This window comes from Solenopsis invicta, chromosome 14 (genome assembly GCF_016802725.1).
Source record: "Solenopsis invicta isolate M01_SB chromosome 14, UNIL_Sinv_3.0, whole genome shotgun sequence".
Lineage (NCBI taxonomy): Eukaryota > Metazoa > Arthropoda > Insecta > Hymenoptera > Formicidae > Solenopsis > Solenopsis invicta.
Genome location: NC_052677.1, coordinates 5589946 through 5734124, shown reverse-complemented (window position 1 = coordinate 5734124; position 144179 = coordinate 5589946). Strand labels below are relative to the sequence as shown.

Here is a 144179-nt window from a genome sequence, read left to right as displayed (position 1 = left end):
TATAACGGATGGTATAGAAAAGTGAAGGAGAAAAGGATTCCGGGATATTTAAAGAAGGGGTGGGCGGAAAGTGGATGGGCAAGGATAGCTAAACATAGAATGGGAGAGGAGGTGAGAGAGGGTGTGTAGTGGAGAAAAGAGGAAGATAGACTGTGTAGGATGTGTGGAAGAGGACTGGAGACGTGAGAACATGTATGAGAGGAATGTGGCAGTTGAGGAGCAAGGAGGGCATGGAAGGAGTGGGTGGAGGAGGTACTGGGCAATGGGGAGAGGAAGAGGAGGAATAGATGTTAAAATTTAGAGAGTTTTAGGGAAGGGGGTAGATTGAAGACGGAGGTAGTGAAGAAGAGGGGTGAGAAGAGGGAGAGAAAGAGAGAAAGACAGAGAGAGAGAGAGAGAATGCTGCCTTGGGAGGGGGGATAAATATGTAAATATGTATATTTAAATAAAAAGAAAAAAGTTACAGGCACAAGTCTTGCGACGAAAACGGAAGTCACGTGTGTGTACCTGTATAAAGCAAGCGTTAGGATAAGATATAGATTATGATAGATTTAAGAATAGCGTATAAGATTAGAATTAAGTACAAAGTAAGAAAGATTTGTAGTAGTTAAGCAAGGCGGATTCTAACTCAGGGATCTGAGGGGGGGTGCGGGGGCAGGGGGGAAATTTCACGACGCGTCTTTGCCGTACTGACCATGATGATGTCACGTGGGGGAAGCGGGAGGAACATTTCACGGCATGTATTTGTCGTGCTAACCACGCCTTGAAGGGAGGGGGTGATGCCACATGCCTACTCGCTCGCACGCCAATGTTCTTTTTGCCGTGCTAACTGCGTTTTGGAGGGGGAAGGCGTTGTCACCTCGATTTGTGCGGGGGCAGGGGGAAATTCACGGCACGCGTCTTTGCCGTACTGACCATGATGATGTCACGTGGGGGGAGCGGGAGGAACATTTCACGGCATGTATTTTGTCATTCTAACCACGCCTTGAAGGGAGGAGGTGATGCCACCTCGCAATGCTTATCATAGTATAGGTGATGGAAGCACACATGTGTTTTCTTTCTCGCTCCCTCCCATATATTGCGCTCATCAGACGCTGCGATGCGGTGTGGCGATGCATCATCCTCCTTCCCCCCACACGCACGGTTTATCCTCGCTCGCTTGCTCATGCTCTCCCATGGCTTATTTTATACATTGCACGCCAATGTTCTCAATCGCACGCGTTCTTATTTCTAAGGTGTTCTCAGGAATGGAAGAGAATAGGGAAAATAATAATAATAATTTGTTTGAATGTAATATATTTTTTTTCATTTTATTTATTTTAAAAAGAATATATAAAAATGGTTTTATTAACGTATTATTTATTAAAATTATTTATTTTATTTTTTACATACACAAATAATTAAATATTTAAAAATTATAAGAAAATTGAAAAAATTATTAAAAAATAAGAGACTAAAAAATTATATAAAAAATTATATGAAAAAATATATAAGATTTCGATAACACAAGAAATACATTTTATCAAGAGGTATGGCAGTGTCTCACACCAAGTGACCGTTGCATATTAAATTCTTTATACTATTATATATAACATGATCACACTATTGAACGTGTATCATACGTCTATTAAACTGATATCAAAGATCTATTATACGTCTATGTCTACGTCTACCATACGTCTATCGTACATCGTACGTCTATCATACTACTACATTGTACTACTGACGTTTGAGTGTAGTACGTTAGACGTTTCATAATAGTATGGTTGACGGACGCGTTCTTATTTCTAAGATGTTCTCAGGAATGGAAGAGAATAGGGAAAATAATAATAATTTGCTTGAATGTAATATATTTATTTTTTTTATTTTTTTATTTTAAAAGAAATACATAAAAATGGTTTTATTAAAACGTTAGTAAAAATTATTTATTTATTTATTTATTTTTAATATACACAAATAGTTTTATTTGTCTTCATTAGATAAATTTTGCTTCTTATTTATTTTTAATAAGTATACAAATAATTTTAGTTATTTTCATTAAATAAATTATTTAAATGAAAAATATCCGGTTCGCCATAATAGTAGTAAAACCAACATCCATGTAAAGTTGATTCGCACCATAAGAAGTCCAGTTCATCTCGTAGTTTTTTTCGTTCTTTTTCAATTTTTATTTTTTTTTGTATATTTACGAAACCTACAACGTCGAGTTTTTCGATTCGTAGGTATTCGTGGCATTCGTCACAGTTCATTGTGGCTGACAGACTGACTGACTGACTGAGTGACAAATTGATGCGAGCAGAGTCCATTTATTTTTACAATCAAAATGTACGTGATTTATCTTCAAAACGCTGATACCTCATTGTTCTCATAGTAAAATGAGAACACCTCTAAGCAATTTTTTATTTTAACATGCACATGCAGCTTAAATTTTCGATAACACAAGAGATACGTTTTATCAAGAGGTATGGCAGTATCTCACACCAAGTGGCCGTTGCATATTAAATACTTTACACTATAATATATAACATGATCGTACTATTGAACGTGTATCATAGGTCTATTAAACTGATATCAAACATTTATACGTCTACGTCTACGTCTACGTCTACCATACGTCTATCGTACAAACTATTATACGTCTACGTCTACGTCTGCCATACGTCTATTGTACATCGACCATACGTCTGTCGTACGTCTACCATACGTCTACCATACGTCTGTCGTACGTCTACCATACGTCTATCATACATCGTACGTCTATCATACTACTACATTGTACTACTGACGTTCGAGTGTAGTACGTTAGACGTTTCATAATAGTATGGTTGACGACAAGCTTAATCCCGTGCACGCGGGGTGTTACTTCGAATTGCCGCTGTCGGTAAGTGACAAGCGTGCAATAATTAATGTACATTCGAAGGACAATGCTTGCTTCGCGTGGTCCATGGTGGCTGCTCTGTACCCCGCCGAAAATCATGCAAACCGAGTGTCATCTTACCCGCATTATTCGACTGTTTTGAAGTTTGACGATATACAATTTCCAATGAAAATAAAAGACATTGGAAAATTTGAACGTTTAAACGACGTATCGGTAAATGTGTACACTACCGAATTGGACAGAAAAGAAAAGATGGAATACGTTGTACCGTTACGACTGACCGAAGATAAGAAGGAGAAACATGTCAATCTCTTCTACGTGGAAGATAAACACGACGTCACCCACGGTCACTTTGCGTGGATTAAGAACCTGTCGCGCCTTGGTCAGCTCACAGCTGAGCAAAAAAAGAACAAGAAATTCATTTGCGATCGGTAAGTGTAATACATAAAAAAACATTTTCACATTTAATTATTGTTTAGTAAAAAATAAATTTCTTTTATTACAGTTGTCTGCATTACTTTCACTTAGAGAAAAAATTGCAGTCGCACGAAACGGAGTGCAAGAAAGTAAATGACTGCGCCATTATACTACCGAGAGAAGACCAGAAATGGCTAGACTTCGACTCATACAACAACAAGGAGCGCGTACCATTTGTAATTTACGCCGATTTGGAGTGTATACTGAAGAAGATGGAGAACGAAACAGAGAACACTGGGGCGGCCGATTTCCACCATAATGGCGACTCTCGTCGTAAATGTAGTGCCACTCTGCACATTACGACAACTCGGGGTGGCTCCCTGATCGAGGGTTGTACTATTTGTATATTTCTCGACAGCAAATGGTTGCGTTCTCTCGCCCAGTGAGAACGCATACACGCATAACATTTCGAAGGAGTGAAGTATTCGTGGCATTCGTCATAGTTCATTGTGGCTGACTGACTGACTGACTGAGTGACAGATTGATGCGAGCAGAGTCCATTTATTTTTACAATCAAAATGTACGCGATTTATCTTCGAAACGTTGATACCTCGTTGTTCTCATAGTAAAATGAAAACACCTCTAAGCAATTTTTTATTTTAGCATGCACATGCAGCTTAAATTTTCGATAACACAAGAGATACGTTTTATCAAGAGGTATGGCAGTATCTCACACCAAGTGGCCGTTGCATATTAAATACTTTATACTATAATATATAACATGATCGTACTATTGAACGTGTATCATAGGTCTATTAAACTGATATCAAACATCTATTATACGTCTACGTTTACGTCTACCATACGTCTATCGTACATCGACCATATGTCTGTTGTACGTCTACCATACGTCTACCATACGTCTATCGTACATCGTACGTCTATCATACTACTACATTGTACTACTGACGTTCGAGTGTAGTACGTTAGACGTTTCATAATAGTATGGTTGACGACAAGCTTAATCCCATGCACACGGGGTGTTACTTTGAATTGCCGCTGTCGGTAAGTGACAAGCGTGCAATAATTAATGTACATTCGAAGGACAATGCTTGCTTCGCGTGGTCCATGGTGGCTGCCCTGTACCCCGCCGAAAATCATGCAAACCGAGTGTCATCTTATCCGCATTATTCGACTGTTTTGAAGTTTGACGATATACAATTTCCAATGAAAGTAAAAGACATTAGAAAATTTGAACGTTTAAACGACGTATCGGTAAATGTGTACACTACCGAATTGGACAGAAAAGAAAAGATAGAATACGTTGTACCGTTACGACTGACCGAAGATAAGAAAGAGAAACACGTCAATCTCTTCTACGTGGAAGATATACACGACGTCACCCACGGTCACTTTGCGTGGATTAAGAACCTGTCGCGCCTTGGTCAGCTCACAGCTGAGCAAAAAAAAGAACAAGAAATTCATTTGCGATCGGTAAGTGTAATATATAAAAAACATTTTCACACATTTAATTATTGTTTAGTAAAAAAATAAAATTTTTTTATTACAGTTGCCTGCATTACTTTCACTTAGAGGAAAAATTGCAGTCGCACGAAACGGAGTGCAAGAAAGTAAATGACTGCGCCATCATACTACCGAGAGAGGACCAGAAATGGCTAGAATTCGACTCACACAACAACAAGGAGCGCGTACCATTTTTAATTTACGCCGATTTGGAGTGTATACTGAAGAAGATGGAGAACGAAACAGAGAACACGTCGAGTTTCGCGTATCAACACCACGAAGTATACAGCATAGCTTACTATGTTAAATGCTCGTTCGACGACGCGTTATCGATGTATCGTTTTCGCCGCGATAAGGACTGCGTCGCGTGGTTCGCGAAAGAATTAGAAAATCTTGCGTACGATATGAAAGCCCGAATATCTGCCAATGTTCCAATAGAACAATTAACTATACAGCAGAAAGAAGTATTTTTAAACGCGACGAACTGGCATATATGCGAAAAACCATTTATATCAAATAAGGGCCTTACCCGTAACGAGTGGCCGCTAACGATCAGTATTGCATCAGTCGCTTGAACAGTTTTTGGCATCGCTCTTGAACTACGTACAATGGCAAGCGAAGTATCCGGACGTTTTCCTTATCGAGAAAATTTTGAGGAAGAAAGGAAATAAAGTCTACGTTAAATGGCTGGGATTCGATGGATCGCATTCGTGGATAAATAAAAGAGATGTTATTTGATTTATATACATATATATTTTGTAATACACGCATATATTTGTAACAAACATTGTAATGCAAAATCAACTTCAATTAGTAATAAGGATAAGCATCGCATTAACTGTCAAATAGTATTACAAAATGTTACAAAGATATAAATAAAATATTAAAAGTATCAAAATGTATTAACCTAATTACAATATATGTATTACGATGGTATACGCCAATGTCCCCAAGTCAATGTTTCAGTAAAATCAGGCAAGATGTAACGCTTGTCATCGAACGGGCTGAGAGCAATATTTTTTTCTTTGATTGTGTGTACATCGTGGAGCTTCGAACGTATACACGCTTGCTGACGAGTCATTTCTATCCCGTCGTACAAGCAACGCGTATAATCTTCAAACGTTATAGTTTGTTCTACAACGCTATTCTTTACACCTTTCGCCTTTTTTGTATCTTTTTTCCCTTCTACTCTCACCACATACATTTTTGCTCTTAGCCCTACAAATTCGGTCATAATCTTGCCACAATTCTCGTCTTTCATTAGCCCTGGAACCTTCTTATTTGCGAGAGGCATATTATATACGTTGTCCGCGGGATAATCGCTCGTGTCGTATCTCGTGATATCACGTTTCATATCCATGTACACATCGTCACACTCAATGACATAGATGAGGCTGTCTGTGTCTGTATAGACTATCTTACATTTATTTTTATACAATGGCAGCATATAATCGTAGTGAAATTCGTAAAGGCAGATTTTCGAAACGTCGAGAATACACATACCGACATATATTGGTTTGTTAAATTTTACCGAGAGTTTACTCATCTCTATGGCAACCAGATTTTCTGCGAAAACGCTGCGACTATGAAAATTCGGAGCAGAGATCATGACCTCTGTCCCGTAACGGCCTTCCCATTGCGTTACTAATTTTATATTAACGTGATTACGTACATTTTCCATGGTTTTACCGAAAACTGCATTATTCATTAATTTGTATAAATTTTTCTCGAAATCATTTTTCGCGTTTGTTCGAAACTCTGTGTTTAATTCTATATAATCGCGGAGCCAGGTGGATTGAGCGAATTGAAGTACGCGAATTGAAGTATTTTTACAATTCGAAGCCCGTGACGCGTGCACTGTTGAAGATTGCGGTAGTGGATGACGTAACGCTTTTTATCATGCACTGTCGCTAGCAATTTCTTTTGTCTTGACCTTGGAGGCTTATCGCTCGAAGGACAAAACGGTAAGTCACTGTGTCGATCGTGCAGCTGATTCTCATATGCAAGGTCAACTTCCAATATATATTTGGTGTCTGAGTCAAATGCGATCGCGTTTACATCGACGCGTTTCTAAAAGCTTGTCGGCATCATCAACGTACTCGTACGGAAAAACGCATTTGCGCGTGAGGAGTTTGAAATCCTCGTTTGACAACGTGGAAAATTTGGAACGAGTAATGTTTAATTGTTCAATACCTAGAAACAACGCCAATTTTTCGAGACTCGCACTTAGGAAATTATATGAGTCGATGAATCGAAATCGTATACAATTTCGTACTTCGTCCGATTTTCCTACACCGGTAGCTGCGACGTGTTTAGTGAACAAATTATATTTTTCTTTATTAATCGATAGTAGGTCGATCTTACCTTCTAACGCGGTAGAAATTTCTTTTATTATAAAATGCGCGTCGTAACCGCTCAAATTGTGAAAAACGACTGGAATAACATACGTATTCTTATAATTTAAATTACATTTATTATGAGCGGGACCACGATATTTGCCGGTCAAATGACAGTGATCACGCACCCGCCGATTGTCAAGCCACTCGTTAAATGGTGATGTTTGCAGTTATTAATGTTGTATTGGAAACGTGTAGATGGAGAGGGAAGGCTTTCCCCTCTTTTCAATAATTGCATCATCATCATCGTTATCGCTTGAACATGTCACGACACGTTTTTGCGTTCCGGCAACGTGGTACAAGAACGAAATATGAACAACTTATACGAAACATGAAAAAAAACGTTGGAGAAACGTCCAGACCCGAAAATTGTCCTCCCCTTCCACTACGAGCGGAGAAGTCATTCGAGAAATTCAATACATTAAAAAATAAATTTGCATTTACAGAGTTCATAAGTACAGTGGATCTTTAAATACTTATTTTTATCTTCTTCAATACATAAATTTTTTTTACATAGTTGTCATTTATTTTCTTGTATGTTTTGAAGGTCAGGTACCTTAATAGATATATCACTTACGATTCAGATAAATGGAATGCTACTACTTGCCACATGTCCGTCGTAGTGCATAATGAGCTTGCAAGACAAATTAGCTGGAAAGAAACCGAAGGAATAAAAATCCCTTTTTATAGGACAAAACTTTAGGAGACTTTGTTTCGTAAATATCGATTTATCGGTTTAATATATGTTTCATTTTTTATATATTATGTCTTTAAAAAATGTCTATATTGTAACACATGAACACACGTGCGTACACAAACACACACATACCTGTTTACTTTGAGAATATTCAATATGGTGATGATGAAATAGATAATTTTTTTATTGCTTTTCCTTTCGTTACTGTTTAGGTGCTGTAATGAGTCGTTTTAAAGATAAATACCGTTGAAGACTGTTGAAGAAGTTGTGAAGCGTTGGTTGAATGCCTCTGGTCAACGTAAATGAGATAATTTACGTTATTCTTATTTTTTTTAATTTCACTTTTTCTCTTAAAGATTCCACATTTCCATGTGAACTATAGATTTTCAGTACTGGCAGTGTACATCGGAATGAAACCTAAAATGAATTAAGAAAACAAAATATATAACTTCAAATCAAATTAATCGAAATAAAAGAATTAATGATAAAATAATTATATAAAAAATAATTATATAAAACATGGAAATGTGGAATCTTTAAGAGAAAAAGTGAAATTAAAAAAAATAAGAATAACGTAAATTATCTCATTTACGTTGACCAGAGGCATTCAACCAACGCTTCACAACTTCTTCAACAGTCTTCAACGGTATTTATCTTTAAAACGACTCATTACAGCAACTAAACAGTAATGAAAGGAAAAGCAATAAAAAAATTATCTATTTCATCATCACCATATTGAATATTCTCAAAGTAAACAGGTATGTGTGTGTTTGTGTACGCACGTGTGTTCATGTGTTACAATATAGACATTTTTTAAAGACATAATATATAAAAAATGAAACATATATTAAAACGATAAATCGATATTTACGAAACAAAGTCTCCTAAAGTTTTGTCCTATAAAAAGGGATTTTTATTCCTTCGGTTTCTTTCCAGCTAATTTGTCTTGCAAGCTCATTATGCACTATGACGGACATGTGGCAAGTAGTAGCATTCCATTTATCTGAATCGTAAGTGATATATCTATTAAGGTAACTGACCTTCAAAACATACAAGAAAATAAATGACAACTATGTAAAAAAAATTTATGTATTGAAGAAGATAAAAATAAGTATTTAAAGATCCACTGTACTTATGAACTCTGTAAATGCAAATTTATTTTTTAATGTATTGAATTTCTCGAATGACTTCTCCGCTCGTAGTGGAAGGGGAGGACAATTTTCGGGTCTGGACGTTTCTCCAACGTTTTTTTTCATGTTTCGTATAAGTTGTTCATATTTCGTTCTTGTACCACGTTGCCGGAACGCAAAAACGTGTCGTGACATGTTCAAGCGATAACGATGATGATGATGCAATTATTGAAAAGAGGGGAAAGCCTTCCCTCTCCATCTACACGTTTCCAATACAACATTAATAACTGCAAACATCACCATTTAACGAGTGGCTTGACAATCGGCGGGTGCGTGATCACTGTCATTTGACCGGCAAATATCGTGGTCCCGCTCATAATAAATGTAATTTAAATTATAAGAATACGTATGTTATTCCAGTCGTTTTTCACAATTTGAGCGGTTACGACGCGCATTTTATAATAAAAGAAATTTCTACCGCGTTAGAAGGTAAGATCGACCTACTATCGATTAATAAAGAAAAATATAATTTGTTCACTAAACACGTCGCAGCTACCGGTGTAGGAAAATCGGACGAAGTACGAAATTGTATACGATTTCGATTCATCGACTCATATAATTTCCTAAGTGCGAGTCTCGAAAAATTGGCGTTGTTTCTAGGTATTGAACAATTAAACATTACTCGTTCCAAATTTTCCACGTTGTCAAACGAGGATTTCAAACTCCTCACGCGCAAATGCGTTTTTCCGTACGAGTACGTTGATGATGCCGACAAGCTTTTAGAAACGCGTCGATGTAAACGCGATCGCATTTGACTCAGACACCAAATATATATTGGAAGTTGACCTTGCATATGAGAATCAGCTGCACGATCGACACAGTGACTTACCGTTTTGTCCTTCGAGCGATAAGCCTCCAAGGTCAAGACAAAAGAAATTGCTAGCGACAGTGCATGATAAAAAGCGTTACGTCATCCACTACCGCAATCTTCAACAGTGCACGCGTCACGGGCTTCGAATTGTAAAAATACTTCAATTCGCGTACTTCAATTCGCTCAATCCACCTGGCTCCGCGATTATATAGAATTAAACACAGAGTTTCGAACAAACGCGAAAAATGATTTCGAGAAAAATTTATACAAATTAATGAATAATGCAGTTTTCGGTAAAACCATGGAAAATGTACGTAATCACGTTAATATAAAATTAGTAACGCAATGGGAAGGCCGTTACGGGACAGAGGTCATGATCTCTGCTCCGAATTTTCATAGTCGCAGCGTTTTCGCAGAAAATCTGGTTGCCATAGAGATGAGTAAACTCTCGGTAAAATTTAACAAACCAATATATGTCGGTATGTGTATTCTCGACGTTTCGAAAATCTGCCTTTACGAATTTCACTACGATTATATGCTGCCATTGTATAAAAATAAATGTAAGATAGTCTATACAGACACAGACAGCCTCATCTATGTCATTGAGTGTGACGATGTGTACATGGATATGAAACGTGATATCACGAGATACGACACGAGCGATTATCCCGCGGACAACGTATATAATATGCCTCTCGCAAATAAGAAGGTTCCAGGGCTAATGAAAGACGAGAATTGTGGCAAGATTATGACCGAATTTGTAGGGCTAAGAGCAAAAATGTATGTGGTGAGAGTAGAAGGGAAAAAAGATACAAAAAAGGCGAAAGGTGTAAAGAATAGCGTTGTAGAACAAACTATAACGTTTGAAGATTATACGCGTTGCTTGTACGACGGGATAGAAATGACTCGTCAGCAAGCGTGTATACGTTCGAAGCTCCACGATGTACACACAATCAAAGAAAAAAATATTGCTCTCAGCCCGTTCGATGACAAGCGTTACATCTTGCCTGATTTTACTGAAACATTGACTTGGGGACATTGGCGTATACCATCGTAATACATATATTGTAATTAGGTTAATACATTTTGATACTTTTAATATTTTATTTATATCTTTGTAACATTTTGTAATACTATTTGACAGTTAATGCGATGCTTATCCTTATTACTAATTGAAGTTGATTTTGCATTACAATGTTTGTTACAAATATATGCGTGTATTACAAAATATATATGTATATAAATCAAATAACATCTCTTTTATTTATCCACGAATGCGATCCATCGAATCCCAGCCATTTAACGTAGACTTTATTTCCTTTCTTCCTCAAAATTTTCTCGATAAGGAAAACGTCCGGATACTTCGCTTGCCATTGTACGTAGTTCAAGAGCGATGCCAAAAACTGTTCAAGCGACTGATGCAATACTGATCGTTAGCGGCCACTCGTTACGGGTAAGGCCCTTATTTGATATAAATGGTTTTTCGCATATATGCCAGTTCGTCGCGTTTAAAAATACTTCTTTCTGCTGTATAGTTAATTGTTCTATTGGAACATTGGCAGATATTCGGGCTTTCATATCGTACGCAAGATTTTCTAATTCTTTCGCGAACCACGCGACGCAGTCCTTATCGCGGCGAAAACGATACATCGATAACGCGTCGTCGAACGAGCATTTAACATAGTAAGCTATGCTGTATACTTCGTGGTGTTGATACGCGAAACTCGACGTGTTCTCTGTTTCGTTCTCCATCTTCTTCAGTATACACTCCAAATCGGCGTAAATTAAAAATGGTACGCGCTCCTTGTTGTTGTGTGAGTCGAATTCTAGCCATTTCTGGTCCTCTCTCGGTAGTATGATGGCGCAGTCATTTACTTTCTTGCACTCCGTTTCGTGCGACTGCAATTTTTCCTCTAAGTGAAAGTAATGCAGGCAACTGTAATAAAAAAATTTTATTTTTTTACTAAACAATAATTAAATGTGTGAAAATGTTTTTTATATATTACACTTACCGATCGCAAATGAATTTCTTGTTCTTTTTTTTGCTCAGCTGTGAGCTGACCAAGGCGCGACAGGTTCTTAATCCACGCAAAGTGACCGTGGGTGACGTCGTGTATATCTTCCACGTAGAAGAGATTGACGTGTTTCTCTTTCTTATCTTCGGTCAGTCGTAACGGTACAACGTATTCTATCTTTTCTTTTCTGTCCAATTCGGTAGTGTACACATTTACCGATACGTCGTTTAAACGTTCAAATTTTCCAATGTCTTTTATTTTCATTGGAAATTGTATATCGTCAAACTTCAAAACAGTCGAATAATGCGGATAAGATGACACTCGGTTTGCATGATTTTCGGCGGGGTACAGAGCAGCCACCATGGACCACGCGAAGCAAGCATTGTCCTTCGAATGTACATTAATTATTGCACGCTTGTCACTTACCGACAGCGGCAATTCGAAGTAACACCCCGCGTGCACGGGATTAAGCTTGTCGTCAACCATACTATTATGAAACGTCTAACGTACTACACTCGAACGTCAGTAGTACAATGTAGTAGTATGATAGACGTACGATGTATGATAGACGTATGGTAGACGTACGACAGACGTATGGTAGACGTATGGTAGACGTACGACAGACGTATGGTCGATGTACAATAGACGTATGGCAGACGTAGACGTAGACGTATAATAGTTTGTACGATAGACGTATGGTAGACGTAGACGTAGACGTAGACGTATAAATGTTTGATATCAGTTTAATAGACCTATGATACACGTTCAATAGTACGATCATGTTATATATTATAGTGTAAAGTATTTAATATGCAACGGCCACTTGGTGTGAGATACTGCCATACCTCTTGATAAAACGTATCTCTTGTGTTATCGAAAATTTAAGCTGCATGTGCATGTTAAAATAAAAAATTGCTTAAAGGTGTTCTCATTTTACTACGAGATCAATGATTTATCAGCGTTTTGAAGATAAATCACGTACATTTTGATTGTAAAAATAAATGGACTCTGCTCGCATCAATTTGTCACTCAGTCAGTCAGTCAGTCTGTCAGCCACAATGAACTGTGACGAATGCCACGAATACCTACGAATCGAAAAACTCGACGTTGTAGGTTTCGTAAATATACAAAAAAAAATAAAAATTGAAAAAGAACGAAAAAAACTACGAGATGAACTGGACTTCTTATGGTGCGAATCAACTTTACATGGATGTTGGTTTTACTACTATTATGGCGAACCGGATATTTTTCATTTAAATAATTTATTTAATGAAAATAACTAAAATTATTTGTATACTTATTAAAAATAAATAAGAAGCAAAATTTATCTAATGAAGACAAATAAAACTATTTGTGTATATTAAAAATAAATAAATAAATAAATAATTTTTACTAACGTTTTAATAAAACCATTTTTATGTATTTCTTTTAAAATAAAAAAAATAAAAAAAATAAATATATTACATTCAAGCAAATTATTATTATTTTCCCTATTCTCTTCCATTCCTGAGAACATCTTAGAAATAAGAACGCGTCCGTCAACCATACTATTATGAAACGTCTAACGTACTACACTCAAACGTCAGTAGTACAATGTAGTAGTATGATAGACGTACGATGTACGATAGACGTATGGTAGACGTAGACATAGACGTATAATAGATCTTTGATATCAGTTTAATAGACGTATGATACACGTTCAATAGTGTGATCATGTTATATATAATAGTATAAAGAATTTAATATGCAACAGTCACTTGGTGTGAGACACTGCCATACCTCTTGATAAAATGTATTTCTTGTGTTATCGAAATCTTATATATTTTTTCATATAATTTTTTATATAATTTTTTAGTCTCTTATTTTTTAATAATTTTTTCAATTTTCTTATAATTTTTAAATATTTAATTATTTGTGTATGTAAAAAATAAAATAAATAATTTTAATAAATAATACGTTAATAAAACCATTTTTATATATTCTTTTTAAAATAAATAAAATGAAAAAAAATATATTACATTCAAACAAATTATTATTATTATTTTCCCTATTCTCTTCCATTCCTGAGAACACCTTAGAAATAAGAACGCGTGCGATTGAGAACATTGGCGTGCAATGTATAAAATAAGCCATGGGAGAGCATGAGCAAGCGAGCGAGGATAAACCGTGCGTGTGGGGGGAAGGAGGATGATGCATCGCCACACCGCATCGCAGCGTCTGATGAGCGCAATATATGGGAGGGAGCGAGAAAGAAAACACATGTGTGCTTCCATCACCTATACTATGATAAGCATTGCGAGGTGGCATCACCTCCTCCCTTCAAGGCGTGGTTAGAATGACAAAATACATGCCGTGAAATGTTCCTCCCGCTCCCCCCACGTGACATCATCACGGTCAGTACGGCAAAGACGCGTGCCGTGAATTTCCCCCTGCCCCCGCACAAATCGAGGTGACAACGCCTTCCCCCTCCAAAACGCAGTTAGCACGGCAAAAAGAACATTGGCGTGCGAGCGAGTAGGCATGTGGCATCACCCCCTCCCTTCAAGGCGTGGTTAGCACGACAAATACATGCCGTGAAATGTTCCTCCCGCTTCCCCCACGTGACATCATCATGGTCAGTACGGCAAAGACGCGTCGTGAAATTTCCCCCCTGCCCCCGCACCCCCCCTCAGATCCCTGAGTTAGAATCCGCCTTGCTTAACTACTATTTGTAACCTAAAAGAAAACAAATAAAGCAACTTCTACTACTACTGCTACTGCTACTGCTACTGCTACTGTTACTGTTACTGCTGCTACTACTACTATATTATTCGATTATTATAACATTAGTCAAATAATTATAATTTATAGATCAGTAGATAATTGTTACAAATATATATAAGTATGCATATATATAATTATGAGACATGCTCAAGGGCGGTTTGACTAGATTATAATTAATTTGATAGATCGAGAAGATAAAGGATGATTGAAGTAAAGGATTGTTTCGGATTAACTCGAATAGAATTCGAGTGAATCCAGAGAAAGGATTGAAATTAAAGATTCTTTTAGATTAACTCAAACAAAGTTCGAGTGAATCCAGAGAAAGGGGTAAAATTTAAAGATTCTTTTGGATTAACTCGAACAGAGTTCGAGTAAATCCAGAGAAAGAATTGAAATTAAAGATTCTTTTGGATTAACTTGAACAGAATTTGAAGGAATCCAGAGAAAGGGGTGAAATTAAAGATTTTTTTGGATTAACAGAATTCTGAGAGAATGTCTCAGAGAGGGAATCTAGAAAAAAAGAGGGAAAGAGAGAGAGAGAAGGAGAAAGTTGAGAAGAGAAGGAAAATGAATTTATAAAGTATATATATGTTTATAACAAAGTCGCTCGTAAGAGAGAAAAAAAGTGGTCAGTAAACAAATAAAGAAATAAATGATAATTTAAAACTTACTATATGATGGTGATAGTGTCGGTGTTGGTGGTATAATGATGTTGGCGCAATGTGTGATCCTCGGGCCCGCAGGTCTAGAATCTGGTGCGTGCCTCAGCGAGACACGGTTGGTCCGATCGAATAAGGTGGCAAATGCGTTGCACAACTTGCGAAACTCAAAGTCGATTTTTACTTGTTGACCGCGAGTTATAGATTGAAGTTGGAAACCGCGGATTTGAGAGTCACAGACTCGGACATACACGATGTCACGGACTGTGGGTCGGATTAAGATAGAATAAGATCTGCGCTCTCCGCTAGAAAACTCGCCTATTTATTCTTTTATCTATAATTTTCTTTGTTCTATAAAAGGGCCGCGTGCACCAATTTACTTATTAATATACCCATGTGCAGTATTCAGTTTTTTATATTTCTCGGTAATTGTTATCCCGAGAAAGAGCGACAGGTTTAACAATGAACTTCGGCGTCGAGCAATGGTGTTATCTCAAACTCCCCGGAAATTTACTGAATTTGTGGTTTCTTAATTTGTGACATCCTATGTGTCACCGTATTCTTGGAATCGGGGCGAGATTATAATATTAAATGGATTATTGTTGCTCGGCCCTGTTTATTAGTATATCCGCTGTTCATGAAGGAAAAAAATTACTCCGCAGAACGTGATATATATATATATATATATATATATATATATATATATATATATATATAGGGTGATTCAAAATAACCTATTGGTCCCGAAGCTGACATATTCGTAATCGAATTCTGAGACGATTTTTCCTTTTGCAAAAATTTGTCCGGAGTTTAGTTTTCAAGTTACAATAAGAATTAGTTAGCGTATGACGGGTCAGGTACAAGTGGTATACAGGAGCGGCGCGACTCACTGTTACACGCGGGTGTTTCCGTGGGGCACCTCCTGCGCTCAAATGACTGACAAAAGTACATGGACAGCACATTCCTATTTAAACTTTCCTTCTCTCTCTCTCTCTCTCTCTTTCTCTCTCTCTTTTTCTCTTTCTCTGTCACTTTAATTATGATACATTTAATTTGTCAAATTTCGATCTGTCATCCGGCCGTCAAATATTGGGATGACCGTGAAATCTTCAAGTAAGTTTACATTATTATAATAAATGTACGCCCGCGAATAATAAAATTTAATGCAAATTAGATTACTTAAATGCAAGTTAAAAGTAGCACTTTTAAAACGCACAAAAAGGAAAGAAAGGAGAGAGAGAGAGAGAGAGAGACGGGGGAGAAGGAGACTTTAAACAAGTTTAAGCACGTTCACTCACGCACACGGCAATCAGCTTATTATTTCCACGATGCGACAGTTCAATTTAAATTTGTCGTTTATCCAGATCTATCCCTCGAAGTTGTTTCATATTTTACCACATTTACACTATTTACTCTGCACTTAATCGATAAACGCGAAACTACGCGACGAACCGATCGATCAACTTTATTAATTACTACTCAAATTACTACAATTATTCGATGCGTTAAAATTACTCGAAGAAACACGTGTTTACGTTACGATCACACAACACGTGTTCACTCGACGATATCAAGCATGATCAAGCAGTCGACTGGATGTTATTGGTTATGTTGTTATAAGAGTGTCGAACGATTGGTTAAAGCCATAAGCCAAAACGCGGCAATTTAAAATGAAAATATTGGTTAATACAATTTACATCAATACAATTTATTAGAAAAATGTTGCAAATGCATGTTTATCATTATTTGTTAAAAATTGAATGATAGTGACTTTATCAAGATAATTATTATTCATTCTAAATATTCAAGAAATAATTTTATTAAAATTAATTTTTTCTAAATATTTTTTCTTTATTTCTTATTTTTGAATATTTGCGAAAACTGTGAAAATATTCCTCAAAATAAAATATTTGGTTGCCCTAAAAGGGGCAGATTATCCGTTGCTGCAAGGAGATTTCAAAAATTATATCCTTGAAGTTTTTTTTATAATAAATATTCTAAATAATTATCTTGATAAAGTCACTTACAATTTTTAACAAGTAATAATAAACATGCATTTGCCACATTTTTCTAATAAATTGTATCGATGTAAATCGTATTAATCAATATTTTCATTTTGAATTACCACGTTTTGACTTATAGCTTTAACCAATCGTTCGACACTCTTATAACGACATAACCAATAACATTCAGTTGACTGCTTCATATCGTCGAGTGAACACGTGTTGTGTGATTGTAAGGTAAATACGTATTTCTTCGAGTAATTTTAATGCATCGAATGATTGTAGAGAATACAGTAGTGATTAATAGTAATTAATAAAGTCGATCGATCGGTTCGTCGCGTAGTTCCGCGTTTATCAATCAAATGCAGAGTAAATAGTGTAAATGTGGCGAAGTATGAAACAACTTCGAGGGATAGATCTGGATAAAGGACAAATTTAAATTGAACTGTCGCATCGTGGAAACAATAAGCTGATCGCCGTGCGTTAGTAAACGTGCTTAAACTTGTTCAAAGGGCCCCCCGTTTCTCTCACTCTCTCTCTCTCTCTCTCTCTCTCTCTCTCTCTCTCTCTCTCTTTTCTATCCCTTTTTGTGCGTTTTAAAAGTGCTACTTTTAACTTGCAAGTGCACATTTAAGTAATCTAATTTGCATTAAATTTTATTATTCTCGGGCGTACATTTATTATAATAATGTAAACTTGAAGATTTTACGGTCATCCCGATATTTGACGGCCGGATGACAGATCGAAATTTGACAAGTTAAATGTAGCATAATTAAAGTGACAGAGAGAGAGAGAGAGAGAGAGAGAAAGAGAGAGAGAAAGACAGTTTAAATAGAAATGTGCTGTCCATGTACTTTTGTCAGTCATTTGAGCACAGGAGGTGCCCCACGGAAACACCCGCGTGTAACAGTGAGTCGCGCCGCCCCTGTCTACCACTTGTACCTGACCCGTCATACGCTATCTAATTCTTATTGTAACTTGAAAACTAAGCTTCGGACAAATTTTTGCAAAAGGAAAAATCGTCTCAGAATTCGATTACGAATATGCCAGCTTCGGGACCAATAGGTTATTTTGAATCACCCTGTATATATATATATATATATATATATATATATATATATATATATATATAGGACGTTTTGCATTAAATGGGCCGACCCTTTCTTCCAAAAATTAACACAACAGAAAAAAAACGTTCAAGGTCTCAAAATATAACTTGTGTAGATTTGAATGGAATATGGCGATTTGAAAAATTCAATATGGCGGCTGAAATATGGCGTCTGAAATCCGCAAAAGTCACGAATAATCTAACAATATCTTCGATTAAAATACGGAAACTTGACAAATCGACTTAAAAATGATTAGTATAAGGTTTTCGAGGTTGTTGATTACGAATCTAAAGACAGAATTACAAAATTCGAAATGGCGGGTTTAAAATGGCCGAATTTGGAATCAGTACACCCAAGGACTTTGATTCTGTCCATAAGGAAATTTTCCAAACTGAGAAGTCACCACTTTCTACATACTCGCAGTTTATGATTAATGAAACGACTAGAGCTTATTGGTTGTTACGTTAATCATGAACTCTAAAATATGTAGAAAAATAGCGACTTCTCAGTTTGGAAAATTTCCCCATGGACAGAATCAAAGTCCTTGGGTGTACATAAAACATTATAATTGTTTATTGTTGTGTATTATCGAGTCAAAACGGCACCAAAGTATCGCATTACTTGCAATTTTTTTCCTTTAATGACAAGGAAATCATGTTTATTTTGGATTTTCGTGGAGCTTCAGAATATCATTTTGCAAGAAATTTTCGAGTTTTTATGTATTCCTTTTTGCTGTATCGTTGAACCAATGGTGATTGTAAAGTACTAGACTCCATTATACACAACAATATACAACGTGTATAATATTCACGTTTTATGTATTAATTCGAAATCCGACCATTTTAAATCCGCCCTTTCAAATTTTGTAATTCTGTCTCCAGATTCGTAATTAATAATCTCGAAAACCTTATAGTAATTATTTTCAAGCTGATTTGTCAAGTTTTCGCATTTAAATTAAAGATATTGTAAGATCATTCGTGACTTTTGGAGATTTCAGGCGCCATATTGAATTTTACAAATCACGTTCTATTCGAATCTACACAAGTATACAAATATTTTGAGACCTCAAATGTTTTTTTCCGGCTTGAAAATGATTACTATATTTTCGAGATCATCAATTACAAATTTGGAAACAGAATTACAAAATTTGAAAGGACAAATTTAAAATGGTCGGATTTCGAATCAGTACATGAAACGTGAATATTATACATGTTGTTTATTGTTGTGTATTATGGAATATGGAACCGATGGAATTATTATCTAATACTCTATAATGACCATCGGTTCAACGGCACAGCAAAGAGCAATACATGAAAACTCGAAAACTTCTTGCAAAATGATATTCTGAAGCTCCGCGAGTAAAATTTTGACTGAAAAGTCACTATCTTTCTATATACTTGCAGTTCATGATTAACTTAAAAATTTTTAATTAATTGACGCTGAAACAATAACAATACAATAATTTAATAATAGTTTGATAGTTTTTAAATATTTATTTTTAATTTAGCTTCTTTTTCATTACGAGAAATTATTAATTTTCAAAACTCAAGTTCGCGGATTAACTTCTAAAAATTTATTGCATTTGACATAAAGGTTACTTCACCTTTATGTCAAATGCGGTCGCAAACAGCCGGCGCAGCCATAAGCTCTACATTAATCATGAACTGCAAGTATGTAGAAAGATAGTGACTTCTCAGTTTGGAAAATTTTCCGAGGGACAAAATCAATTACGTGGGTGTACCATTCCCATTCCTGTTCACGTATGCGCAATCAGCTTAAAAAAGAATAAGATCCCAGCAAACACAGCTATATAATAGCAATGTTGATGCAATAAACTTAAAGGTAACACGCAATATAGCGTGTTCGTTACATGTAACGTCCATGTTAGTTATAATTTTCCACTCATAGAACATTATGGTTACATTATATCAACGTAACATATAACTGAGGGAAAACATTGCTGTTATGTAATAGCAGAATTGCAATTATATACCAATAACCCCTATAACCATTTCTGCAATTGCAAAAATTGATAACAAATTTTGATCCGCATACATTGATATTTCCAGTACTATTAGCAGATTTATACCAAATATACTACAACCTTGTTGGGAGAGTATATGAGAATTGGCGTTGAAAAACAAGCAAATCTGTTGAAAGTTTTGACGACAAATTTATAACAAATATTAAACAAGTTTGCTATTGTAAAAATGTTAGCAATTTTCACGCAAGAATGCAATATTATCCCTTTGTCAAAATACACAACAGATTGGAAGTTGATAGCAGACAGATCTGTTGTATGTATGATTGACAAATTGATGGCAGATAGTAAGCAAGCTTGCTATTACAAAAATGTCAGCATTTATCACACAAGAATGCGACATTATTTGAGTTCCGTAAAGCGCATAATACTCATAATATAATTTTGTTGATCTTTGTTGAGTTAAACAAAGATAAAATGTTACGCACATCATGCTCTCTTTACGAAATTCGACCATTATCTTTTTGTCAAAACAATTGTAACGATGCGCCTCCGCATCGTTCCCCCTGGGGCCACGAACCGCCCCCTGTCCGGCCGACCACCCGCCGGACAGACGAACAGGCGCTACGCGCCGATAATCGCCTCGAACACACGCACGCGAACGGTCCGACAAGCGCGCCGTTAAACGCCCAAAGTCCGCGCGCACGCGCACGGATTCGCACGCTCCTGGCGTTGGAGCGACAGAGAGGCGTGCGCTCGAGCGAGAGCGCGATACCGGACCGATCTCGGAGCAGCGGGGATGCTGTATTCCGAGAAGAACCGAACTCCACTCGAACATCCCCGACTCTCCGAGATCGGGGTATAAAAGGCGGACGATCCCGCAGAGAGAGCGACTCCTCTCCGGTCCAGCCTCCGAGCCAGACCCAGGAAATCCGCGTGGTAGAGCGAGCTCTGCCACCGTTGAGAGATCTCAACGATTCCCTCAACCCATCTCCGTCCAAACATCCACGGTAACAACTGCCACCAAGGGGGTAGAGATATCTCTGCCTCCATCGAGAGCTCTCGAGGCAGCCGACACCGACTCACGTCGGGGATTCCCTACTAAGGGAATCCCGCCGCGCACCTGTCGCGAATTCGCGGAACACCGACGCGGCTTCTAGCGTGGGGCGTCCCGGCCCGCGCGCACCGCGGACCGACAAGGCCGGCGACGACATAAACATCGTAGGATCCTCGCGACGATACCGACACCAAGCGCGAGCGAGACCGCGCTATCGTGCGCTCTCTCGCACCGACCGCGACCCGAGTGCGAGCGACCGGACGTATGTACATAGATCCCCGGTCTGTAAATACCGCGTCTTCTTGCTGTAAATACCGCGTCTTCTTACTGTAAATACCGCGTCTTTTTATTGTAATACCGCGTCTTCTTATTATAAACCCGCGTCACCGTACCGTCGCGGATGCACCGCGTGTATCCGCGAACTGCGGGCACATATTGTCATTAGTAGATCGTAAATAAAGTCATTACACATTACACGCACGTCCGATCTCGGAATTGATTAAACCCGGCAACCTTCCTTCGAGCCCTGGCTTCCCTGAGCTCGTCCGCGCTCGGACAAAACACAGGTTGTTACATGGCGCCCGAACAGGGACCGTTTCCGACATCCGCAAATTGATTCCGAGATCGGTGATGCCGCTTGCGTGGATATACAATATCCAACGACACGAACTAGTCCGCACGTTAGAGAGCCTCCGCCTCAATCCGACCGGAAGCGTAGCCGAACTACGCCAACGTCTACGCGACTACGTCGTGTCGCACCCCGAGTACATTCCGCCGCCAGCTATGCCAGACCCGGTCACGATCCAGGTCGAGACGCCGGAAACTCCGCGGGCCAGTAGCGATCCTGCCGCGGTGATGAACCAGATACGCAAATGGGGGTGTAATTTCGACGGGAAAGATCCCGCCGCTTTCCTCGAACGCATCGAGGAGTTGCAAGTAGAATACGGGTACACGGGGGAGCAACTCCTGCGCGGACTGCCCGAACTGCTCCGCGGGGAGGCGCTGCTATGGTACCGAAACAACCGCACGGCCTGGCACTCTTGGGGGGAATTTCTCGCCGACTTCCGCGAATACTTCTTCCCGCGCCGATACATCGCGAGACTGAAGCGCGATATCCAAGCCCGAACTCAGAGAACCGAAGAGCCGTACCGCAAATTTGCGACCGACGTGCTCACCATGATGCGGCGCGCGGGCGGATACGATAACGACGAACAAATTGACATACTCTACGACGGCATGCACCCGCGGTACAAACTGTACATCCCGCGCGACGGTATATCCCGCGCTGCCGACCTCCTCCGCCGGGCCGAAGAGTACGAGGACATCAGTGCTCAGTGTTCCGAACGCCAGAAAGCGGCCAAACCGTCCGCCGCCGCGACCGCGTACGACCGTAACGAGTGCTGCTGGCGATGCAAGCAGAGGGGACACACCCGGTTCGACTGCCGCCGTATCGCGAAAAAGTTCTGTTCCCAGTGCGGCAAAGACGGCGTCTTCACGCGGGACTGCCACCCGCCACCGGGAAACGCCAGCCGGGCCGAGGAAGTCGCGGAAACGCCTCGGCCCTCCGCATAGAATATACCCCGCGACCGCACATTCAACTCGACGTAGGACCAGTCCGACTCACCGCCCTCCTCGACTCCGGTTCCGAAGCGACATTCATCAACCCCGAGGCGGCCGATCGCCTCGTACGCCAGGGATTCCGCGCGCGGCCAGCTACCGGCCAAGTTCGGCTGGCCGACGGCACGAGCACGCCGATCCGCGAGCATTTCATCCTCCCGATTCGCCTAGGCGGGCAAACATTCGAACACCGGGTACAAGTAATGTCCGGACTCGACGTTGACGCGCTCATCGGCGTCGACGTGCTCGCGCGCGCGCAACTATCGGTCCCCCCGCCGCCGCTGAAGACGAACCACGTCGCCCGAAACGCGCGCTCGGAGGAGATCACGGCCTCCGCCGAGGAGGACACACAGGAGGACGCCCGCCTCCGGACGTTCCTAGCCGAGGAGCTACCACGCTTCCGACACGTGCGCGGACCCACCGACCGCGTCGAACACGTCATCCGGACAAAAGGGGGGCCCCCGATCAAACAACGCTACCGCCCGCGTAACCCGGCAATGCAAACCATCATCGACGCCGAGGTCGATCGAATGCTACGGGAGGGGGTAATCGAGCCATCCCACAGCGCTTGGAGCTCCCCGATCGTAATCGTAAAGAAAAAGGACGGCAAACATAGGTTTTGCATTGACTTCCGCCGCGTTAACGAAGTCACCGAACCGGACGCGTACCCGCTGCCACAGATTCCCGCGACTCTAGACAAACTACGCGGCGCGCGATACCTAAGCACGCTCGATCTGGAGAGCGGCTACTGGCAAGTGCCACTGTCCGCAGCTAGCCGGCCGATTACCGCGTTTACTGTCCCGGGGCGCGGACTGATGCAGTTCCGCGTAATGCCTTTCGGCTTGCACTCCGCACCCGCTACCTTTCAACGCTTACTGGATACCGTACTGGGACCCGAACTAGAACCGCAGGTATTCGTCTACCTCGACGATATCATCATCGCCAGCCGCACTTTTGACGAGCACCTCGACACGCTTCGCGAGGTATTCCGCCGCTTACGCGACGCTCGCCTCCGCCTAAACCCGGACAAGTGCAAATTTTGCGTAAACCGCATCAAGTACTTGGGCCACGTGGTCGACCGCACCGGCATACGAACCGACCCTGAAAAGACCGACGCGATCGTGAAATGGCCGACACCGCAAAATGTGCGCCAAGTACGGCAATTCATCGGCCTCGCCTCCTGGTATAGGCGCTTCATAAAAGACTTTGCCACCCTCGCAACTCCGCTAACCGCGCTAACTAAGAAAAACGCCCCCTGGACGTGGGGGGAAGACGAACAGCGAGCGTTCGAAGGTCTTAAGACCACGCTGACTACCGCGCCGGTCCTCGCATGCCCCGACTTTGAGAGGCAGTTCGTCTTGCAAACAGACGCAAGCGCTACGGGGCTGGGGGCCGTACTCACGCAGTACTTTCCGGAGGGCGAACGAGTTATCGCGTACGCCAGCCGCACCTTGAACTCCGCCGAGCGGAACTATAGCGCGACAGAACTCGAGTGCCTGGCCGTGCTATGGGGCATCCGAAGGATGCGCGACTATCTGGAGGGATATCGGTTCAAGGTGATTACCGACCACCAGTCACTGAAATGGCTACAGAAGTTAGACTCACCGGCCGGCCGCCTCGGCCGGTGGGCATTCGAGCTGCAGCAATATGACTTTGAGGTGCAGTACCGAAAGGGCTCCCTGAACAAAGTCGCCGACGCGCTATCCCGCCGAAGCAAGGTGAACGCCGTCGCGCAACCGCGATGCACGTGGTTCCGGCGGATGTGGCAACGCGTCGACACAGCACCCCAGACCGTACCGGATTACCGTATCGAAGGGGACCGCCTGCTCCGCCACTTATTGCATAGCCTCGACCTGAGCGACATCCCTCCGGACGCGCAATGGAAAGAATGCGTACCGAAAGAAAACCGGGAGGAGATCCTACGCCGCTACCACGACGCGCCTACCGCGGGGCACTTCGGTATTGCGAAAACGATAGCCCGAATCGCCGCACGCTATTACTGGCCGGGGATGTTCCGGGACATTGCTCGGCACGTGCGGCAATGTCCGCAATGCCTCGCGTACAAGGCGGAGCAACAGCGACCAGCTGGCCTCCTCCACCCGACCGCAGTAACCAGACCGTGGCAACAAGTCGCCATCGACCTCGTAGGACCGCTGCCACGATCCACGGGGGGGCATATCTGGCTCTTCACCATGCAGGACCGTTTCACAAAGTGGCTCGAAATGCGCGCGCTCCGGCGAGCCACCGCGGCAAACGTTACGCGCGCGCTTACCGAAGCGATTATTCTTCGACACGGCTGCCCGGAGGAAGTACTGTCGGATAACGGCACGCAACTCCGTTCCGCGCTCCTCACGCAGCTCCTACGCGACCTGCAAATCCGCCACCGACTAACGCCGGCATATGCACCGCATTGCAACCCGGTCGAGCGGACCAACCGCACGGTAAAGACTATGATCGCGCAATACGTCCAGAAACGGCACCGGCGGTGGGACGAACATCTACACGAACTTCAGTTCGCCTACAACACGGCAACCCACGACGCAACCGGGCATACGCCGGCGTTCCTGAATCACGGCCGCGAGCTACGGCGACCCGAGGAGCGCGCGAACGCAGATCACGCCGACACGCCGTGCGCGCTGCAGAAACGACTCCGAGAAACGTACGAGCTTGTGCGCATACGATTAGCGCGAGCATTCCAGCGCCAGGAGCGCTATTATAACTTACGGCGTAGGACATGGGCACCAAGAGTCGGGGAGCGGGTATGGAAGCGCGACCACCCCCTCTCCCGACGCGCGGACGCGTTTAACGCCAAACTCGCGCCGAAGTACGTTGGACCGTTCGAAATTCGGCGAATCATATCACCAGTCATCGTCGATCTCCGCGACGACCGGGGGAAGTGGTACCGTCACGTCCACATACAGGACCTCAAGCTGGCTCCCCCCCCGAACCCTGACAACGAGAACGACAGCACCGATGCCGGCACCGAGAGCGACTGAGAAGGGCGCACCGAAAAAACAAAAACACGAGGCATCTACGTCCGGACAACGCTTCACCCGACGAAATTTCGGAGCGACCGCTCACTTGGCGAGAAACTGCGCGATGGAGCACAGCGACGCAGAGTTACTACAGGCCATCGACGACCTCCTGGGAGAGGCCGACGTCGAGCGCTACGACCCCGAACGGCCCGGATTGGACGGGTCATCCGGACGGCCGAAACCCTCCACCAGCAGGGAGACCGAACCACCGCCGCAACGCTCCGCCGCAATCGCCGGCATGCGAAACGGGCAGCTCCGGCAGCCATCCGATCGCCGCAACAGGGCCAAACGGACGTGGCTGACGATGTCACCGCCGCCGCCGCCCCAGCGACCGCCGCCGTTGAGGGAGCCCCCGACCAGACCCAGACCAACTCTGGAACCGCTCAGAGTAATGGGCCCGCTGCCTCCACCACCAATACCGGTGGAGGTAGAACCCGGCATAACGGTCGAAGTACCGCACTTCGCGGTGCACGTCAGCCGGCAATACAAGCCCCGGCTAGGGAACCGCAGGTGGCATCTGCGGTTCAACGGAAACGGCCAACTCCGCTCCTGTAAGGAGAAGTCGCAACGCCAGCCCGAGCGACTCAACCAAGGCCCCTAGATTCGGGCCTCCTTAGGAAGGGGGTGTTGTAACGATGCGCCTCCGCATCGTTCCCCCTGGGGCCACGAACCGCCCCCTGTCCGGCCGACCACCCGCCGGACAGACGAACAGGCGCTACGCGCCGATAATCGCCTCGAACACACGCACGCGAACGGTCCGACAAGCGCGCCGTTAAACGCCCAAAGTCCGCGCGCACGCGCACGGATTCGCACGCTCCTGGCGTTGGAGCGACAGAGAGGCGTGCGCTCGAGCGAGAGCGCGATACCGGACCGATCTCGGAGCAGCGGGGATGCTGTATTCCGAGAAGAACCGAACTCCACTCGAACATCCCCGACTCTCCGAGATCGGGGTATAAAAGGCGGACGATCCCGCAGAGAGAGCGACTCCTCTCCGGTCCAGCCTCCGAGCCAGACCCAGGAAATCCGCGTGGTAGAGCGAGCTCTGTCACCGCCGAGAGATCTCGGCGATTTCCGATCCCGCTTTCCCAGCACCGAGGGAATCCGAGTGGTAGAGCGAGCTCTGCCACCGTTGAGAGATCTCAACGATTCCCTCAACCCATCTCCGTCCAAACATCCACGGTAACAACTGCCACCAAGGGGGTAGAGATATCTCTGCCTCCATCGAGAGCTCTCGAGGCAGCCGACACCGACTCACGTCGGGGATTCCCTACTAAGGGAATCCCGCCGCGCACCTGTCGCGAATTCGCGGAACACCGACGCGGCTTCTAGCGTGGGGCGTCCCGGCCCGCGCGCACCGCGGACCGACAAGGCCGGCGACGACATAAACATCGTAGGATCCTCGCGACGATACCGACACCAAGCGCGAGCGAGACCGCGCTATCGTGCGCTCTCTCGCACCGACCGCGACCCGAGTGCGAGCGACCGGACGTATGTACATAGATCCCCGGTCTGTAAATACCGCGTCTTCTTGCTGTAAATACCGCGTCTTCTTACTGTAAATACCGCGTCTTTTTATTGTAATACCGCGTCTTCTTATTATAAACCCGCGTCACCGTACCGTCGCGGATGCACCGCGTGTATCCGCGAACTGCGGGCACATATTGTCATTAGTAGATCGTAAATAGTCATTACACATTACACGCACGTCCGATCTCGGAATTGATTAAACCCGGCAACCTTCCTTCGAGCCCTGGCTTCCCTGAGCTCGTCCGCGCTCGGACAAAACACAGGTTGTTACACAATTATGCAACTAATTTGTTTATAATAATTATAACAACTACAACAATTAAGAAAGCTTCATATATATTTCTTTAGTAATTTTTTCCGGTGAATCGATTGGTGCAATCAGTTTTCTCCTACATTTTTAACAATTTGTTTATAACAATTAATTGCAAAATTGACTTTTGCAACGTGCTCTTTACGTCAATAATGTTTTATTATGCTTCGATACTACTTCTAATTGTTATTTTTTGACTGATCTGGCTATGAGCAGGAAACAATTCTAATTATTTATATAATTCATATTAAAAATATCTAAGGTTAAATAATCATATGGTTAGTGATAGTGTTCGTGCAATAATCAAAACGCAAGTTTTTTTGGTTCAATTCAGCTTTACTTCAAATATAATTTTTTATTAACGATATCACATGTGTACGATTACCTCAGTGTCAGTATATCAGGTTGTTATTCCAAAATCTTAGGTTCGAATTCCGCCGGCGCCGACAAAAATTTATAAAATAATGCGTAATTGTAATAAGTGAATTAAAATGTTATATATGAAACAGTGGATATAGATTAAGTTATAAGAATAATAAAATCTGTTTAAAAAAATTTTTTTTTGTTGGTCTCTAAAACATCAGATTTGACCTGTATTTGGTGTCATTCTGTCAGCACGTTTGAAAACAGATTTAGTTTGTATTTGACATTATTTTGTCAACGCATTTGATAACAGATTTAGTTTGTGTTTGATGCCATTTTGTCATCACATTATTATCAAATTTGTTCTGATATTGGTTTCAATTTGACTTTAGATATGATCATCAGATTTGGTTAACATTGGGCATCCTAATGCGGACACAATAGGATACGGTTTTGGTATAAAATTCCGCTGGAATTTAGTGCCAATTTGATATCCTTTTGCGTACAAAATGTTTGCTGGGAACCTAGTTCGTCACTTTCTTACACTGATGCAATGTAACTATTATGTAAAGCTTTAGTGTTGTTATATTGTTGCAATGATGCTATTTTATCAATCTCATTTAATCTAATTTGCTGTTTGCACATCTTAATCCCAGAAAAGTTTTTGAATTAATTCTAAGCAAAAGCAAACCAAACAATTCGTTTTTTTACAGAGAATTAATCCAAAAATCTTCTAGATAAGAATATGCATTACATATTTATAGGAAATTATGTTTTAACAAGAAAAGAAAAAAAAATAAATTTTTTATAATTTATTGCTTCTATTAATTCTCCATGGAAGTACATAATAATAAATATGACTACAAAAGTAAGTTATTTCTAGATAGAGAAACTAGTTTTATAATGGTTTTTATTAAAAATCTCTAATGAGAAGATCAAGCAATAAAGATTATAGTATTTTCATAAGTATATATTTCAAACAGTATATACCAAATATAAATGAGTTTTTTTAGTAATTCTAGTATTATACAAACCTTTATGCACATTAAAAATTTCTGAATTTGTTTAGCTTTCTTAATTATAGCATTAACAGCTTTATTTAAACTTTACATTTTTATAACGCTTTACGCTTTAGCCTATATGAGTCAAAATCTTAATAAAAAGCATATTCAACAAAAAAAAGGTATTCGACTCATTGTCTTATGATTATAAACTTGGTTATGTATAAAATCTTACACACAGACAATCAGAAAACTGGTTATAGTTACGGCAAGAGTGGTAAAGACTCGCATTTGCAAAAGCAAAATTTGCTCTTACCTAAAAAGTGATATCTTAAACTTAAGAAAGATAGGAAGGTAAAAACAAATTTATTTACAAGTATTTGGTTTTATAAACATCTTACAATTTATGTGTTCTTGCACAGAACATATTATTTTATTGTAAAAACACTTTGAAATCTGTTACGTTACAAAAAAGTGAATTAATTTCACAACATACTGAAGTATTACAAATATGTTGAAGTATATTTCTAAGCACATGGAAACTGATAGTACATGTATTATACATCAGTTACAGCACAAATAATAATCATAACGATGGCTAAAGGGCATTCAACCATGGAATCTGAATGCATTCAAAGCTCTGCTACTTATTTTGTAAAAATAATTTGTTGCATGGTAATGCAAATAACGCGTTTGGCCGTGTTTTGTATGAATTTTTTGAAAGTTGTTGACACATGTTTTTAAACTAATTCTATACGAAAAACACGACATTCCCGTTATATGTTATATATAGCTGCGTTAGCACGCGATAAACAAAATTTACAAAATAATGGCCATAACCTCTACAAGCAGAACTTTGAGTGCATTTAATTTAATTCCATAGCCGAATGCTTTTCAGCAATCGTTCTCTCTGATATTTCATAGTCTCTCGATCTTCTAGATAAACTAAACCCACCTTCCCTGATATCCAAATGACCGTAATCAGATGACATTTTGTTGTCACTTATTCCGCATTCAATTTCATCAAACTAGAACCAAGGTGTTTCTACAAACTGTTTATTATTCTGACGTCATTAAAGTCTTCATTTAAATTCTGTAAGGTTAGGTTTTCAATATAGGTAAGCCCTTTAACGATCACGCGCCTTCCGCGTGCCGCGCGGCTCGCGTGTTAAGAGGGAATCGCGTATGAGATCAAAAATTAATTTTGATACTTTAAAATTCAATATAAAATATAATTTCCAAAGGATTTTTAAATTGAGTGCGCAAAACTGTAGTGCAAATTTTTCTGAATCGTTACATAGCAAAAGAATTAAAATTTTTCAACGTGAACTATTTTTTTATTGATCCTGAATTTTCAGAAGACTCTAGCGGTTCTAATTTTTATGGTATTTTAATATAGTGCAAACAGAGCGCAAGTTGAGAGCGAGTGTAATAGATTTTTAGGTCGAAACCCATAAATTTATTAACGCTACTATTTTTAATTGTCCCGTGAAGATAGACGGAATTATCATACGAGAGTCGCGAGGAGCGCACGCCCGCGCGCACCGGTGTCGCGACGAAAATTATTCCGAGATCCTTTATGTAGACCTTAATATTTATGTAGGTTACAATTCTTGAGTTGTCTTAATTTTGATTTTACAGGATAGTAGTGACAATTTTTCCGAATCATTACGTCACCAAAAAGTTTAAATTTTAATATTGCTTCTGGGTGAAATTGATTTTTATACTTTGGACGTCTATGATGTTCTCAGTTTTCTTGGTTTTCTAGTTGCGCGTGCATAGTAAGATAGCGAAGTAGGCGCTCTACAAGAGTGCACGTTGAAGGTTGCAAGTATATTATTTCTACTATGAGAAAACTATTTTTTTTATGCCTGAATAAATCCATAGACATTTATATATTTACTAGACTGTTGACTCCCTTATTTATCTAGCTTAAAAGATAGTAACAAAATCTATGTATTACATTGCCTGATGTAAGCGGTAAAAAACAAAATAAAAATATTGTGTGTGTGTGTGTGTGTGTGTGTGTGTGTGTGTGTGTGTATTTCTGTTTTGTTTTTCTAATACTTATAAATTTTTTATATCAATAATATGGATGGATATTTTATATGTATGCATACCGCTTGCTTCATACGCACGCGCCATGAGTTTTATACATACTTTTTGTGGCCATGTATTTCAGGCAAGTCAACAGTTTAGTAAATATATAAATGTCTATGAATAAATCTTGAGGCTTGGCGCGCGCAGGCGCTTGGTGACGCAGGCGGGAGTTGCGAGGCATGGGGAGACCGCGCGCAAGCGTTGTGAATTGCATTCCGCGCATTATTTCCAATTTAATCAAATTTATACTTTAACTAGTGATCTCAGGTTCGCATGTACGGCGCGATAGCACCTACCCAGATAACAATTTGTGACGGCTCACGTCACCCTCACAGCGTGATATCACGTATGCTTGCAACATCGCAGTCATATTGCCCTATCAATGTGATAGCGGCACGTGTGCGTGCATGGAAGGTGGCATTATGAAGTCATGCGTGAGAAGATATATGAGTGATCGAAAAGAATATTTTATATATTCTATCGTTGTGTATGATTGTATATTTATCATGGTGTATTTTTCATGGTGAGAATTTATATCACCCTCACGTGTGATACTCACACGTGCATGCACCAATGCAATCACTTTGCCTGCACAACGTGACGAAGTAAAAAATGATCAAAATATTAAATCGTCATGCATTTTACAATTTTATATAATGTTCTTATTAATATAACAATATATAAAAAATATATATTTTAGTATCATAGGAAACATTTTATGTATGATTTTTTTGTAATTTTTATTGCTAATTAATCAGAAATTATAGGACAAATACAGTTTCTTTTTTACTATAATTTTTAAATAATTTTCAATATGAAATTTGTATATAACAGACGTAATTTATATATAATATAGTTTTATATTATATACACATAATACATATAACTTTTTATTTAATATATTAAATTATTTATCTATTTATTTATCTATTTTAAGTATTTTCAATTTTAATTATGAATTTAAAAATATTACCAAATTATGTAATTTACAAAATTGTGCTTCCTTTTTTAACTTTTAAATTTTATCCCATTTTATTGTAAGGCAATATTACAATCCAGTTTCTAAGTTTAAACTTGCGCGCACGTTTATTCTGAACGCACCGCACTGACTGTGAAAAAAAAGTTCCATTCGCCGGTTGGCTGCGTTTGTACATACATACACTGATTGTGCTTAAGATTTTGCTCATGCAATCCTATTATAATTTGTTAAGTTAACTATATTGCAGAGTGGAAGGTTGAACGAGACCGTACCAATTAAGAAAAAGAATAAAGTAATTAGAGGGATAATTAAATCATTTGGAGGTATGTAGATACATGATTATTATTGTATGTTTCGGAAAACCCTTACGGAAATGAACTATTGGAAAGCCAATAATCACAATAATTACAATAGTGATTATTCATTCTCTAATAGTGATTATGTAGCATCTCATGATTGGATTATTCGCAATAATCATTTCCTAATAGTTTTTGAATGAGTGATTATTGATTTCATAATGAGATTATTTGCAATAATCATTCCCCAATAGTTCTTTTATGGAATGATTATTGATTTCATAATCAGGTTATTTGGAATAATCACCAGCACACTACTTTTAATAGTTAATATATAAATGATTATTAGTCGACTATTCACAATAAACCCAATAAGAACTGGATTATTTTATACGTTTATTAAACGCAAGTATGGTATAAAACAGGTATAGGTATGTAGCAGATATATATATATATATATATATATGTATATATAGGTAAAACGGTTTTTATACGTTAGTGCAATATACGTTTATAATAATCGTTCTTATTACGTATGTATAATACGGAAATATTTTATACGTTGAAAAATGGTTTATAAAATGCCAGAAATGTATTTACGTTTATAACACGTATAAAAATACTATAAAATACTATCATATTCTAATTAAACGTTTCTTAAATACGTTTATGATTTGTAAAAGTTGTCCCTTTAAATAACGTATCAAAAATAGGATTTAATATCCAGGTATGATATACTTTTTAAATATGTTAATAAAATTTAAGCGTAAATTGTATTTATACGTTTTTATTGCAGCAATATTTAAACGAATAATAAACGTATTTTATACACATTCGGTATAGCTAATTAAAAATTTATTGAAAACGTATATTATTTATGAAATGAAAAACATTTATAAATCATTTCAGAAATACCGAATACGGTTAAAATCCAAGACATTCAATTATTAATAGTTATTTTACACGTAAAAACATATTACGACGGTGCTTTCAAAAATTGAGCGATTTGCTTTGGTTTTGAGTCTCAGACATAGACTTTGTACTATGTCTATGGTCTCAAAGCTTTTACGCGACGCCAGTCTTTGCGCCTTCGCGGCTTGCGCGGCTTCCACTAGGTGGCCATGCCGCGGAGAATTTTCTCGTGAGTCAAGTGCGGCCACAGGCATTATATCTAGGCGCCACCGTGACCATCATTCTAAATCAAACTTGTTGAGTGAAACTTTTGGGAACTAGTTGTTGTAACCTCGAGACGAATTTTGCTCTCGTTTTTTTTTCAAATGTGATGTGTATGTGGAGTAAAATTTTATATTTTTACATGTAAAAATAACAATTTGTATTGTTATTAGATCTTGTACATAAATGTTTAATTCAGACTTAATCTTTACTTAATCCTTTTGAACGAAAAAAAAAAATATTTTTCTGGAAACTATAATTTATTACATTTAATTTATTGATTTATCAATAAATATTTTATATGACTATATAAATTGTAGTGACTATTGGGCTCAAATATTTTTTCAATAGTTCTGTGTAATAGTTCGTCCCAATAATCCGCGAAAAAAACTATGACGAATAATCCAAGTTTTATTAATAGTTTTACTAATAGTTACAATAGTTCATTTCCGTAAGGGTCACATGTGTAGACGATATGAATCTCAATTAGTGCACTCATATCAGATTCATGTCGCCCGCATGCGTGCGGCATTCACACGTGCGGGCGATATGAGCCTCAAATGCGGACATATCTGCATGGTGCTGTGCAGGCACACTGTGACGATTATTACACACACGTGCGCGCACCGTGCACTCACTATGCAGGCATTTTGTTATCTGGGTAGTACAAGCATTCATCACACGATCATCGGTTTATTATTTTGTTATTATTTTTATCAAAAAGTATTACAAAATTTGGGCGGTTGTGCATTGCTACTACAATTTTAGATTTAACGTGGTTATTCATGTTACATTATCTTTATATGTCAAAATTTGTTTCTGTAGTTTATTTGGAAGGATAATCATATTTAAAATTTACGTTAACAAATGCGTGCGAATGGTGTATAAAGTTAAGGAAAAATTTTGGGCACCAGACGTAACACGTACATTAATATTTAATTAATTATTGAACGTTTTATCAACTTTAAATTAACTATTATTAGTTCTAAAATTTTAATTTTAAAACTTTAACCAATAAATAAAATAAGTAATTATGTAATTAAGCATTAAGTTTTTGAAAAAATAAAAAATGTTTGTTAAAAAATCTGGATTACTTTCACATCATTTTTTGTTTATATATGTTCCTTTTATGTAGTAGTAGTAGTAAGGTACTTTATTCCTTGCGGAGTACATTGCGGACTTCCGCTCCGCTTACATAGTTCCAACCTTTTTATTTCTTTACAACGCACGAGAGAGAGAGAGAAAAATCACTCATCCATTCATACCTCCACACTCATTCTCTAGACCTCTGTTTCCGCCGCTTTCTTCCACACTTTCCTCTCTTTCTTCCACACTCTCATTCATACCCAGCCACCCTCCTCCCTTCCCCAACTCCTCCAGTTTTTTCATCAAAACCTCTCCCTCCCCCCTCTCACCTAAAACCTCTCCTACCATCTCCTGCCATCCCTTTTCCGTCCCCCAATCCGTGCATTCCTCCCATATATGTTCCCACGTTTCCTCTCCCCATCCACATATCCTACATTTTCTTTTCTCTTTCTCTTCGAAGTATCTACCTCCTCTCATACCGTCTCCTAACCTAAACCTTGCAATCCTTTTCCATCTTTCCTCTTTCCAATCCCTCTTCAAGTACTCTGGCACTCCCTTTCCCTTCACTCTGTTATACCATCTGTTGAATTTTGAGCTCCTAATTTTTTCCCACCTTTCCTCTTCCTGCTGCCTCCTCTCTCTTGCTACCACCTCTTCCCCCCTTAATCCTCCCTCTTCTCTCAACTTTTCTATCTCCTTGATATTCCAGCTCTTTTCTTCATAAAAACCTCTTCTTTCTTCCTCCCATTTTCCTATCACCTTTCCCTCCTTCGCTCTACCTCTTATCTACTCCCAACACAACCTTGCCAACTCCCCCCCTCCTCTTCCCAGTTTCTTTTCATAACTCCATGCCCTCATTCCTGCCCTTCCCCTTAATTTTTCCCTATGCATCTCCTCCCTTACCATGTACCCCGGTATGTACCTTCCCACCCTTATTACCCATTTCAAATACCTGTCCTGTATCCTCTCTACCCTTTCCCTTTCTTTCCACCCCCAAATTTCTGCCCTATAGCTAACCACCGTCCATACCAACCTATCAAACCACATCCTTCTAACCCAGTCCTTTCGGAATTTCCTCTTTCCTATTCCCCATACTTCTCTCATCACCACCGCTCCTTTTTTAACTTTCTCCTCTATATGTTCTTTCTGTCCCCCATTTACCATCATCATGTAGTCCAGATATTTATACCTTTTCACTTCCTCTATTTTATTTCCTTTCCATTTCCATATTATCTTTTTCTGTCTCCCACCCCCTCTTCTACACCTCATCACTTTTGTTTTCTCCACATTTACTTATAATCTTTTCTGTTCTACATATCCTTCTAATGTTTTTATTAACCCTTTCATCCCTGCTTCATCCTCTGTCACCACCGCCACATCATCCGCATATGCCAGGGAATAGATTTTTCTTTCCTTCACCTTTACTCCCCCCCATCACCCCTTTTCCAATTCCTCATCCAAATCCGCTAGCAGTAGTGTGAACATGCATGGGCTCAACGGACATCCCTGTCTCACTCCTCCACCTGTCCAAAAGTTTCCCCCCTCCCTTTCCCCCGCCCTTACTCTACTTATTGTCTCCTCCAAAACTTCCTCACACCTCACCACCAAACTTTCTCTCACTCCCTTCCTCCTCATTGTCTGTACCAGTATCTCCCTATCCACCGAATCAAACGCTGCTTTCATATCCACAAACATAACTACTATTTTGCCTTTTGTTTCCGCTATTTTCTTATTTATCAAATAATTTAACACGTATATGTGGTCTATCGCTCCTACCCCTCTCCTAAACCCCGTTTGACTCGGTGATAATATCCCTTTATTTTCCACTTCTTCCCTCAATCTCTCCGCCAAAACTGCCGCGTACACTTTATACGCCGTTTGCGTAAGCGTAACCCCCCTATAGTCTTCTACCTTTTCTCCCTCCCCCTTTTTCACAATCGGTACCACTATTCCTTCTCTCCAATCTACCAGCCATCCCTCTCCCTTTCACACTCTATTACATATCTCCCACAACCATTCCCTTATTTCTTTTCCCCCATATTTCCATACTTCATTCGTAATCCCATCCCCTCCTGCCGCTTTTCTGTCTTTCAATCTCCTTATCGCCCTACCAATTTCCTCTCTACTAATCTCTTCTTTCTCCTCTACCCCTCTCCCCATTACCTCCCCTCTTATCCTCCACTCCACTCCCCCCAGCACCCCTCTAAAGTGTTTTTTCCACTCCCCCATTTCAATCCCTTCCCTGACTCTCTTTCTCTTCCTCCTTCCTTTATTCCCTACCTTCCACACGTTCTTTTCGGATCTTATTCCTTCTATTTCCCTCTCCCATCTTTCCCTCTCCTTTTTCTTCTTCTCCTCACAATGTTCCCTGTACCTTTTCCTCATTTCTTTATATTTTTTCCCTCTTTCCCCTCTCCTCCTCCACCATTTTAATTCCTCCATAACCTCTCTTTTCCTATCCCTACATTCCTTATCCCACCATCCTCTCCGTTCCTTCTTCTCTTCCTTCTTTACTCTCTCTAATGCGACTTCTACTTTTCTCTTAATTTTTCTCCAAACCTCCCCTACCCCCTCACCATCCCTCTTCCCCAGGTATTCCTCAAATTTCTTTTTTTCTTTCTCCGTCCAAACCCCCCTTCTTCCTCTCCCTTTTCTTTTCCCGGTCCTCTCTTCCCTCCGCCCTCCTCCCTCCACCCATACCGTTATCGGTTGATGATCGGAGTCTACCCAATCCTCCACCTTCATCTTTTCCACCTCCCTTCTTGTCTCCTCATTTCCGATCACATAATCTATTACGGTCCCTCCCTTCCCTCCTGTATACGTCCATTCCCCCTTCTCATCCCCCTTTAAGCTTCCATTCAATATTGATCATCCCAATTCTCCTATATAATCACATAGCTTCTTTCCCTCTCTATTTACCTTTACATCTTTCGAGCTCCTCTTTCCCTGTTCTACCCTTCCCTCTTTATCTTCACCTATTCTTCTCCCTTCTCTCCCCGTTCTAGCATTGAAATCCCCCCCTATTAACACCCTCACCCCTTCCTCTCTATTCTCCATCCACTCTCTCAGCTTTTCCATTTCTTCCTCCAAATCTCTATTTACATACACTCCTATTAGCCTCCACCACTCTTCCCTAAATTTACTTTTACTGCTTGTAACCCCTCCTCTTTTCTTTCCTTATTATCCTTTTCTCTCCCTATCCCTTCCCTTATCCTCACAATCATTCCTCCCATTGCCCTCCCTTTCTTACTCTTCCTTGCCGCCTCCTGCACTTCTCACACGTATCCTTTTGGCAGCCATTTTCGAACTCTTTCCCATCCCTTCTTCTGTAACCAAGTCTCACTCAGGAACATCACATCCCATTCTTTTAGTCTCTCCCTGAAATCCTTCTCTTTGTTTTCCATGCCTGCCACATTCCAAAAGCCTATCTTATACTTTCTGCCATCTTCTTTTTTCTTATTCCTCTTTTCCCCGTGCTTCTCATTTTCTATATTTCCTTCTATTTCCCCCTCTCCCTCTCTCTCCGTCCACCACTCTACTAAAAATCCTCTTTCTCTTTTTCCACCCCTCTACCCTTCTCCATTCCCGCCTTCCATTCTCTTACTTCTTTTCCGTGCCATTCCCTCAACTCATCCTTAATCTCATTCCATACCCATAATTTCTCCTCAATCCATATTTTCATATATCCTACTCTTACTTGCCTACCTTCCCTCCTTATCCTTTCCGCTTACCTTCCTTATCCGCCACTCTATCCTTCTCTCCTTTCCTGTCAGATCATCCACTATCCACTCCCTTCTTTCCCTCAGTTTCGCTTTTCCTTTCATCACTTCAATTTTCTCCCCTACACTCGCTAATCTTACCCATACCACTTCCCTTCCCTCCTTATCTTTCTTCTCTATACTCCTTATCCCTTCCACTCTCGCTGTCGCCCCCGTCGCCCCCACAATCTCTTCTATCTCTTTTCTTAATCCCTCTATCTCTTTCTCCTTTGCTTTCACTCCTTTTACGATTATATTTCTCTTCCTCTCTTCCCTTTTCCTCTTTTCCCCCTCTAACTCTATTCTCCTCATCCTTTCTTCTAATTCCTTCATCTCTCCCTTTCACTTTCTCTCCATCTGCTTTACCCCTTCCTCTTCCTTCCTTTCCTCATCCCCTTCCTCTTTCTCCTCCTTCCCCCTACCCTTCTCGATCTCCTCCACTCTTTTCTCTAAACTGTCTAATCTTTTCCTCATATCTTCCATCCATTCTCTCATCTCTGCTTTCCCCTCCTTTACCTCTCTTAATTCCGCTTTAATTTCCTTAAAACCCTCCCTTACCTCCCTTAATATCTCCCTTAACCCCCCTTCTTCTTGCTTTTCCGGCTGCTTTTCTAGCTGTTTTTCCGGCAATCTCAATATCTTTATACTTTTCTTAAAGATATCTGCCCGTAATGCATCTATCTCTTTCCTTTTCTCTCCTCTCTTAAACGCATCTATCAGCGACAGACTATATACTCTATCCCTCATCCCCTCTGCTTTGCTCGGTCTTCCCACTTTCCTCTTCTCCTCCCCTTTCCCCTTCTCTACTTCCCTTTCCCCTCTCCTACCTTCCTTCCTTTCCTTCCTCCATCTCGTCTTTCCTTTAACCTGCCAACTTTCCCTATTCAGGAGTTTATTTACTTGCAGTCGGGTTGTAAATAAAAAGAAAAACAATTTTTTTTTTAATTAAGTAATCTATTTTAGAAAATAGATAACTAGAAAATAGATAATTAGAAAATAGATAGAAAACTGTAGAAAATATTTATTAAAAATATGACTTTTTATATTTAAGATGATCACACTTTTACTCTAAGAAAACAATTTAATCAAGCTTAATAATATTTTTAACTTATTTTTACAATTATTGTACAGATGTAGCAAATATAAAAATACAAAATCATATATTAAGATATTATATCGGTTACTCAAACGTTACTCCAATTCAAAATTTCCCGCAACTGCACTTGCTCTCTCCTGCTATGCTTCTCACTTCTATTGCCCGATGTCGCTACCCTCCCTCTTTTCTGCTTTCTCTCTATACTCTAAACCTGCTCTCCCGTCTAACCTCCAAATCCCGTCCCAACCCTACTGTCACTCCTGTCTCACTATTCCCTTACCCCGGCCCTTTACCCTTATTCACCCTCTACCACCAATCCCTTCCCTTTCCCTTCACCTCCTCGCACTCCACCACGTCTCACCTTATCCCCTAATACCTGCTTATGAATCGTACTCTCCACACACACACACACACACACACACACACACACGCACGCACGCACGCACGCACGCACGCACGCACGCACGCACGCACGCACACACACACACACACACACACACACACACACACACACACACACACACACACACACACACACACACACACACACACACACACACACACACACACACACACACACACACACACACACACACACACACACACACACACACACACACACACACACACACACACACACACACACACACACACACACACACACACACACACACACACACACACACACACACACACACACACACACACACACACACACACACACACACACACACACACACACACACACACACACACACACACACACACACACACACACACACACACACACACACACACACACACACACACACACACACACACACACACACACACACACACACACACACACACACACACACACACACACACACACACACACACACACACACACACACACACACACACACACACACACACACACACACACACACACACACACACACACACACACACACACACACACACACACACACACACACACACACACACACACACACACACACACACACACACACACACACACACACACACACACACACACACACACACACACACACACACACACACACACACACACACACACACACACACACACACACACACACACACACACACACACACACACACACACACACACACACACACACACACACACACACACACACACACACACACACACACACACACACACACACACACACACACACACACACACACACACACACACACACACACACACACACACACACACACACACACACACACACACACACACACACACACACACACACACACACACACACACACACACACACACACACACACACACACACACACACACACACACACACACACACACACACACACACACACACACACACACACACACACACACACACACACACACACACACACACACACACACACACACACACACACACACACACACACACACACACACACACACACACACACACACACACACACACACACACACACACACACACACACACACACACACACACACACACACACACACACACACACACACACACACACACACACACACACACACACACACACACACACACACACACACACACACACACACACACACACACACACACACACACATCAATTACTTTCGCTACCGGAAACGGAAGTCCATATGTTCCTTTTATGTACTTTTATATATTTTGTTTATAATATAAAATTATATAATGTTTTTATAATTACTATTCTTTAATGGGCATTGAATTCAGAAATAACAGCATGGCCGCGTCCAGAATATCATACACGTAACCTCAATTTCAGTCTATTTTAGACGACGCTTTAAGGGCAATAAGTAGTGAAAAAAATAAATAAATTTTAAAAATAAAAATCGGTTTTTCGATTTTTAAGGTAAATAATCGATTTGCAAAAAAATCAAATACCAGAAATCCGATTAAAAAAATCGATTTTTGAACCAAAATAATTGATCTTGTAAAGAATCGAATCGGAATCAAACATCCCTACTTATTCGTCTTATTCATCAACATTAATTCACTTTTTAAAAATAAAAATGGTAAAACGCATAGTACCAGGATGTTTCATCACGACAAATTCTTTAGACAAATATAAAAATAAATTTCAGAAAGTATTGGACTGGAAAATATAAAAATTAGTTTCCACAGGTAAAAAATTATATTAATCTTATTAATATTTTATTTTTATTAATATAAAAAAATATTTTTCTTGTTGATACAATTTATATATGTGTTTATTGATACTTTATTTATTTAAAGCAAAAAAAAATTATTATTTTTTATTTTATTATAGTTTATTTTTATTTCGTTCTAATATGTAAAATATTTAACATGTTATACTAGCTTATTACATTGCTAAATGTATTATATGTTATTAAATAATTAAAGAAAAATTTAATGTAAAAAGTTAATAAAATTTTAAACTTTATTATTCTATACTGTTTATGTCACACATATATTGTACTTTAATGTGTGCGATCTTTGAAACCAACATGGCGCCCCCCCCGCCCCGCGAACGTGCCCCTGTAGGTTATGCACCGTCCCACTATTCCTAAGTCCGTGATATTGATGTGTCAAAATGTTAAAATTGCCAAAATGTACATCATCGTTTATTTGGTTCATACGATAAAAGTTTTTATATAAGATCGGCCTATAAAGACATTTTTTTTATCATTACTAGGGAGTGGATATTAATGTAGGTAGAATAATGCACATACCGATTACATTAACCTGCAAAAATAAACATTTTTTTTGCGGATATATTAAGACTAATTGTAAGTGATTTTTATAGACAATTTTGCATACTGGACACGAATTTATTACTCAAATTTGGTTAAGAACAATGGTTTTTGGCGCGTATAACTTTTTTCTTTTTCCAATTATATCTAGGAAATGAAAGATTGTAGTGAAATGGAAAAAAATGCATTTTGAAGCTAAAAATTTATACTTTCATGTAACATTAAGGAAATGTAGAGAAAAATTCTGGTACGGGTATTATAACACCATGAAAATTCTCAAAATAATCATTTTTTTATCTCGTTGATGTCATTTTTCTCAAAATTATGATGTGATAGCCAAATGTGAGTAACAAATTCATATCTAGCATGCAAAATTGTCTGTAAAAATCATTTACAATTAGTCTCATTATATCCACAGAAAAAATGTCTATTTTCGCAGGTTAATGTAATCAGTATGTGCATTATTTTACTTATATTAATATCCACTCTCTAGTAATGATAAAAAAATGTCTTTATAGGCCGATCTTATATAAAAACTTTTATCGTATGAACCAAATAAACGATGATTGACATTTTGGCAATTTTGACATGACACATCAATATCGACATAATTATTAACCTATTATGTACAAATACTTATCTGATTTTATATTAAATTTATTATAGATAAACAGAAATAGATTCTTAATAAAATTCTCATTGCGTATTTTCGCAATAATTTCATTATTGTAATAGGCATTCCGTTCAGAGAAGCACATTGCCATCCCTGAACGCGCGAAATTCTAGCCTTATCATTCGTAATCTTTAAACTGTTCCCATTTGAAAATTATTATAGCCTCGACATTTTGGTATTAAAATTTTCGTCTTAAAATTTTCCAAAAAATCTGTCACTAAAATATTTATCGTGGGTTTAGGAATACCCTGTATAGTGTTATTCCTTGCTAAAAGAATCCTTTAAACAGACATACGATGAAGTTGCAGAGGCAACTAACAACATAGCGGCGAACGCTCACGTACATACACTATCAGGCGCGCAGTTCACCCACGTATGTCTGTTTAAAAGACGGCGCTGATTGGATTAGTTTTTCTCAATAATTACTGCTTTATTAAACATTGTAGAAAAAAGTAGTTCAGGACTTTTCGAATCAGTTTTTAGCAAGAAATAACACTATATAATTAGTGGGGTTCTTTTTTAAGAAATACTCTGTATACAGGGTGTTCCATTTAAAAAAAAACGGACCTCGATAATTCTTCAATGAAGCATTTTCAACAAAAATGTTTCAGACAAAAGTTATATGGTTTTAAAGAGGACATAAGACGATGTCATTAATTTAACCTTGAATAGTTGCTTAAAGATCACGTAAAGGTCACCTTCAATTTTTTAAATGGTACTACCTACTTTTTATTGCATATTCTTGTAGCTTATCTCGAGACCTTTCTAAAACACTATAAATAAATGTTTTTTTCGTTGAGTTTTTTCGAGTTATAAGACTTGAAAGTTACAGTACCACCGGTATTAGCATCACTTGAAATGTACCACGTAGAGGTTGCCTGGTCGGATCTCTTTTGTGTTCAAAGAAAAATCGAAAGATGATCCAACCAGTCAAGGTAATATCAGTCGCTAATCCAGCCAGCGGTACTGTAACTTTCAAGTCTTGTAACTCAAAAAATACTTAACAAAAAAACATTTATTTATTAATATGTTTTAAAAAGGTCTCAAAATAAGCTACAAGAATATGCAATAAAAAGTAGGCAGTTCTATTTAAAAAATTGAAGGTGACCTTCACGTGACCTTCAAGCAACTATTCAAGATCAAATTAATGATCTTATGTCTCCCTCAAAACCATACAACTTTTGTTTAAAACATTTTTGATAAAAATGCTTTATTGAAGAATTATCGAAGTCTGTTTTTTAAATGGGACACCCTGTATACCAAAATTACTTAAGGCTTCTGACTCCTCAGCCGAGAACTTCGCGTTGACGGTAGCGACATTTCGTCGCGGATAAAATTAGATCTAATACACATGAAACGTAACAGATTGACAATGAGATGTTGTCGTGCATGTCATTTTGTTATTATGTGTTTCATTGTGAAAATTTGACTTGTCTCGTATTTATCAAATTTGTAAAAATAAACTGCGAGTAAAGTTTCTTTAAATTTTATATATAAAAGTACATTTTTCACTCCTTTCAATAGCTATCCGTGTTTTTCTGTCTGAATAAGCGTCACTTTACGTGCTTTTTACGACTATTTACTGACTGCTAGGCGAAAAAAGGATAAGTGATCGATATTTAGAAGTGTTTTAAAGCCATTTGATTAATCTGTTTTATCCAAATTGGCTTTATTTACAAATGGCATGTTTGACAAAATTATGTGACCATGTGTTTTCCTGTTTCAATAGCTTTACTTTACATGCTTTTTCGACTATTTACTGACTGTTGGGCGGAAAAAAAGATAGTTGTGACCGATATTTAGAAGTGTATTAAAGCCATCTACTCAGTCTGTTTTATCGAAATTGATTTTATTTACAAATGGCATGTTTGACAAAATTACGTGTCATTTCACACAATTTCTCGCTTCTGACGTCACGACTTCAATATAGCCGCGGCGAGTACTCAGGAGCCTTAAAACGAAAGTTTCAAGACACTCTTGAATGACGTGTTTTGGGATTTAATTACCTTAAGGTACAAAAAAGAAATTACGTTGCGTCTCAAAAAACTAACAACTTTGTGAAAATTGTATAAATGAAACTTTATTATATTATATTCTTATCTATATATGTATATTTTATAAAATATTTTTTGTATGCGATGAGTAAAAACAAATATCGAAGAAAATGATATTCACCAAATGGTTGTATATCGAATTATCTTATTAATCAAAAATAATAATATTAAGCATTTTGATAAGTTCACTAACGTGATAAAACTTCAAGCAATATCATTATTAATGTACTAAAAATATATTATCTAGTTCTGCGTAATTAAAAATCTAACATATCTCTTCATGTATTAAAATATATATTCGAGAAATGAAACATGTCGAAAAAGTTACATATTACATTATCTCTTTGTCATGTAAAGTATTGATTATTTGCCTAACTCAGCATATTTGCTTTACTTCTGTAATGTTTTCAAAAAATTTATCTTACTACAATAATTTTTGTAGCATTTATCACATTATACCAAATTATCAATTTTATAATCTGACATAACATTTACAAAATTGAATAAAAATAATTTAATCCCAAACGCAACAATTCTGACGAGGTATACTTGACAATTCACTTATTCTTTATTAATCATTAATTATGCGTCTGTATTTCCTATTGGGTGGGAAAACTTCTTCATCTTCCTCCTTGTCTGGCGCGAGGAAAGGATCATCATATGCATAATTTGGCGCCCACTTCAATAACAATTTCTCAAAAAACTCTTCTAAATTTCTAGCTTCCTGGTAAACTTGCGAATCCACCTGAAAAAAAGATGATGTAAATAAAAGCGCAAAAAGACGGTAATAATAAGCACAGCCATAAATGCTTCGATGAATTAAATACCATTATTTAATATTATTATTTAATAGAAACACATAATTAGTGTGCAGGTATAAACATTATAAAAATACACATTATGTGTCACAGAAAAAAAGTCGCTAATAAACGTCCTAAAACTTTATTCCTCCAAAATTAAACATTGCACTATATTAATGCTGCTAAAAGCATGATCTACTTAAATAATTAAAAACATAATAACTCATAGCTCATATATTTATGGCTTTTTTCTATAAAAAATCTGTTAAAAACAAATTCTTCAAAAGTGATAATAAAATGCGCACATTTTTCTTTTGCAAGTTGCACAATAGTGAGTAGATTATTAATATTGATTATTGATGTTAGATCATTTTACACGTTTGCAACTTTCTAAACCAATAATTTGTTTATATTTTTCTTTTTAGTAAATATGAAATAAGAAATAAATAAACAAATGACTCTGATTTATTTCGTAAAAATAAAACAAGTCCAGAGATTTTTTCTTTTTTTTTTTTAATGGATTTTCGCAATATTAAAACTCAGCTTTGTTCTTATACCTATTATATGTCCAGAGAAAAATTACCATATTTATTCAATAAATGAACTTTGAAGACGAGAATCTTTTTGTTTCCAAAATGTTAATTTTTTAGACTTTTAAAAAACCCCTCAATTATAAATTAGTCATTATGTTGTATTCCTTCTTACATAAGACAAGTGTTTGCCATCGTCGTCCCAACTCTGATAATAAATAAAATATAAAAATTAAGAATCTCGATCAGCTTACGGGATTGTAGGTAAAAGCATTCTTGAACATGAGCCTAATGTCCGCCATGACCTGTCTCAGATCCGTATAATGGTCTATGTGATCGGATTTCAATTTATCCCTGATTATATCTAACGCAATTGGCTTCTTGATAATCCGATGATAATCAGTAATCTGTGATGACAAAAACGATCATTTAGATTATCTTGATTTATCAATAGAGTACCAACGTCGAGAAAAAATTGTGCTTTCTTATTATTTACCTCGCTCGATACAACCTCCCGGAAAGGCAGACTTTGTTCATATTGACAATAAAGTTCTAAGACAATCCTTTGTGCAATTCGCAATTCTTTACCGCTCATACCGTTTGATCTTTTTTCACTGCTCGTCACGTCGTCCGAACAATCAAGTACATTTGTACACAACATACACTGCCAAGTTTCACTTTCGCTAAAAGAAATTAATGACTAATCAATAAAAGCCTCAATTAAAAATAAAATTTTGATAAAATTTCGATATTTTTTTTTATTTTATGTATTATTGATAATTATTTCGATTAGGGAATCACCCTCCAATAATCTTAACCTTGACACATGTTGTCGAGGCCATGACCCTGAGCGACTTTCACGAGGTTTTAGCCGTCGATTGTTATTCGTTAAAAAGCTATTAACAAAAAATGTTTCGATAATGAAACAAACTTTCTGTCATTTGGAAATTAGACTGGGTTGAGTTAGATTATAATAATCATGGAACAATACAATTATAGACCTCGTTTCGCCCCATAAGAAGAGAAAAGTATGAGGTGAACTTTGTCTCACGTAAAAAGGCGAAAACCCACGTGGGACAGAATAACGGGTTTACATTTAAAACATAATTACGCATAGGAGGTTGATTCATAAATTAAGGGAGACCGAATCTTTGACGAGAGGAAAGTGGTAATCGCAATAAAAGTAGTCAAGACACGTTAGGGAACTTCAACTAATTCTGTGATCGGTTGCATCTTACGCAGTTATACGACCAACGACGCTAGCTATACGAGCTGAATGTGAACTGAATATTATCAAACATATCTGAAAAATATCAAAGTTTCCCAATAAATCAAGACAAATTACGTAACTGCTCGTAAACTCTTATGTCGATTATCACCTCCTACTTACTTGTAGTTATCTAATCAGTCTCCCTTTCCAGGCAAAAATATTTTTCTACTGTTTCTATGTTATTTCTTTGCAAAAATGGTTTATTCTGCTAAGGAGTAGAAAACAGGACAGCGCAAGATAAAGATATACCATGAATGAGAGGCTTACTCTGGAAATGATTTTAAACTAGGTATATGACAATAAAGATGGAAGACTTTTGGACATTTGTCACAACATAATACTGCGTCTCCGCCATCCATACATACGGCACACCAATCTTCATTTGGATCGTCTTTCATCACCATAGAAGCTGTCGTACTTTTTGAATTATCTGCTAAAAGAAACAAAAAAATTGAAATAAAAAGCTTCTCAATCTAATTGAATATCAATCGCATCAAAGCAATTAAAGGGTTTTTTTACTTTTATCGCGCTGATTTTTTTACAAATTTTTTAGAAAAATAGATTAAAAAAATATTATTCAACAAATTACTTTTTATCCTTTATTTAATATTATTTAAAGTAATTTTCTATTTTTTAAATAAAAAAATTTATTAAAGATCAATTTATTTGATATTTATACAATTCATCGGTGACCATTCAAAATCTCCCAGTAGACTGATTGTGAAATTAAAAATTTATTTGAATTTCAACAGCTATCATCAAAACCAGAATTTTTTCGTTTTAACCATTAAAAGTCACATGTTTAAAAAAAAAAGTACAATTTTTATTTTAACTTTTTCATGTTTCCAAGCACCCCAAAATATAAAAAATTGAATTAAAGATAATTCTGGTTCTGTTAAAAACTGCGAATACTTTAATTAAAATGATATTAAAGCTTTTAATTTCAGTCCATTGGGAGATCCAAAATCACAATCATTTACAAACCACAGAAATCAAATGGATCTATTGTTAATAAATTATTATTCGTCTTTTGTATTTAAAAAAATAGGAAATTAATCTTGAAACAATAATAAATAAAAAAGAAAAAATAAATTTTAGAAAAATATCTACTTTTCTAAAAAAAAAAAAAAAAATGTTTAACTCCTTAAAAAATTCCTAAAAATTGATAAAATTATGTGACAATGTAGAAAACCTCCTTAAAGCTCCTAATTAGTCATTGCAGCCATATTGAAATTGATCATAATCATATTGATATAAAAAAATAACACGTAAAGTTTGATCCACGCCATTTGTAAATAAAAAAAATTTGTATAAAACAGACTAACAAAATCACTTTAAAACACTTTTTAAAAAATAGACTTTAATTCTTTTTCCGCCTAACAGTCAGTAAATAATTAGTAAAAAAGCACTTAAAATGAAGTCTTCAAGCAAGAAAACACACGGACAGCTGTTGAAAAAAGTGAAAAATATAATTTTACGTATAAAATTCAAACATAATTTTACTTGTAATACATTTTTACAAATAAGATAAATACGAAATAAGTTAATTTTCACAATAAAACATATAATAATGAAATGACATGCAAGATAAAATTTCATCGTCATGTCATGTTTGAAACCTATTAGTTCTAATTTTTCCCGCAATATTACGTCGCTACACAAAATTCTCGGCTAACTAGTCAGAAGCCTTAAGAGAATGTCAAACTAATGGAATTACCAAATTATAGAATACAAAATTCTTCGAATTTGCTGTCCAAATATAATTTTTTTACATATGTAAAGTATATACGAGAATAAATCGCAGGATACTCAACTTAAGCTTAAGAACAAAAAAATTAAAAATTGTTAAATATTTTTAATTTCTTTTTTTTTCTTTCTTTATTCTTAAGTGTAAATTGAGTGTTTTATTCTTATGCACTAAACATGCAAAAAAGTTTCCAATTTTATAAAGTCAAAGACTTGTATATTATAATGTTGGTAATTTTGTCTGTTTGGGATTTTCTAAAAACTACAATTAACATTGTAGTCTAAAAAATAAAATAGCACCAAATCTAACTAACCTGTTGTATTTTCAGTCATCGAATTTATATCCTCATCAGTAGAACTATCGACCTGTGCCGAGTCCGTCTGATTTCTTTGAGCTTCTGGTATTACTAGGATTCCATTACTATCTAATTTCGCAATAGTGAGCATTAAATCGTTTAATGATTTCTGACAAAACTTATCTAAACTCTTCTCGGTGTCATCCAACTTGCCAGGAGTGGTGACAGGACTGGGTGTTTTGGGTATGGATGAGCTGACGGCATGTAACAGCGAAACGGTGGCCGAATTTTGCAACTGCGGTGGATTGTCGCATGAATTGCTGTTCATATTAGCGCTGTATTTTTGATTATTGCTGGTTTGTTGATTTCTTAACGTAATTTTGTATGTATCGTTGGTAGGAACTGGCGTATAGGTAGGTATCTGTCGAGGCAAGGTGTAAGGAAGGCAAGGATTCGCTTGCTGCGGTATATGCCAACGGTGAATAGGATAATTTCCAATTTGCTGTGTTGACGGGGAAGTTAAGTTACATTGTTGCAAACGCGTCGTCACGGGCACGACAGATGTACTTGCCGCTTGATACGTATGAGGTGGCGGTACTTGAACCCTCTGAGGATTTCCACTCGAAGAGTATCTATATCCATGAGAAAATCGGTATGGCATATGATTGGTGGATGCACGGAATGACGGATAGGGAGGTGGCGGAATAGAATTATGCGCAAGAAGCCCGCGCAAGCTAGTGTTCTGTCCAAGCTGCTCCAAACTTTGAGTTTGTTGATGTGGATGTGTGGACGACGTCACTTGCTGCTGATGGCAGGTGCCTAACGGGCGTTGCTGATGCATTAATGAAGATTGTTGCATTCTGCTGCTATAATTAACAGAATACGGTACCCGCGGTTGATGCGCTTGCGGCGACGATCTAGGTGACATGTTGTGTGGCGCAATGTACTGCTGCATATAATTTTGTGATTGTTGCGCGTGTTGTTGTTGTTGTTGTTGCTGCTGCTGTTGCTGCTGTTGTTGCTGCTGCTGCTGCTGATGTTGTTGTGGGAGATGCACAGGTGCTTGTTGCTGATAAGAATTTTGTTGTGCGTTAGTGGACTGCTGCGATACCATTATAGGCAGCAGTCCTTGCTGTATGACAACAGGAACGATACCATCTGCATGAGTATTTATCGAGTTCGCGGTTTGCTTTTGTTCGACCTGGGATTCATTGCAAGCCACCGTGCTGTTATTACTAGGAGATATGGACGGATATACTCTACCATCGACGACTATTGCCCCGATTGATGACATCACTGCGAACGCAATATGAATATGTTGAATTATACTTATATACAGGCTGAATATTGGTAAAGATATTAGGATCATTGCATCAATCGCTAAATCATCACCAATAAATAACTGTTTAAGAAAAATATTAAAATAATAAAATATAATAATAACAAAAAAATAAAATAAAAATAACATTTCAAGATAATAAATTGCAAATTGATATTTCTTATTTAATGTTCATGTGGATTTTATTAAAATACCACTTTTTATTTAAAAATGTAATTATATTAAACAATAAGTCATATCGAACTGACGAAATTAAAGCATAAGATCAAAAAGCCTATATAAATATAAAAATCGCTGTGACTGACATAGGCTTTTTAATCTTGTGTTTTAATTATATTAAATTCTTTTTATTTATTCATTGATTAGTTCAATTTTTTGTTCATTGTCTAATGCAATAATTCTAATCATCTTATTAATAAAAGTTTGGTCTACCATTAATTTTTAACACTGAAAAATCGAATTTGACAAGCCCCCCTAGAAGGGCCGTAAGAGCCAATTTGGCTCCAAGTACATTTTTGCGTAAATAATAAATAGAAAAAACTAAACGTATAAATATTTAAGTTTTAATATCAATGATAACAATGATATCACTAACTTATTGTTTAAATCTTTATCGCAAGTTTAGTCGAAAATGCATAACTGCATAACAAATGTACACTTTCGATAAAATATAGTAATACTAGGGTAAGTTAATATATAAATCGCAAAATTAACTAGAGACAATAATAACCAAAATAACTTCCTGACATTTATTTCACTTTTCGATATATTCATGTACATTCAGATACTTATTTTATCTCTTTATAAGTCCTTGAAAGCCGGGGAGAAGAAGTCTTTTGGATGTTGTCGCAGCTAACGTGTAACCTTTTGGATTTCGGCATCATCAGTTTCAAAATGACGGCCACCTAAATGCTTTTTTAGGGACCCACACAGATGAAAATCCCAAGTAATTGGCTGCGACAGCAACCAAAAGACTTTTTTGTCGCCGGCTTTCAAGGACTTGTAAAGAGATGGAATAATCTTGTAAAAAGATGGGATAAATCTGAATGTACAGGGCAAATATGTCGAAAAGTGAAATAAATATCAGGAAGTTACTTTGATTATTATTGCCTCTATTTAGTTTTGCGACTTGTATGTATATTGACTTACCCTCGGACATTTGTAAATATAATGTAAATATAAAGGAATGTATACACATAAACACACACACGCGCGCACGCACGCATACACATTCCCTTATATTTAATATTTTTCACCAGTCTTGGTATTTTTAAAATTAATTTTCTTATTGTTACTTTTTGTTATTGTTTCGTATTAAATAGACAAAATCATTGACGGTCAAAAAAAATTTTTTAAACATTTTTTTTAAATTTATGTATTTGTAAATTTAGGGTTTTATAACAAGCACTTTTTTTTTTGCTCTTTTTGCCGTAAACCCTTTAGTTTCAAAGTTATAAAACTTTTTATTAAAAATAAATTTTTACACAAAAAAATTCGATATTATTGCTAAAAATTATCGTATCAATTTTTCCCAAAGGTATTTTAAAGCTCAGAAAGCCTATTTTAAAATACTTTTATATTAAATTTGTTCGATGATGTTTTATCAAACTGGAGCGCTTCAAAATAAAACTAAAATATAGTAAAAAATATCAATCTTTAATTATATGTAATTTAGGAACAAAATGCCGTAAAAACAAAATTCAAATACAGATTTAAAGCTCTGCCTTTGCTGTTTAAAATGCGTGGTTGAAAATTTCTCTGCGATTTTTTTTCACCGAGATATTTAACTTTTCATGAGGTGCGAGAAAATTGCAAGTGTTTCCAAACTTTTGACCATACATACATGTATAAAATTGTTTTTCAAACAAACAAATAGATAGACACACATCAAGATATTTATTTATTTATTTAAATTCATAAAACTTGTAAAAAAATTCGTAAAATATATATGAATATAACATCAAATATATCGGATCCACATTGGCTCTAACGGTCTTTCTAGGTAAAGAATTAAATAAAAAGTCAACTATAATATATATAATTATAAATTTTTTTACCAAAATTAAAAACATAAGAAATAATGAAAAGCCACAAAAGAATATTATGTAAAAATAAAATTGAAAAAAGTTACAGCAGTTTGAATTTTACGAGGAACCAAATTAGCTGCCTCGTAAAATTCAAACTGCTGTAACTTTTTTCTCGGTCCTTCTAGTGTTAACACATCTATCCTTGTTAAAATAAAATCGTAAAATGCTTGGATAGTCACCAATAAAATGTTGTACTATTATTTTAGCAAAACATCTTTCAACAACTTAAGTATACAAATAATTTTGAAAGTTCTCTATAAATTTTCTAATTTGCTTCTTACTCTCTTTTTCAAAATCCTCTGTTTTTGACTTCAACATCTTTCATAGTCTGTACGCCTGATTTAAATATTTATCATTAAATCATTGTGAATAGTTTTAAAGAGCAGAATAAGAATTGTATAAAAATTGGTGACTATTCAATCATTTATTATCTAATCCAACAAAGATCGAATCTGTATTAAAAACATAATAATTTCTCATTAATAAAATAATATACATATATATACATACATACATATATATTACAAATGCAACAAAGAGTATATTCGGCATTTAACCAAATATCGAATATTCGACAAAGCCAGGAGCCGAATATTTGGCACAGATAAAAACTATTTAATCAGTGAAGTTTAACTTTCGAAAATTTTTAAAGTAGTCACAGGGCTGATAAAAGTGTTGGCGCAGTAATCGGTGCGCAAGTTATTGCTGTTTAAAATACAGACTAAAATAAAGTCTGTATTTTGAACAGAAATAAATTGCGCACCATTTACCGCGCTAACACTCTTATTAGCCCTGTGACTACATTATTTAAATTATATTTAGTTTGAATTTACAAGTTATATATTGTTTCTATTTTTAAAAAATTATTATTAGCATTTATTGTTAAAAAAAATTAAACTTATTTCCAGATGAAAAAATATATTTGAATTAACGGCGATTAATTTGCTTCATAAAAAATTTATAAAAATCTTGCAATTTGCAATCTTACTTGATTGACACAATAAGTTTAAATTTGTTTGCTTTTATAATAATTAAAACCTCTTTTTTGTTTAAAACTGAACTAAATAAATACATACATTATATATAATGTATATATTTATTTCAGTTTTAAACAAAAACATAGTTTTATAACCAGCAGTTTAATATCATTTTATTAGTTACACACACACACACGCACACGCATACGCACACGCACACGCACACACGACGCACGCACGCACGCACGCACGCACGCACGCACGCACAAAGTATTTATTCGAGCATAAAATGTATCGTTGCAAAGGTAGTAACAGTTTACTATAACCCAAATTTTCCTCTATTTTTATTGTTGAAATTAATCAGTATATGGCCGAATAATAGCTTAATATTCGGTGTTCAGCCGAATAATAAAAACATTACCAAATAAACAGAATACCGAATAGTTGTCATATATTCGTTGTAACTCGTATGTGTGCGTGTGTGCGTGCGTGTGTGGTTGCGTGCGTGCGTGCGTGCGTGCGTGTGTGGTTGCGTGCGTGCGTGTGTATAAAGTAGTATTATCATATGTGTACATTATATTACAAACCTTTTATTAAATCTGGTACTTTTTCTAGAGATAAGTGTATCCTGACAGGTATCTCGGGATTTGGTATATCAGCTCGTCTACTTTTAATTCTTTGTAAATGACTTGTGACAGATCTGTAATAATATTATTATGTATATTACATTATGTAAAATGTAACATGTATACAAGATGTCTCATCTTAAATAATTATTCCAAAAAATTTTTGCTTGCAATTTTAGAAAAGAAATGTTTCTAATAAAGTGGTCTAAAACAAATAAGTAATAAAATTAACTTTCAAAAAAAATTTTTTACTATTCTATTTTCTATTTTCCGCAATATTACGTCGCCAGCGTCAACGCAAAGTTCTTGGCCAGCTCTGCTTAACGCTATTTAAAATGTGCCATATTACCAATGTTTTTAATATAGTAACGTTATTTTAAAGTTCTATGTGTAACAATATGTATTACACAATGCGTTATTTAATTTGTATATGGCAAAATTAGATGAGATGATAGAAAAGAAAGGTATAGATGGAATAGCAATAAATAAATCTAGGATATACTTATTGTAAGCGTACGCGGATAATATTGTATCGATAGCAAATAACAAGAAAGCGATGCTAGACATAACAAACGTTTAAGCGTTTTCTGACGAAAAAAAATATGAAATTTATGTCCATATAAAACAAAATTGTGAAAATTTAATAGGAAGAGAAGAGAAAAAGTAGAAAGATGAAAATGAGAAGACAAGATTAAAAAGATATAAACATTTAACCCTTAAACTGTAATGCCGGTATATTCTGTTTTACAGACTGCTAGTAAAACTTTACTTGTCAATAACTTCCTTGACATACAAGAACCGCTCTAAAGTCATAGTACCTTCATATGCCATCTGTTACCAAACACTGCAGTGGTCTCATTGTCATTCGCTGAAGATGTGTAATGTAAAATGGTTGAAAAATTATAGCTGTTCCACAGTCATTCCGGAGTTTATCGTTTATGTTATTTTTTTGCAGTATTAGACATGTATTTCTTCATCCACGTCTTATTTATACATTTTAACTCTTATTTATTGGTGTAGCGTTATATTTTAACGTTTAAAATTTTTTATGATTTAATTTTTTAGAATTATAAAAATTTTTCGAATAGAAGTAATGATTTGTTACAAATTTCGCCTTTTTCGAATTTTGCCTTAAATAACTCCTACACTTTGTACCAAAAATGTTCTTTTTTATGCCCTTTCAAATGATATATTACAATATAGAGGAATATTTAAAATATTTAAATTGGAATTCCATAAGAGCACCTCTTGAGGGGAGCAATCTCTACAACCCTTTGTAAATTCGCGGTTTTTTATAATTTTGAATTATTTTCGAAATATAGCAGATAAAATTCTATATATTTTAGAAACACCTTGTAGATAAAATTTTTTTTACTAAACCTCACATTAAAACATCTTTCTTTACCTCCCTTATTTATAAATATTCAAAATAATTAAAAGTATACATTTTAGGAAATTATAAAATTAGCAGTAACATGACAGCAGTCTGCCAGACCGATATTTATGACTTCTGTTAGCATTACAGTTCAAAAGCTAAATCTAGGTTTTATATTAAATAATAATTAAAAACATATTAAAGAATTATGTGAGAAAGGAAAATATAGGATTTAGATATGAAAATGTATAGAAATAATTTCAAGAAAGATAGAATCTGTTTAAGTATTTGATTCGGAGTGTAATGGTATATGGGGTAGAAATTTGGGAGTGGGATAAAAAGAAGGAATTAAAGAAAGTAATAATAGACTATGTGAGATGGATTTTCGGCTTAGAGTTCTGTACACTAAAGTAAGTTATGTCAAGAGAACTAATAATGGATAAATTAAGAATCGGATGAGGAATTAAAGAGATACAAAAATAGGAGTAAACAAAAAAATGCAGAAAAAATAATTATTGAGAGGATAGGAATAAAAGAGAAGCCTAAATATCTAAAAAAAAAAAATTAGAATGTATAAAGATATGTATAATAATATGTAGTAATAAAGAATATAGACATATAAATTTTATAGGTTTTATAGGTAGGAATAGATAGCACCAGTATATAGAGTATGGGCGGATAAGTACGTAAGTAACTACTGTAAACCAAGTCCCTTCCTAGACTATTGTATGCTTAAGGCGATGCTGGAGTCGTCTGTATACGCAATTCGATAAATCTTTTTATCGAAGACACGGATTGAAAAATCCTTTTACAGAATGAAAGTACAGACAATAACGAAGTGCAATGGCTACAATTTGATATAAAAAAACGAAAAAAAAATTATAAAAATATAGTTATGTTAATCAACATTGCTACGCATAGACATTTCAGACTTTATACGTGCAAAATAAACATCTTTCAGCTTAGGAATTACAACAAGAAACAATACTGTGCTTTTAAAATGAGTCTAGAAGCCTTAGTATAAGAGAATTTCCACTTTGGGAATTTCATGTGTAAATTGGCGTACGGAAGCAGTTTGAATAATAACCGAGCTATAATTGTATAACATGGTAGTTGAAAGATCTTGCATTAAGTGGCGTTAAAGTCAAAAGAATAAGGACAGATGAGTGCGTTTGACAAAAAGCGCTAGCCTATTCCCCTCTTCGCCTCGCTCACGACCACGAGTCACTCGACTTTTCGTCAAAGAAAAATCTGCAATACCGACGTCGAGTGAGTTCCACTGTTACTTCAGCATCGCCTTAAAGTAAATAAATATGTAAATATGTATATATGTACATATATATACAGGGTGTCCCATTTTAATCCATCCACGCAAATATTTCCGTTCCCTTGCATTTTACAAGAAAATGTTTCAGACAAAAGTTGTATGGTTTCGAGGGGGACATAAGATGGTGTCATTAATTTGACCTCGAATAGTTGCTTAAAGGTCACATGAAGGTCACCTTCAATTTTTTAAATGGAACTGCCTATTTTTTATTGCATATTCTTGTAGCTTATCTCGAGACGTTTCCAAAACACTATAAACAAATGTCTTTCCGTTAAGTATTTTGCGAGTTGTGACGCTTGAAAGTTGGTGGGCCATTTTAATCCATCCACGCAAATATTTCCGTTCCCTTGCATTTTACAAGAAAATGTTTCAGACAAAAGTTGTATGGTTCAAAGGGGGCCAACCGTTGATGACCTTGAACTTGACCTTGAAGTCGATTTTCAAAGTCATTTTAAGATTAACAAGTGTTTTTTCAATGGAAACCCGTATTTTTGATCCCGGATTTGGAAAGAGCACAAAATTTTGCGTAAAAAATATGTACCCATGTTAGGGCCTAAAAGTGGACCATAGGGGACTTTTAGACGAAAACAAGTGATTTTATTTTAGCACTACTTTTAGCATTACCCAGGAACAACGACGTGAACGTAGTAGTTTGGAACCCACGTCGTTGTTCCTGGGTAATGCTAAAAGTAGTGCTAAAATAAAATCACTTGTTTTCGTCTAAAAGTCCCCTATGGTCCACTTTTAGGCCCTAACATGGGTACATATTTTTTACGCAAAATTTTGTGCTTTTTCCAAATCCGGGATCAAAAATACGGGTTTCCATTGAAAAAACACTTATTAATCTTAAAATGACTTTCAAAATCGACTTGAAGGTCAAGTTCAAGATCATCAACGGTTTGCCCCCTTTGAACCATACAACTTTTGTCTGAAACATTTTCTTGTAAAATGCAAGGGAACGGAAATATTTGCGTGGATGGATTAAAATGGCCCACCAACTTTCAAGCGTCACAACTTGCAAAATACTTAACGGAAAGACATTTGTTTATAGTGTTTTGGAAACGTCTCGAGATAAGCTACAAGAATATGTAATAAAAAATAGGCAGTTCCATTTAAAAAATTGAAGGTGACCTTCATGTGACCTTTAAGCAACTATTCGAGGTCAAATTAATGACACCATCTTATGTCCCCCTCGAAACCATACAACTTTTGTCTGAAACATTTTCTTGTAAAATGCAAGGGAACGGAAATATTTGCGTAGATGGATTAAAATGGGACACCGTGTGTGTGTGTATATATATATATATATATACAGAGGATGATTCAGGTCGCTCGCAACACCTGGCACTACATGTTTCTCATGAAAAATTGAGTCGAAAATGTTAATGGCAAAATGTTGAGGGGTTAATAATTTTTAAATGATGAGCGTTTAAAAATATCCAACTACAGGGCGTGATATTCGCGCCGTCAAGTGCGGCGCAACTAAGCCGCCGACTGGCCGCTTTGACGGGTACCGTTAAACGGCACGGTGCCAAACTTTAAATTTTATAAAAAGTTCCGTGAAATCTCTATTAACATTTTGAGTTTAGTTTAATTGTGACAAGAAGTAATATCAATTGCAAATTCGTTAAAACATTTATATGAATAAAAAATTTTTTAAATACATTTTGTGTAAACAAATAAATTAATAAATAAAATCAATAATAATTAAGTTATCTGATCAATTAGTATTAAAAGCTTCAATTGACAAGCATGTTTAAAACTTTTTTGTCAAAAGTTCTATCAAAAACAATATTAGAAAACAATTTACATTTAAAATTTGCATTTAATATAAATAAATATTACATGTTTAGAAAATAAAACAAACAAAAATCTAAATTGCATTATGAAAGAGAAAGTGAGGAATACAGTGGAGAAATCAAGGTAAGCAAATAATAAGCTATATGTATTGTTACTGCAAATTACATTAAAAATTTTTAAATAAATAAATAAATAAGTAATAAAAAATAAATAATAAATAAAAAAATCAATAATTAAATAAATAATTAAATAAATAAAAACAAAACAGTATATAAACGGCAAATACGTGTCGGGCGCGGTAAATAGTGCACGTAAGAAAATCTTAAATAATTGAGTAATCACATATAAAATTTCATATAAATTTAATAAAGAACGTTTCGGTTGTTGCTTTAAACCATCTTCAGCTTGCAAAATTCTTAATAGCGATTTCGGCTGGGGCACACCGGTTGCACATTTCAGGTGTCAGTGCAACTTTTGTGTTTGACTAGTTAAATAATTCAGTCCCTCAATGGTGCCGCGTGTTTGTTTGGACTCAATACACCTCATAAGTGCATATTGAGTGTACACAAAATGGAAAACAGTCGAAGCCAGTTTGTGTCCCACCGGTAAGGTGGCACACCGGTGCGCCCCAGCCGAAATTGCTATAAGAAATGTATGGAACAACACTGGAGATGAAGCATTAATGGCCGACGGTAATGAAGTAGAGGGCTTTCTCGTAGTAAAGTGACAAAAATGCGAGTTGTTTGGCTCGAATAATATGTACATGGCTCATACTTAACAACAGCAGTAGTTAAATTTTTAATAATTGATGCACCAAAAAAAGTCGATGCATCGAAGCGCGCTCACAATTTACTTATTTCAAAATAAAATAAATAAATAAATAAACAATAAAAATAAATAATAAAAATAATTAAATAAATAAATAATAATGTTTCAATAACTTTTGTCAAAAAAGTTTTAGAAATGTTTATCGACTAAAGCTTTCAATATTAATTGATCAAATAACTTAATTAATTTTGATTTTATTTATTAATTTATTTGATTACACAAAATGTATTTTAAAAACACACATAATTTACTCATATAAATGATGTTTTAACGAATTTACACTTGACATTATTTCTTGTCACAATTAAACTGAACTCAAAATGTTAATAAAGATTTCAAGGAACCTTTACAATACTTGAAAATTGGCACCGTGCCGTTTAAAGGTACCTGTCAAAACGCCCGGCCGGCGGTTTGGTTGCGCTGCCCTTGATGGCGCAAACATCATGGCCTGTGGTTGGATACATTTAAACGCTCAAAATTTAAAAACTATTGACCCCTCAACATTTTACCATTAACATTTTCGACTCAATTTTTCATGAGAAATACGTACGTGCCGGATGTTGCGAGCGACCTGAATCACCATGTGTGTTGTATACATACAGGGTGTCCCATTTTTAAAAATGCACCTCAATAATTTTTCAATGATGCATTTTCAGTAAAAATGTTTCAAACAAAAGTTGCATGGTTTCAAGGGGGTCATAAGATGGTGTCATTAATTTGACCTTAAATAGTTGCTTGAAGGTCACGTGAAGGACACCTTCAATTTTTTTAATTCGAAGAAGTATATAAAATCACACAAAAAAATATAGGCACTAGCTGATCTAGCTGCGACCAAAAAAGGCTTTCTTATTATCATTGTGTTGTTACATAAATATATTATTTTCTAAAAAATTAAAAAATAAATACAAGGTTCAAGGCTCCTAACAAATAACAATTCAAATGAGACAAGAGCTTCAGAGCCGTGCAGGGTGTTGTGCGCCAATGCAAAATAAATACCAAAATAAATAAACGTTTTAACTATTTAATAACTAGTCATCTTCAGTCCAATATTTGAATCAAATATATCTGCGATATTATTTTCTGTTCTCTGTAATCATGTTTACAATATTGATAATTTAAATATGATTACTACCTTCAAAATACCAAAAGTACGTGCGCTAATATTGAAAGTAAAAGACTTTCAAAGAATCAAAATTTTGAAAGTTCTTTCATAGTATAAATTTTAATTTTTAATTTTAATGTTATCGAAGTATAAAATAAACTATATTAAAATAAAATTTAATAATATTTATGGACATTTTCTTTTTTCATTAAAGTAACGATTTCTGTTTTAATAAATAATGCAACTTTGTTTTGACCAGTACTATAACATCATAAAAATATTAATATTAAGTATTATTTTTAAAATATTCCATATTAGACATATTTTATAAAATATTAATCTTGTAAAATGATATTTTATTGTGATATTAAAACTGTGTGTATGTGTGTGTCTGTGCATGTATTTGTATGCGTCTTCATATGTGTGTTCGTGTGCGTATGCGTGTGCGCGTTTGCGTGCGTGAGAGAGAGAGAGAGAGAGAGAGAGAGAGAGAGAATTAAACATATACTGGATATCTAATAATTATTAACACAACACTCATAGGTAAAGCGGACTTAAAATGGAAAAATCCTGTACCATTTTGCAATTTTTGTAATAGATCACATAAAATCAATTTATAAAGATCTGTAAATTAATGTGCATCCTACGACAATAGTCAGCCCAGAATTTCTGATTTTGGTACACGAGGCATCGGAAAAATGCCTCATATGACAACGTCTCCTTCATGCATAGTTATTATTATTATTTACAAATAACTCCTCCCTCTGCCACGCCGCAGATGCGTTAACTCTGGCTCTTCTTGTTGAATTGCGTTAATGCATGTTAATTCGCAGATTTCCTATAAATTGATTAAAAATTACAAAATTTTTTCTAAGATTCACAGGATATTTATTCAAATTTTATAAAAGAATTTTCTAAAAATTTTTGGATTTTCCAATAGTTTTCTTCAACATTCCAGAAAAGATTAAAGAATTTTTTAATGTAACTTTAAAAAAAAGTTTATTTTAATGTATCTTGTAATGTTCTTTAATAATGCTATCACAAAGAAAGCCACTTGAGTTTTAAATATTAAATTTGGGAAAGGTACTAAAAAGGAAAAATATAAAAATTAAATATAACATATATCTGTCTGCAATATAGATCTAACTTATCGGAAATAAAGAATTCAAAAAATGATTAAACACATAATGCTAATTTAGAATAACGTAGTATCTTTTATCACTAATTTTTTTTATAAAAACTCGCAAATCACAATATAAACGTGGAATATACGTGTGTGTGTGTGTGTGTGTGTGTGTGTGTGTGTGTGTGTGTGTGTGTGTGTGTGTGTGTGTGTGTGTGTGTACGCGCATACACACACTAATTGAATTTCCATTCAAGAATAAAATGATCAAAGAAACAATTTTTTCAGAAAAAGATAGAATTTAAATTTAATATGTAACAATGCATTCCCCAATCAACAAGTGCATCGTACCCGGCGACCAACAGCCAGAGACTTGGTCAGGCTATAAACGGCCACAAACGCAGTGCGCCAATTTAATCGCCTCCACGAATTGCAAAAGCTAACGGCCGCAGTCGGCCGTTATCAAGCATAACCTGCGCGTATGCGAAGTCGGCGCGCACACACAGTCTGACCCAGCTTTCCGCTGCCTGTATCACCGGCGCGCATAACAGAGACCGACACGCAAAACAGAAATAGCGCACGAAAGATAACCAAAGCGCCTCCAAAAAGAAACGGAGCGATCCGAGTGTGCTGATCGCCGAATATAAATAGCCCGACAATCAACACAGCATCACTATCCTCCGCCAAAAAACTAATCCAGCCAGATCTCCGCGGTCTCTCGACGTTCCCGATTTCGAAAGCAACTGGTAATTCGTGGTAGAGGTTCTCTGCCACTGTCGAGGTTCTCGACAGCCGACTGCTCCTGTTAGCATCTTTCCTCATCCAGTCACACATAAAACGGTATAGATATTCTGTCGCCTCCAAGGTTCTCGGATGTCGACTCTATCCAAAAACTCTACCCGTCGTATAAAACCGCAAACAAGGTTCTCTTCGCCTGAGGCATCAGTGGTTTCGTTATTCTTTCGCTACTGGTGTCCATGGCCCGAGACTATTAAGCCTAGGCTACACTCCCGTTAGAAATCCTATCTACGAGCACACACACGTAAATCGCAACAAAACTCCCGCGTGCGAATCCACGCCCACCGGCCGGTAAGGTTCCGTTCCGATCGCAACCCGCCTAGCGTTATGCAGACCGCGCTACCTGCGAAATACACCTGTACATATCGCATAAAGTACCTATCCGCATAAATCGTCCACGTCCACTGTAAATAAAATCATCCGCGTTATCTAAAATATATGCCATTCCACGTTACTAGAGTACATGTGTAAATTCGCGTCTCCGAAGTATTCGTTGCTTGAGATTCGCATCTCCAAAATATCAATATATTGTTCGCGACACAAAAAATTTCTATATGTAACAAACTATCGTTAACTCAACAAATATCATATTAATTCATTAACTGCATCCAACGCTCGTTATTCAACTTTCCTCCTACTCGAATCAATTTTTATCACTTGTCACGCACTGGGCCTCCATTCTTGAAATCATGTGAATAACTTTCGTATATAAAAGTGGCAAAATAGCGGAAGAATACCATTGAATAATTCCATTGCCTATTCTGCTATTTTTATATACGAAAGTTATTCGCATGTTTTCAAGAATAAGGCCCCTAAGCTGATTCCGCGCGATAAAAATTACAGTTTATTTCAAAAAGTAAAAAATTTCCATGATTACTAATAAATGCTATAAAAAGCCATAATTTTCAACGACAAAAAATAAATTTCCTAAAAATTTTAGATTTTTCCTGGTAGTAAACACCCTATATTCATTTTAGATCGCTCTACTTGTTCATGAGTGTTGCGTCAACAATTACCATACAATTAGTATAAATATATGTCTATATAACTTGAGTATACTTTTTACTATATAATAATTCCATGTCTGATCCTTTCTTCAAAACATGAGTGCCAAAAAGTATACAATGATCAGTAAGTCTGGACAGTTGATCTAAAGCAACTTTCTTCTCATTCAATGTATTCTGCTTTTGATCACATACTTCATTTAATCTCATTACCAATTGTTTTCCTCTCGTATTAATAGCATTTGTTAATCTGAAAACAGAAAAAAAAACCCAAATCTTATCTTCATCTAAATTTTATTCTTAAAATAATTAGAATATATATGTTACGGTAAATTTAATGTGTACAGTTATTATACATATTAATCGGTTGATATGCATAATAATCGCTCGTTTTGGTAAATTTGATTAATAAAAGCAAAAATGTTCGAATTAATCAAAATAACCGGTTATTATGCATAATGTCCACGGACAAGTGGACAATATGATTAATGAATTAAACGACTAAAAATATTTTAAAAAATGTTTTCTCAACCTGTCAATCTCAAACTGTTTTACTTACCATTAGTACAACTTACAATACATTTAAATATATTTTATATTTATTTGATTGTTTTATCTATTTTTCTGCCATTATCTAAAGAACTCTACAACGGCAGAAATTATTTAATAATTATTTACTGTAGGGGACCCAGCTCCAATCATGTTGACCTTGACATATGTTATAGAGGCAAAGATACTAAACAATTTTTCCTTATACGCTCTCGTACAGTTTTCGAGATATACTTATAAAAAAAGAAAACACAGGTTTTCTTAATTATTTCAAAAAATATGTGGAAATCGATCACAGAAAATTTAGGGTTGGGTTGGGTTAGGTAAGTTGTGGAGAGGGTCCCGTAGGGGTCCGGTGTCGATCCGTGGCTTCTCGAGGCTGCGGACCGACTCCGGATACAGGAAGTGGCGTTCCTGCGGTCCCGAGCTCGCTAGGGGGTTTGCGGTCCATTGTGGACCGCAGGCTCAGGGATCTCAGCGACCCTGGCGCCCGAGCTGAATACCGTAATCCATCACGTGCTGAAATTATGCACGGGATGGACCGGGGGCCTGGGCTTCACCGCCCGGGCCGCGAGGAGTAAACCTCTATAAAAAATCCGAGGGCGGCGTGCGCGGCGTGGGGTCCTGGGCCGTGTCATAGCGGTCCCGGCCTCCGTGTCGCGGGCGCCGACGTATTAATTAGGGGGGCGGCAGCCCGCTGCCGTGCTTTTTGGGGGTGGTCCGTAGGGGTCCGGGGTCGATCCGTGGTCTTTCGAGGCCGCGGACCGGCTCCGGCTACAGGAAGTGGCGTTCCTGCGGTTCCCGAGCTCGCTAGGGGGTCTGTGGTCTCTCGTAGGCCGCAGACTCAGGGACTTCAGCGACCCTGGTGCCCGAGCTGGATACCGTAATCCATCACGTGCTGAAACTATGCACGGGATGGACCGGGGGCCTGGGCTTAACCGCCCGGGCTGCGAGGAGTAAACCTCTATAAAAAATCCAAGGGTGGCGCCCGCGGCGCGGGACTCGGCGCCGTGTTACAGCGGGGTTGGTCTCTGCGTCGCTGGTGCCACTTCCAAACAGGTGGGCCGCGATGGCGCTCGTTTCGCAGACGGGTGCCGGGCCCTGGCCATCGCGCGGGGGCCGCTTATCGCGTGGAGGGCGTCGATGACCTTTGTGGCCGGGGAGCGGGTCGCTAATGCGTCTCCCTCTCGGGCGCGGGGAAGTCGGCTCCCCTCTGGGGTAGGACGGGCCGGCGGGACCTCGGTGTCACCGAACCCGCCGGGCTGGGCCGTCTCCGGACCGCCCGGACGCTTTCCGGGACGGGACGGGGCGGTGTGGGATGTCCCGGCGCGTGCACCGCGGGAAACTCTCCCCGGTGCATCGGGCTGGGACAGCCCCCGGGCCGCTCGGGCGTTCCCGAGGCGGGGCCGGGGGCGTGTAACGCGGGACGGCGGGTGTCTTTCCGCGAAGGGACTCGTCCCGGAGCGGGACAACCGTCGGTCCCGTGCTGAGGAGACGGGCCGTTGGGACCCCGGATTCCGGACCCAACGGGCTGGGCCGTCTCCGAGCCGCCCGGAATTACTCCGGGGCAGGGTCGGAGCGGCGGAGGGTGGTCCAGCGCGTGCCTCGCGGGAAACTCTCCCCGAGGTTGCGGGCTGGACCGACCCCGGGGCCGCTCGGAATCGCTCCGAGTCGGGCCCGGGGCGTGTGTTGGTTCGACGGCAGGCGGCGACCGTTTCCCGTTCCGAAGTCGCCTGTCGTCGGCCGGAGTGCCCTCTCCGCTGGATAGACCAGGGGGGGGGCGGAGCGGCCTGCTGGTCGCCACGGCGGGCAAGGTGGGGCCGGGGAGCGGCGACCCACACCCCAACCGTCCGTGGGGCCCTCCCGGGATAACCAAGCCTTGGCAGGCGGCAGTGCGGTGCCCGCGAGGTCGGAGGCGCGGGAGCCCTGAAAAGCCCTCCAGCAATGGGGGGCCGAGTAGGGGCCCGGAGTCCAGTGGGGAGATGACCATCCTCCCCCAGTGACATATGTCCACCCCCCGGGGGAACTCGGGGCCCGGTGCGGGTCATGTTTTCGGCCGGTGAGGGTATACCCTGGTGGACGGAGCCGCACTGCTCCCGGGAGACAAACTCAAAATGAATAATACTACTAATAAAAGGAAGGATAGGAAGGTTAAGGAGAAGGCGCCGCTTGAAACGTCTACATCCGAGAGTGACTCGGAGGTGGACGTTACCAGTGGCTCTGGGAACGAGCAGGGGAGGAGTAGAAGTCCTTGCCGTACCACCCGAAGAACCCGTGCGGGTCCCAAGGTGACGGCGGTGGAGAACTTAGAGTGTAGGGTGGTTATCCGCGAAAGACCAGCCAGAACGCTGGTAACACCGGAACCTACGGGGGAAGGTCAGGTAGTGGCTGCAGGGTCGGCTGGGGGTGCGATGACGTCGCAGGCCCTCTCGACCTCTCAACCAGACCGAGACGTCATAGAGGGGGATTTGGTGGTGGTGGCCTCTTCGGGGGCACTGATTACCCCGTCCTCCCCGGTGAAAAAAGGCAGGGGTAGACCCCCTACCACCGGGGAGCATGTTGGAAAGGCGGCCGCTCTAAAGGCCGCCAATGATGAGGAAGAAAGAGCCATCGACATAAAAATGGCGGAAGAATTTATGTTAATGCAGGCGGAGAGAAGGAAGACGCTAGCTGCCTTCCCGGCCAGACTTGAAAGTCTGGGTATTACCGGAGAAGAGGGCAGAAGGGCCCTCCTGATCAAGCGTCTGGAGGACGCAGCCGAAACGGGAAGACTGGTTGCTATCAAATCGGGCAACCTTAAAGGGACCTTTATCAAGGCCCTTAAAGAGATGGCGGATGCCATCATAGAAGATGCGAAAGAGCTGGGAGCTCTCTCTGCAAACGAGGAAGTGCGAAGGCTGGAACGGGACAACGCCAGCCTTCGCGAAGAGCTGGATCAGCTAAGGACCGAGGTAGCCTCGGTCAAACAGAGCATGCTCAAGAGGCGTACGCGCATCATCGAGGACCCATCCTCCGAAGATGACGGCGGAGGTTGTGAGAGGGCCCCTCAACCTCCACGCAAGGCCAAGAGACTGGCAAGTCGAGGGAGCGAATCGCCTGCGGCCTCCCCTGCGCGGGTGAGAGAGCCTGCGATGGCCCCCTTATCAGTGGGAGACATAACCGTGGCCCCCTGCCCTCCACCTCCAGCCTCAGAGGACTGGGTGGAGAGGCTAACGGCCAACATCATGAGGCAGGTGGGGGGTATGATGTCCGCGAGACTCGAAGCACTCGAGTCTCGCCTCCCACCGGAGGAGATCCTCCGTCCCCCCCTCACTGCCTCAAAAAAGGCTGGCGCTGCGCCGTTGAAAGTTCCCCCGACTAAGGGGGATAAGAACAAAACGGCGCAGCCAAAAGTAGCGAGGACCGACATGGGGCAAGTCAAGCCCCAGTCCCGGTCTATGCCGCTACGAGAGACGACGTCGGCCCCCGCTCAGAGGAGCTCGGGTGCCGACACAAATGGCCTCGACGGCGACAAACTGTCGTTCGTCGAGGTCGTAAAGCGAGGGAAAGGGAGGAAGGGGACCACAACTGCCCCCTCGGCTCCTCCACCGTCCTCCAAAAGGCAGCAAGGAGGGTTGTCCGCCAAGCCGGTGGCGGCGACGCTCCCCAATAACAAAAAAGGGCTGCCGTCGGCTGCGACGGCTAAGGCTAAAGTCTCGGCCGCCACCAAAAAGGCCCCGTCGGCCAAGACGGTACAACCCCCCCCCAAAACCAAAAAGAATAAGGGGAGGAAAGGGGGCAAAGTGAGGACGGCTGCTGTGGTCCTCACCGTGCCCCACGAGAAGGCTAATGACCTCCCATACTCGGAGGTGATGAAGGCCGCAAGGTCCAAAGTGGACCTTGCGGCCTTGGAAATTGATCACCTCCGCATGCGGAAGGCGGTCACCGGGGGCATCATCCTGGAGGTCCCCGGTGAGGAGAGTGCCCCCAAGGCGGACAGACTGGCCGAAAAGCTGGTCGCCGTCCTTGGGGAAAGTGGCGTAAAAGTGTCCAGGCCGGTGCCCACTGCGGAGGTGCGGGTATCGGGCCTGGACGACTCGGTCACGGAGGCGGAAGTAGCCGCAGCCATTGCCGTGGCTGGGGGGTGCGTCGCCGCTGACATCCTCGTTAGCGGGCTTAAGCCGGGTGTGGGGGGGCTTCGCGGAGCGTGGGCCCGGGTCCCGAAGGCTGCCGCCCTTAAGGCGGCCAAATCGGGAAGAGTAAGGGTGGGGTGGACTATGGCTCGGGTCGAGCTTCTCGAGGCCCGCCCAATGCAGTGCCACCGCTGCCTAGAGGTGGGGCATGTGCGCAACAAATGCCCCTCAGAGGTGGACCGAAGCGGGCTGTGCTACCGCTGCGGTCAGGAGGGCCACCTCGCCGGGGCATGTCAGGCCCCACCGAAGTGCCCGAGGTGTGAGGCACGCGGCCGCCCCTCCAACCATCGGATGGGGGGAAAGGCCTGCGTGGCCACACCCCCTCCTAAAAAGAGGGGTAGTCAGGCCAAACCTACGGCCTCAACACAGGGCGCGGCAGCGGTGGCTGCGGCGTCGGACAGAGACAGCGGGAGGGCGGCGACCAGCACTGCCTCCCCCGTTGTGGGAGAGGGTGCAGCGGCGCCCTCTCCCATGGAGGTAGCTGGCCTGGAGGAGGCCATGGAGACCGGTAAATAAACCGGTCTCCACCTGTCTGCCGCCTTCGCTGCATTCCGCCTCCTCCAGGCAAACTTGAACCACTCCGCGAGGGCACAGGATCTTCTGTGCCAGCACATCGCGGAGTGGTCCATCGACCTGGCGATTGTCGCCGAGCCATACCTGGTTCACGATCGGGCCGACTGGCTCGGTGACCAGGATGGCTCGGTGGCGATCATTGGTGGTGGCGGCCCGCGAGCCCTACCTCTCTCTCTCATTGAGAGGGGGGAGGGCTACGTGGCCGTAAGATGGGGCGAGACGGTGGTCGTGGGGGTATACGCCCCACCGAGCCGCCGTCTCGTCCAATTCGAAGAGATGTTGGAGAGGGTGGGACTGGTAGTAGACCGGTCCCGCCCCTCACCGACAATCGTCGCCGGGGACTTCAATGCCAAGCTGGTGGATTGCGGGTCCCCGGCGACTTGTTTACGCGGAGACTCCCTGGGAAATTGGGCCCTAGAATTGGGGCTCAATTTCCTAAACAGGGGGACCGCGGACACCTGCGTGAGGCACAACGGGGGCTCCATCGTGGATTTCACCCTTGGATGCCCCCGTGCCTCGCGCAAGGTGTCCATGTGGAAGGTGTTGGAGGGGGAGGAGACACTATCGGATCACCGTTACATACGGTTCGATGTCTCCGACCCCTCCAACGGCCGCCAGCGGCAAGCGCATGAGCAAGCCGCTGGCGGCGACGGGGGGGGCCAGACGCCGTGCCGCTGGGCCGTCAGGAAACTCGACGTAGATTCCCTGATGGCCGCGGCCGAGACAGTGGCCTGGTCAGGCGTATTGACCGGGCCGATGGCCGACGTTGACGAGGGAGCGGCGCGGCTGCGGGGCGCGCTCACAGACATCTGTGACGCAGCAATGCCCCGCATCCGAAAGCCCCCCCCCCGCAAGAAGTGGGTGTACTGGTGGACGCCCGAGATCGCGCAGCTCAGGCGCGAGTGCAATCGGGCGATCCACCGGTGCACCCATTACGCGCGTAAGCGCGTTAGGGACGCGGAGGTATTGGCCTCGCTGAGGGACCAGCGGCGCGAAGCCAAAAGGTCCCTTCAGCGAGCCATCGGCGAATCCAAGGCCAGGGCCTGGGAGGAGCTGGTCGAGACGATCGACAGTGACCCGTGGGGGCGCCCTTATAAACTTGTTAGAAACAAGTTCAGGGCGGCGGGCGCCCCCCTCACGGAGAGTCTCGACCAGCAGTTCCTCGAGACCGTGGTCACCACCTTGTTCCCCTCGGGGCCAGGGCAGGTGGCGCATCTCGGCGTGCCTCCCCCGCCGGTACCAGACCGATGGGGGGACGCGCGCCAGGTCTCGAGGGACGAGATAATGGGGGTTGCCAAGAGGCTCAGGGCGAAGAAGACTGCCCCGGGCCCGGACGGCATCCCCGCTAAGGTCCTGGCCTTGGTGGCCGGAACGTTGATGGACGGCCTCCAGCACTTGTTCGGGAAGTGTCTGGAGGCTGGGCGGTTCCCCACCGCGTGGAAGGAGGCGAAGTTGGTGCTCCTCCGGAAGGAGGGTAAGCCCGAGGGGTCGCCCTCGGCTTACCGCCCCATCTGTCTGCTCGATGAGGCGAGCAAAATGCTGGAGCGCGTTCTAGCTGCTCGCCTCAGAGAGCACCTGTCCCACGAGGGCCCCGATCTGGCCGACTGCCAGTTCGGATTCCGAGAGGGTAGATCCACAGTGGATGCCGTTCGGCGGGTCCGTGCCCTCTCGGATGAGGCTGTCTCCCGCGGAAGGGTGGTGCTGGCTGTGTCACTGGACATAGCCAACGCTTTCAACACCCTTCCGTGGGAGTGTATACGTCAGGCGCTCCGGTTCCACCGGGTACCGGCGTATATGCAGAAGGTGATCGGGGATTACCTCCGGGACAGGAGCATTTGCTACGTGGGGCGGTATGGGGTGGCCCACAAACGGGGGATTCAGCGCGGTGTTCCGCAGGGATCGGTTCTCGGACCGATTCTGTGGGACATCGGCTATAACTGGGTCCTCCGGGGCGCCCTCTTTCACGGGCTGGGATTAGTGGCGTACGCTGATGACACACTACTCCTGGCCTGGGGGAAGGATTGGGGGAGCACCATTCGCCTCGCCGAGGCCGGGGTGGCGCTCCTGGTGGGTAGAATACGGATGCTGGGCTTACGCGTGGCTCCCCAAAAGACCGAGGTCGTCTGGTTCGCCGGACCTCGGGTGAGGGGACCACCGCGCGGGGCCCAGCTCACCGTAGAGGGAGTCCGAGTCCCAATTGGGACCCAGATGAAATATCTGGGTCTCATCCTCGACAGCAGATGGAGTTTTGTGCCGCACTTCCTGCGGTTGGTTCCCCGAGTGCGGGTGGCATCTGCAAGTCTTGGCAGACTGATGCCCAACCTCGGGGGACCTGGAGGAGGAGCTCGCCGCCTATACCTTGGCGTGGTCCGGTCAATGGCGCTGTATGGCGCCCCCGTGTGGTACGCGGACGTGATGGCCAGTCGTCGCCTGAGAGAGCTCCTGCAGAGCGCTCAGCGAGGGCTGGTCGTCCGGGCCGCACGGGGCTACCGGACCATCGCCACGGTGGCGGCGATGCTGGTGGCCGGGGCGCTCCCGTGGGTGCTCGAGGCGCGCGTGTACGCACATGCGTACGAGGAGAGACGCGCGCGCCGTCGGGCCCCGGGGGCTCCCTGGACACACAAAGAGCAGGAGGTGTGGCGCCTCCAGAAGAGGAGGCAAGCTGTCGAGGATTGGGGCGAGGGCCTGTCTCCAGATGGACCGGGCTCTCGCGTCGTCGGCGCCATCGGGCCCGTTCTGAAGGAGTGGGTGGGCCGGCGACGCTTCGGATCCCTCACATACAGGCTGGGGCAGGTGCTCACCGGGCATGGTTGCTTCGGTGAGTACCTGCACCGAATAGGACGCGAGCCCACCAGTGGGTGCCACCACTGTGGGGCCCGGGTGGACTCGGCGGATCACACCGTGCTGGAATGTCCGGCATGGGAGGCTGACCGCCGGGTCCTACTTAGGGCCCTGGACATCAACCAGGCCGACTTCTCCCTGGAGAGCATGGTGCGCGCCATGCTCGAAGGGGAGGAGACCTGGGCGGCCGCGCTCTCCTTCTGTGAGTCGGTTATCTCACAGAAGGAGAGCGAAGAGAGACGTAGGGAGTCGGCCCCGAACGCCGCTCCCTGCCGTAAGAAGAGACCAGGGAGAAGGGCTCGCGCCTATGCGCGGGCCCAATGAATCTCCCGATACAGCCATGGGCGGGAGGGAGGGACGGGCGAGCGCGCCTGCCTGGCCCTCCAGCCCTGGGTTGTTGGGAGCTGCAGGGATTGGGTGCGGGGGCACCCTATCCCATTGCACGCAGCTCCCTACGTAGGGGAGACCGTTGCGTGGTGGTCCCGCAACGGTCTCCAGTTAGGGCGACCCTCTTCCAATGGGAGAGGGAAGGCGGCTCGGGGGGCGCCCGTTGGAGAATGCCTTCGCAAGCCCGGGGCGCCCCTCACGTCGCGTGTAAAGTGGGCCACCATGGGGTTTTAGCCGGTAGGAGTCCGGCATAACCACCTCCCTTCCCCCCGGAAGGGAGGGGTATCCATGAGGATTTCCCCATGTAAAAAAAAAAAAAAAAAAAAAAAAAAGTTGTGGAGAGGGTGCAGGGGAGGGACGGAGCCCCTCCCCCGCCCAAAAATTTACTTTTCACGCAAAACAGTACTGTATCACGGTATTTGGCTGTATTTTGTTGTTAGAAAGCACCCTCACACTGTCGAGAAAATGAAATGAGATGATTTATCAAAATAACCGTTTAGCATTAAAAATTATATATAATAACCGGTAAATTTGAATAATTTTCTTCTATTAATCATATTAATCGAACAAATTGGGAATTATTCACATTAACCGGTTATTATGCATAATAACCGATTAGTCAAATTTATCGTACATACACACGCGCACACACGCGCGCGCGCGCGTATATGCATACTCTGTTCATTGCAAGAACGTACTCAGCGCGGACGAAAACTCGTCTATTTCGCACAAGTTTCCCTACAGAAGGAGAACTCCCGCACAGACTCGTATATTCGCTTCTTTCGGGTAACGTAAGAACGTCAATTTAGCATATCAGTATTAATTTATGAGATGCTACATGATGCTACATATTAAAAAACACAACATAATTGAATTTACAAAAGGACATTGAATGTCTCGACGATTCGTATTTAATTCATAAACTTTCAACAAAAATTAATATAACATTTACAATTTATTATAATTTTTCTTAGTACGAGGTGTGTTCAAAAAGTATCGCGAATTTTGAATTTTCGCGGGTTACGTATATTCGAATTTCGATCTTTTTGTGGCGTTATGTTGGTACTCATGTCTCTCACTTATGCCGACAAGCTCGGCCATTTTGAATGTTCACTTAATTGTTGACAGCTGCTTTGCTTGCACGTGTTTTGGATCGTCTTCGATTTTTACCTATTCAAAAAAATGGATCAAAGAACCTGTATCAAATTTTGTGTGAAAAACGAAATTAAGTGCGCGGATGCATTCCGAATGTTGACTGTGGCATACGGAGAAGCTACCTTGGACCGAAGCAACGTTTATCGGTGGTACAAAATGTTCTCAGAAGGCCGAGAAGATGTGAACGACGAAGAGCGTGCCGGACGCCCGAGCACTTCAACAACAGACGAAAAAATTAATGAAGTGGAGAAAATGGTATTGGCCAATCGTCGAATCACCGTTAGAGAAGTTGCTGAGGACCTAAACATATCGATTGGCTCGTGCCATTCGATTTTTATCAATGATTTGGGCATGAGACGGGTCGCCGCGAAATTCGTACCAAAATTGCTCAATTGCGACCAAAAACAGCATCGCATGAACATTGCTAATGAGATGTTGGACTCTGTCCGCGACGACCCAAATTTGCTCCAGAGGGTCATAACTGGTGACGAATCGTGGGTTTATGGTTATGACGTGGAAACCAAAGCTCAATCATCTCAATGGAAGCTGCCGCACGAACCAAGACCGAAAAAAGCGCGCCAAGTTCGGTCGAATGTGAAAGTTTTGCTGACAGTTTTCTTCGATTGCAGGGGCGTGGTGCATCATGAGTTCTTGCCACAGGGTAGAACGGTCAATAAGGAATATTACCTGCAAGTTATGCGCAATTTGCGCGAAGCAATCCGCCAGAAACGCCCGGATTTGTGGAAGAACAAAAATTGGCTTTTGTTCTTCCACGATAACGCCCCTGTTCACACATCGTTGCTTGTGCGCGACTTTTTGGCCAAAAACAACACACTAATGATGCCGCAGCCACCGTATTCCCCAGATCTGGCCCCCTGTGACTTTTTCTTGTTCCCTAAACTGAAGAGGCCCATGAAAGGACGACGTTACGCTACGCTTGACGAAATAAAGACGGCATCGAAGGAGGAGCTGAACAAGATAAAAAAAAATGATTTTTTGAAGTGCTTCGAAGATTGGAAAAACCGTTGGCACAAGTGTATAATATCTCATGGGGATTACTTTGAAGGGGACAAAATAGATATTCATGAATAAATAAATAATTTTTGAAAAAACACAAAATTCGCGATACTTTTTGAACACACCTCGTATATCAATTCGATATATTAATAATCTGTACGCACTTGTGGAACTGACTATATAACACTGAGATTTGAACGTTTCAAATGTTATTTGCCTTTTAATTATATCCCAAGCAAAAAGTTCATTAAACTCATTAAACTACTTTTCTATTGTATTTGAAGAAAAGTAAGTTACATTTTAGAGTCTCTAATTTTATTAAAATACATTAAATTATTATGTTTACAGTTGTGTAATTTAAATATATTACAATCGACTTAATTACACTGAAATATAAAGATTATTTTACTTGTTCAATTTTTTAACAATAAGCTTAAGCGTCCCATATTTACGTGTACAGTATTGAGTAGAAAATTGTACTTTCGCCGTTATGGTGTTCGTAATTCATATACGCAGACCTGGGTACATTCTTACAGTAAATAGAGTATAATTGGTTCACTGCAAGAATATACCAAGTACGGACGAAAATTTGTCCGTTTCGAAAATTTGCCGTCCGTACGAAGGCAAATCACTCAATACCTATATTAATAATGAAGACGCAAGATTTTCACAAAAATTTTATTTTATTTTCCAACGTAATCCCCTTTTAGAAAAATATACTTTTCCCAACGTCCCTGCCATTTTTTTAACCTCTACGAAAAATACAGTTTGTCGAACTCTACAAAATAGACCTCTGTTTCGGCAATGATCTCCTGATTCGACGTGAATCTCTTTCCACTGAACTATTTTTTCAAATTTGAAAACAGGAAAAAATCGCAAAAAGTCAAATCCGAAGAGTATAATAGATGCGTCAGCAATTCGTAACGGAATTCGATCAATTTGGCTGTGGTGACTGCGGAGGAGTGAGACAGTGCATTGTCGTGGTGGAATTTTTTTTTCGCCAAACAAGGCCCCTTTTTCTTCAATTCATCATCGAATCGGTCCAATAAATCAGCATAGTACTGGCCTGTAATAGTTTTACCTTTCTCCAAGTAGTCAATAAACATCACACCTTGCGCATTCCAAAAAACAGTGGCCATCACCTTCCGGCCGATCGGACCGTCTTAACCTTCTTAAGAACACGTTCGCCGAGTGAAGTTAACTGTTATGACTATTCCTTGGTATCCAGTTTGTAGTGATGAATCTATGTTTCATCAACGATTAGGACTAGATACAAAAACTCTTGCGGATTGCGCTTAAACAGCTCTAAACACTGCTTCGAAATTGACCACGTTTGAAATCGTTAAACGTTAGTATCTGACGGTATCGTAGATTGTGAAGGGTTCCCATAGGCATCCAACTTCGTTTTTATTACTTCGTACGTTTTTCCATCCAAAAATAAAAAGCGAATCACGGATCGATATTGCTCTTTTTCCATTGTATCGAAAAACACCAAACACGCTCGTTACGAATTGCTGTCAAATTAAAACTGTCACATGAATTGCTTTGAAATTTTGTTGGCGTCGTTTGAAACATGATAGTAATGCCAACTTGCATCAGCAACGCCGCTTGTCTTCAACACAGGTATTAATTTATCCTCGTATATTTGCTTCTTTACAATGAATAGCATAAGAGTATCGACTTGGCATATCAATTTCTAAGACGTTACATATTAAAGAACAACATAATAAATTAAATTCGCAAAAGAACAGTGTCTCGACGATTCTTATTTGTGTTTATTTCATAAACTTTCAACAAAAACCAATATGACATTTATATTTTACTATAAAGTTTCTTCATATATCAATTTGATGTATTATTATATTATATTATATTATAGGGGAGAGTGGACTAAATCGGACCGTGTTTCAAATAGGGACCTTTTTAATTTAAATGAATGCTGTTAAGCAGATTTTCGTGCCATTTATAATGTAAAGTTCTTATAAGAACATGTGATTACGAACAGTAATTTGACAGTTCTGTCACAACATTCATACAATATACAAAATACAAATATGTATTTTCAGACAGCATGCAAAAACTTTTTAAAAAAAAGAAAATTCTTATAAATCATTTAAAAGGTAGTAAAATTGTAAAAAAACAAATAATTTAAGATAATTAAAAATAATTCAAAAATTTAAAACTATCAAGTGTTTTGCAAACACTTTTGCAATTTATTATAAAATTTATTCCAAAATTCGAATAAACTCGTATCCAAATCGGACTTTTAGATCGGAATTGTAACCTGATCATAGCACTGTTAATCGGCCGATCAAATCTGATCCTAGAAATGTTAAATTAATAAAATATTATGAGTCATCATAATAATTGGGGAATAATTGAATTTTATTGACTTCAACTTTAATTCTATAATAACAATATCATAACATGAACGGAAAACGTCTAATTATATAAACTGTCATTCATTTTTTTCTTTTTGATAATTTTTTTACTGCCAAATTGCTCATTTTTACTTACAAGGGGAGGACCCGACAATGATCTCACCAATTTTAATAAAATTTTATGAGTGTGCAGTATTCACTCACAGCTTTATTGTAGTAAAGCCAGTCGTTGTAAAACTTAGGCATACTCAAGAAAATGACGATCAAATATTTCCCGCATCTATAAGTATCGTTACAGAAGAATGATTCTCAAGTAAGTGGCGTGGCGTAGGACATTAGGACGTCGATTGGTACGCTTGAGATCCCAGGTTCGATTCCCGCAGATACAATTTTTTTTCATCTTATATTTTTAATTATTATATATAATTTTTAAACTATTTTTAATTATTTAATATAAAATGTTATTTTTAAAAAATGTAGAAATTTAAAAATGCTTTTTCATTATTAATTAAATTAAAATTTCTCATAAACACAAAAAATATATAACACAAAAATAAAAAACCTAAAAAATAAAAACAAAAAATATATTTGCAAAAATTTACAATGATTGTTTTACAATGTTAAGCAAGAAGTTTTGTATACAAGCTAACATAAGAGCTAGACAAAAAAAAAAACAATAGCAAAACCGTTTTAATCGGAGACCGTTGTAGGTATAACGATTAACAGGAAATATTTATTTTGACGTTCTTAAAACAGTCATTGTAAATTTTAATTGCAAATATATTTTTTTGTGTTCATAAGAAACTTTAATTAAATTAATAATAATAAAGCATTTTTAAATTCCCTCATTTTTTTTTTTAAATAACATTTTATATTAAATTATTAAAAACGGTTTAAAAATTATATATAATAATTAAAAAATATAAGATAAAAAAATCGCATTTGCGGGGATCGGACCTGGGATCCCAAGCGCACCAATTGACGTCCTAATGCCCTACGCCACGCCGCTTATTTGAGAATCGTTCTTCTGTAACAGTACTTATAGATGATGGAAATTACTCGTCATTTTCTCGAAAATGCCTAAGTTTTGCAACAAGCGGCTTTACTACAATAAAGGTGTGAGTGAATACTGCACACCCATAAAATTTTATTAAAATCGGCGAAATCAATGTCGGGTCCTCCCCTTGTTAATACTAAAAATATACTTTAAAATTTTTTAAAATTCTATCTATAAGTTGATAAAAATAGAAGTATCCGATTTGAAACCAATGGTCCAAAATCGGACTAAAAAAAGCGTTTTTACATTTCCCATTATAGTTCAACACACATAAAAAATACATCCAAATGGTCTAAAGCAAAAATGAATTAAATTTTCTTTCCAACGGCTCCTTCGATTCTATAATCGAACTTTATTTGAGCCTTATAGAAAGTAAAAACTGTAAATAGATCCAATTTACACTCTTTCCTATTATTTTTTATTTTATGACAATTTTTAATTTTTCTGTTATTATTCTATATTTTGTAATAAAGTTTTATAAAATAAGGATTATTTTGTTGTTTTTTAAATTGTAATAATAGTTTATTATATTTATTATATTGTTTTATAATTTTTAATACTCTGTTCATAAAATTTTATTTTTCAAATTATTGCTTGGTATATTATTATTATTGTAACATTAAATTATAAAAATAATCTTTAATAAAAATATGTTTGCATTCTGAATTTAATTTAGTAAATCATTTTATTTAGTAAATCATAGACAGCCAATTGTGTAATTTAAATATATTACGACGTCGACTTAATCACACTAAAATGCAGAGATTATTTCACCTGTTCAAACTTTTTAACAATAAGCGCGGGTCCGAGCGTGCCATATTTACGTATATGGTACTGAGCAAGGCGCTACGCTCTCCCCACTATGCTGTCCGTATAATGCGCAGACTTGGGTATGTTCTTGCTGTGAACAGAGTATATACGTGTGTATGCCGAGTTAAGAAAGTTACCTTAAAATAATCATTGTCATTACTTTATAAAAAGTAATGCGTTTCCGTTTCTCGTTACTAATTTTAAAAAATAACGCATAATCATTACTTTTCAAGTAACGGTTCGTTATTTTTTTTGTAATACTGTTAAGTTAGATTTTTAAATTACATTATTTCATAAGTTAAATACAATAATAAATACTAAAACTTGAAAGTTTCTCTAATATTAAAACTTTCTAAACTACTCTGTCCGAGCAAGCCTTTCTTCATATTAACCCTTAAACACACCAATCCCGTAAAATACGTAAACACATTTTCGGGTCTGGGAGACTTTTTCAACTTTGAGAAGCTATAACTTTGGTTTCGATCAACATTTTTCAACAATCTTTTTTTTTCACATGAAAGTTTAAAATCTCAGATATGTGACAGCGTAATCGGCATTGTCGAAAAATGATTTATTGTGAAGTTATAAAAAAAAAACCATTAAGCAAAAATGAGAAATTGTTCAAAAATCCACTTTTCCTTTAAAAAATCATATCTCCTCAATAAAAAACTTTTAAGGACTTTCAAGTACGGCGTTTTAAAGCTAAAGAATCATACTTTCAGAAAAAAATTATAGTATTGTCATTCCTTTAAAAAAATATAATTATATAACAAGGAGAATATGAGGTATTTTTGGGTATCTCAGAATCCATTTTTTTTTTTAAATCATATCTTTGCAACAAAACACTTTTAAGAACTTTTCAATACGGCATTTTAAAGCTAAAAAGTCATACTTTCAAAAAAAAATTATGTTACTGCCATTTTTATTAAAAAATATATCTACGTAACAAAGCAAATATGAGGTATTTTTGATAAATTCAAGATATCTAAAATTGAAAATTGATGTGTTTGATAATATATTTCGGATCCTACGCAGAAGTTCTTTTTTTCATGGCACTATAATATTTTAACTTTAGACAAAATAACATACGCATATGGATCTGTTTGAACGTGTTTTATCCAGTTTTTTTACATAAAATTATTCACAAGAAAGTTTCACTCACACACTATATTGGTCCCATTAACCCTAACAAAACTTTGCTGCAGTGCTGTTCAAATTAGTTGATCAAAAAAGTTGATCAACCATATCAATCAAAAGAGATTTCAAACTTTTTTTACATCGTGGTCCGAACCTCCTATCTCATTCCGTCTGCACACAGCAAGCATTCGAAACTTTATATGGGGTCTGTCAGACCCACTTATGTGTTTAGGGGTTAAACTTATTAAAAAATTTTTCTAATTCTTAAAAGCACACACGCACGCACGCACACGCACACACATACGCGGTACAACAAAACAAACGTACCAAAATGATTTCACAAAACATGTATTCTTTTGAAAAATGTTTCAGATAGAAATTGTTGAGTTTCAAGCAACGCATTACATAATACGAATACGACCTTGACTAACATTGATCGCGTAAAGACCATCTCGAAATTTTTAAACAAAAACCACTGTTTAATTAAATATTCTTGTACTGATCTCGAGAGCTTTTCAAAACATGTTTGTAAACACTTTACAATGTTTTCATTAAGTACTTTTCGAGTTATAAGACTAAAAGATACAATATTAGCATTACTCAAAGTGTACTACACAGAGATTATCCAATCAGATTTACATCTTTGCGCGTGCGCGAGTGCGCGCGCGCGCGCGCGTGTGTACATGCGTACGTATGTGTTCGTACACACACTTATTTACAATGTATACTTACTGTACTACCATTTGTGTTATATCTTGAACAAGACTTTTTTTCTTTTCCAATATTAGCACTTGTCTATCTTCTATAACTTTCATCGCACTTTTTAATAATACTCGTTTGTAACTGAAAATTATTGTTCTGTAAATCTGCAGTTTTCGATACTTTAAATAATAATTGCTACTTATAGATCCTACCTTACTTCTTTAAGTAAAATTGACATGGCAGTACGAGTTTCGGCTGCAATTTCATGAATAAATTTATATTTATGATCACGATGTTCACTGAGTTGACAGTCTCTACAAGTTAGTCTGTCACACGTTTGACAAAATAAGGATAACTGTTCATGAGAATGGATTGTACAAAACAAATATGCAGGTATCTTCTTATTTCCTCTCTTAACATTATCTCTGTCATTTGCTATTTCATCCTTGGGCTTAATTATATGATCCTTAGTTATCTTCAATCTTTGATGAGCCTGAAAACAGTTTTATTCAATATAATTAACCAACTTTTTATTCAAATATTGTTTAAATATCTTATATTTATGGATTATTTCGCTTTAATCTAACAAGCGACTGATCATAACTGTTCAATATAATTTTTCATGGAATATATTGTTGTTTCCATGATATACAATGTTTGAATAAATCTAACAAAAGATACTCATTTTTTTATATTAATCCAATTTAAAATTTAATCCCTCCGAGCATAGCCACTATATTTTATAATAAAATATTTAATAATATTACAGTACACATCTTCTTTTATATTTAAAACATTTTAATTTTTTCAACTTTGTCGCGATAGATAACCATTAACTGCGCGTTTGCGGAATTGTTCCGTATGCTACGTACACTCATTGTCAGCATCATCGATTCTGTCCCTTGGAAAATTCTCCAAACTGAGAAGTCGCTATCTTTCTACATACTTAGTTTATGATTAACGTAACGACCAATAAGCTCTAGTCATTACATTAATCATGCTAGTATGTAAAAAGGTGACTTCTCAGTTTGGAAAATTTTATGATAGACAGAATCGATGACACTGGGTGTACATACGTAAGCGTACGGACTCGCCTTTCGTATAGCGGTGATATGCTTACAGCGAACACACCCATACAACGCTAATAGTAGTCAATGCTGCCATAACAAAAGAGTTAAAGAATGAAACAGCCCTCAAAGGTAATAACGCTTATATTTGACTAAAAATAGTTGTAAAAATATATAGAATAATAAAATGTATATAAAAATTAGCCAAAACTTAGACAAAAGATTTAGACAAAACTTTTTTTTATTTTAAATATACAGGGCGTTCATTAATGGTTGCATACACCTTTTACAATAAGAGCGCGCCTTAACTATGACTTACCGACTGAACTCCATGTAATTCATATGGAGTGAAGTCGTATGTCACCTCTTATGGTAAAAAGTGTATACAACTATTAATGAACACCTTGTAGAATGTTAGGAAAGTACCAATATTCCTTAATTATGGAACTACAGATACTCTAACATTCTATATCTTTTATTGCATTTTCTTGTAATCAATTTTGAAAACTTTTCAAAACACTATAAAGAAGTTATTTTTCATTAAGTACTTTCCGAGTTATGACGCTTGAAAGTTATAGTACACCATAGCTTTCAAGTCTCACAACTCTGAAAGTACTTAACAAAAATAAACTTATTTATAGTGTTTTTCAAAGCTCTTGACACCAGCTATTAAATTATGAAATTAAAAATAGGGTGTTCCATTTAAAAAAGTTAACGTGATTTCAACCTTAGCGACGCCATCTAAGGGCAAACTGATAAAATCAGTAAATAGATCTTTTGAAACCCTACCACTTTTATCTAAAATACTTTTTCCTAAAATGCTCAATTTTTGAGAAATTCTTGGGAATACTTTAAAATAAGTCACCCATATACAGGGTGATTATTAATGGTTGTACCCACTTTTTACCATAGGAGCATGACTTACCGACAGACTTGTAACTTACTAAACGCTCCTTAGATGACAGCTGCTTCGGCTAGCGTGTAGCGGCTGGTGACTTCCCCTTCTACCTACCGCATAGGCGGAGGAGTCGAGGAGTCGAGCGAGCGCTAGTTGCTAAGCGCAGCAGTCTGTTGTCAGACCGGCTCTTGTGAGCGTCGCTTAACTTGCGATATATACCGTCGTAGTATAGCATCAGTCTGTATCTGTTCATACGCGTGCGTCTTTATTCTTGTAGTACATACAATAAACTCTGTTTCCCTCATTAACCGTGCAGCTCAATTAATTACGAGGCCCTAGCCCTCAATTGGTGACCCCGACGTGATTCGCGAACGTCGTCGAGCTTAGTGCGCGGTTTCGAGAATTTCCTCGACGAGAGTCGTGCGTGTCTTCCGTTCACGGGGGACACGCGACGGCATTTTTTGCCTGTTGCAGAACGATTCCTCGACACTACAGGAGAATTAGCGCATATTCATTACGTAGTGACAGTGACCTCGAGACCGTTATTGCATCATTGCTGTTATTGCACGGTCATCTCGAACTCGGTGCGTGATTGGACGAGGCAGTAGGAAGCGCCGTGCCATTTGACTACACGGTTCGCCGCCACATCGTTGCTGAGGCAGCCCGTCCCCCGGGATATCGTCCCAGGCGAGGTTGTTCCAGATTCATCGGCTCGCCTCATCGTGTCCAACGGATCATCGCAGCTCTTCGTAGCCGCCAAGATCGCCGCACCCCTCGTAACATTAACATTTCATTTATTTATACTCGGTTATCGTTAACGAAATTGCGTCAACGTAGCCGGTATTTAAAATTATCTCCCAGGCGAGGGAAGCGCTAGAAAACTTTGCACGTTTGTGCACGTGTCAACGTGCTGACATATTGCGTCATCGCGCTTGTTAAATCTTGCGACCGCTATTTTTCTTTGTCAGCCTACACATTCGTATGTCGTGCGTTCTCAACGTCGCGACCGCCATTTTTCCTCGTCAACCTACACATTCATATTTCGTGCGCTCTCAACGTCGCGACCGCCATTTTTCCTATGTCAGCCCGCACGTTTGTATTTAGTGCGTCATCAACACTGCGATCGCCATTTTCTTTTGTCATTGCGCACATTTTCATTTCATGCGTTTTTAACGTGTTTACCGCCATTGTCATTACTATGGCTGAGGAACAATCGCGCGTAGAAGCGTATCGCGTTCCAAAAATTCCACCTTTCTGGAAAAACGCACCAGAAACTTGGTTTATCCAAGTCGAAGCGTCATTGCGCGTGGCGAATATTACTGTAGACCGTACTAAGGCCGATTTTCTGCTAACCGGTGTCGACCATGAAGTAGTCTCACACGTCACCGACTTAGTTACGGCAGACCCACCGCTCGAAAACTTATATCAACGATTAAAGGAACGCATTTTATCAGTTTACGCGATCTCTCCCGAAGCTCGCTTGCGTCAATTGTTGAAAGGGCAAGTGTTAGGCCGGCAAAAACCATCGCATTTGCTCAACTATATGAAAAATCTCAATAATGGGCAATGTAGTACCGCAGTTCTTAAATCATTATTTATCGAACAATTGCCTGAGACACACAAAGCCATTTTAGTCGCGGCTAACGAACCGAATTTACAAAAGCTAGCCGAAATTGCGGATAGGCTAGCAGATATTAATAATCCATCTACATCCGTAGTGCCGTTTGTCGCGCCGGTAAATAAAAACATACAGCGTGACACCGATGCCCCGTCCAGCATCGAAGAAAAATTATCCGTATTAACCAAACAACTCGCCTCTTTAAACAGGGAAGTAACAAAACTTAAACGGCGACGTTCTGTGTCGCGAGGCCGTTCCCCTGAGGCATCCGCAAATCCCAAGAAACCTGACAAACAGTCAGATATTTGTTTCATTCACCGCAAATACGGAGAAAAAGCGATCTCCTGTCGCAAACCTTGCTCGTGGCAAGCCCCAAAAAAATCGGAAAACTAAATTCCTCTCCCCTTGTTCAGACGGTCCGGGGAGACGAAACAACGCAAAGCCGTCTTCACGTGTTCGATCGCGTTACCGGCCGGCAATTTCTTGTCGATACTGGCGCGGAGATATCCGTCTTACCAGCGTCACTTAACGACAGAAAAATGCTGTCGGACGTTAAGTTATATGCAGCTAACAATTCAATAATCGACACGTTTGGCAAACGTTGCATTACTCTTAATTTAGGTCTCCGGCGACCCATAACGTGGAATTTCCGCATCGCTTCAGTGCCGCATGCAATAATCGGCGCCGACTTGCTTAAAGCATATCAGTTAGTAGTCGATTTACACAAACGCCGATTGATCGATAGCAATACTAAGCTCTCTTCCGTGGGCAAATTACGGGTCGTGCCGGAAGTCAACATTTCAACGGTCAACCGCGAGTCTACTTTCGCGAATATTCTTTCCGAATTCCCGGAAATAACAGGGACCAATCAAATGATTCCCTCTAAAGTGCGTGATGTCGAGCATCACATTTTAACTACGGGCCCGCCCGTCGCGGAACGTCCTCGACGTTTACCCCCGGACAAATTGAAGGCGGCTCAAGCCGAATTCAAACGACTTACGGAATTAGGCATTTGTAGGCCATCCAACAGTCCGTGGGCTAGCCCCATCCATCTCGTTCGTAAAAAGAACGGTGATTGGCGCGTGTGCGGCGACTATCGTCGTCTTAATTCAGTGACTATTCCGGATAAATATCCCATTCCGCATATTCACGATTTTTCCGCCAACCTAACCGGCAAATCAATCTTTTCTAGTCTGGATCTGTGTAAAGCGTACCACCAGATTCCAGTAGCTGAAGCGGACGTCCCCAAGACGGCCGTTATTACACCCTTCGGTTTATTTGAATATGTTCATATGACATTCGGTTTGCGCAATGCTGCGCAGTCTTTTCAACGTTACATCCATCGTGCTCTCAGAGATTTGGATTTCGTTTTCGTTTATATCGACGATATCCTTGTTGCATCCTCCTCAGTCGAGGAACACAAGGAACATCTTCGTTTGGTCTTCCAAAGACTTAAAGATTTTGGGTTATTCCTAAACCCTTCTAAATGCATCTTAGGCGCGAAAGAGATAATCTTTTTAGGATACTCAATCAATCGCGATGGTATTAAACCAGTCCCTGAGAAAGTGGCGGCTATTCAAAATATACCCAAGCCACGTACAGTCGCTGAATTACGACGATTTTTAGGCGCCTTAAATTTTTATCGGCGTAGTCTTCCCCACGCAGCCAGCGTGCAATCCCCTCTCCATGTTTACCTTAAAGATTCGCGTAAAAACGACAAGCGCGAGATAACATGGACACTCGATGCCGAAACCGCGTTCGTTACAGCAAAAACTGATCTGGCCAACGCGGCGTTATTAGCGCATCCTTCCGCAACCGCGAAAACTCGGTTGGTTACCGACGCTTCAGATTTCGCGATGGGAGCCGTACTCGAACAAAAATTTGAAAACACGTGGAGACCTTTGTCTTTCTTTTCAAGAAAATTCACGGCTTCCCAAAAAAACTACAGCGCTTACGACCGCGAACTTACCGCGATTTACGAAGCGATTAAATATTTTAAATACTTTTTAGAAGGTCGTAACTTTAAAATTTTAACCGACCATAAGCCGTTAGTTTACGCGTTTCAACAACGCTCAGACAAAGCCTCCCCGAGGCAATTACGGCAACTATCATTTATCGCGCAATTCACCACCGATTTAGAACACCTTCCAGGTTCTAGCAATGTTGTTGCCGACAGCCTTTCGCGCATAGAGGCACTCCGCCTACCCGTCGAATTCGAATTAATCGATCTCGCCGCGCGACAAAAAGAGGATGACGAACTCAAGCACCTGCTTACATCAGACTCATCTTCTCTTAAACTTAAAAAATTTATTTGGGGTTCCGCTAACACTGAGCTCTACTGCGAACTATCAGGAGAATCTATTCGTCCTTATATTCCGGTATCTCTTAGGAAGCAGGTTTTCGACCTGTTTCATAACCCCGCGCATCCGAGCGCAAAAGTCACCGATCGTGTAATCAGACAACGCTATATCTGGCCTAATCTACATCGCGACGTCGCGGCATGGGCAGCTAATTGCATCGATTGCCAGCAATCTAAAATATCTCGGCACGTGAAACAAACGCCTTCTCACTTTGTCGCTCCTGACGGGCGTTTCGACCATGTCCATATGGACATTATCGGTCCGTTGCCATTAAACGGTAATTACAGATATTGCCTTACTATTATAGACAGATTTTCGCGTTGGCCGGAAGCTATCCCGATTACCGACATCACGGCTCAAACAATAGCTAAAGCATTCCATGATCATTGGATCACTCGATTTGGCGCGCCAAAAATCCTGACCACGGACCAGGGAGCGCAATTCGAATCACAGCTTTTCACAGCTCTGTTATCTTTGATAGGGTGTAGACGTATTCGTACTACGGCTTACCACCCTGCCTCTAACGGCATGATCGAGCGCTGGCACCGCTCGTTAAAAGCAGCTTTAATGTGTCACGGGACATCAGATTGGGTTAACACGCTCCCAACCGTTCTACTCGGTTTGCGAACCCATGTACGTCTTGACACCCAGGCCTCTCCGGCCGAGTACATTTATGGTACCACTTTACGAGTACCCGGAGAATTTTTCCTCCAAGATGACTTCACACCAGATCCCCAGATCTTCATAGATGACTTTCGTCAATACATGCGCCAAGTTAAGCCTGTCCCTGTGGCTCACCACTACAAACAGCGCGCATTTTTCTTTAAAGAAATGAACTCTTGTTCACACGTTTTTCTCCGCAACGATGCAGTACGGAAACCTCTGGAGCGACCATACTCAGGTCCCTTCAAAGTCCTACAGAGAAATTCCGAAAAAGTTTACACTATTGAAGTCAATGGCAAATCTCTTAGCGTTTCGGTAGAACGTTTAAAACCTGCGCATTTTCTATCAGATATTAATCAACCGCCTTCAGCGCATATACCCTCTACTTCGGTTCAAACAAGCGAGAATTCCCCTTCCGTAGAACCTCAGCGTAAACCAATCAGGACGTATCCGGGTAAAAAGCGCGTACGTTTTAATTTAAGCGGTTCGTAATCCTTTAGCGCCAGCAATAATCTTAAGTTTCATTGTACTCCATAACTTTAAGTATTACTTTAAGTCCAGCGTTCATATTCATTTTATATTATTATGTACATCTTACATTATTTTATGTACCAGCGTTTACTTTAAATGTAAATCACTCATCTTCTCTCCAGTCGCTGACACTCGGGGGGGAGTATGTAGCGGCTGGTGACTTCCCCTTCTACCTACCGCATAGGCGGAGGAGTCGAGGAGTCGAGCGAGCGCTAGTTGCTAAGCGCAGCAGTCTGTTGTCAGACCGGCTCTTGTGAGCGTCGCTTAACTTGCGATATATACCGTCGTAGTATAGCATCAGTCTGTATCTGTTCATACGCGTGCGTCTTTATTCTTGTAGTACATACAATAAACTCTGTTTCCCTCATTAACCGTGCAGCTCAATTAATTACGAGGCCCTAGCCCTCAAGCGCACCTCAAGCAGGTTCAAGTAATACGTGTAGACCCCTGGTGAACAATTTTTCTCAGATCATTTTTATATAATTTTTCAAAATATTTATAATTTTATAATTTTTTCAGATTTTTCATAAGAATTGGAATACTTTTCGTAAATACTTAGAATGTCTACATCTTTTTTCAGAATTTTTGAATTTGTTAATTATGAAGTATCCTAAGATTACTGATCTTTTTTTTTTAATATAGGGAATGAGACTCGTAAAATTGGTAATAACAACAAAAAACGGCAAATACGAGTCAGGCGCGATAAATGGTGCGCAATAAATAGTAATCTCGGACCTACAAGAGTCTTGAGACGAAGGTGCTAGACACCCGGGGGGGGGGAGCTCCGGAAGTATGCTGAACGCGTTCCCGGAGCTCCCCCGTAAAGACCAGGGCAGGACACCCGGAAGAGTTTTAGTGGGTAGGCCCCCGTTGACACTTGTCGTCGGCGGGGAAGAGCCTCACATAACCACCAGGCCGCCCCCAGGGCCTGGGATATGCGGTAACGCATTTCCCCTCCGTTACCAAAAAAAAGGTGCTAGACACCTTGAATTTCCAAATGCCTTTCTTTTTTAGATATGTTGATGATATCGCTACGGCTATTCCTCAGGACATGGTAGTTGTTATATTAAATAAATTTAACTCTTTTCACCCGAGAATACAATTCACTATTAAAATTGGTGACAGTAAGTTGAATTTCTTGGACACCATTATTATCCTCAACAAAAGATCTGTTGAGTTTGATTGGTATCACAAGCCGACTTTTTCGGGGCGATATCTTAAGGAGAGAGATACATTTAAAACCTTCAAAAAATTTGAAATTTTTTTATTTCATAAAATAAAAGTACATCTCAAAAATATGTAACCAAAATTTTAGAGTAAAATTCCAAGTACTAGGGTAAGTCAAAAATTATAACTTTTGCTAGAACACGTTTTTAAGTTTGTCACACTCCGTTTCGGGCAGACAGGTGTTAAGTTAGCACTACTGGAGTCCCATAATCAAAACTGGACCTTGATCGCGTCAGTTTGTTTACCGCTACGAGCGTGTAAATATGATCGATCTGCTAGAAGTTTGCACCAAGGAAGAACAGAAAACTTTAATATGATTTCTTTAGTCAAAAAAAGTGAAATTCATCAAAGACTTTTAACAATATGCCAGTATCAATTCTTGACCCTGCTGAACCTTTTCGTCGGTGGTGGAAGTTGACGGGCGTCCTGCTCCCTTTTCGTGTAGCACACTTGTGCGTCCACTTTTAAACTTTTCGATCCATTCATATACACTTCTGCGTGCTAAAATACTGTCCTCGTATTGTGTTGAAAGCCTCCGATAAATTTTAGCACCGTTCACTCCTTTCGACTAAAGAAATCGCATCACAGCTCTTTGTTCCTGCTTGGTACAAATTTCTAGCGGAGCGGTCATATTTACACGCTCGTAACAATAAACAAACTGATGCAATCAAGTTCAGTTTTGATTATAGGACCTCAATAGTCCCAACTTAAAGCTTGCCTGCCCGGAACACAGTATGACAAACTTAAAGACGTATTCTAGCAAAAATGCGGATAATTTTTTACTTACCCTCGTATTTTCAAAATTAGAGCCTATGAACGTGACTTATCTTCGCTCGGCGCCTTAGCGCGCTGCAGGTATATTCGGGCGTTCGGAGCATAATAGTGTATCCCCTCTCTCATAATTTCCCTTCCTATATTATTGCCTGCTAAGGTAACTGTGCAGATGTGGTTGAAGCATCGAGACCGGTCAAGATGAGTTTTGAACTCGAGATTTTTGTCAGTTGGGCTCTGAAGTTTGTGTACTACGTTACCAAATTTTAAAATGTCCTCGTATCCGAAAAGTAGTAGATCAATATCGCAGAGATCATCGAGGCCGCACAAAAGACATTGATTTCCAAGAAATCGAATTTCAAGGAAATCAAGTGAAAAAACAAATAAACCCGTAGAACAAAGTACAAGTGCTAAAAAACTGAGAAGCGCTAACAGTAAAGACGTGCATTGGAATTCTTTGCACAGTTATCATTTTATTGAATTTTTTTACTGTATTCACTACTCTATCCAAACTCGTTATTTGTCGTGAGTGCAAACAAAATCTTAAATTTGAAGAAGCTGGAAATCGAGGTCTTGGATTAAAGCTTATTTTACTTTGTCGTTATGGAAGAAGAGATATAAATTCAAGACCAATTATCTATATAGGTTAGGAAGAAAATCGAAGAACTGTATTCATTATGCATCTTTTAGGTATTAAAAGAAAAAGACTGAATATATTTTGTAATTATATGGACATTTGTAACAATTTGGCTAAAAGTGCAATAACATTCTAGAACACATTTATTTTGCCACAAAAACAGAATTCGAATTTTGTGCACAAAGAACCGTGAATAAAAAACAAAAAGAAAATAAAAAACAAGAGACCGATTTCAAATTTAAAAGTATCTGGCGATGGTTCTTGGAAAAAACGTAGCTTTATATCATTGTACGTAGTAACAACGCTCATAGCAAATTACAGCGACAAAGTCATCGATTTAGTTGAGAAAAGTAGCTACTGCTCTGCATGTGCCGCTTGGAAAAATCAAATAAATAACGAAAAATATCATGAATGGTATGAAGAACACAAACAAGAGTGCCAGAATCACAAAGGTTTCGTGAGAAAAATGGAAGTTTCCTCGCTTATTGAAAATGTTTTTAAGATCTGAGGAAAAGTATGGTGTCAAATATGGCAATTATATAGGAGACGGAGACTCAAAAACAGTCAAGGCAATCTTAGACATGAATCCGTATGGTATTAACTTTCAAATAGTCAAAAGTGAGTGTATCGGCCACGTTCAAAAAAGAATGGGCACTCGGCTTCGAGCTGTCAAAAAAAGCCCATAAACTTGGCGGAAAAGGCAAATTAACCGAGAAATTAATTCAACAGCTCACTTTTTATTATGACTTAGCTATAAGAAGTGTTGACAAGATTGAAAATATGAAAAAAGCAATAATGGCTACTTATTACCATATGTGCTTCACAAATGAAAATCCAAGACACGAGGATTGCTTGCCGAGAGCCGACAGCTGGTTCAAGTAGCAAAAAGCGAAAGCTAACCGTGAGAATTTTGAACATCCTGCACCACTGCATCCCGATGTACAAAAGCATATCCAGCCAATCTACAAAAACCTTTCTGAGGAAGATTTGCTTCAACAATGCTTTGGTGGCCACACGCAGAATGCGAACAAAAGTTTGAATTCGATTATATGGCGCTTCGCTCCAAAACATTTACATTGTGAACTGAAAATTGTCGAGATTGCAGCGTACTTGGCAGCTGGAATATTCAACAAAGGTCATTCGTTTATTCTGCGCAACATGAGAACGTTAGATACAAAGTGATTCCAAACAACCGTTTGTCTTTAAAGTGTCGTAAAGCTGAGTCAATTATGAGACAATTTTTTCTTTGCCAAAATTATGTGCAATGTCTAGTTTTTAAACTACAAGCACAAATAGTTGGCAAATAATAGGACGCATACTGAAGGTAGGCAGAGACGGTGCGCTTACCGCCCTATGCGGGCACTTACGTCGGATACTATTGGCGATCAGCTGATTGCTCTCTAACGACAAACGGTGTTCTGATACATATTTACGTAACCACACAGGCACACACACACACACACGCGCGCGCACGCACGCACGCACGCGCATTCACTTATTATCTTGTAGTGAATCGATGCTTTTGCTTTGCTGTAGTTTGACGGATAAATAATTTCATAATAAGCCACAATATCACGTTCTCATGTGATGATTTATTATCAAATAATAGTCACAATTTATTTTTGTTCATAAAGGTATCACGTATCACACGTTTTCAGATTTATTCACGCACGCGAGGAATTTACGAACAAATTTATTTTTAAGACTATTAATCACTACCGTTTAATTATTCGGCGATTGGTTATTTAGCGGCTTAATATTACTTTAAGAGAGAAATGTTACACAGCACACATTTACTCGATGCGAAAACTACTCGACCACAGTAATTGCACAGATTAGGTTACAATGAATAGCACGAGCTCGCCGGGTGCCAGTAACACTTAACTAATCGACCTGATATAAATTATCTTGGATCGTTAAGTAATACTGCTATTAGAATCCGGCACTTCTTCACTGTACGTATCAATGTGTGAATTAAAACATGCAAAACAGCTGGGCCTGCTTGCTGAGCGATTTAAAGGTGCAGTTGCATGCAAGCGTCGAGCGTCGATCGTCAAGCAGCAGCCAATCAACAAAGTCTGCTGCTTGACGATCGACGCTGGCATGCAACTGCACCTTTAAATCGCTCGGCGAGCAGGTCCAGCTGCTTTGCATATTTTAACTCACATTAATACGTACAGTAAAGAAGTGCTGGATCCTAATAGCAGTGTTACAATCTAAGGTAATTTATATCAGATCGATAAGTCAAGTGTTACTGGGACCCGGCGAGCTCGTGCTATTCATTGTAACCTAACCTGTACAATTATTGTGGTCGAGTAGTTTCCACGTCGAGTAAATGTGTGCTGTGTAACGTGTTTTTCTCTTTAAAGTAATTTCAAGTCGCTAAATAAACGATCGCCGAATAATTAAACGGTAATGATTAATAGTCATAAAAATAATTTTGTTCGTAAATGCCTCAAATGCGTGAATAAATCTGAAAACGTGTGATACGTGATACATTTATGAACAAAAATAAATTGTGACTATTATTTGGTAATAAATCATCACATGCGAACGTGACGTGTGATCTTGTGGCTTATTGTAAAATTATTTATCCGTCAAGCTACAGCAGTGCAAAAGCATCGATTCACTACAATGTAATAAGTGAGTGTGAGTAAGTGTGAGTGTGAGTGTGTGTGTGTGTGTGTGTGTGTGCGTGTGCGTGTGCGTGTGCGCGTGCGCATGCGCGTGCGCGTGCGCGCGTGCGTGCGTGCGTGCGTGCGTGTGTGTGTGTGTGTGTGTGTGCGCGTGAGAAAGAGAGAGAAAAAAAGAGAGAGAAAGAGAGTGTGTGCGTGTATGTATGGTTTATGTAATGTGTATCAGAATACCGTTTGTCGTTAGAGAGCAATCAAGCTAATCGCCACTAGTACCCGACGTAAACGCCCGCGTCGGACGGTGAGCGCGCCGCCCCTGCCTACTTTCCGTATGCGGACTGTCAACTATTTTTGCTTGTAGTTTAAAAACTAGGCATCGTACACAATTTTGACAAAGGAAAAATCGTCTCAGAATTGACTCAGCTATACGACACTTTAAAGACGAACGGTTGTTCTAAATCACCCTGTATAGTAATCAACAATCAAAATAAAAGATACGCCGACGACAACGATAAGCGACGAATAGTTCAGCAGGTTGTAACTTGTCGCAGACGAAAGAAGCTCGTACAGCCCGACGAGAGCAACTTTTAAGGGAAAACGAGATTTACGAAGAAGCTGAAGTACTGTTATATGGCCCTAAGATTGCTAGCCGGTAAGTTAATGAAAACATTACCTTTCTGCTATTCGAAACTTTAAACGCGTTTGTCTCGAAACGTCATTTTCAATACTAGTGTATATAATTGTGCAAAATGATTGTACTTAACCAATTCTCTTCAAATTTTACATACATCTTATCTATACATTCACCTTCTATTTGACATAAATTGTTTATAAAAATTATAAACAAAAAGTACTTTTTTATTGCAAAATTCAACGAAGAAGAATAGAAAGATACGCATCCGAGAAAAATTCAATATGACTTTGTTTGTTGAATCCGTGTAATAGTTTTTTAATGTGTAACATTTCGAATATAGATCTTTTAACATAAACAGGCTCCTTGTCTAAAATTTCCACGTTCTCCCAAATAAAATCATGGTTTTTTTCAATGCGGTGTAATGAGATAACTAAGAAAAAACTAGCTAATATCCGCTTTATGTTCTCTGACTTTTGTTTTTAATTGGCGTTTCGTCTGTCCTACATAAGAAAACTCGCAGTCTTTACAATTAATTTTATAAATCATGTCATTACAAGAAAGACGTTCTATATTGTCTTTGCCAGTAGTTATAAATTTGTTTAATTTAGCGAGGATCATAAACGCGACACTGCAGTCAAACTTACACGAGAAAGACAAAAATTTCTCCGATACAGACTCGATGTAAAGGATTGTTAAAAATCTTCTCATATGTTTATCCTCAACACAGGTGTCATCTTTATAAAAAAGGTGTTTAAGTCTAAAATATATCATGGCAAAGATAAAGTTTAATTAAACATAACAAATTACTTAATTAAATAACGGATAGTTATTTTCCCAATAAAATATTAACTAAAATTATAAAAAATCCGATTCAAAAATTAACTAAAGAGGCTCGCTCTCTTCTCTCTCAGTGGAAAAAAACAGGTTTCATTGAACAACATACATATATATTAACAACGGACGGTGTTTTACCGAGAGCGGTTTGCCTAAGATCCAGAATCTAACAATCCCTTAAGAATTATAATTTCTTCCATAAAGAGCCCTGTACACTCTCTAGCTTATTTTTTACATAATATATTTTATAACAGTATACCAGAGACAGAAAGTTTCGTTAAAAATAGTTTCCATTTGGTTAATAAACTCAATGGTCTTCACGTGGAACCGGATCACGTCTTACAAGGAAACACAGGGAAGTGTCCGCCTCAGATTAAAACGAGTTTTTAATATGTTGTAGTACAGACAAAAATAAGGGACACGTATTTTTTTATACGTGCCCATACGCACTTTAAGGGAATGAAACACCCCTTTGAAGAAAATCGGTTTTTTTCTTTCGAAGTGTATGCCGTCGAAACTATAAGAGATAGAAAAAAATGTTTTAAATGAAAGTTGAATGGCTCGAAGAGTAATTTATGACAGCGGAAAAAAAATTTCTTTTTAATTTTTTTTAATACTTTCCCCCACCACTTACCTATTTTTTTCAAAATTTTTATTTTTTTTATAAGCAAAATAAAGCTTATTTTATTATGAATTCAACGGTATATGATAAAGTTACGATACAACATTCCCATTTTCCAAAAATAATTAAAAGTCTCTCGATACGCACGGTACGCGCACCCGTCCGCGCGTTCGTGCGCTACAAAAGTGACTCCCTTCGATTTTGACGTGCCTTTAATATGTTGTACAGATTAAAATAAGGGACACGTATTTTTTACACGTGTCCTAATACACAAGGGTGAAACACTCCTTTGAAGAAAATCGGGTTTTTTCTTTCGAAGCGTGTATCGTCGAAACTATAAGAGATAATAAAAAAAAACTCCCGACTGCTGCCAAAAGTTGGTTTAATAACAAGAATTAAAAAGTTTAAGATTAAAAATTAATTAATAACAAAAAAAATTAAAAATTTTAAAAACAATTTAAAAAATTATAAAGTTAATTAAAATTAAATAAAAATTAAAAAATTAAAAAGTTAATTACAAAAATTACAAAAATAAGAAAAACCAATAAATTAATAAAAATCAACTAAATTAACAAATTTAGTAAAAAATTGGAAATAAAAAACAAATTAACATAAAAACAGAAAATCAACAAAACTAAAAAATAATAATAAAAAGATTGCTTTAAAAAGTTTGAAATAAAAATTAATTAAACAATTAAAATAACAACAAAAAATAAAACTACGGATACTAAAAAATAGTTTTAAAAGTTTAAAATAAAAATTAATTAAAGCAAATACTAATACTTGACATTTTAAATGCTAATTATATTTTTGCACATTATTGTACCAATTAAAAATTAAAATTGAAATTTACACTTTGTTTAATAAAATACTTTTTTTTCAATAATAAATTGTACTTAACCAGCAGTCGGGAGACGCCACGCTAATAAATAAATATAACATTACATTATATCCTGAATAGTTATAACATTCAGCGTGACATCTCCCGACTGCTGGTTAAGTACAATTAATTATTGAAAAAAAAAGTATTTTATTATACAAAGTGTAAATTTTAATTTTAATTTTTAATTGGTACAATAATGTGCTAAAAATATAATTAGCATTTAAAATGTCAAGTATTAGTATTTGCTTTAATTAATTTTTATTTCAAAATTTTAAAAATATTTTTTAGTATCCGTAGTTTTATTTTTTGTTGTTATTTTAATTGTTTAATTAATTTTTATTTCAAACTTTTTAAAGCAATCTTTTTATTATTATTTTTTAGTTTTGTTGATTTTCTGTTTTTATGTTAATTTGTTTTTTATTTCCAATTTTTTACTAAATTTGTTAATTTAGTTAATTTTTATTAATTTATTGGTTTTTTCTTATTTTTGTAATTTTTGTAATTAACTTTTTAATTTTTTAATTTTTATTTAATTTTAATTAACTTTATAATTTTTTAAATTGTTTTTAAAATTTTTAATTTTTTTTGTTGTTAATTAATTTTTAATCTTAAACTTTTTAATTCTTGTTATTAAACCAACTTTTGGCAGCAGTCGGGAGTTTTTTTTTATTATCTCTTATAGTTTCGACGATACACGCTTCGAAAGAAAAAACCCGATTTTCTTCAAAGGAGTGTTTCACCCTTAAAAGTGTATTAGGACGTGTAAAAAATACGTGTCCCTTATTTTAATCTGTACAACATATTAAAGGCACGTCAAAATCGAAGGAAGTCACTTTTGTAGCGCACGAACGCGCGGACGGGTGCGCGTACCGTGCGTATCGAGAGACTTTTAATTATTTTTGGAAAATGGGAATGTTGTATCGTAACTTTATCATATACCGTTGAATTCCTAATAAAATAAGCTTTATTTTGCTTATAAAAAAAATAAAAATTTTGAAAAAAAATAGATAAGTGTTGGGGGAAAGTATTAAAAAAAATTTTTTAAAAAATTTTTTTTTTCGCTGTCATAAATTACTCTTCGAGCCATTCAACTTTCATTTAAAACATTTTTTTCTATCTCTTATAGTTTCGACGGCATACACTTCGAAAGAAAAAAACCGATTTTCTTCAAAGGGGTGTTTCATTCCCTTAAAGTGCGTATGGGCACGTATAAAAAAATACGTGTCCCTTATTTTTATCTGTACTACAACATATTAAAAACTCGTTTTAATCTGAGGCGGACACTTCCCTGTGTTTCCTTGTTAGTGTCATTGGACGTCGTGTCTCTTTTCACCAATGTCCCAAAAAACTTAGCGGTGGAAAGCATCACGACCAGATGGGATCTGATTTCAAAAAACACTACTATTCCGGTCAATAAATTTCTCAAAGCTTTAAATTTAATAATATTTGTTATAAACAGATCTTCGGTCTGCCGATGGGATCACCGTTGTCTCCTATCTTGGCGGATTTGGTCAAGCAGGATTTGGAGTGCAAGGCGTTAAAACTTCTTTCTTTTCATCTACCTTTTTACTGTAGATATGTAGATGACATTATATTAGCAGCCCCGGCTAACTCGCTATCGGGCATCCTTGACTCGTTTAATTCCATGCATGACCATTTACAATTCACTATGGAGAGAGAAATCGAGGGGAAAATCAGTTTTCTTGATGTTGTGCTTATAAATGTGAATAATAGAATTATTTTCGATCAATACCGCAAACCAACTTTCTCAGGAAGATACTTAAATTTTTTCTCACACCATCGCCTGTGTCATAAAAAGGATGTTATTTTTAGTATGGTTGACAAATTACTGTTATTATCACATCCTCAATTCCACCGTAAGAACTTCACAATTTTAGTTAACATTTTATTGGAAAATAACTATCCTTTAAATTTTATCTTCTCTATGATAAATTTCAGACTCAAACACCTTTTTTATAAAGATTACACCTGCGTTGAGGATAAACGTGTGAGAAGATTTTTTACGATCCCTTACATTGAGTCCGTATCAGAAAAATTTTCGTCTTTCTCATGTAAGTTTGACTGCAGTGTGGCGTTCACAATCCCTTCCAAACTGAACAAATTTATAACTACTGGCAAAGACAGAGCGTCTTTCTTGTAATGACGTAGTTTATAAAATTAACTGTAAGGACTGCGATTCTTCTTATGTGGGACAGACGAAACGCCAATTAAAAACAAGAGTTAGTGAACATAAAGCAGACATTAGGAAGTTCTCCTTCAGTTATTTCGCTACACCGCATCGGAGAAAATCACAAATTCGATTGGGAGAACGATTGGGAAATTTTAGACAAGGAACCATCTTATGTCAAAAGATCTATATCTGAGATGCTACACATCAAAAATCAAATGCACGGACTCAATAAACAAAGTGACACGGAACTTATCTCGGATGCGTATCTTCCTATCCTCGAGCGTATTCCTCCTTCTTAGGTTCATCACCCCTCCTCCTTCTATTCCTTTCGTTCGAGCCACCGAGGCTATCTCGTTTCGGTCCTTATTATTCGTATCTATTCTCACCGAGATGTAACATCTCATCTCAAGGCTCTGACACAAGTTTTGGTGCTTAGAGGTATTTTGTATATAATTTTCGCTTCGGCTTATTTCCTTTTTTCCCCCTTTTTTTCCCCTTTTTTTTGAATTTATAAGGCGTTTTTTTACAATTTTATATCTAATGACTTGTACAGCTTCTATTTTTATTCTTTTTTATTTATTTATTTAATTTTTTATTGATTTTCCGTTTATTCACCTTTTTTAATTATTTAATTTTTATGGTTGTTTGCCACAAGTTTTAAAGTCATCATTTTAATATCTTTCTCTTAGTTATTTATTTATTTATTTGTTAGCAACCAACTATGTGGTTTCACAAAACTCTTGTCTCGGCACACGCTCTGTAAGGTCTTTCATAATATTATTATTCTAAGGCGTTGTAGTAAGATGTACACCTAAAGTTGTCGCTTTAAATAATGTATCAAAAATAGGATATAGATTAATATCCAGGTATGATGTACCTTTTAAATATGTTAATAAAAGTTTGAGCGTAAATTATATTTATACGTTTTCATCGCAGCAATATTTAAACAAATAATAAACGTATTTTATATCACATTCAGTATAGCTAATTAAAGGTTTATTAAAGACGTATAATATTATTTATGAAATAAAAAACATTTAGAAAACATTTCAAAAATACCGAATACGGTAAAAATCCAAGACATTCAATTATTAATAGTTATTTTACACGTAAAAAAATATTACGGTTCTCTCAAAAATCGCGCGATTTATTTTGATTTTGAGTCTCGAAGCTTTTTCGCAATGCCAGCCTTGACGCCTTCGCAGCTTGTGCGGTTTCCGCTAGGTGGCCACGCCGCGGGGAATCTTCTCGTGAGTCAAGTGCGGCCACCGGCGTTATATCTAGGCGCCACCGCGGCCAATTTCCCTCATACTTCAGTGAGTTTTTAGGACTTGCTTATAACTTCAAGACGAATACTCGTTCTCATTCTTTTTAAACGTGACGTCTGTTCCAGATAAAATTTTATATTTTTACATGTAAATGACAATGTATTGTTATTTAATCTTGAATATAAATTAAATTTTTTTAATCGGTTTTAATCGCACATTTTCGGCATATATACATTCATAATTCATATCTACTTAACATTTAATAAATAAATAAAAATTAGGATACAAAAACGTTTATGAGACGGTCCTGGATATTAAAATATTTATAAATAAATTTTTTTTTCGGAAGGGTAATAAAAATTAAGTCCTATCTTAAGTCCTTTTTTGAATGTTCAGTGGACGTCCAAAATTGTGCATCGGACGTCCATTAGACGTCCTATGGACATCCATGTGCTATCTGATAATGGACTATTTATTGAAGAAATTATAATTCTTAAAGGATTATTGGGTTTATGAATCTTTGGCAACCGTAGGCTCTCGGTAAGATGCCGTCCGTTGTTAGAATGCTCCTATATATTTGTGTGTATTTGTGTGTGTATTTGTGTGTGTATTGTGTGTGCGTGTGCGTGTGTGTGTGTATTTGATACATGTGTGTTATTTGATATAACTTTTATCTTCTCAATTGAAAAGAAAAGAGCTCGCTTCTTTGGCTAATTTCAAAATCGGATCTTTAGATAATTTAACATAGGTAGATTCATCAAAGAGCATGCCTTTCATTTTCGAGATGTAATCGTTCTTGTCAAGAGCAACTGTTATGTTATCCTTATCCTCTCTGGTAAACAAAATGTTAGGATGCTCCCTAACAAATCTCTCTGTGGTTCGTAACCAGTCTTTGATTAATTGGTCGTTAATGGTCACCGGCCACTGCGGAACAAGCCCTCCAAAATCAATACAGACTAATTCCTAATTGCAACATAAATATTTTCTCTATACTTCAAAATATTATGTTCTATATGTTTGATGAAATCAAGTAATATGTTTCCCCTGTCACTATCCAACAACGGCAAACCAAACCAATCGCCTTGTTGTAAAAAGTATTAAATATCCTTCGGGATATCATTGCTACTCAGATACCAATTATTATGCAAAGTGTCCAGAGAAGTATCGAAGCTAAATTCCAAAGGAGACACTTGGATGTTATGTATAGTCTCATTTATGCTAAGTGTGAGTTGTTGGAAAGAAAAAGTTGTTTTTTCATTAGCCACATCAGAAGTTTTAGCAACATATTTAATGTGTCTAATCTTATTAATCAAGAACCAACGCTTTTTTTGTTTCAACCAATCAATCTTTTTATCGATCCTGAAAACCTTATTGCGCCACAACCGTTCCTTTTTTCTTGAAATGTGAAAAAATCCCTTTCGATCAGTGAAGAAAAGACACGTTCCTAGAAGTCTTATAAAATTGGTGTCTTAAAAAAAGTAAATGTTTGTGCGCATCCCTAAGTTCTAACTTTAGTACAATATTAATAAAGTTATTGCTAATTCTGTCTAAATTATTTAACTTTTTAAACAGATCTTTTGGAGTGCAAGGCAATAAAAAATTACAAATATGTTATTGGACCAATAGTGTAACAACACAATGATAGTAAAAAAGCCTTCTTCGGTCGTAGTGCTTGTATTTATTTATGTGATTTTATATACTTCTCCGAATTCAACCAGAATGTGCGCCAAATTAATTTTCGGTTTAACACAACATGTCGAATAAGAATTAGTAATATCACTATTTATATTAAATTAATTAATTTAATATAATACTTGATACTGATTTGCATCTATATACCCATCCCCCACCCCGAAAAAAAAAATAATCGCAATAAATTTCTTACAGTTTTTTACACTTGTATCTTTCTATTCTCGAGCGTATTCCCCCTTCTTAAGTTCGTCACCCTCCTTCTATTCTTCCGTTCGGTCCGCCGAAGCTATCTCGTTCGGTCCACATTATCCGTAACTGAACTTTCCAAGATGTAATACCCACAAGGTTAAGACACAAGTTTTGGAGCTTAAAGGTATTTTCAAATCTTAGTTTCTATTATATTTATAATCTTTTTATTTTATATTTTTCTTTTTTACAATGTTAATTCATGACTTGTATAATCTTTTTTATTTATTCTTACATTATTTTTATTTACTTTTATTTTGTTAAATTATATTTTTTATTGTTGTCGGTTACAACCCTATAAATTTTCATTTCAATATTATCTCTTATTTATTGCTCAGCAATCAAGCCGCTTTTCCGAAACTCTTGTCTTGGGACACGTTCCGTGAAGCTGTTTATTGTGATGAGACCTTGAAGAAAGATGTACATCGCGGTATCTCACAGTTTCTATTTGTATGGTAACTCGGTTTATTTTTTACTTTTATTTGTTTAATTTGATAAGTTCATATTGTAATTTGTACAAATATTATTTGTGTTTTATAGACCATTACAATTTGTACTGAAGAAGACCGTCATTAAAGGTCGAAACGTTTATATTATCGTAGATTTATGTTGGACTTTTTTTATTGTGTTTAACATCCTGCGTGGCTCTTGAGCTCATTATTTCCTATTTTTAATTTATACAAGCCTTAACTCTTGTTTATATTGTTTCAAATTTTATTTTCAAACATGCATCATTTTTTAAATTTTTATTTTTTTCCCAATTTCCGTATGTCAAATAGAGCGTACATATGTTATTAACTTAAAAAAATTTTTCTGTCTCACAAAGAGTGGGCAAGAACTGCAAAATGCCAAATGAGATGAGTCATAGCTCATTCGAAAGGGGGAAACAAGTATATTAAAAGTGTGGAAGGGTTAGCGTAAATGGGCCTTACTTTTTAAGAAAATTGCAATTAAAGTTTAACATTAGGACGTTTATACATTAAGTACTGAAATCTTGAACCACTATCCAAGAGAGCGTCGTGGCTGAGAAGGCTAAGGGCTAGTGATACATTTTTCCCTCTGTAGCAGACTGGGTTCGAATCTTCACAGCTTCAAATTTTTTTTTATTTTTTTTTAAACATTTTGCTTTATATTTTACAATTGCATTATTTTTAGTATTTTTGAAATTAATCAATAATAATGTATTTACATATACTAATAAAATTAAGCAACTTTTTATTAATAAAAAAATTAATAAAAATATTTAATAAATTGTTTATTATAATAAAACTATTTATAAAGATTAATAATTAAGCCTTAACAATCAAATTTATTCCAAAAAATAATACACTTTAAGAGTTTCTTTAATATTATAAATTATAAGACGTTGTAAATTATAAAAAGTTATAAATTATAAGATGTTATAAATTTATAAAACGTTATAAATTAAAGTGTATCATTTATCGGAATAAATATGCTCGTTAAGGCCTAATTATTTACCTTTATAAATAATTTTATTATAATAAATAATTTATTAAATATTTTTATTAATTTTTTATTAATAAAAAGTAGCTTAATTTTATTATTATATGTACATTATTATAAATTAATTTAAAAAATAATAAAAATAGTGTAATTGTAAAATATAATAACAAAAGATTTAAAAAAATCTATAAAAAAATTGATACTGCGGAGATTCGAACCCGTTCCGCCACAAAGGGAAAAATGTAACGCTAGAACTTAGCCTTCTCAGCCACGACAGTCTTTTGGGTAGTGGTTCATGATTCTAGTACTTAACATACAAACGTCCAAATGTTAAAATTTCATTGTAATTTTCTTAAAAAGTAAGGCCCATTTACGCTAACCTTTTTACACTTTTAATATACTTGTTTCCCCTCTTTCAAAAGAGCTGATTCATCTCATTTGGCATTTTACAGTTCTTGCCTACTCCTTGTCAGATCAATACAACAGAAGCTAGGTTGTACACCGATTGACAACTCATATCGTTACCTCTCTTGTTAGCAGCGCTACAGTTTTTATATTTTTTTTTATATTTTTTAACAAAAAAATTATTTATATACTAAAAAGTTAGAGTAAGAAATATACCAAATTTTGAAACAATCGATTAAATAATTTTAATTTAAAAAATTCTTGAAAATTGCCTTTTTTCTAGCCTCCTAAATGTAACCCTTAAATTTCCTTTCTTGGCACTCTGCACAGAAACGTGGCGTTGTTATGTCTTATCGATCGAGCTTTCTTTTGTCCCACCCAAAATATCACAGGAAGAACTTAGAATTCATTGTCAGCATTCTTTTGGAGAACGACTATCCTCTTGACTTTATTTTTAAAACTATCCGAGAACGACTTAGATGCTTCCTTGTGGGGAGATCCATAAAACAATTACTTAGTAATACACCTAAAGAAGTGGAAAATTTTTCTTGGTTCACAATTCCGTATGTTCCCTCAATCTCCGAAAAATTTATTAATATTTTTAGAAATTCAAAAATTAAAATCGCGTTTTATAGCTCAAATAAACTGTGTAGATTTATCAAGGTTCAAAAGAATGCTCTCCCAATTTCTTCCTGTAAAGATGTAGTTTATAAGATCTCATGCCGTGATTGCGATGCGTCTTATGTCGGACAAACATGCAGACAAGTCAGAACCCGCATTTCGGAACACCGTAATCATATTCGCAGAAATGTCTCTACTTACAAGGAAGATTTGCAAACCCGGAAATTCAAAAAATTCTGAAATTTTGTGTACACATAGAGGAATTCATCCATAACACAAAAATATTTTTTGTTCGTGCCTAATTTCAGTTCAAGGGGGTGAAACACCGTATAGATAAAATTGAAAATATTCGTGTTGTTCAAGTTACCCCTGTTACAAACCTTTAAAATTAAATTTTTATTCTTATTATTCTTCGTAAATTTATATAAAAATCTCCACATCTCTTTTGATACTTTTCATAATCATGTTTTGTGATATCTTTTATAAATGAAAGCTAAATCAGTATAATTCATCAAATATGTAAAGTCTGTTTAGCAAGTTTATTATTCAAATGGTTTCAAACAAAGATTTTTAATTGATTTTGTACGAGATAACTCTGAAAGAGTACAATAAAATAAATAGAAAATAAAAATATTGATTACCCGGGAAAAACTAAATATTCGATGAATGTGATTTTTCTTTCATTTATAACAAATGATTATGAAAAGTGTGAAAAAAGAGGTGAAGATTTTCATATAAATTTACAAAGAACAAAAATTTACTTTTAAGAGTTGGTGACAAGTGTAACTTGAACAACACGAATATTTTCATTCTTATCAAATCGCAGTTGCATCGAGCGAAAAAAACAAAATGCAACTTGCGTTTAAATATTTTCTTATACGTGTCACCATTCTCGGTAGTTATTTCGCCTGAAAGAAAATGTACATTTTTTTCAAGGAGTGATTTTATCCCTTAAAGCTATAATTTGGTACAAACAAAAAATAATTTTGTGAAGTATTCTACTTGCACACAATATTTTTACTAAGTTTACTGAATAATAAGTTTACTGAATTTCCGAGTTGCCCAACATTCGTCAATAAAATACATTGACCATTGCAATCAACTATTCTACAGTCAAAATGAAATAAACAATATTTTGCAAAAATAATAATTTATCTATTCATAACTTGTTTTTAATTATACAAAGTATTAGGTACATACTTTGACATCGCCAACAATATTTAACTGATTTTAGTAGGCGAGTTCAAAAAACTCATTATTATTTTACTATTTCAAATATTATTACTATTATTATTAACCCTTAAACAAACCGATTCTGTAAAATACGTAAACACATTTTCGGGTCTGGGAGACTTTTTCAACTTTGAGAAGTTATAACTTTGGTTCTAATCAACATTTTTTAACAATCTTTTTTCCATATAAAAGTTCAGAACCTCAGAAATGTGAATGCATAATCAATATTGCTAAAAAATGACTTATTGTTATGTTATAAAAAAAAAACTATTAAGCAAAAATTAGAAATTGTTTAAAAATCCACTTTTCCTTTAAAAAATCATATCTCCGCAATAAAAAACTTTTAAGGACTTTCAAATACGGCATTTTAAAACTAAAGAATCATACTTTCAAAAAAAAATTGTTATTGTCATTCTTTTTAAAAAATAGAATTATATAATAAGGAGAATATGATATTTTTGGGTGTCTAAAAATCCACTTTTATAAAAAAAATTATATCTTTGCAATAAAAAAACTTTTAAAGACTTTACAATACGGCGTTTTAAAGCTAAAGAGTCATACTTTTAACAAAAAATTATGTCACCGCCATTTCTATTAAAAAATATACTTACGTAACAAAGCAAATATGAAGTATTTTTCATAAACTCAAAGTATCTAAAATTGAAAATTGATTCATAATATATTTCGGACCCTACGCAAAAATCCTTTTTTTCACGATGTAATATGCCGTTTTTCTCCGCGCGGATCAGCTCGTCGGAGCGGTGCGAGAGAAAGGGTTTGAACGGGAAAAGAGGAAAGAAGTCGAGCTTGTAAATAATTACGCGACGGTGTATGACGTATAGTACCTGTATATGTACATTTATTGCTTATATGTACGGAATAGAAGGTTTACAGCTATGAGGTGAGCGCGGATGGACAAAGTAGACGAATATGAAATAGTGGGTTGACGAGCAGAGTTTGAAACGCGAATATCTACACGGTTATTTACAGTCGACCGCGAGGCGTCGCTAGGTGTCAGGACGCGGATGTCTCGGTACAAGTGCGATTTCTCGCGGCTATTGGTACACGGTGGGCGGAGCTCTCGGCACGGCGTTTATGGTTCGCGGATCGGCGGGACGGCCGGGCGGCCTCGTGCGTGTCGGGAGTGACGGTCTGGAAACCGCGGAACGCGTCGAGTACTTCGACCAAAACCCCGTAGCGGCGATTCCGTTTTCTTTTGCGTTCCGCGGAGGAGCGGAAAAGTCTGCTGCTCGGGAGTCTTCCCCTCGCCAAGGACCTTGACGAGAGTCGGACGTCCGTGCTCGCGAGGATGCGGGAGAAGAAAGGATGAGACGGAAATGCGAAGTACTTTCGCCGTGGCCCTATATATACCCGGCGACTCCGTTCGCCTCCGTCATTTTCGGCGCTTGACGGCGGAGTCGCCGGAGTGGGACGAACGCGCGCTCCCTCGTGTGCGCGTGCGCGCCGACTTGGCGCGCGCGATGGCTCGAGGAGCGCACGGTTTTGCCGCGCGTAGCTTGTGGTATTTTTATAATTGGATGCCCGAGGCACCCCCGGTTATAGCCCGGCGGCTCTTTCTCCGGCTGTTGGTGGCTGGGGACGATGCACATTATTTCTCGGGGGTGTGCATTGTTACAACGACACTATAGTATATGTGGGGTAGGCACAATGGGTGGATAAGCCGATTTGGAAAGAAAGTCGACTGCGGGTTGCTCGACTCCTTTTTAGCCTCGGTCGTCCTGGGGTCAGCGGGCAGGATGTCGGTGTCGAAGGGTCGATATCCGACTCGTCGCTGACCACGGGGTTGTTAGTGGCCTGACTGGGCGACGACAGCGTCTGGATCGCCACGTCCTTTCCTGTAGGTGTGAGAGGGTCCGCCGTTTTCCAAGGTTTCGTTGACAAGGTGATAGGGATGAGTCTCCAAGGTAGCGGGGCAGAGCAAAGCTCCTACTTGTCCTCACTTGGCCGCTGGGCTGGTGGTTGCGACCGGATGGAGAGGTCCCTTGCTTGATTTAGGCGTTTCCTCGGCAGAGTTAGCAAGCTCTGCCTGGTCCGCCGACTCCTGGGTTAAGAGTCGGTCAATTGAAGGTACTCGACAACAGGTTACTACAGATGCCGTGTGCCGTACAAAGGCCCCTAGGAGCTCACTCTGTGAGTGCAAAAGGTTGCTGGGCTTGGTACCGCCCGCGCTTATATCCCCTTGGTGGATGCTTTTTAATCACAAGAAAGCGTCCGCGCTCGGCCGCGTCGCCGCCCCGCGGCGGTAGCGCGCACTAGCGTTTGGCGAGCGCGCGCCCGCGAGCGTACGTAATGGTGGCGCCTAATGGAACGGCTGCCACAGTATTTTAACAGAGTAACATACACGAGCGGACCTGTTTGAACGTATTTTGTCCAGTTTTTTAACATAAGATTATTCACAAAAAAGTTTCATTCACACACTATATGGGTCGCATTGACCCTAACAAAACTTTGCTGCTGTGCCGTTTGAATTCTAGTTGACCAAAAAAGTTGATCAACCATATCAATCAAAAGAGATTTCAAACTTTTTTTACGTCCTGGTCTAAACCTCCTATCTCATTCATCTCTTCACACGGCAAGCGTTCGAAACTTCATATGGGGTCTTTCAGACCCACTTATGTGTTTAAGGGTTAAAAAACTCTTATTTTAATATTTATTGTACTATAGTGATTTGTTTTTAACGCTCTTTCGCATAATACGCGATTAGCGATACGTATAAGACGAATTCATTCCAGCGCAGAAAAATCGAGCGCCCAAACAGGTACGTATAGCGCGCATACATAAAGAGTTTATTATTTTTCAAGAATAGTACAGTCGGAAAGACACTTTGTTATATATGATTAGATTCGTATAAGAATAAGCTTTAATTCTGTCATTAAAATATTTGAAAATTTTTAAAAACAAATGTGAAGTGGTGGAAGAAATATAAAAAATTATTTTTAAAAAATTTTTCGTAATTATTGTTGTAAAGTACTCTTCGAGCCATTCAACTTTTATTGAGAATATTTTTCTCTGTTATAGTTTCAACAATACACGATTTAAAAAAAAACCGACTTTTTTCAAAGGAGTGTTTCACTCCCTACAAATGAGATTGAGCACATGTAAAAAAAACGTTTCCCTTATTTTGATCTGTACTACAATGTATTGAACCCTCGTCAAAATCGAAAGGGGACACTTTCATAGTACACGGACGGGTGCGTGTATCATGCGTTATGGGTGGTTTTTAATTATTTTTGGAAAATGAAAATGTCGTATCATAACTTTATCATATACCGTTGAATTCGTAATAAAATAGGCTTTATTTTGCTTATAAAAAAAAATTATAAAAAAAATTAAAATTTTGAAAAAAAAATAGGTAAGTAGTGGGGGAAAATATAAAAATTTAAAAAATTTTTTCGCCATTATAAAGTACTCTTCAAACCATTCAACTTTCGTTCAGAACATTTTTCTCTATCTCTTATAGTTTCAAAGATATATACTTTAAACGAAAAAACCAATTTTGTAAGAGATGTTCCTATCTCAACACGAGTTTTGGTGCTTAGAGGTATTTTATATATAATTTTTGCTTCGACTTATTTCCTTTTTCCCTTTTTTTTAAATTTGCATAATTTTTATAATGCGTTTTTTTTACAATTTTATATCTAATGACTTGTACAGCTTTTATATTTATTTTTATTTATTTATTTTATTTATTCTCCTTTTTTTAACTATTTAATTTGTATTGTTGTCTGTCACAAGTTTTAAAGTCATCATTTTAATATCATTTTCTTATTTATTTATTCTTTTGTTAACAACCAATTTATGTAATTTTATGAAGCTCTTGTCTCTGCACACGCTCTGGGAAATCGTTTATAATGTTATTATGCTAACAAGGAGATGACGCCAATTAGAAAATCGCTTTTCCAACGAGTCATAGTGCGTTCGATAGCTTACATGTAGCTAATAAAAACCCTAAAGGCGTTTGTGCCAATGGGCCTTCGTTTAGAAGAATTACAAAACAAAGTTAGGGTCACGCAACTATGTCCCATGTAAAGAAGAACATTAGAATCTTTTTCGAGTAAGCGGCGTAGCTGAGTCGACTAAGGCTCCCGTCCATACATTTTTGGGCCGGCGGCGTGAGTTCGAGTCCCGCCGACGACTGCTTCGCTTTTTTTTCAAATTTGGATATATAAGACACTACATTAATCATTATTTATTTTTTTTAATTTATTTTGTTTTTCTATGTAAAAGTAAGGACATTTCGGGATGTTTGAACGCAATACGAAATAAAAAACAGTTTTAAAGTCATGAATTGATTATATTTCTCATGCAATGTACATGTGTTATTTTGTCAAGAATATTTTGTACAATATAAACTTTCTTTTATAATTATATTTATTTACATACGATAATAGGTTTCCATCGCTTCGCAATGTTGTGAATGAAAATTGATGTAAAAATAAACATTGCATATCGATGTACATCTTGGCGGTATAAATTATAAATTATATTTTGGTTTATTATTTTTGTTGTACAATTTTTTATATGTAGAATAAAAGTGTGAAATATTATAAAAACATGAGACTCGCAAAAGGACAAGTAGGTATATTCGTCAGTGTTTACTTGTAAGAAAGGACCTTTGTTAGGTAGTCCCCCTCCCCTCCTTTCGATCTTTTTAACGGTTTTCACAAAAGGACTCTCACACGTTGTAACCGTCTGACCAGTTTCGTGGTAACATTTATAAAGAGAGCGTGGTACGAAACATCAGTAAAAATGGAGACAACATTTATTATCGATGAAACTGTCGAATATGTGCAACTTCTTGCAAAGTTTATATTGTAAAAAATATTCTCGACAAAATAACACATGTACATTGCATGAGAAATATAATCAATTCATGACTTTAAAACTGTTTTTTATTTCGTATTGCGTTCAAACATCCCGAAATGTCATTTTTACATAAAAAAACAAAATAAATTTAAAAAAAATAAATAATGATTAATTTAATGTCTTTTAAATATCCAAAATTGAAAAAAAAAAGCGAAGCAGTCGTCGACGGGACTCGAACGCACGCCGCCAGCGCAAAAATGTATGGACGGGAGCCTTAGTCGACTCAGCTACGCCGCTTACTCAAAAAAGATTCTAATGTTCTTCTTTACATAGGACATAGTTGCGTGACCCTAACTTTGTTTTGTAATTTCTCCTAAACGAAAGCCCATTGGCACAAACGCCTTTAGGCGTTTTTATTAGCTACATGTAAGCTATCGAACGCACTATGACTCATTGGAAAAGCGATTTTCTAATTGGCGTCATCTCCTTGTAAGATGTTGAAATAAGATGTACACCGCGGTTTTGCATAATCTCTATTTATTCGGTAAATTGTTTTTATTTTTTATTTTGATCTTTATTTGTTTATTTCGATAAATTCATATCTTAACTAGTGCGACTAATTTGTTGTTTTATAGACTTGTAATATCACTGAAGAAAACCGTCATTAAAGATCGAAACGTTTGCCTGACATTGGAGTTATGCATCATTTATTTGCGTCCGACATCCTGCGTGGCTCTTGAGCTCACTATTCTCTAATTTAAAACCAATTTTCTTCAAAGGAGGTTTCACCTCCCTAAACTGAAATTGGGCACAAACAAAAAATATTTTTGTGTTATAGATGAACTCCTCTATGTGTACACAAAATTTTAGAATTTTTTGAATTTCCGGATTCGCAAATCTTCCTTGGCAGTCCGTTATGACCGATCATAGAGTGGAGTTCGGTCATGATTTTGATTGGGAAAGTTCTTAACCACAAAAGATTTTATTATAAGCAACTAATTTCAGAAATTTTACATATTAAACAACAATGTAACGGACTCAATTTACAATCTGACTCAGATTTCTTACATCACGCATACTCGTCTATCGTCGACAGCTTATAGCCCGTGTTGTTATCTATTTATTTTCATCTTTGTCTGTTTATCTTTCTGAATATTTGTTTCGATCAGCAGCATCGATTCGTTTCTTATTGTAATCTTGACAGTTATACATACAAGACGTGCTAACCGCTAACACTGAGTTGACTTAATTATTTGTAACACATATTATTTTTAATTTATTTTTGCGCTAATTTGTTGGCATGTATTAATTTACGCTGAGTTTTTGCATACTTTGGACAATTGCTGACGCTGAGGTGAGTTTATTTTGTAAATAAAAAATAACCTTAAGCATGATTCAGTATAAATTTCTTGTCACAGTTCGAATCATGTTTCAATTTTCGAGCCTAATAACTCGTCCAAACGTGTAACATCTTCCCAATGAGAAAGTCTTTCGCCTGAACATCAGCCTTATTTACTGATAGCTCAAAAAATAAGCCGAAACCTCTAATCTAATAAACAATAGCAATTTAAGAATCTAAAAAAGATTACTATTTATTGCGCACCATTTACCGCGCCTTACTCATATTCGCCGTTTTTTTTTTTTTTCCATTGTTACTATTATTTTTTGTTCTTCTCGTAATCTTTATACAAATTGAAACATTTTTCGGAAATAATTAGAATTACTTGGAAACTGTACATCTTATCTTTGAACTTTTCATACGTGTAAATTCTGAAATGTTTTGAGATTTCTTCTTCCAAAATTTTTAAAAAATACTTTGAACTATTTTAAAGTTTATAACATTTTATCAGAAATTACAAAACAAAAAATAGTAGAAATCTAAGAATACTTCATAATTAACAAACTTAAAAATTCTGAAAAAAGATGTAGACACTTTAAGTATTTATTAAAAGTATTCTAATTCTTATAAAAAAATCTGAAAAAATTATAAAATTATAGATATTCTGAAAAATTATATAAAATGATCTAAAAAAAATTTTTCACCAGGGATCTATACGTATCATTTATACCTGCTCAAGCCGCGAGCACGCGCCAGCCGAAGCAGCTGTCATCAAAGGAGCATTTAGTAAGTTACAAGTCCGTCGGTAAGTCATACTCCTAGCTCCTGGTAAAAAGTGGGTACAACCATTAATAATCATCCTGCATATGTATATAAATATATACAAAGTATCCCAGAAAGCTCGCATCCCATTTTAAGAGCAGATTCTTTGGAAAATTCTAAGAAAAAAATCCTAATACAAAAATGTCGAGGGTATAATGATTTTCAAATTATTCGTGATTAAAATTTACGATTCACTGAGCTGACATTTTGCGCGCTCAGGCATGGTGACATGACAAAGGTATCACAAGGGTACCTCTTGACATTGAGGTTGTCATATAAATACGCAATGACATTTATATTAAAAAATTACTACTATAATAATATCGATAATTTATGCAATATGAAAAAAATTGAATATGTTAATAAAGTAAAATTCAGACATGTCAAATTAGGTCTATTTGACATTATCGCGTTTATATCAATTAAATTACCGATTTACATTTTTAATAGTTAAAAATGTAAATAAATTATTGATATTATCGATGTTACCATAAAAGTTTTTATCACATGAACATGGTAATAAATTTATTTTGACAGCTGACCCAACGGCTATCGTAACATCTTGTTACTGAATTGATATTTTGTTGAAAACATTAATTGTGCATACGTAATGTACAAATATGTTTCCTATAGTAGTAATTTCTTAATATAAATGTCATTGCGTATTTATATGACAACCTCAATGTCAAAAGGTACCCTTGTGGTATCTTTGTCATGTCACCATGCCTGAGCGCGCAAAATATCAGCTCAGTGAATCGTAAATTTTAATCACGAATAATTTGAAAACCATTATGCCCTCGACATTTTTGTATTAAGATTTTTTTCTTAGAATTTTCCAAAGAATCTGCTCTTAAAATAGGATGCGAGCTTTCTAGGACACCCTGTATATATTTTTTGTGTGTGTGTTGTGGCAGATTTTCTGCCTCGCCACTTCGTCCATCCGCCTACGCGAAGCGCAGGGCGCATGCGACCGGGCCGGGCACTCTCCAAGAGCGGAAATTTCCGGCGGAACTGTCTCCGTGTTAATTATTCTGTTACTTATTCACGGCTTATTTTCATGTAATATCGGGCACCTCGACAAACGTCGCCGAGGGACAGCGGCAACGAGGGATGTCAGCCGCAGCGAGGGGACACGGGAGCGACCGTCCAGGGCCAGCACGCTTGAGATCGCCGAGGGAAACTAAAAGAAGACGTAGCGAGATATAAGCGCCGTGCGAGGAAGGCTCGCAAGATGCCAGAAAAATAGTCAGGCTGAAGCGGACGAACGGCCAGGACAAGGGCCATCAGATGCCGGCTGACCATCCTGAAGAATATCGGCAGAAGATCGTTGCATTCAAGATCTGTGATTGACGTCCATTGATACGGAAAGAGCGTCAAAGATATCGGATGCCGACGAGGATCACGCGACACCTACGGAGATCCGTCACTGTACGGCTGTGATGTCATGGCTAGATAAGGGCAACCGCTGATAGACCGCGCCGTTACGCGTGGATATCGCGCACCCTGTGGGAGGTGTTGCACCTATCGATCCCGCATCGAGCGCGATTCTCTCGGCTTTTGCATGCAACCCGACTAGCAAAACGTAACGGGCAAGCGAGCGAGCGTAACTTCCCGACATTTTGGATATCGGCAAGCGAGGATGAGTGCCTGGCCCGGACGTGACCTCCTCCGAGAGCCCAAAGACCGGAGAGGACCACGATCGCGACGGTGTCAACAAGGTGATCCTCTGACGGCATTGTAAAGCGAGCTGAACGAAACGGCAACCTCGTATTCTGCGATGAACTCCAATCTTTTAGTGTTGGTATCTGCGTTGCGTCAACCGCGGGGCGGTTGAACACACGGATTTTAGTGAGGAGAGTCGATCTCAAGTACGGAAATTTGCCAAACCGTCCAGCTGTCAGCTGCTGCGCTCCGCATATCTGTTTCGCCGTGAAAAACGCGTGGACAATCGGCTGCTCCGGAAAGTCGCAAAGCCCTCGTGCACGTGCGCGAATAGTGTCGCGGCCGTGATCGCACGGCCGCCGGGTATATCGGAGCGTCTTTGTACAGTGCGTTTTTGAGTAATTTGTTTTCGTTCACGACAACTGCGTTGTCGTTAGCGTATACATTTTCTTGCGTTCATTGCAAATTAGATGAAGTTCATTAGCGAAAGTTTAGCTATCGTGTTCCCGCCGCGCCGTTTTAAACGTGCGCGATTGGCTGTCATGTTCCGCGCGTGATCAGCCTCCGTAGTCTTCGCTTTTGCGTAGCCGTTGCGTAAACAAGTTTAAGTTGGCTTTTGCGTCTCTTCTATTTTTTGTTTCTTTCTTCGCCAACATCTTGTGTAATTCTTTTTCCGGTTATTTCTGTGCATCCGCTTCATTTTTTTCTTTGTATGTTATTTCTATCCCTTACTACAATATATTTTATTCATGCTTGTTACATCGGCCAAACTTCTCTTAATTTCTCGCCCACCCGCCTCCTTCCGTACAAGTGCTGCTTCGCCCCTGTCTCCGCATCCCCGTCCCTCTATCGGTTAGAGGAGCTAGCTGGCCGCGTGCGAGCGACGATTTCGCGTTTACGCTTAAAGTCCGTTTGTAAATTATCGCGTCTTAGCGTTAACTATTGTTTCGCGTTGTATATCGAACCCGGTGACGTAAACGGTAATCGCCCAATTTTATGACTTAGCGCAAACTTGGATATCGGAGCCCCCCATCACTCTTGCGTGTGTTCGCGTCAAATCTTTTGCCTCCTTTGATAGCGTATTTCGCCATAGCTCTCTGGCGACGTAGAAAATACGTGACAATATATACAAGATGTCCCAGACCGTTGTATACAAATTATCACGATGAGGTAGAAGGGATCAAGATATATCAAAAAGTCTGATACTATTTTACAATATTTGCAATAATTTTTTAATTATAAAATATTAAAGTCAGACGAATAAAAATGCGCGGAGAGATAAGCGGTCAGTCGCCTAAGCCGTAGGACCGCCCATCGCGGCCCGACAGTAGGCGACAGTGAGTAGCGCGCTGCGAGGGAAGGATACCTTGGCACCACCGCTCCCTCATGTCTCCGCACCGTGCCAACGCTCTCGTTAACGCTATACACTCACAATCACGATTATTAAGTATTTTGTTCTTTGTAATATTTATAGCATTTTTTATAGCAAAAAACCACAAGTTAAATAATGGAACTTCGCAAATGTAACATCACACCTCTCATTCTAAAGTACAAGAACACAGTAAATATTATCCCTTTAAACAACAGTTCTAATTAATACTACTCGAATCTCACCATTATGTCATTTCAAGAAAAAAATTTAACCTATTACCATTTCTTTACACTTCATATTAAACACGGTAAGACAATCGGATAAATAGTGCTGATTATAATTTATCACAGTTCTAGCAAGTTTTCATTAAAAATATTTACGTAATAATATAGCACATTGTTACTGTGAATGTAAACATTAAATGTAATTTAATACATAATTATTAAAAAAATATAAAAGCTAACATTAAAAAATATGTTGCTGCTGTAACTGTACATAAATTGATGATTGTAGAGCAAAATATTCTATTAGAATTGCGATAAATAATCAGCACCACACTTTCTCCAAATATCGTGCTGTATTTAAAAAAAAGTATAAAAAAAGTAACAGTTTATATATTATTTTTTAAATTACACATAATGGTGGGACTCAAATATGACTAATTCAAACTGTTGTTAAAAGTTGTAATATTTACTATATTCTTGTACTTAGAATAAAAGGTGTAATGTTACATTCATAAAGTCACATTATTTAACTTTTGGTTTTTCGCTATAAAGAATGCTATAAATATTACAAAAAACACAATACTTAATAATCGTGATCGCGAGTGTAAGCGTCGACGCGAGCGTTGGCGCGGTGTGGGGGGGCGATGCCAAGCTATCCTTCCCTTCGCCGCGCGCTATCTCACCGTCGCCTACTGTCGGGCCGCGGTGAGCGGTCCTACGGCTCAGGCGAGCAACCGCTTGTCTCTCCGCGCGCTCTTATTTATCTGACTTTAATATTTTATAACTCGTAATTATTGCAAATATCACAAAATGGTATTAGACTTTTGATTTATCTCGATCTCTTCTACCTCATCGTGATAATCTGTATACAACGATTTGGGACACCCTGTATATATGTATATATGCCTTATGCATATGCATATGTATATGTATATATACGTATACATACATATAAATACATATAAATTGCATACGTACACACAAATACACACGCGCGCAAATATAGCTTGTATTTAATAAATAATTCATAATTACCATAACACAATTTTGGCAAATAAATTCTTCACATTCCATACACCAACTAGTAGCAACAATGTTATCATGACAACTAGTACATTTTTTTTCTTCCTCGGCTTCTTTAGTCTCGTCATCCAATCCTAGATCATTTTCTTCCTCCAACATCTTCGAGAGAAATCTATTTTCGATTAAATTTTCCACTTGGCTAGTTACATTGCAAACGTGACACACAATCACGTTACTCTCTACTATAAAATATAATATTGAAATAAATATATAATATATTTATTAATGTAAAATCTTTAATATTAAAATAGAAATTAATTATTATTAATCAGAATTGGATAGTAACCAACTTATTAAAAAATTAAAAGTTAAATAATAAAGTACAAAAATAATAACTTTTAACATAAGTTAAATTTAAATAAGTCAATTTTTAATTATTTTCAAAACATTAACTTATAAAGAGTCTTCTCAGTTAAATATTTAACTATGTAAAAAAATATTTTAAAAAATGTAAGAGAAACAAAATACATTTTTATATGAAAAAACTCTTGGTTATTTTTACTTAATTTACGAATTACAAACTTAATTTACTAATTTAATTTATAAATAAATTATAATATTTATTTAATAATTATTGTTTATCACATATTATAATTGTTTTATTTAAAAAAATATAAATTTAAAAAATTACAACATTCTAATTTAATACAGAGAAGTCGCCAGTATTGACCACTTTGTTTTTAAAAAATATTTCTAGAGTAAAAGCTAAAAATAAAACTTTAGAAATATTAATACAAACTAAAAATTGGTTTCTATCATATGATATAGAAGTTTTATATCACTGTTTCTTACTTTACATCAATTAATACTTTTGCAACATATTCGAAAAAGCGTTAAAAAATGAGGCCCCAAAACTAACAGATTGCGTTCCGAAATTTACTGTACTGAAAATCTATAATATTCAAGAATTCATAAAACTTCTATCAACATTATAAGTGAAGATTTCGTAGTTATTGTTTATTCTCTTGAAAAAGTGTACCGGTTTACTTTATTATACTATACAGTCATGTTTAAAACTGCACAACAAAGAAAATATAAAAAAAAGAAAAAAAAGAGAGAAAAATATAAATAAAACAGTTTTAAGAAGTAACAAACATGTAAAATGATTTAATATTATCAATAATATATTCGCTATTGTTTAAATTGCAATTTGCAAAAAAATCATGTAAACTTTATTCTTATTTTCAAAAATTTGTTTTGAAAAACGCAGACTTTGTACAGAAAAAAACCATAAATGAACTATGTATGAATTATGAATTTGTTTCTTTAATTATCTAAGCAGATCATTTTATTAATATTAATACAGTGTAATATTTAGTTTCTGACAAATAAAGGAGTGTCAACGTAAATCTATGCCAATATTAGTGATTTTTCCTTAATACCTTTCAAAATAAATTTTTAATTTAACTTTAACCTTTAACTGACAATGAGTTACAACTGTTTATATAACTTTTAATTTTAACGTAATCAAAATTATTTTATATATCATAAACTTTAATTTACTTTAGTTAAAAAAAATTATCAACTTATGCAACTCTGTTAGTGGTGAATTTGTTTGGACACACGACTTACAAGGAAACACAGGGAAGTATCCGCCTCAGATTAAAACGAGTTTTTAATATGTTGTAGTACAGATAAAAATAAGAGACACGTATTTTTTTATACGTGCCCATACGCACTTTAAGGGGGTGAAACACCCCTTTGAAGAAAATCGATTTTTTTCTTTCGAAGCGTATGCCGTCGAAACTATAAGAGATAGAAAAAAATGTTTTAAATGAAAGTTGAATGGCTCAAAAAGTAATTTATAACAGCGGAAAAAAAAATTTTTTTTTTTAAATTCTTTTTAATACTTTCTCCCACCATTAACCTATTTTTTTTTTTAATTTTTATTTTTTTTATAAGCAAAATAAAGCTTATTTTATTACGAATTCAACGGTATATGATAAAGTTACGATACAACATTCCCATTTTCCAAAAATAATTAAAAATCTCTTTATACGCACGGTACGCGCACCCGTCCGCGCGTTCGTGCGCTACGGAAGTAACTCCCTTCGATTTCGACGTGCCTTTAATATGTTGTACAGATTAAAATAAGGGACACGTATTTTTTACACGTGTCCTAATACACTTTTAAGGGTAAAACACCTCTTTGAAGAAAATCGGGTTTTTTCTTTCGAAGCGTGTATCGTCGAAACTATAAGAGATAAAGAAAAATGTTCTCAATGAAAGTTGAATGCATGTTTTTCTTGCATAAGATGACAAAAACATTTCGAGGACAGTCTGTGTCTAACATGAAAACGCAGACATTGAGAAAAACATTTACTACAAAATAAAACGACACTACACTAAAGAATTACGGTGTTGTAAGACATTAATTTCTTGTTTAGAAAATAATATGTAATTAATATAAGTTAAACATTTATTTACTTGTCTACATGATTCAACTAGAATATTTGTTCTCTTCAACATTTTATAAATAAGGAGACTTGGATTACAAAAAATTATTACTCACACATTCCATACCTTCACTATCTAACGCCAGCTCATCAACTAACAACAAGAGAACTAAATGTTCAACAAGAGAACAAAATTTCCTATCTTGAAATAGAATGTTTACGTCTCAGCAGTATTGGCATGTATAGATTCAAAAGTTACGTATGTAAGGAAATGACCCAAAGTGCACGCGCCAGTAGCGTGGTTATGCATATTTCTACACTAATCGAATTTAATAAACACATTAATTGAATTGTATAAATGCAGTATAAAAAATGAAATTTCTAACTAATTTTTTAATTAGTTTTATGTTAGTTCTCTTGTTGTTAGTTGATGAGCTGGCGTTAGATAGTGAAGATATGGAATGTGTGAGTAATAATTTTTTGTAATCCAAGTCTCCTTATTTATAAAATGTTGAAGAGAACAAATATTCTAGTTGAATCATGTAGACCAGTAAATAAATGTTTAACTTATATTAATTACATATTATTTTCTAAACAAGAAATTAATGTCTTACAACACCGTAATTCTTTAGTGTAGTGTCGTTTTATTTTGTAGTAAATGTTTTTTTCAATGTCTGCGTTTTCATGTTAGACACAGACTGTCCTCTAAATGTTTTTGTCATCTTATGCGAAAAAAACATGCATTCAACTTTCATTGAGAACATTTTTCTTTATCTCTTATAGTTTCGACGATACACGCTTCAAAAGAAAAAACCCGATTTTCTTCAAAGGGGTGTTTCACCCTTAAAAGTGTATTAAGACACGTGTAAAAAATACGTGTCCCTTATTTTAATCTGTACAACATATTAAAGGCACGTCGAAATCGGAGGGAGTCACTTCCGTAGCGCAAAGTGTGGACGGGTGCGCGTACCGTGCGTATAGAGAGGTTTTTAATTATTTTTGGAAAATGGGAATGTTGTATCGTAACTTTATCATATACCGTTGAATTCGTAATAAAATAAGCTTTATTTTGCTTATAAAAAAAATAAAAATTAAAAAAAAATAGGTTAATGGTGGGAGAAAGTATTAAAAAGAATTTTTAAAAAAAATTTTTTTTTCCGCTGTTATAAATTACTTTTTGAGCCATTCAACTTTCATTTAAAACATTTTTTTCTATCTCTTAGTTTCGACGGCATACGCTTCGAAAGAAAAAAATCGATTTTCTTCAAAGGGGTGTTTCACCCCCTTAAAGTGCGTATGGGGCACGTATAAAAAAATACGTGTCCCTTATTTTTATTTGTACTACAACATATTAAAAACTCGTTTTAATCTGAGGCGGACACTTCCCTGTGTTTCCTTGTTAGTACTAGTGCATATTAATTATTATGTATAGTAATCTTATATGAATTTAAAATTGAGATAAAAATCACAGACGATAAAATACATATTTCAAACAGCAACATAAAGTATATTGAGAATTTTATAATTAAACCCTTTTAACCCTATTGATCTGTTCAAAACTATGCAGTTAGCCTGTTCATGTCAATATGACTCGACTCATTATTTTATATATTTGCAAAGATATAAAAACAAAACAGATTGTTTAAATCTTTATTACTAAAAATTCAAAGATAAATAACAAAAAAGAAATAATATATCCATCAAAAAATAAAAAATAAACATTTTTTATAAATTAATACAATTTGGACAAAAATAACTTGTGTATGACTTACAAATGTGTTTTTTGTAATTACTACACACAATATTTGTTTTTTCATTGTTTGATGGACAAAATTTGCATTTATGTTGTAAAACAATCATTAGCCAGCGTTTTGTTTTTCTACTAAAAAATTTTGTATAAATTTTGTAAAGACTAGATAAAACAGGCGCGTGCTACAAAGCTTTTAATATTACATAAATTCTTATACACATTGCAAAGTTAATGTTGCACTATTAACCTCTCAATACATATTGTCAAAATATGCGATCTCTACGATAACAGCCGCACACAAAATAAGCGCTGAATGAAAACCACCAATTAGTATATCAAAAAAGTAATAATAATAAATTTCGAGAAATCGAATATCGATGCAATGCACTTTTTCAGATAAATCTTTATCATAACAGTTAATAAACATTTTCAAAATAATTCTCATAATATTTATCATAAATATTTTTGAAACATTTATGATAAATATTTATAATCTGTCAAATCTAAAATTATAAAAACATTTATCAAATGTTTATGATAAATGTTTATAAAATATTAAAATAAATATTATAAATATTTAGTAAATGTTTTATAAATTTTCGTGCTATTTGAGATAATAATATAAATAAATAATAAAGCATTAAAATTTGTTTCCTTTTCTCACAATATTTGATAATATTTCTGAAGACAATAAATTTATTACCAAACATTGCTTTATAACACAATAATAATCATTCAATCTAATTATGTTTCTTTTTGTCATAAAACACTGTTAAATTTTAATTAGCACTATTAAAATATTAGTCTTTACCTCTATGAAGCTAGCGAAACCAAATCGGCAGAATCAAATAAAAGTTAGTGGAATATTTAGTACTCATTTTATACTAATTTGTACCATAAAAAATAATTTTGTACCCCATGCCGTTTTGAAGAAACTCGTGGTCCTGCTAGCTCCATATAGAGCCAGCAGGACAAAAAAATAAAAAATAAAAAATAAAAATAAAGTAAATATAATTAGTACTGATTTTGTACTAATTTGTACCACTGCAGATAAATTAATAATATAAATTCAAATAAGAAGGCCTATTCGGTCATAGCTAGATCTTAGTGCTTTATATATACGTGTGATTTTATATACTTTCTCAGACTCAACCAAACTGCGCGCCGTTACTTTCGGTCATATAACACAGTTATGATCAAATAAGAGTTAGTAATATCACTTTTATTGAATTAAAATTAATTTTTAATAATACTTTATGCTTACTAGCATCGATATTAACTCTTTCCCCCCCCCCCTGAAAAAACTGTAAAGAATTTATCGCGAAAAACATCACCTCAGCCAGGGTTCAAACCTGCTACATCGCTACATCTGTAGAAACTACACAAAATTTCTTTAAGATTGCTAATAAAGCTTCATATGCATATATAGCAATGACTCAACCTCACTCTCATAATGTTTTCGCATATTATTATCTTTGTTTAACACGGATAATAATTTTATAAAAATAATATCTATGAAAAATAGAATTTTATGAAGAAAAAGAAGCAAACATTTTTATTGTCTGGTATACCAAATAGCAATAAAAAAACAGCATTAAAGTAATATACGTTGCTATTATTACGCTTCATTTACGTCAATAGTTTAATTAGTTTCATCTTTCATGTCGTCGTCAGTATATAACATTGTTGTGCTTAAATAATTGAAAACTATGTGAAATATATATTAGTACAATAATAAATAAATATATGAAACCATTTGAATAATGAACCCGCTAAACAGACTTTAAATATTCGATGAACTTGATTTTTCTTTCATTTATAAAAGATATCACAAAAAATGATTATGAAAAGTGCGAAAAGAAGTGTGGAGAGTTTCATATAAATTTACGAAAAATAAAAATTCAATTTTAAGGGTCAATGAGTGGGGTAACTTGAACATAAATATTTTGATTCTTATCTACGCAGTTTTTATCTACGCTAGTCTGATCTAACATCTCATAAAAATATAAACGATATACGCGTTTTTGTTGCATTAATGAAATCTTGACATTTTTTTGTTAAAACAGAAACAAACCAGTCTCTCGTTGGTCAGAGTACAAAAGTAATGTAAAAAATTATACAAAATGCTATTAATTAATTTATTTTCACTTGTTAAAAATAATTTTTTTTTACAATACGTATGTTTCTGACATATTTAGGTAGAGTGTACCCGTAACATGAAAAAACACGACTGTATAAAATTTTCAATCGATTCTCAGAGACTGCTATGATGAGGAATCAATAGTGAAGATATTGATAGAAATATTCCCCGACTCCTGCCTCCCTTACAATTTATAAATGTCAAGCATTTTTGTAAATATCCCGGGTGTACCAGACCCAGTGTGTCAGTTGTGGGATAAGAATGTTTTCCTAAAGTTTCAATTCAAACTGTGCAAAAATAAAAAATGGACTACCACTTGTTAGTAACAGACAAAAACAGAACACCTGATTACACCATGTGATGGGGAAAAGCTTCAATTATTGTATTATCGCTGAGAATGACCTAAACTCAAGTCGAAACGTACGAAAACAAAAATTAATGGAAACTTAATAAATATTAGATTTTTTTATATGCACTAATAACAGCGTTTGATTCGCATTAGCTCTTTATCTTTAATTATTAAAAATAAAAAAGTATATAGCATTTTAAAGAGACGCCAGGTTAAACATAAACTGAAAACTTTAAACGTGTTTTTCTCAAAACCGTGTTTTTCAAAGCGGTACCCAAAATATTTCGAAAACGAATGGATAGATCGAATTCGAATTTTTTTCTATTTATTCAGTATGAAAATACACAGTCTTTGTCGTAGAGAATTTTTTTTAACAGCTAGAAAACTAATTTAATTTTAGACAATAATTTAAATTCTTAAATTCAGACAAGCGCCATTTTGTAATAAACGCAAATTTTAAAAATCGGCTACGACAAAAATTAAACTATATATTTTAAGAATATACTGCATTTTTGTGTAATAAACTATAGATTTTACAGTGAGTACCGTAAACAGCGACAGCAGCTAATATACCTGATGCCAACGGCGATATCTCTTCATTTTAATACATTTTAATAAAAAATTATATTTTATTAATGAAACTATATACATATAAAATATTAGTGCAAACCCCGGTTTAATATCTCTAATATATTAAAAATAAAAAATTCATGAAGCTATTTTTTATACTTCTAGGTGTGTATGTAACCCCTTAATAAGAAATTGTAGAGCATTACTAGAACATGATTGGAAATTAGTGAGCATTACAAAAACATTAATGAGTATTACTAGAACATTAGTAAGCATTACATAAAAGCATTATATAAAAAAATGCCTGTTAAGTTAGTACCTCTACTACAAAAAATCGGAACGGCACCTATGCTAAAATTAACTGCTTTTTATATGTAGCGTGTTTTCAATTTTTGTGCTCAAGCAGTTTTGCAGGAAATTACGATTAAAAGTAGGGGTGCTAGCTTAATGTTAAGCTAGCATCCAATTAATGTAATTATAAAATCGAAAAATTAATACACTAAAATTAAGTATTTTTTATGTGTTTTCCAAATATATACAAACAAATGTTCGTATATATTCTCAACCCTTTCGATCAAAAAATTGTCCCTGAAGTACGCATCTACCATTCCAATACAAGAGTAAAGTAAAAGTAGTAAAAAAAGCAGATATCAAATTGGTCTCAATCCCAAAACTTTCCTCTATTTATGTGTTTTCAAAATATGCAGAATAAAATTTTTGTGCTCATCCCCTTTGACCGAAAAATCACCCCCGATGTAAACACGTACAAGAGTAAAGTATCAGTAAAAAAACAGATATCAAATTAACACCAAAATAATTTCCTATTTATGTGCTTTCAAAATATGAACGACGAGATTTTTGTGCTCATCCCCTTCAACCAAAAAACTGCCCTTGAAGTGAGCACCCACCTTACCAGTACAAGAGTAAAATGCCAGTAAAAAAAACAGATATCAAATTGTTTAGAGGCCCACGACATTCTCGTATTTATGTGCTTTTGAAATTTGTACAATTAAATTTTATTTTCTTGCACGTGTTTACGTTGGAGTGACTTTTCGGATAAAGGGGATGAGCATAAAAATTTAATTGTACATATTTCAAAAATACATAAATAGAAGAATATCTTAGGCCTCTAAACAATTTGATGTTTTTTTTTCTGGTACTTTACTCATGAATCGGGAAGGTGAGTGCTCACTTCAAAAGCAGTTTTTTGGTCGAAGGAGATGAGTATAAAAATTTAATTGTACATATTTCGAAAGCACATAAATAGAAATTTTTGAGACTAAATCGATTTTTATATCTGCTTTTTTAGTGTCATTTTACTCTTGTAGAAGTGGGTGCTCACTTCAGCGTTTTTCTGTTGAAGGGAATAAACACCAAAATCTCGTCATGCATATTTCGAAAGCACATAAATAGGGGAATATCTTGGACTTATAAACATTTTGACATCTGCTTTTTTACTGGCACTTTACTCTTGTATCAAAAAAGTGGATGCTCACTTCAGTGTGGGATTTTCTATTGAAGGGGATGAGTACAAAAATCTCGTTGTGCATATTTCGAAAGCACATAAGGAAAATATAATAGGCTCATGAGCCTATAACCAATCTGTTTTTTTTTTACTGGCACTTTACTCTTGTGTGTGTTCACATTAGGAGTAAATTTTCAGTCAAAGAAGATGAGCAAAAAAGTTTTATTGTGCATATTTCAAAAACACATAAATAGAAGAAAGTGTTTTTGGGACTAAGACCAAATTGATATCTGCTTTTTTATTGACACTTTACTCTTGTATCGGAATGGTAAATGCAAATATTTCAGACAATTTTTTTGGTCAAAGGGGTTGAGTACAAACATTTGTATATATTTGAAAAGCATATAAAAAGCACTTAATTCTAGTGTATTAATTTTTGAATTTTATAAATAATTGCAGTAAGTGGGTGCTGGCCTAACGTTAAGCACCTTCACTTTCAACCGTGATTTCCTGCTAAACCGCATAAGTACAAAAATTAAAAACATGGTACATAATTAACACATAAAAAGGACTTAATTTTAACATAAGTACCGTTCCGAATTTTTGTGGTGGAGGTATTAACTTAACAGACATAAATAATTTAACAGTAATACCCAATAATTGGGCATTAGTAAACACTGTACACAATTTTGATCAGTGGTTTATTCCTCGGATTTTCCAGTTTAAAAAAGTAAATGACTTTTCACTCATACATCCCACATAGCACGTAATATTACAGTGATATCACAGTAATATTGCAATATGACAGAAATATTACATATTACTGTGAAATACCACAAAAATATTGCTGATATATTACACGTTAATAATAACATTGACATATTCCAGTGATATCGTTGCAATATATTGTTACAATATTTAATCCTAAAAAACAAAATAATGTCAAATGACGTTTCTATTATATCTTATTAATACAACATCACTATCTCTTCGATTAATTTTTAGTATCCTTAATATTCTTGGGAATGTTGGTAACCTAAAGAAGAAATCAACTTAAAAATAAAATAATAATGTCCTTGCCCTTCGGGGAATGAAAGCAAAAGTTAAAAAAAAGAATTGCAAATATGTTTTGGACCGATAGTGTAACAACACAATGATAGTAAGAAAGCCTTTTTCGGACGCAGCTAGGTCTTAGTGCTTATATTTATTCGTGTGATTTTATATACTTCTTCGAATTCAACCAGAACGGGCGCCAAATTAATTCCGGTCATAACACAGTATGTCAAATAGGAATTAATAATATCACTATTCATATTAAATTGATTAATTTAATATAAAAAAAAATTAATTAACTTCATTATTAGTTTAGATATTTACTTAGTTTATCCCTTAATAGTCTGAGAAGTAATGACACAAATTTTTGACCATTATCAACAAAGCTGATTTTTACTTATACAGTTGTTTTCGTGTTACAAATAAATAAAATGACCGCCAGACTACGCACCAGCGGGACGGGGGACTTCCACAGTGTCTTAAAATAGTTTTTCTATTATAACGACTAGAGTATTGAAGTTATGTAAAATATGTCTATGATCTTATTTGTAAAGCTTATCACGAGCTTTATTGTTTGTTTGACCCTTTTTTTATAAAATAATTATTTTTGAAAATAATTAAGAAAAACTTTTTTCTTTCTCTAAGTATATCTCGAAAACTGTACAAGAGCGCCAATTAATTTATAAAGAAAAGTTGTTCAGTATCCTTACCTCTATAACATATGTCCAAGTCAACATGATTGGAACTGAGTCCCTGTACTGCATAATTACCCTATTTTTTTCACATATTAGTATAAGTGACTGACGCACAACGTTCCGCAATTGTCGCGGCTAACGGTGTCCTTTCAACATTTCATGTGTTGTCAATAGTAAGTACAAGAATTTTCAGCTGCCGATATCAGGAGGCGCGGTCGCGTCTCGCGGTATTTTTTTTTTTTTTTCCATCATCAGCGTTAGCGTCATCATCAGAGTCAGCGAGAAAGACCAGCGCCTCTTTTACGCGAGACAGCGAGTTCAAGCATAATGAGATTATCAGATCTCAGTAACGGCTGAACCGATCAAGTTCCGAGTAGTCTCAATCGATAGCTTGGGGAAAATTGCATAATAAAAGTGTTTTTATTTTTTCTCTCCGTGCCCTACGAGCGGAGATATCGCGACGCAAAGTCCAAATCTCGACGATTTACATTTAAGATACGTCATTATTATTATCGTCGCCAAGCGAATCTTGTCCAGTACATTTTTTCGACACGAGTAACGAGTGGCGCTCGTTACTACACTATATTAGAGTCCCTAGAAGTGGAGAGTCTGGACATTTCGGGGTTCCACGTGATTGGACTGCACCTAAAATGGCAGCACCAATACGGATCCTTATTTAATCCTCTTTAGCCAATGCGATAACAGCATACAACACGTTTATGTGCACACAATGATAAACATACACACACATAAGGTATACATATGTATACATATATGTACATACACTGACATATTCATCACCGACATTTTAGGGGCAGATGTCCAGACTCTCTACTTCTAGGGACTCTACACTATATCAGCCCGCATGCAACCATGTGATGCATCACGATGGCCGCGAGTGTCGCGACAATGATTGTCGTGATATCATGGCTTTCCTCACCCGTAACCTGAACTGAATCGGCAATATATCTCGGTTTGCGGGACAGACGACATTCTTTTTGCCGATCGTCGCTAAGAGAAACTTGTATACGTTTTCGACACGGAGTGGTGCTCATTATAGCCGTTTTATGTGATTATGGGTGCGTTCCTTTTCATGCATAACATAACATGCGATTCACGCATAACATAACATGCGATGCATCATTTATCCTTGTTGTTTTTCAACTAACTAACGTTAAACGAGGATATATAATGCATTATGCACGTCATGCGCATCTCATGTGATGTGATGCATGTATATCGTATGGTACTATTTCTGTATTTTAACAGAGAAATTTTTCTATGCTAACCCATGTGGTACTCTCTTTAATTCTATACAAAACCTAAGTGATTCTATTTCTGCATTTTCATTGAAAAATCTTCCTATTCCTAACCCAAGTAGTATTTACCCAAGTGGTACTATTTGTGTATTTTAACAGAAAAATTTTTCTATGCTAACTTATGTGGTAATTACGTTTAACTTTAAGTCTACAAAAGTATATTATTGCTTAACACTACAAAACGCGTGATATCAGTACAAAATTACCTTTTCAAAAAAAGGTAAAAAAAAGGCGGTATTTATGTGTGTGCGCGCACCTTATCTTTAATTTTACCTAAAAACACAAGTGATACTATTTCTGTATTTTAACAAAGAAATTTTTCTATGCTAACCCATGTGATACTCTCTTTAATTTCTATACAAAACCTAAGTGATTGTATTTCTGCATTTTCATTGAAAAATCTTCCTATTTCTAACCCAAGTAGTATTTACTTCAAAATAAATATTTTTTATTTATTTAATCCAACCTAAATGTATTCTTCCCAAAAAATGTATGAAATCTTTAAATTGCGCCATTTATAAAGAGAATATGTTGCTCTTTAAAATAATTGCTGTACTACTTTTAACAAATAAAATGCAAGTGATAGTATCTTTATTTTTTAAATAAAATCCAAGTGGTATCTTTAATTCCTTCCTAAATAAAATTCGAGTGATACTATCTGTGTATTTCTATTGAAAAATTTTTCTGTTTTAACCTAAGTAGATGTACTTAATTTTAAAAAGTTTCAAAGGAATATATAACATTTAATCTTAAAGAATTAAGGAAAAAACAGAAATGAGAAAGTTTTATTAAAATATAAAATTTTTTAACTACAAAAAATTGCCGCTGCTAGATGTTTAAATATCTAAATAAAATGTTGTAAAATATTTATTATAATAGTTATGGTAACTTAGATAATTATAATAATTTACAATGTTACTTGTAAAAATTATAATGATTTACAATGTTACTTGTAAAAGATAATAATTTACAATGTTACTTGTAAAAGAAACAAGTGTTGAAGAAATTTACTCATTAACTTACTTCGCGTAATTACTTTATTTTATAACGCGTATCTTACAAGTGTTACATTTATCGCATTCTTTCTTATGTCAATTCTTTTCATTGCTTTTTTTATCTAGCAGCGGCAATTTTTTGTAGTTAAAAAATTTTATATTTTAATAAAACTTTCTCATTTCTGTTTTTTCCTTAATTCTTTAAGATTAAATGTTATATATTCCTTTGAAACTTTTTAAAATTAAGTACATCTACTTAGGTTAAAACAGAAAAATTTTTCAATACACAGATAGTATCACTCGAATTTTATTTAGAAAGGAATTAAAGATACCACTTGGATTTTATTTAAAAAATAAAGATACTATCACTTGCATTTTATTTGTTAAAAGTAGTACAGCAATTATTTTAAAGAGCAACATATTCTCTTTATAAATGGCGCAATTTAAAGATTTCATACATTTTTTGGGAAGAATACATTTAGGTTGGATTAAATAAATAAAAAATATTTATTTTTAAGTAAATACTACTTGGGTTAGAAATAGGAAGATTTTTCAATGAAAATGCAGAAATACAATCACTTAGGTTTTGTATAGAAATTAAAGAGAGTATCACATGGGTTAGCATAGAAAAATTTCTTTGTTAAAATACAGAAATAGTATCACTTGTGTTTTTAGGTAAAATTGAAGATAAGGTGCGCGCACACACATAAATACCGCCTTTTTTTTACCTTTTTTTGAAAAGGTAATTTTGTACTAATATCACGTGTTTTGTAGTGTTAAGCAATAATATACTTTTGTAGACTTAAAGTTAAACGTAATTACCACATAGGTTAGCATAGAAAAATTTTTCTGTTAAAATACACAAATAGTACCACTTGGGTAAATACTACTTGAGTTAGGAATAGGAAGATTTTTCAATGAAAATGCAGAAATAGAATCACTTAGGTTTTGTATAGAATTAAAGAGAGTACCACATGGGTTAGCATAGAAAAATTTCTCTGTTAAAATACAGAAATAGTACCATACGATATACATGCATCACATCACATGAGATGCGCATGACGTGCATAATGCATTATATATCCTCGTTTAACGTTAGTTAGTTGAAAAACAACAAGGATAAATGATGCATCGCATGTTATGTTATGCGTGAATCGCATGTTATGTTATGCATGAAAAGGAACGCACCCATAATCACATAAAACGGCTATAATGAGCACCACTCCGTGTCGAAAATTAACTTTCCGTTAATATTAATAATATTAACATTTCTTTCTTTACATTGTTGAGACACTGTAGAAACCCCCCGTTTCGCCGGTGCGTGGTCTGACGGTCATTTTATTCATTTGTAACAAGAAAACAACTGTATAAATAAAAATCAGCTTTGTCAATATTGGTCGAAAATTTGTGTCATTAATTCCCGGACTATAAACTGTAGTGTTCAAAAAAAGTCCACTATTGGTAAACAGTTTATAACTTTTTAATTCGTAACAATATTACTTATTATTTTAATTATCAATGTTATTTTTTTCTATATATAACAATATGTAACCATTTTTAAAATAATATTAATAACAATAAAAATAAAAGAAATCATTAAAATAATTCATTTATGTAATTCCTTGCAATATTATATAAACATTACATAAATATTACAAAAATATTACAAAAATATTGTATATCACAGTAATATTAGTGTGATGCGTTTTCACGAACATATTGATATCACAGTAATATTTCAGTAATATTTCGTTGTAATATTGCAATGAAAAAGTGATACTGCTGTGATATCAATGCAATATTACGGTGTGTGTGAAGCTGGCACATCATTTGGTGGAAAATCACTAAACATTGACAGTTCTGGGTTTATTTTCAATAGTTCTACAGTTCCTGATAGATAAAACAAATAGTTCTGGCCTTTAAAGCGAAAAAAACGCATAGGACAAAGTGAGGTGCCAGGTTCACGCAGCACTTCAGTTTGTCCTGCATCATTTTCCAGACCGAATTCTTGTAGGATTTTAAAAGATCTATAGTTCTAGATGAGTTCTAGAAAGAGTTCCAGCGTTTAACATAGTTTTTTTTTTTAATTATTATAAAACATTTATGTTATAATATTACATAATAAAGTTCCGTGTACGAAAAAATATTTTTCCTACAGTTCTCAACATACTAAAGCGCGTTCCGAAGAGTTCCGGGCGATTCCGATATTAGTTAATTAACAAAAAATTAATAACTCCCGACAAAGCCGATTTTCCGCACATATAGGTGAGATGCTGGTCTTTTTCGGTAGTTATTAATTTTTTGTTAACTAACTAATATCGGAATCGCCCGGAACTCTTCGGAACGCGCTTTAGTATGTTGAGAACTGTAGGAAAAATATTTTTTCGTACACAGAACTCTTCGAAAAAGACCAGCACCTCATCTATATGTGCGGAAAATCAGCTTTTTTGGAAGTTATTAATTTTTTGTTAATTAACTAATATCGGAATCGCCCGGAACTCTTCGGAACGCGCTTTAGTATGTTGAGAACTGTAGGAAAAATATTTTTTCGTACACGGAACTCTATTATGTAATATTATAACATAAATGTTTTATAATAATTAAAAAATTAAAAAAATAATTAAAATAATTAAAAAAAAAACTATGTTAAACGCTGGAACTCTTTGTAGAACTCATCTAGAACTATAGATCTTTTAAAATCCTACAAGAATTCGGTCTGGAAAATGATGCAGGACAAACTGAAGTGCTGCGTGAACCTGGCACCTCACTTTGTCCTATGCGTTTTTTTGCTTTAAAGGCCAGAACTATTTATTTTATCTATCAGGAACTGTAGAACTATTGAAAATAAACCCAAAACTGTCAATGTTTAGTAATTTTCCACCAAATGATGTGCCAGCTTCACACACACAATATTACGTGCTATGTGGGATGTATTCTATCTGAAAAAGTGGATATTAAATTCATACTTGCATTTCTCGAAGTTTATTTTGGATGCTTTTCCATAATGCTGATTGGTTTTCCTGCTGTACTTACTTTGTGAGCTGCTGCCATTGCAAAAATTAAGTTTTTACAGTAATGTGTATCGAGAGTTAATAGTAAGTTTGTAATTTGTAAATTATATAATACCAAAAGCTGTGTAGAGCTCGCCTATTTTGCTAGTTTTAAGAATATTTAGCATTACCATCTTCAAAATAATAAATAAATAAAATTTAAGAAATAAAAACAATGTTATTTTAAAATATTTTGTAGAATTGTTGCATATAAAAATATGAAAGGTTGAAACCTTTCTGAACTTTTCATAACAGTTGAAGTTATATAGCAAATAATTATACTATCTTATCATATGTTAATCATAAATAACTTATTTTCAAAATTTGGTCAAGTTTTTGTATCATGTAGAAGAACCAAAAAAAAACTATTTTTTATGTGCACCAGTGCACACTAGTGTGTCCAATCAAATTTGCTTTCAATTTCATAATTTGTTGAATACATATCGAAGTTGTCTTTACACTAATAAAAATAAAAAAGTATATTCGCGTTACGTACACAGGACATCTACATCGACCGATGTATTATGATCGCTGATTTTATTGTTGACACAAATCGTGCAAGCTGCATGTAAGCACTCGAGAAGCTTTGGATTGTCTCCCATGGTGAACATTTTATTGCAAAAAACACATTTTGACAAAAACGCACGTATTTCACTCTCCTGACTTTCAGTTGTACACTCGATACGTTGGTCGTTGCATTCTTCCTCAATGCAAATTGCATCTTGCACTTGGGATTGTTGTGTGTCTTGCTTAGAACTGTTTTGCTCTATAGGTTCCTCCTTCACTGCCAAAGGTAATATGGGCAGTGTTGGCATTCCCATCACCAATTCATTACTTTGGCCTTCCATGGTAAAAATTTGATTATACAATACTTCCACTGTTTTAAAAAAATAGTTTACGTTATAATTTACGGCAAGAAATTTCTCTCAAATAGTGTAATGAGTATAACACCGTAGCAGCCATTTTAACCGATATATACACATAGGCTACGTTCGCTCTGACACCTGACACTCACTGTACTTATAAGCATCGTCTATCCTTGTTAAAAATTTGATAAACAACAAGGATGAAACAATGACAGCACTAAGTTTGTTCGCGTTGCATGCACTTTGTGCACTCAATAGCTTTGTCTCTCTCTCTCTCTCTCTCTCTCTATATATATATATATATTCTCTTCTGCACCCGAATATATACTTAAGGATCTCGCACATGAAATGCATAACATAACATAAGCACAACATAAGACCGATAGACCAATGAGTATCTAGCATAAAGTCGCCATATTGATTTACGTAAGATTCTCATTGGTCCAGAGGCCTTATGCTATGTTTATGCTCTGTTATGCATTTCATGTGCGAGGCCCTTTAAAGGGCCTCGCACATAAAATGCGTAACATAACATAAGCACAACATAAGACCGATGGGCCAATGAGCATTCAGCATAAAGTCGTCATATTGATTTACATAACATTTTCATTGGTCCGTCGGTTTTATGTTGTGCTTATGTTATGTTATGCATTTCATGTGCGAGGCCCTTAAAGAGTCTCGCACATGAAATGCATAACAGAGGGTGTTTACGATAACTAATCGGATCTCGGATTGGATTGAACAATGGTACTCAACGTAAGTATAGAAAATTTCCCTAGGCTAATCGGATTGACGATTGCTGTCTCAAATGTAATCCGATTGATGACGAAAGCGTGGAGACCGAGAAGCATGCTTGAAAAGTAAGTCTCTTTATTTTTTTAAATAATAACACAAAAAATCAAAGATAAAGTTAAAAAGAATGATTTGAATTTAGATTTATTGTAATTTGTTTTGTCTAAACACTGGATTTCGTTTAAATTTCTGTTTGTAAAAATTAATTAATCTATTCTAAAGTTTGTGGTTATATCGGAAACAAATCAAAATTAATAAAACAATTATTAATTATCAGGTACATATTAAAGCATATAATATTTCAAGCATATCATATAGAATTCCTGTTTATTATAAACTTAGTAAACATTACTTTGAAATTATTCAACTACATTATACATTAATCAATATTAATTTATATGTTAAAAATCAATAATGTTTCTAAAAATGTTCTTTTTATTCTTTTCCAGATCGTAAATAAACTTCAATTCCATGAATAAATAAAAATTACTGGAAAATGGATTTATATGAAGAGGGCATTATTGAACAATATCAATTTGTTCTAACTTTGTAGCTAACTTAAAATTTGTAAAATCTACTTTTCTTTATTAGTTGTTTATTAGAGAGTAATAATATAAAAATGTAATATACGCATCATATATTGCATACAATTATTTTAATTTTATTTTTGTATATTCCGTTCTTATATTATTACTCTCTAATGAACAACTAACAAAGAATAGCAGATTTTACAAATTTTAAGTTAGCACAAATTGATAATGTTTAATAATGCCCTTTTCATGTCAATCCATTTTCCAATAATTTTTATTTATTCTTGGAGTTGAAGTTTATTTACGATCTGGAAAAGAATAAAAAAAACATTTTCAGCGACATTATTGATTTTTAACATATAAATTAATATTGATTAATGTATAATGTAGTTGAATAATTTCAAAGTTATTTTTACTGAGTTTATAATAAACAGGAATTCTATATGATATGCTTGAAATATTATATGCTTTAATATGTACCTAATAATTAATAATTGTTTTATTAACTTTGATTTGTTTCCGATATAACCACAAACTTTAGAATAGATTAATTAATTTCTACAAACAGAAATTTAAACGAAATCCAATGTTTAGACAAAAAAATTACAATAAATCTAAATTTAAATCATTCTTTTTAACTTTATCTTTGATTTTTTGTGTTATTATTTAAAAAAATAAAGAGACTTTTCAAGCATGCTTCTCGGTCTCCACGCTTTCGTCATCAATCGGATTACATTTGAGACAGCAATCGTCAATCCGATTAGCCTAGGGAAATTTTCTATACCTACGTTGAGTACCATTATTCAATCCAATCCGAGATCCGATTAGTTATCGTAAACACCCAGAGCTTTAGAGAGTATATAAAGAGAGAAACGACATCGAACCCCCACTACAATCTTCAGTATCCAATTGAGTCCTCCACCGCCATTTTGGGACCGCCAACGTCATCAAACACCATTCGATTCATTCTGCAAACAGCTGTGGTCACAATATGGCTGCTCGCTTAGCCAATCAAGTATCAATCAGATTACCAATCAGAGCTTCGAACATCAATGTCGCTTCTCTCTTTATATAGGACTCTACAGAGCATAAGCGTAGCATAAGGGTGCCGTCACATGGGGCGTAACTTGCGTAGCGTAATTTGCGTATTCTAGTAACTTCTAAAATACGTTACGCCATTTAAAAAGCTTTTTTTCACATGAAGCGTATTTCGCGGATTTTCGAGAAATGCGTATCTAGGCTGTGTTCCGATATAACTGCCAGTACTGGCAGTGGTGAAAAATCCGTTCCGTTATTGGTACGCAGCGCACTGCGACAGCATCTAGTAACATCAATGACGTCATGAATGGTAGCCATATTGCCACTGTGATTACTGCAGCTTCCAAGGTGAGGTAGCTACAGTGCAATATGGCTACTATGCTGTTCCGAAATACGATGCTATAGCAGTGCTGGCAGTAATGCAGTAATATTGGAACAGTTGTGACAGTGTACTGTCATGACGTCACATTTACTGCACTGCCAGTAAAAACGGAACACAGCCCTAATGCAACCAATTGCTGATTAGGGTTTTTTTTGTACTCTCTAACAGAAATGCTAAATAAAGCCTGCCGCAGACGATACGTTTTTTCTTACGGGATTGCTTACGTGCTCCTATACTGGCAGTCTTACGTGCTCCCGTACTGGAAATGGGTAGCTTACGGGCTACGCTACTGGCTCGCGTACTGGATTTTCGTAATAGATTATGTCCTATTTTTCTTACGTGATTCTGTACTGGTTTATTGTGAAAGCCAATCAGGACGCAGTCTGTATAGGTTATACTGGGTTATACCAGGTTATACTGTCGAAGTGTTGTCAAAGTTCAAACGTGAATTCACTTCGCAAACATGACGTCGTGCAAAAATGAAAAGACTTCAAAATAGTCCAAAAAAAGTATTTTATGTTTAATAGAGGCCTACTAATAGGAACCATGTTTATATGCGATAAACACACCAAATTACCATAATAAGCACAGTAAAAGTAATGGCTCTGGCAGACCAGCGCGATTTACGACACGCGACGCGCGATTATCCAATAGGCGTACGTCTTTTCAAAAAATTGTAAACGCCTATTAGATAATCGCGCGTCGCGTGTCGCAAATCGCGCTAGTCTGCCAGAGCATTAAGGCATTAAAAAATGTATTGACTGTCGACTCCATAAACGTCGGCGATATTTATTTTGTTGTCGCAATTTTTCAATAATTAAAAATAATGCAATAGCAATTTTACGACAATGTACAACTGTTGCAATAATTTCATCCATCTCATCTATCTCATCCATATTTAAGTGTGCCGCTTCTATGAAACAAATTTCAGTTGCTCAGCCCGTACGAAAACTCACACCGTGTGAAGCCACGGCCAGTAGCACTGCCAGTACCATTGCCCGTACGGTAGCAAGTAAGAAAATCCAGTTAGAAATCCAATAAGAAAAAACGTATTGTCTGCGGCAGGCTTAAATTTACGATTGGTTTTTGTAATTTACGCGTCTCGGAAAGTACGCCTCATGTAGAACTGATACTCTGCACACTAGTATGTGTGAATCATCTATGTGCAAATCTAATGGCTCTGGCAGCCCAGCGCGATTTGCGATACGCGACGCGCGTTTATCCAATGGGCGTACGTTTTTCTCAAAAAATTGTACGCCTATTTGATAATCGCGCGTCGCGTGTCGCGTCATCGCGCTTGTGTGCAGGAGCCATAATAAGTATTGTTTGTTTTGTCTCTCGGGAGCTGCTCGGAGTCGCTCCGAACAAACCCAGTGACTTGATAGGCTCAATGTACACCCAAGGACTTTGATTCTGTCCATGGGGAAATTTTTCAAACTGAAAAGTCGCTATCTTTCTACATACTTACAGTTCTTGATTAACGTAACGACCAATAAGCTCTAATCATTTTATTAATCATGAACTGCAAGTATGTAGAAAGTGGTGACTTCTCAGTTTGGAAAATTTCCCCATGGACAGAATCAAAGTCCTTGGGTGTACACAGGACGCGTCAACGCGTTACGCGTGGCGAATAGCCAATCATTCTTTTGCTTTCTTATTTCTTGTCATAAAAACGAAAAAATGATTGGCTATTCGCCCCGCGTAATGGCTTTGGCAGACCAGCACGATTTGCGACGCGCGACGCGCGATTATCCAGTAGGCGTTTACAATTTTTTGAAAAGACGTACGCCTATTGGATAATCGCGCGTAACGTGTCGCAAATCGCCCTGGTCTGCCAGAACCATAACGCGTTGAAGCGTCCTGTGTGCCAGAGAGGAACCTGAGAGGGGACAGGCTTCGAGTTTAGATGGAACCTTATTTTGAAGCGCCTCTATGTTTCGTGAAAAATGGACTTTGAACTACGTAGCCAATGTCCATTTTCCACGTCGGTAATGTCCAAGTGAAGGTGATTCTCAGCGGTGCTATGTCCATTTTTACGGTTCTCTTCTGTGCTATGTGCAGGAGTGAGAGATGCATCAGTTGGATAAAGACGGATAATGGATCTCTGTCTGTCTTCTGTTTAGACCATCGGTTAGAGAGAGAAAGTATCGCGGTAGCAAACACGGAGCGAGCGGCGATGTTATCTCTACGGATACCCTCCTCTCCACTCCCCTCTCGCCTATCTCGTTTTCCGCGCTACGTTTTGGCCGTAAAATTCAGAAAGTCCTCTTCGGACGATTTCTGGGCAGGGACGTAGAAAGGCCAGAAAGCGCCTACTCTTTAAAAATGTTTTATATTTTGTTATATTTGCTGTAATGACGTACGCGCATATGTATGATTTAAAAATGACAATATGCGCGTGTTTAATATTGTACAAAAAAATAATAATGTAATAAAAGAATTTATGGATACCTGAGAATCATATTTTTATTTTCTTTCAAGTGCGATTTTACGTGAAGATAATCGATCTAATTTCAATACAATGTTACGAGGGCGACAATTTAATTAAATATATACCTTTTTAAAAATAATTATTTATTTTTATTAAAATATTTTGTAATTATTATAATAATTTTAATTATAATAAATAATTGTGGACTTGTATGCCCCTCCCCTCTCCTCTTATTGTCCCGCGATCACCGCCTCTACCCTGCCTCTACCCCTTCCTGCTCTTCCTCTTCCTCGTCCTCTTCCACGTCCTCTTCCTCTCCCTCTTGTACGCATGCCCGCAATAGCGGCGTAAATTATAGTTTGCAAATCAGCAGTCTGAAACAAAAAAAAAAGAAAGATAAAAAGATGCTTGTGCTAACTTTGTATCATTAAAAGCATCTACAGTTTTCAGTGTGGGTGAACCAAGGGGGTCGATCGTGAAACTTTTTCCCTAAGGCGGAAACGTGAAAAGTGAAAAATTTCTCCATTAACTTCAATGGTAAAGATTTTCACTTTTCACGTTTCCGCCCTAAGGAAAAAGTTTCATGATCGACTCCAAAATCATGAAAAACAATAGGCTCGTTTTTCAATACTGAAACTGTGGCCGGTGTTCGTAGTCGATTTTTATATTTAAGATCGTCTTAAGCATTATCTTAAGATGTCATTAACTAATCAGAAAACTGTATTAGCATCTTAAGCTATTACTTAAGATGATCTTAAAATAAGAATAGACTATGAAAACCAGCCTGTAACCGCATATAAAAACATGTTTAGTTTTATATTTAATAAACACTTACATTTATAGTTATTAAATTCGTGGCCGATGGCACCGCTGCTGCCGTCGACATCGTCGCTTTATCGGCTGCCATCGCCGTCGCTGTCGACGTCGTCGCTGCCGCTGCAGATGACATCGTCGTCGTCACCGCCGCTGCACTCGACGTTGTTGTCGTCGTCATCGCCACCGCAGTTGACGTCATCGTCGTCCTCGCCGCTTCAGACGACGTCGTCATCGTCGTCGTCGCCGTCATCGCTGCCTCAGACGACGTCATCGTTGTCGTCGGCATCGCAGTCGACGTCGACGTCGTCGTCGTTGTCATCGTCGTCGTCGTCACTGCCGTCGTCGGTGTTGGCATCGTTGTCGTCGTCACCGATGTTTTTTGTACTAAAAAAATAATATTTTTACAATATAATTAACAATGTTTTACTGTAATAATATGTTTTTTATATATTTTTATAAGTATATAGATACACTTACCAGATCTGCGGTGCTCGTCCTGCGTCTTGCCTCGATCGTTGAACCACAGTCGAACATTGAATGATCGGAATAATAGAGCGCTCGCCGTGCTCGTGTCGTCTTATAGTATTGTCGCTTTTTAACCACGTACGGACTGATTCGATCGGTAGATTGTGAATGCTTTTTTTGTAGAAAAACATGTGTACGTTGTTGATACACATAGCCGTTGTATATTTATAATAATCATAATTTGTATACGATTTTTTATTTTATGCATATATTGAAGAGTATCCTGCATCGTGAAAATTTTTCACTGAATTTTTAAGTAAATTGGAATCCTTTTTATAAATACTGAAAGAGATCTCACAAGAATTTGTATAATTTTTGTAAGGAAGGTCTTGTGAGATTTTGTAGGAAAAATTTCTCATACGAACTTCAGACAAGAACATACAAGATTTTGCAACAGGGTTTATTATAAATAATAAGCATAATCTCGTACATTTGTATTATTAAGAAATAACATTATGTGTACGGTTATTAAACATTTGCCTCTTTTCCAACATTGCTTTCTATACAATTTGTTATAAAATTATCATACAAAAATTTGGTGAATTATAATAAACTTATAAGCAACATAAGATGTGTATAGAAAATTTATTTTCAGATATGACTTCTTAAGACTCCCGAATTATAAAAAGTTGCCTATTGAAGCTGTACTTTTTGAAATATAAATTATGATACAAAGAATCTTATCAGTTCGATTCGTCTTTCTCGTAAACGTTTAAAATTAAGCGTTAGAAAAGAAGAAAAACAAAATACGACGTTATGTGACGACGAAGCTCGGTATTGTTCGACGCAGTCTGCGTTTCATAGTGAGACAGTGTACTTCGATAGCGTGTTTTTAAAGTTCTTTGCTTGTGTACCAAATCGCGTTTTTGGTTGCAACTATAAGTTCTTTTATACTTTTTATTTTATTTATTAAGTAACACTTCTTGATTTATTCAATAAATCAAGTTTGTTACCCTTATTCTTTTCAGTTAACGCTCTGTCTCTAATTCGTATTCTTTTCTTTTTTTGTTTCTTATATTTCTTCAATTAAAGTATTTTTTTGTGCAAATAATTCTTTAAACGAAAAAGTGTAACAATGAGTGAAAAGCGTGTGGAAACCGTATATGACAAGTGTATGTATAAAAATTGTCGTAATGGAAGACATTCAACGGGAACACATTTATTTCGATTTCCTGCAATTACTGATGCTAGATGTCAATTATGGATACGTAACAGCGGTTCCTTATCATATTTATTATATAAATTACTAGACATTTGTTTAAAGTACAGAGTGTCTGGTAATGACCAGATCACCTTTCGAGCTGATAGAGCAAGTCAAACTGCCCAAACAAGTCGTTTACCATTTTTCTATAATTAACGAGATAATAATTACTGATAATTGCCGATTTAGCTGAGCCAAATGTAAAGGCCGCGATACAGGCTTTTGCATAGCTGCATAACCGTATGCATAAAGAAATTGATTGGTCCATTTCTTTATGCATGTGCTAACAGACCAATCAATTTCCTTATAGATACGGTTATGAAGCTATGCAAAAGCCTATGTCGAGACCTTAAGCGTGTGGCAAGATAAGACTACTCGGCTACGTGCAAGACGCGGGAAGATTTGTTTGCAAGCAGCAATAGACACATGAGCGGTATGGTGCTGAGAGTAAGAGCGAGTGAGAGAACGAAAGAGCGAGCGAGAGAACGAAAGAACGAGCGAGAAAGCGAAAGAGCGAGCAAAGAAGTAAAGGAATGAGCAAAAAACTGAGAAGAGATAATTAAGAAGTTAAAAATTGTCAATTGTTAATTTGTCAAAGTGAATTTATTAAATGACTAACTTTATACTTTTTGGTTACAACGTCTTTCCAATATTATTTATCTCAAATTTTTTCAGATTTTTAAAAAATAATATGTTTTTTACTTTGTGCGGTACATGTATTTTTATTAATTTAACTCTTTTTGCTTACTTTTAAATTCGGTAACATTTTCGCGGCACACCGATTGTACAACATTTTACAATACTAATATCTCGTTTCATAATTTTATTTCAGGAAATACTACTTTGGCAAAATGGACTGCCAACTCACTACGTCGTGCCGGGCTGTGTGAAAATCATTTCGACCCAAGTTCCTTCAAGGAAGGACCAACAAAGAAGAAAAATTTTAAGACGTTAAAAAGAGATGTTGTTCCAGTGAAATTTAACGGCTACTCACAACACGAATTGGAAACAAAAAATACAGGTACAAACCAAAATTTAACGTTACCGGCAGAAATAGATATAAATAATGACACAGAAATAGTGTCACAAGAAATTATTACTGACAACGTCGAAATAAATTTCAATAATGACACAGAAATAGTGTCCCAAACAATTAATAATGATAACGTCAAAATTAATGTTCCAAATTACCGATACATTAAAACGTACCAACGTGCAAAAGAGATGTATTTTTATTCTTCGGATGAAGAAGAAAATGTAAGTGAATAGATTAATGAGGAACCATCGGAGATAAAAGATGTGTGTAATGTGGATATACCTGTAATTGAAGAAAAAAGGGGGAAGCATGCAAGCGAGAAATCAAAATCAGAAGTAGCACAAGTGGAACTTTTAAAGCGAGAAAATCTTCGTTTGCGTAAAATTATTAAAAAGTTAAAATTTTGTTTGCGTACTCGACAAATTTCAAATAGAAAAACGACAAGTAAAAAGAGCCAAAAAAAATTATACAAAATTTTATTGAAAATCAAAATTTACATCCTGTTGCTCAAGCAATGATAACTTTGCAACTGCACACACCTAATGCACCGTATACGCAAGAAGAGAAAAGTCTTGCGCAACAATTATTTTATTACTCTGCTTCTGCATTGCGCCGCTTACGACAGGCAGGTTGCACGTTCCCTTGTGAATGAACTATTAGAAGATGTCACGAAGAATACAATATTGTGCCAGGATTTTGCGATTTTGTTTTTTTTAAACTACAAGAGAAACTCGCAGACTTGCCTGCGGAAGAAAGAGTATGTGCCTTGAAATGGGACGAGATGTCAATAAAATCATATCAAGAATATTCACCTCATTTAGATCAAGTAGAAGGACTTGTAGATCTTGGGCCTTTAGGAAGAAGAAACGAAAATGCTAAATGTGTTTTTGTCTTTTGCTTAGATAGTATTAACGCGCGTAACCCGTGGCGTCAACCATTAGCATATTTTCTTCCTGGAAAATGCATGAAAGCGGAAGAAATAATATATTTATTGAAAGAATGTTTAGACAGACTAAGCAATACAGATGCTGATGTATGTACGAATTTTGACATGTGGTCAAGGATCATCTAATCAAAGTGCTTATAATCAACTTGGTGTAAGCACAGATAATCCATTTTTTATTCATAAAGGAAAAAAATATTACGCGTCATTTGATTTTCCACATTTAGTAAAACGATTAATGAGTTTACTAAGAACACACCAATTTTTATATTGCGGTACAGAAGTTGTAGCATCTTTTAACGATTATGAAGAGACATGGCGCATTGATAATGCTGCACAAGGAGGATCAAATTTATTGTCACATATTACAGAAGCGCATCTTTACCCCAATAATTTTCAATTAATGAACGTCAAAAAACCATTCCAAGTATTGAGTAATAGATTTACAGCCTCAATGAGAACAGCGGGCTATGGAAAAGAATTGCAAAGCGATACATGGGAAGCAACGGCAAATTTCACAGAATGCATGAACAATGTAATTGATGCTTGCAATTCATACAGTTATAATATGAAATTTGGAGGAAAACGATTACTTTCTGATAAAAATCCGGATATTGAAAATTTGTTAAGAGAATTTATCACATGGTGTTCAGGATGGTCGACGTCACCTGATAAAATTTTGAAAATTCCATGCTTAAAAGGCTTTATTGTGACCATACAAGCTCTCTTGGGAACATATAATGATATAAAAATAGAAAATAAAACGTTTGAACTTGCGACAGGATTGTGTAACCAAGATTCTGTTGAACACTTATTTTCAAAATTCAGACAACGTGGTGGATTTAATAATAATCCAACTGCAAGAATAA

At 37.2% G+C, this 144179-nt stretch overlaps 3 protein-coding genes and 1 long non-coding RNA gene across 9 annotated transcripts; 2 read left to right on the top strand and 2 right to left on the bottom strand.

Moving 5' to 3' along the window:
• Positions 1–45336: 45336 nt before the first annotated feature.
• On the bottom strand, positions 45337–133803 carry LOC105202140 (E3 ubiquitin-protein ligase TRIM33). Of its 5 annotated transcripts, none has more exons than XM_039457684.1 (12): positions 133247–133803; positions 116921–117150; positions 81354–81634; positions 81172–81282; positions 64416–64610; positions 54965–55077; positions 49993–51270; positions 48200–48362; positions 47481–47558; positions 47159–47345; positions 46917–47069; positions 45337–46077 (listed from the first exon to the last, which is right to left on the bottom strand). In XM_039457684.1, exons 1-12 carry the CDS (start codon positions 133596–133598, stop codon positions 45904–45906), a joined length of 3315 nt encoding a protein of 1104 aa, XP_039313618.1. In that variant the 5' UTR covers positions 133599–133803; the 3' UTR covers positions 45337–45903. The 5 variants fall into 5 exon arrangements, with proteins under 5 accessions (XP_039313618.1, XP_039313617.1, XP_039313621.1 ...); XM_039457683.1 differs by having other exon boundaries at positions 48200–48365; positions 133247–133799; XM_039457687.1 differs by lacking the exon at positions 64416–64610 and having other exon boundaries at positions 48200–48365; positions 133247–133800.
• Positions 92939–143296, top strand: LOC120359619. Of its 2 annotated transcripts, none has more exons than XM_039457689.1 (3): positions 92939–93134; positions 94098–94198; positions 142164–143296. In XM_039457689.1, the coding sequence occupies exons 2-3, from the start codon at positions 94177–94179 to the stop codon at positions 142598–142600; spliced, it is 459 nt and encodes a 152-aa protein (XP_039313623.1). In that variant the 5' UTR covers positions 92939–93134; positions 94098–94176; the 3' UTR covers positions 142601–143296. The 2 variants fall into 2 exon arrangements, with proteins under 2 accessions (XP_039313623.1, XP_039313622.1); XM_039457688.1 differs by having other exon boundaries at positions 93908–94198.
• Positions 138912–139911, bottom strand: LOC120359620 (protein new-glue 1-like). The gene is made up of 2 exons (XM_039457690.1): positions 139625–139911; positions 138912–139163 (listed from the first exon to the last, which is right to left on the bottom strand). The coding sequence occupies exons 1-2, from the start codon at positions 139889–139891 to the stop codon at positions 139020–139022; spliced, it is 411 nt and encodes a 136-aa protein (XP_039313624.1). The 5' UTR covers positions 139892–139911; the 3' UTR covers positions 138912–139019.
• On the top strand, positions 139939–140697 carry LOC120359621. The gene is made up of 2 exons (XR_005576397.1): positions 139939–139986; positions 140066–140697. It is a non-coding gene; the product is annotated as an uncharacterized LOC120359621 (long non-coding RNA).
• Positions 143297–144179: the final 883 nt, after the last annotated feature.

Bases quoted from the DNA above. Each gene is read 5' to 3' on its own strand.
- LOC120359619 (XM_039457689.1), top strand. From the start codon at position 94,177: ATGGCCCTAAGATTGCTAGCCG. The intron at 94,199-142,163 runs GTAAGTTAATGA...ATTTTATTTCAG, and splicing joins GGCCCTAAGATTGCTAGCCG to GAAATACTACTTTGGCAAAA.
- LOC105202140 (XM_039457683.1), bottom strand. From the start codon at position 133,598: ATGGAAGGCCAAAGTAATGAATTGGTGATGGGAATGCCAACACTGCCC. The intron at 64,611-81,171 runs GTAAGTATACAT...TTCTGTTTTCAG, and splicing joins ATAACACAAATGGTAGTACA to ATTAACAAATGCTATTAATA. The intron at 48,366-49,992 runs GTTAGTTAGATT...TGTTTCTTTTAG, and splicing joins GATGACTGAAAATACAACAG to CAGATAATTCAAAAAGTACG.
- LOC120359620 (XM_039457690.1), bottom strand. From the start codon at position 139,891: ATGCCGACGACAACGATGACGTCGTCTGAGGCAGCGATGACGGCGACG. The intron at 139,164-139,624 runs GTAAGTGTTTAT...TTTTTGTTTCAG, and splicing joins CGAATTTAATAACTATAAAT to ACTGCTGATTTGCAAACTAT.